The 144,179-nt window shown below is 44.3% G+C and overlaps 1 protein-coding gene across 3 annotated transcripts; it reads right to left on the bottom strand.

Moving 5' to 3' along the window:
- Positions 1–37,338: 37,338 nt before the first annotated feature.
- LOC147442839 (DNA-directed RNA polymerase V subunit 1-like) lies at positions 37,339–121,625 on the bottom strand. Of its 3 annotated transcripts, none has more exons than XR_015190212.1 (20): positions 121,407–121,621; positions 120,993–121,092; positions 63,238–63,376; positions 63,025–63,140; positions 62,589–62,768; positions 61,880–62,155; positions 61,711–61,794; positions 61,445–61,627; positions 60,688–60,852; positions 60,433–60,579; positions 58,424–60,301; positions 58,177–58,343; positions 58,010–58,097; positions 57,740–57,840; positions 57,497–57,654; positions 44,114–44,406; positions 43,855–44,028; positions 43,591–43,728; positions 43,381–43,489; positions 37,339–37,943 (listed from the first exon to the last, which is right to left on the bottom strand). XR_015190212.1 is itself a non-coding variant. In XM_086528855.1 (19 exons), the coding sequence occupies exons 2-19, from the start codon at positions 121,080–121,082 to the stop codon at positions 37,875–37,877; spliced, it is 4,446 nt and encodes a 1,481-aa protein (XP_086384981.1). In that variant the 5' UTR covers positions 121,083–121,092; positions 121,407–121,625; the 3' UTR covers positions 37,339–37,874. The 3 variants fall into 3 exon arrangements, 1 of the variants encoding a protein (XP_086384981.1); XR_015190211.1 differs by having other exon boundaries at positions 43,316–43,489; positions 121,407–121,620; XM_086528855.1 differs by lacking the exon at positions 43,381–43,489 and having other exon boundaries at positions 121,407–121,625.
- Between the last annotated feature and the right edge of the window lie 22,554 nt (positions 121,626–144,179).

The raw sequence follows: 144,179 nt of genomic DNA, 5'->3' as shown, positions 1-144,179 counted from the left end.
TCATAACTATCAAAAAATAAGACTTTGGTATGGAAATTGAGTTATGTCGTGTTGTTGACTTATGAGTCAACACTCTCCCCCCCGAATTCATGTCGTCCCTGACATGACCTCATTGTCAATGTCGGTGCGGTCTTTGTTGTCGTTTTGCTTTCTTGTGCTTTATGTCCTTCACATCCAAACCCCGAGTTGCAACATCTGTTGTTGTCATTATAGGACTATCGCTAGATCTAAATTTAGAAAGAAGCCAATCTCGTTCAGCTTGACTCTTATCATCATCGATAGATAAAGCTGCAAATTCATCTATTGGAAGTTGTCTAGTAACTTGAACACGACCTCTTTTTGTTTCCATAAATATGATCACTTTACTTTATTTCCATCCATCATTCGCTTCAGTAAATCTGGCAATTTTGAGTATTTCTCATTCTCAAAAACAACTTCTACAATCTGTAGAATTGAATGATTGTCTTTTAGAGCTTATGAACCAATGGCAACTTTGTAAGGATTCTAAAGAAATTGTCTAGCTAAACCTTCTACTTGTTTAGGCCAAGTTGTTATACTCCAATACTAAAGTCTGTTTGTTAGGCTGAATCTGGGAGATAATTTTTTTATTTGAGATTCAAAACCCATGTTTGCTAGGGGCTTTTTAATTCTTTGCCTTCTTCGTATCACTTGTGCCGACATTTTTCTCCATTGCTTTCAATTTAATACTGTAGACATAAGAATTCGATGTTCAATTAAAATAAGTATAAAAATTTTTCAATATATATTAGAAAAAAAATCACTAAGAAAGCAATCAAATCTACACAATATGAGACTTGCAATGCACTCTAGTCAATTCCACATATCGACCACATATGTTCTGAGAGAACATACACATTGCAATGCACTCTCTACATGGCATTATGGATACAAAAATAATATGAAATTGTCAATGCAATTATAAATATAATGATTAGTTATGTATCCTCTACGATCTAAAAACAATAAGACACAACTATTTTCACATGCTACAAAGAATCATCAACATTTACATTGAAATGATGATAATTATATGCAAAATACACATGAAAGAAATGATGTCGATGATTGACCATCTCATGCACTAACAATCTGTTAATTATAATACATAATTCACTCCCTATATAAACCAAGGCAATGAAATCTTCAATATAATTACACAATTGAGGACTACTTGTACCCAATCAAGGATTGTAGCCCCATTGTAGCCCCCTTTGCATCCAATTCAATATATAAAAGCTAATTTCACCCAATTAAGGATTATAGCTCTCATATTGTGCAGTGGAAATGTATGTCAATTCAAATCTATGATGGTGAAAAATGCAAGAGTTTAAGGATCTTTATATACCCAGTACACTAGTACAGGGCATCCGACCCTTGACTATCAACTCGTTATTTAAATATGCTCATCTTCTAAAACCACCTACAACCCTTTTATGGACCAATGGCTTCGTCACAATGAGCATGACTCTCCAAATTCTCAATTGTTTTGGTTTCGTACCTTTATGTTCGGTGAAGGGTTTAAATATTTTTAGAAGTGGTTAGCGAATTAAGAATCACGTTTGGTCTAAAAAATAGGACCTGTGACTCTGTAACCTTATGTCAATTCACAAGGAGATGACTATACCCGACGCTCGATACACTCCCCAGGGATTTGCCTAGTTAAAATGCCAAAGTAAGAAGAGGTTTACTATATACAAATCAGGCCCGCTGGGCTTTTTCATTTTCCCGGCGGGCCCGCCGGGAAAACTCTATAGCCCGGAGGGACCCGTCGGGAAAATGGAAAAGCCCGGTGGGCCTACCAACTCTATTGGTTTCTACAGGTCACCGTCAAGATCACGTTAACAATTAACGTGATCATGTGATTTTCTTGTGTAAATACTAGACTTATTAACGTAATCACACGATCGTGATTACGTCAATGAAATCCCTGCGTCGTAGTCAAAAGGCGGACTAGCCACTCTAACTCCTCAACATTTCTCTCACAAGCAAGTGTTTCAACCGAATCCCATTCAGAGGAAATATGAGGATAACATAAACACATTACTTGGGACATGTAAAGGAATATTCGTAAAAATCAGCCATATCTATGAACACAAATAGAGGATGGTTAGGTGTTTGATGACATAGGTTTTCGTTTCAACGACCTGATGTGACATGTGTAGGTTTGGGTCAATGATTTTGACTAGTATTGTGCACACTCATTTTTGCTAATTGCTCTTGCTCTTTACTATTATTATTTATTTATTTTTTTGTTTCAAATTAGGGTGGTTAGTTACTATATATCTATATATATACAATCCCTGAAATCGGAAAGCTCAAGGGTCAGGGAAAGAAGGATAAGAGGGAAATAATTCAATAGGCTGACGTGAATGAAGACTCCGCCCTTCCTAGGGTAGATCATACTTTAAAAGGATGTCATCACCTTTTGGAACCAGTTATTCCAATTGGTAATAGGTGAAGATTTTAGCCAATAGTTCTCTATTACCTTGGGTGACTCATCGAGTTGCAAGGGTGGTAAGGTACTCTTCCATGAATGAACTTGAAGTAGTGCACCAGGTAATAATTGAACAATGGGAGATGTTGAATCTTTTGTAGCTTCATGGAGGCTGCCTATGGTAGGTGGAGGTTGTGTAGAAGCTTTTACCTCTATGGCTGCATTACATGATGAGCTAGAAGCTTCATGGAACTCCCCCTTTACTAAGCTAAGCCAAATAGATTGGTTTTACCTTGGAACCCTAACTAGCTCTGGAATAGGTGTATAGCATTTTGTGATCTTTCCCTTCCCACGGTCTTCCATTGGCTTTGGAATCACAAGGTTTTACTCACATGGTTTTGTAGTGGATAGGGAATGGCACCATTTACGTTTAGGTACCCAAATTCGATCATTTCCATCATAGTAGCCTTGGGCTTCTAATAGTTGTTTGGGAATCCAACATGATTTGGTTTTCACCTTCTTAACTTGAGTGGATGCCTTCCTTAGAGGTTTTCTTTGTGAATTAACTTGAACCATAGGGGGGTCCGATAACGATACCTTGGGGACCCATTGATATGTACCCTTGGTCAGATCACGTGGAGTCTTTGATGTAGCACTATTTGTCATAGCCATGGAAGTTGAAGCTTTAGAGCATTGTGCTACTGGCAAGGATGTTGTGACTTTTTGGATTGTCAATATTTTGTTGTTTTCTGTGTTATGAAGAGGTGAGATTTCAGGTGTTATTCCTTGATCCATAGGGCCATGAGTTGGTTTCTACGTCATGATACTCCCGGTCTCCCAATGGATATTACATTTGATTGTAGACATCCATTTGCACCCCAAGTTTATATTACCCTCCATAGTACCAACATGTATGACCAAAAAGTCTTGAGCTACAACGCCGTTGTCATAACTGACAGAAGTGTGCCAGATTCCAAAAATCATGGTTTTTTTTCTTGTTGAAACCCTTGACTTGGATAATACTCTCAAATAGATATGGATTTACTAACTAACACCACACTCCATATGATTGCAGATTATACTTAGCACCCGTGTCCAATAAGGCATTATATAGAACTTTTCCATAGGCGCTATTTAGCTCAATAGGGTATCGTAGAGGTGTGTCAGAGTTCAACCAATCATTCTTTATTTCAACATGGAATGCATGTGTAACTCCCAGGTTGGCCTCTCGTTGGCGTCTTATGTGTTGTTGTCGCTCCTTAGCCTCTAGTTGTGCGATGTCAATGGGTTGTGGACTACACCACATAACGCTTTGAAGGTATTCACCCCAATTACCTACCAACTTTCAATGAGCATCACATGCCCCTATATAATTAAGCCATTTTGTGGTAGATTTCTTTTCATTTATTCTAGCATGCACATTTTCTCGATATTGTCGTCTCTTATATCTCTTACTCTTCTTGTCTAGTTTTTCGTTACGACCGATCTCTAGTGTAGATGAATCGCTACTTGTGTCTTCTGCTCCCTTGGATAGATTGCCATCTAGGGTACCACTGAGCCTTGAATGGTTTGTCCCCACATTTGCACTAAGATTTAACTCAGATTCTTCGTCCTCGGAATCATTTTTAATTGATGATTCTGACCCCAAATTGTGTGGGCTATATATAGTCTTGTGAGGCGCTACTGGTTCCAATGCCAGTCAAACCTTCATCTTGTAGGTCATTAGAAGCTATATGCACTACTTCTAGCATGTTTAAAGGTATGAGGGGTGGCATTTCATCCCCTCAAGTGTTACCCAGGTCGTTCCCTCGTTTCCCCAAGTGTCTAGGGTTGCTACTAAGTGGACCTAATCCACATTGTCCAATTCAGTCATCCCAGGTAGTACATCTATATAAGGAGAATCTTACCCACCATCAATGTCCACTTTACATGTGTAACAATACTGCAATGGGGCCGAGTGAAATGTGGTGTCATATCTATGATAAAATATAAACCTGTTTCCTAGAGGATGTGCTCGACCAGTTACAAGATCCACTCGAATGACAGAATCTCGGAACTGCAAGTATACATGGTTTTTAGACCAGTCATGCACCATTTTTGCTTCCCTCATGAAAGGACATCCTAAGATCATCTCAGATGCCATAGTGTGCTTGGACAAATCCATAACAATGAAGGTATTTCTTATTTTATCTCCAAAGACCTTGATCTTGAGATCTTCTAGCATCCTAATAGGTTTAACAATAGACCCATTTGGCCATCTTTACTACTATGGTTTTGGTCCCAAGGTGAGGTCTTCCCATAGTTTCCTAGCAATTTTTAGTCACAATGCTAACCCCAGCATCACCATCAAGGATTCCCTTCACAGTTAATCCCTTGGTAGTGATTGGTATGGTTGCATTGGACTCATCGCCCTCAAAGTATTGTCCCAACTTGTTAACATGTATTTCTACAACAGGGTTCTCATCTAGGTTGGGTTGTGGATCTAAGTGTTCCTCCTCTATTGGCATCTCCCTAGCTCCATCCATCTGCACAAATTGTGGTAGCCCGACCTACATTTCTCCATTGAGGAAAGCTCGAAGAGCTAAGAATAGCTCATGATATAGTTTGGACATAATGGTGGTTCTAACTTTTGATTACCATGAAATCCATCAATTTGGCAATATTTAACGGCACCTTTTGGGCTTTAGTCCCTTGACGTGGGGAAGATGGGATCTCCAATTCTTTGATAGGGTCAAGTAGTCCCTCTGTAAACATTCTTTCCAACAAGAAGTGAGTACGCCCACTTTCCCATGACTTTAAGTCACTTTCTTCTTGGATGACACTAGGTATGGCTAGGGATCTATGGACTTTGTGAGGTTGTTGTTGTGTAGGGAACAATGCGTCTATAATCTGGATCTGTCTAGGTGCTGGTTTGGGATCCCTTTGGGTATCTTCTATCAAACTCCTTAATTGCTTGACTCGCTCGATCTCTTCTGTAGGGTTTGGATAAGTTCCTATTTTCTTCTTGAATCCTGGCCATTGTGGCTCATGACGATCTTCCTTGTTGGTTTCTTTCTTAATGGTAGTTTTTGGTCTCTATGGTTTCACCTGAATCAGAATCTTTTTCAGCGTCGTTCATATATACGGGGTCGTCACCAGACCCTATGTTGGTCTTTGAACCGGGGTCTGACTTCGCTGCTTTTTGCAATTTCTTCCTTCGTGTTTTCTTCTTCTATGAGATTTAGCAATTGATGCCGTGTCTCTTTCTTCAAGAATAAAATTTGTTTTTGGAGCATCAATCATGTGAGTATGTTTACTGGTACAACAGGTGTACTTTGTGATGGCTCCTCAGCAACCTCAATCAAGTTTAATGGCGTGACCTTTGGCACATATGGATTATTTGGACATTGGGCAATCAAATGATCTATGCCACATCGATTACACATGAGTATCAGCATTGTAGATGTGCTCGCTTGATTGGTTTGCATTAATGTGGCATTCTTTTGTAGCCTAATAGGACACTTGGTCACACGATGTGGACCTCCACACTCATAGCATTGAAGAGGTGGTCTCTTGAGTCTTGGCAGTGTAATTGATATTTTGGCCTCTTGCAGCAAGAGCAGCTACTTGATAGACATGTTTGACTTGTCCTCAATAGTCCTCCATGTAGTATTGTGGACTTTCTTCAAGCGCATCAATCCCATAGGCAATATTAGGGTCTATATCTTCCTCACAACCTTCCAAACAAGTAATAGATGACTCATAACCCACTTGATTCACATAATTGATTCTCGGATGTGATGGTTGCGGTCCTAGCACTGGAGGTGGTAAGGGTGTTGTTTGAACAACATTTTGGGCCCTAGAGATCATGTGTTGTGATGCTTGTTCAAGAGGTGGGGCCGGCATCAATACAGGCACTCGAGGTGTGTCTGTCCATGCTAAGGTTGGTCTATTTTCCATCGCGTGCTTAAATACTATGACAATCCTTAGCTTGATGACCATACCTCCCACAGGCATTGAAATTCCCATTGAATTTTACTCTAAAAGTAGGGCACTCACTGGAACTATGCAGACCATAGCATACTGAGCACCATTGTTGCTTCCTTCTTGGATACATATGATTGTTTTGCGGAGCACAATTGTCTCTAAGACTCTCTTGAATGGCCTTGGTGAGATTTGCTAAAGTCATCTCAGATATCTTTGGCTCCTTAGCAATAGGCTTTAGGGTCATTGGCTGATGCCCCGAAGCTTGCAAGCTAGTAGAATTAGGCTTAGCAGACACTCTTTCTCCTTGAATCATTAAATTATCCTCCAATTGGATTGCATTGGTGGTGACTGCTTCCCAAGTTGTGATACCTCTAATGGCTAGGCCATTGTAGATATCCCCATGTCATAATCCCCTAATGAATCTATCAAGCAATTGATTATTATTGAAGCGCTCAATTGGATTACAATGAGAATTCAAATGCTTCAAGCGACTAATAAGTCTCTCATCGACTCTCCTTCCTCTCGTTGGGCTTTCTGGAGCTGAGAGGCTACACCCCAAAGCACTCCCTCTCGTATTTATTCTTTCAAGAACAGTCTCCTAAGAGTAGGGTAAATTGTTTTTTCTTCCACCCTTAGGGTTCTATACCAATCCCCAACCTTCCCACTTAAGGTTAGGTTTAAAGAATTACTCTTATGTAGGTCATTGTGTTCTCCTAGAGAATCACATATTTGTTCAAACACTTCGATATGCTTTCTCACATCCCTATCTCCACTAGATTTTTTGTGTGAGCTTGGCTATTTGTACGGCCGTACTTCTAGGTTCTCTATTAGGTATGTTACGCATATTCTCAGGAATAGATCGATCGATGGTTTGAGCAAATACTACCAAATCTCCTAAATAAGCAGGTATAGTGGCAGGCACTCCTAGAACTACATGTGGGATGGGAGTTGTCCTTGGCCTTGGCATACGTGCGGCCCTCGGGTCCCATACCTCGTATGGTGGTGTACCACGTGGTGTTCCAAAGTTCATAGGTGTGGCCCTAGGCATAGCCGATGCTGGATATGACATGTTATTGCTAAATGGTATGGCCCCACTCAAATAAGGGCTCAGATAATTCCGTTGTAGAGTGTAAGCCCTTGGCATAATTGGGGGTGTGGGAGCTACACGGGCATGAGGTGCGATAGGTACATAGGCTTGATGCACACATGTAGGTATTGTTGGGGGCACTGTGCTACTAGGTAATGGTGCGGTGCTAACAAATGAGGTCCAAGGTGTACTTTTTGTACTCATCACCAAAGTAGGTACCGTAGCCATAGTGTCTCCGAGAGACAGATGAGCTAGATTTGGAAAAGTAAAATTGCTACTTGTGGGTTCAGACTGTACCGAAACTCCAGGCGACACAATATATGAAGGGTCCATTGGACTCACTGAAGGAGTTTTCATCTGTGATAGTGTCGGTTGTCTGGCCTTGCTTGTATCCAAGAATCTCATAAGACCCATTGAAGGAATGTTTATCCCTCGGTTTTTCCTCTCCGATTGGATGATACTATGGATGACATTGCAGACCATCTATTGCCGCTCCTCTAGACTTGTGGTGCTAGAAGTAGATTGTACAACTTCCAACCAACCTATATGGTAAATGTAACCCGTGTACAGGTCAGTCAAGGTTTTAGTTTGTAGGTTATATTCCCAATTTTTGTTGAGAAATAACCCTTCTAGGCCCGGCGTGTAAGGACATGGGTCCTATGGGCAAGGCCACCGGCACGGTCGGACAGTGTGTACGCTAGGGGGAGGCTATAAGATAGCACGGTTGGGTGGAGACTAGCACATGCATTACCACCGCCCTTTCATTGGTATCCAAGCTATTTTTGGGAGGAGACTAAAAGCGGCTTGCATGTGCATGCGACGCCCTGCTTCTCTCCCACGTTCCGCAGACAGCGACGTCTACGCTGTGCAGCAAAAAGAAGACAAACACGGTTTTTTGTGCAAGTAGCGAAGTGACAACCGGTCCATCTACGCGACTAAGGCGAGCAACCAAGGCAAACTCGATCGGCAACTCGACTGCACCGAGGCTCCGAAGGCTTCTATTGGTGCCGTTGGTTGCACGTGTAGGAAGGCCCACTTAACCCTTGCATGAAGGAGGATTGAACCCACCCCATGAGAGTAAGAGGCCAACACTTTACCATCAAGCTATTGGTCCTTGTTGTGTATAATAAGGAAAGATAGTCTACTTGTGTTGAAAGGAAAACTAGAAGGAAAGGGAAAGCTTCAAACATCAAGGAAGTAGCTTTACCCTTCCTTTTCACTTCTTGGAGGAAGGCAAGTTTTCCTCCAAAAATTATTTTTTCCTCACGGAGGTAGCTTCAAAGTGAAGAAAAGCCTTCACAAAAACGACGAGTTTTTGTGAAGAATCATCAAAGGTGTTCTTACAAGGAACGACAAGTGAAGCGCTCAACTTCCTGCAAGGTGAGGTTCGCATGCAACGCAAATTGCAGAGCATACAAAACACAAAGACTTCAATTTCTCAAGGTACAAGTTGTCGTTTCTTTTTCTCTCTTTGCATTAGTGTGTGTTTACCATGGCCAGTGAGGATATCCCACCTATACACACGTTTGATTTTGAGCATGTAGATCAAAATCAGGGCACCACGGGTGCTGCTGACACTAATATGCATGATGATGACGATCTAGGAGATCATGGGCTTGTAGATATGGCTTCTTTCAAGACTTTGGAACATCGCCAAAGCGCGGTTGAAAGAAACCTCTCTACACTCAATGCAAATGTTACCAATCTTACAAAGTTACTTGTGAAATTTATGAATTCACAGACAGCCACAAGTGGCACGGTTCAAGGGAACCAAGCTCGCATGACTCAAGGAGTCCAAGAGACAAGTGCTTCAGAAGATACAGAAGGTAGCAATGCATTACTTAAGAATATCACCATTCCCGAGTTTCACGGGGAAGAGCGTGATCGCAACAAGGATGCGGTCAATACGTTCTTATACAAATGGAGTGATATTCATAGATTGAGACACACCTCGGATATAAAGACGGCTGTGGAAACAAGTCTATCTCTTAAGGGCAAGGCCTATAAGTGGTGGATGACATTTCCAATAGATGCTCGTCCTCCGTCTTGGGCTGTATTTCAAGCTTCTTTCTCCAAAGAGTTTTTGGACTCCATTGAAGAAGATAAGAATTGGTTAGCATGGGATGCATGTTCTCCTATCTTTCTCCACAAGTGCATTTTTCACAGCCAATTTCCTTTCTTCATGTAACCTCTCAAGGATATATAAATGCTCAATGTTGGACGGGAGCGACTCACACACCCATGAAGTGCATGCAAACACTACCTAGATCAACATAATGTCAATCGAGGACACAGATGACACGGTAGGCACACGGAGGAAATCTCTTTAGCTTGTCAGGCTGAGACCATCCTACACATACAACACTCTGGAAGGCCAACTAAACCACAATCAAGAACCTCATTGCTCTCAACTACACCACATACACACATACGGAAGGTAACTCACCTAATCATGCCAGATTCATACGAAACTTAAGGAACACCATCCCCTCACTAGGATACACCTGTCCCTACGCTTCTACACTCAAAACCCTCACTCTAAACCCGTCTGCGGAAAACGCGTAGGATGACAGAGAAGAATTTTGAAAGTGCCCGAAACTGAAATTTATGAGTACCTATGCGTAGCTTATGTCGCCACGATTCTATAGACTACTAGCATGCAAAAAACAGACATCGTTTGATACACTTACGGCCACAAATAGCTCGTAGATACGTCGGCGTGTGCGCTTCGTCTCGCGTGGAATGCTTGACGTTGTCGCGTAGCTCTCCTCGAGTCTACAAAAATGGTGCAGTCGGATCTCCAATGCGTTGAGCAAGCCGGGCGTAGCAAGAGGATGAAGCTCACACTCACTCTCTTTCTCCCTCACACACAGTAGACGGCAGCGCTAAAGTTTTGATTATGATAAAAGTCTCCTTTACAAAATGACCTAGGTACCTTATATACTAAGGCTACCTTAGGTTTAACCAAAAATGGGGTTGAAAGGGTCAAATGGCTTTGTATTTACAATCTGGAAGTGCCATTGCACCCCGGCTTCTGAAACTAGAATAACTACTCATTACAAATGACGTTTATAGCCATAATCTGCAGCATTTCATAACTCGCAAAAGATAAGACTTTGGTATGAAACTTGAGTTATGTTGTGTTGTTGACCCAACGGTCAACATTCCCCCCTTCCGCGCTCATGTCGTCCCCGACATGACCTGATTGTCGATGGCGATGTGGTTTGGCTTCATCTGTTTCACTGCTTGTAACTTTGTCGAACCACAACAAGAACTATGATCCATCAGAGCGGACATCTATCATCATAACCATTCATCTTTTGAGATCCTCTGATTACTTTTATGTCTGCTCTTCTTCATTGGGGACTTATTTGTTCCTGTGCAATCATGTTGTTAGTGTTGTCTGCAGCTTTGTCATTGCAGGCCATTCTTCAACTCGCCATTGAGGAGAAGTATGCTATGATCTGAAATTGGTGCTCCAATTCATTTGTCAATTGATTTGAGTAGCATTTCCTTATTGTTGACGTAGAAGGAATATGTACAAGAGGATGGTGATAGGTGTCTTTAGATTAGGGTCTAAAACCTGGATGACCAAAGGGAAATAACCCGATGGGAAAAAAAATGCCTTTGGTATACGCTCTTATTGGAGTTGAGCAATTGAACGTGAAGTACATGTTCATGAAAGGTGAGTGCTTGGGTGAAACACGAAAAGAGTGCCTGATGCAAGTGCCAATTATTGGACACTCTATATGCATATGAGAAATTTGTCATCAAAAGCATGCAATGTGAAAGAAGGAGATGATGGGTGTTTCGAGGAGTAAATGTAGCACATGTGACATCAAAAGATATCTCAATAGCTTCCACCTTTCCAAGAAGGGTTGTCAATGTTGAAGTTTCTCCACTCGTATCTCACCGTGCTCAGTACGTGAGTGTCTTTTGGACCTTCTCCTTCACTTCACCAGACTTAAGTACTTAGACTTCGACTCTTTTGCTCACCTATACTAGCATGAGCGACACAACGTAAATATGCTCAACTCTTCCAGCTTGAGCAGTACCTAGAATAGATAAGACGCTTAGACCACAGAGAATATTACTTGAAGCTTTGGGACTAACACCTCACTCATTTTGTGGCTTAGCTACTTGACTCTGACTTGTATGACTTGTCGGTTGCATGTTGACACTGCTTTGTGACAAGTTCTTCGGTTGTTGTAGTGGCTGCTGAGACATACTTCGTGAAGTTTCATCGTTTCCCTATACCTTATTCTCTTTGTAGTGCTTAGGCCTCTCGTCAATCTTTTCTTCATGTGGATTATGGAAATTTTTTATTTTTTCTTAATAATAAACAAAGAAAATCTTTAAAAAAAACTTAACAAAAGAAAAATCATTCAAATAGCAATCTAAATGCTATGTACACTATACACATGTCCCTAGGGGCTCATATACGTATTTTGTCCCCATACTCCTCTGTAACACTACTATGAGGGAATATACTCTAAATTTCGTTAAAAAATTATCACAATAAAACGCAAAAATTCAACACATCTCACAAAACATTGCCCTCTAATAGTCATAATGTTAGGTCCGCATTCAGAATGCCTCCCCCCTTCCTATTTGGAGTCATCCTTTACGATAGGGTATCGCAAAGGGTATGTGTTGTACTTGGGCAATTAAAAGTTGTGCCTATGCAGGCCTTGTAATGTAGCCCTATTATGCATACACAGTCAATGCATGGAAAAGATTTATGTTGTGCAAGATGTGGGTATAAGCAATTTGCTTATTGGCATTTGTTGGCGAGGCTTCCTATTCTAAGCAATGTAATGGTCTTTGAAGCTCCTGTATCGTTGCTTGATTGAAGCGACTTGCTCTCTTCTAACCGTACTGTAATCGTAGGAAGAATTGTAAGAATTCAAGCGGCGATGCACTGACAGCAGTTTTTTTGTTCTTCTTTGGGACCCATTTCTTTGCGATTATTGGCTGTTTTGTTGCTGGCTCTCGTTTGGGAACCCATACTTGCCCGTGCTTCGTTTGTGTTTGAAGAGACTTCTTTGGGATCCACCTTTTTGTTGTGTGAGTCGACAGTGGTCTTTGCTTTAGCCCTTGTACGCTTGGTTGGGGACGGAATTTAGGCTTTGAAAGTTGATATTGTGGTTGTTTTGGAATCCAAATGAATTCCTGACTTTTTTGTGCTTGAATCAACTTCTTTGGAGCCCAAACCTGAGTTGTGAAAGCTTGCGACTTTGTGATATTCTTACCCGTTCGTGCACGCTTTCCTTGTTTTTGTTTTGGTGTTGGATCTTGTGATTTGTCATTAGAGATCTTTGTCTTCTTGATCCATATCTGTTTTTGGCCGATCTGGCTTTTTGGTATCCAGATTTGTCGAGCTTTTTGGCTTTGACTTGTTGTCTTGTTCTTTTGACCTGTCATGGTTGTTGCTGAAGGGGTTGGTGATAGTGATGGCCTGAGTTGATGATAGGGGATGTCGTAAGATTCATCACTATCGCTACTATCCTCAGCAAGGTTGAATTCTTGTACTTTCCCTTGATTTTTTGGATGGTAGTGGAAAGTTACTGTCTGTTTGCTCGTGGGTGGTAGTTTCTTGGAGGACTTTTCTAGCCCATTGATTAGAGCATTGTTAGCTCGTTGCTCTGGTCGTATTCCTCCTAGCTGAGTCTTTGCATCCTTATTAGGAGCCATATATGAGGATGCTTGTGGTGGCTGTGTCTTCACCGAGGACTTTGGAATCCACTTTTGATGCACTTTATTCGTGTAGCGATGACATTGATTCCCGGGTCGTTGATCTTCTTGAAGCTCGAAGTGTTCTACAGAGTCATAGAACTCGTTGTCTTCTTCATCTTTTGATTCTCCACATTTCCTTGTTTACTCCTTATTTCGAGAGCTTGTTGATGTCTAGATTTCTTTGTTTTCCTGGATTACACTCACTGCAAAATAAGGAACGACATCATAGCCATTTTCATCAAAAAACTTAGTTGTGGGAGCATCCTCCACGGCGCACACGTCCAGAGTAGCCAAGATGTGTTCCCATCCAAAAGGCTCTAACTCTTCTTCAGGAAATGGTTCTGGGATATAGTCGCTATCCTCTATAACCCGTTCTAGGATACATTCCTCACGTTTTAAGCTACCACATTGTGAAGCTCCACACATCCACAGTTCTTTAGGATTACCTAACCAAGCTGGAAGTTCTGATCCTGCTACTGTGGCGGAATCAAACTCCTCAACTATTAAGTATGGAGCCTGATTTACCCTTGTAATTTTCTGTGGTAAAAGTGCACATTTGTAAGGCCCCCATTATGAGGAGAAGCCATCGTACGTGAAGGAATATCACTCACTGGAAACCAAAATTTTCACGGACAAGAATCAGGGGCAACTTTAAAGGCCTCGGGGGCGGAGGCCCCCGAGACTTTTTTTTTCGCCGGAATATTATGGCCGGACGGCGGCCGGAAAGTGGTCGGAAAACAACCGGTCGGTTGGCCGGTGGCCGGTAGTCAATGGCCGATGGCCGGTGGTCGGAAGTCAATGGCCGGTGGCCGGTGGCCGAATCCAAAAGCGGACTTGTCTTCTCAAGGGCGGCCACACATGGGCGGATTGGAGGGTCCGATTTGGACTTATTCGCACAAGGGTGGCTACACATGGCTGTCTTTCATAAGAGAGGGCAGCCCTTTTGGCCTATAAAAGGAGGCCATTTCTACACTCATTTCATAGTGTGAAGTTGATGCAACAAGGTGAGTGTGAGGTGGTGAGAGTGAAGCAAGGCGGGAGCTCCATTAAGGGTATAATCCCTTTGTAAACTACTTCTTGTTTTGAAGTACTAAAGCCATTGAGTGGCTGCTTTCCCGTGGACGTAGCCCACATTGGGTGAACCACGTATATAGTGTGTACTCTCTCTCTCTCTCTCTCTCTCTCTACTCTACAATCTCGTGTATATAAATCTGTTTCTCTCCATTAAGTAATCTACTCAATTATCTATTTAGCTACGTCTTATTTCCTAACAACTGGTATCAGAGCAAGGTTTGCTCGTAGCTAAATTATCTCAAGGAAAGGATTCCTTGAATTGAGTGGGAGTTATGGCGGAGGAAGGGAAGCTCAAGATTGAGAAGTTCAACGGCAAAAACTACCAACATTGGAAGATGCAGATTGAAGACTATCTCTACCAGAAGGACCTCTATTTGCCACTAGGTGGTCTTGAGAAGAAGCCCGCAACAATGGCAGATAAAGCATGGATTGTCCTTGATCGAAAGGCACTGGGAACAATCCGGTTAAGCTTGGCGTCAACGGTGGCCTTCAATGTTTTGGAGATGAAGACCACGGAGGACTTGATGAAGTCACTTGACGACTTCTACGAGAAACCATCAGCATCCAATAAGATATTTCTTATGAAGCGCTTGTTCAATCTAAAGATGGCAGAGAATGGTTCAGTTGCAGAACACCTAAATGACTTTAACACAAACATAAGTCAACTTCGATCAGTGAAAATCAATTTCGATGACGAAGTGCGAGCTCTCCTTATACTATCATCTCTACCGGATAGTTGGGACAGCCTTGTGATGGCTGTAAGTAATTCTATCTCTGGCACAAATACTCTTAAGTTTGATGATGTTATGGGTGTTCTCCTAAGCGAGGAAATGCGAAGGAGAAGCACAGGAGAATCATCAAGTGCTGCACTATCAGTGGAAACAAGAGGAAGGCTTAAGGAGAGGTTCAAAAACCAAAAGGGTCGTGATTGCTCAAGGGGGAGCAAGTCACGCACAAAGTCAGTTCTTGAATGTTGGAACTGCGGCAAGAAGGGCCACGTCAAGAAGGATTGCTGGTCCAAGAAGAAGAAGGAGACAGAGTCTCAAGACAACAAGCCAACATCGGAGGCCAATGTGGCAGGTAAAGTAGAGCAAGATTCTCTAATTCTCTCATTAGACAATGTGTCTAATTCCTGGATAGTAGATTCCAGGGCTTCATTCCATGCGACACCACACAAGCAACATTTCCAAGACTACACCAAAGGTAATTTTGGGTATGTATACTTGGGAGATGATGAAGCTTGTGAGATTGTCGGCAAAGGTACAGTTTCTGTCAAAACTGCTAACGGAAATGAATGGAAGCTTAAAGATGTTAGGCATGTTCCTTCTCTTCGCAAAAATTTGATCTCTACAGGACAATTGGACGATGAAGGTCACAACATTGCATTCGGAAACAAACGGTGGAAGATCTCAAAGGGATCTTTGGTGGTTGCCAAGGGTGAAAAAGTCGGTACACTTTACTTGTGTACTGTTAGCACGCAACCTTCATCTTGTGCAGCAACTACAGAAGTTGACAGTGCGGTGTGGCACTACCGACTTGGGCATATGAGTGCCAAAGGAATGCAAATCCTTCAAACAAAGAAGCTTCTACCAGGTTTGAAAGAAGTGGACTTAGAGTTCTGTGAAGATTGTGTTTATGGTAAACAAAAGAGAGTAAAATTTCAAAATTCAGGAAATGAAAGAAAAAATAAAAAACTTGAGTTGGATCATTCTGATGTTTGGGGTCCTGCAAGTACACCATCACTTGGTGGCTCATTGTACTATGTAACATTCATAGACGATGCGACTAGAAAAACATGGGCTTATGTCATGAAGAATAAATCCGATGTATTTTCCATATTCAAAGGTGGAAAGCCTTTGTGGAGAATGAAATAGGTACCAAGGTTAAATGCCTCAGATCCGACAATGGAGGCGAATATTGCAGCCAAGCTTTTGAAAGATTTTGTGCTAGCAATGGCATTCGGAGGCAAAGGACAACCCCAAGGACACCTCAACAAAATGGGATTTCGGAAAGGATGAACAGGACAATCATGGAACGAGCATGAAGCATGCGGCTACATGCAGGCCTACCGCTTGAGCTTTGGGCGGAAGCTATAAGTACGTCTGTGTACTTAATCAATCGGTCACCCTCAACGGCATTGGATGGGGGAGTTCCAGAAGAGGCATGGACAGGTAAACCGGTGAATTATGCATTTCTCAAAGTTTTTGGGTGTGAGGCTTTCATGCACATAGATAGAAGCCTAAGATCAAAGTTAGATGCAAAGTCCAAAAAGTGTTTCTTCATTGGCTATGGAGAAGGAGACTTTGGGTATCGCCTATGGAATCCTGAAGATGGTAAAATCTTAAGGAGTAGGGATGTAATTTTTAACGAACAAAATATGTACAAAGATTACTTGGAAAGAAAACAAACAAAAGAAACAGGTGATGAGTACATGGAGCTTGAGGACGGTGAAGACTCAAGGACTGCAAACGGTGACAATGTGCAACAACGTCAACAAAATGAGGAGCCTCAACCTATTCCCCGAAGATCTACAAGAGCAAGTAGACCTCCAAAAAGGTTTGTTCCTTCCTTCAACCATCTCTTGATCTCAGATTCTGGAGAGCCGGAATCATATGAAGAAGCTATGCAACATGAATCCAAAGAAGAATGGATGAAGAGCATGCAAGTGGAGATGGACTCACTACATCGCAACCAAACATGGGAGTTGGTTGAGTTGCCTAAAGGTAAGCGGGCACTTCAAAACAAATGGGTGTACAAGCTAAAGGAAGAAGAAGGTGGGAAGAAAAGGTACAAGTCTAGGCTTGTGGTAAAAGGTTTTTCTCAAAAGAAAGGTATTGACTTCAATGAAATATTTTCTCCTGTTGTAGAAATGAACTCAATTAGGCTTGTCTTAAGCCTTGTGGCTGCTCATGATCTAAATCTCGAGCAAATGGATGTAAATACGGCATTCCCTCACGGTGACTTAGAGGAGGAAATCTACATGCTTCAACCAAAGGGGTATGAAGTAAAAGGTAAGGAGAAAATGGTTTGCAGATTAAAGAAGAGCTTGTATGGTTTAAAGCAAGCATCAAGACAATGGTACTTGAAGTTTGATCGATGGATGTTGGATCATGGATTCACAAGATGCAACTCGGATCACTGCGTCTACACGGAGAATTTGGGAGATGGGAAATTCATCATCCTAATGTTATATGTTGATGACATGTTGATTGCAAGTGCTAACATGCAGGACATCAAAGACCTAAAAGAGGAGCTGTCCAAATCTTTTTCAATGAAAGATTTAGGTGCTGCAAAGAGGATACTTGGTATGAAAATATCAAGGGACAGGACGAAGAAGACAATAAAGCTATCTCAAGAAGATTACATCAAGAAGGTACTAGAAAGGTTTGCAATGCAAAATGCAAAACCAGTTTCTACACCTTTGGCTGGTCATTTTAAACTAACGAAGGATATGTGTCCAAAGACACAAGAGGAGATAGACTATATGTCTAAAGTTCCATATGCTGCATCGGTAGGTTTTCTAATGTATGCTATGGTCTGGACAAGGCCAGACATTGCACATGCAGTGGGAGTTGTGAGTAGGTTCATGGACAACCCAGGTAAAGAGCATTGGCAAGCTGTGAAGTGGATACTTAGTTATCTAAAAGGGACAACAACAAATGCTTTGTATTTTGGAGGAACTGATATTTTTCTAGAAGGGTATGCTGATGCAGATATGGCAGGTGACAAAGATACTCGAAGGAGCACTACTGGCTATGTGTTCATGGTTGGAGGCACAGCAGTAAGCTGGGCTTCAAAGCTGCAGAAAGTGGTTTCACTTTCTACCATGGAAGCAGAGTATGTAGCAATGACGGAGGCAAGCAAAGAAATTATGTGGCTTCACAGATTCTTAGATGAGCTTAGATTCAAACAAGACAATTGTGTCTTGTACAGTGATAGCCAAAGCGCTATCCATCTTGCGAAGAACTCAGCCTTTCATTCAAGGACAAAGCACATTGAGGTGAGATATCACTTCATGCGCACTCTTTTGGAAGAGGGACAACTAAAGCTAGGAAAGGTGCATACAAGTGAAAATCCTGCAGACATGTTTACAAAGGTGGTCAACAAGGAGAAGTTGAGCTTTTGCTCATCTTCAATCGGCATTCAAGGATAAGAAGCCAGAATGGAAAGCAGTCACAGGTTTGGTTTGGAGATCAGTCTCCAAGTGGGAGATTGTTAAGTATGGAGCCTGATTTACCCTTGTAATTTTCTGTGGTAAAAGTGCACATTTGTAAGGCCCCCATTATGAGGAGAAGCCATCGTGCGTGAAGGAAAATCACTCACCGGAAACCAAAATTTTCACGGACAAGAATCAGGGGCAACTTTAAAGGCCTCGATGGCGGAGGCCCCCGAGACTTTTTTTCGCCGGAATATTATGGCCGGACGGCGGCCGGAAAGTGGTCGGAAAACAACCGGTTGGTTGGCCGGTGGCCGGTAGTCAATGGCCGATGGCCGGTGGCCGGTGGTCGGAAGTCAATGGCCGGTGGCCGGTGGCCGAATTCAAAAGCGGACTTGTCTTCTCAAGGGCGGCCACACATGGGCGGATTGGAGGGTCCGATTTGGACTTATTCGCACAAGGGCGGCTACACATGGCTATCTCTCATAAGAGAGGGCAGCCCTTTTGGCCTATAAAAAAAGGCCATTTCTACACACATTTCATAGTGTGAAGTTGATGCAACAAGGTGAGTGTGAGGTGGTGAGAGTGAAGCAAGGCGGGAGCTCCATTAAGGGTATAATCCCTTTGTAAACTACTTCTTGTTTTGAAGTACTAAATCCGTTGAGTCGCTGCTTTTCCGTGGACGTAGCCCACATTGGGTGAACCACGTATATAGTGTGTACTCTCTCTCTCTCTCTCTCTCTCTCTCTCTCTCTCTCTCTCTCTCTCTCTCTCTCTCTCTCTCTCTCTACTCTATAATCTCGTGTATATAAATCTGTCTCTCTCCATTAAGTAATCTACTCAATTATCTATTTAGCTACGTCTTATTTCCTAACATCAACCGGTGTTCTCGTCACATCTTTATAGCTATGGTCCCTCAAGTTTATCTTTGTTATGGTTTCCATATGTCTCAGGTATATATGGTCATAACCCCAATCTTGGACCATTTTCAATTGTCGCATGAATGGTCTTCCCAGAATGATGTCATAGTTGTTCTTCTTGCCAAAGTCAACAACAGCAAAAGTGTGTTCATATTCAATGCCACAAGAAGTAACAAGTACTTTTTCTAGCAGTCCTAGGGGCTTTTCCTTGGGTCCGTCTGCAAGCTGCAGGGTCATTCGTGTGGATATCAAGGCAGGTTTTCCCCATTTTTTCCAAACCTCTTTGGTTGCAATGGCCACCCCAGCTCCACTGTCAAGGATTGCCATGGTTTTTACACCATTGAATTCCATAGGAAGGGTGGTGTTTCCATCTTCTCCCTCGTAATACTCACCTACCTTGTTTAATGGCACTGGCCTAGTATTTAGTTGAGGCATTTCAAGCTCTTTGATGCCTTCCTCGATTTGAGTCATTGGGGTTTTTACACCAAATTTCCCTAGACATTTACCTACATTCTCCCACATGTTTGGTCTTATTCTGAGCAACTCGGCTAACATTATTGTACAGGTGACTTGGGTTGATAGAATATCTACTAGCCCCTTTGAATCAATGGCCTTGTTGGGAGACAGTCTCTGTGATGGGACTGCAACCACATCTGACTTGGTCTCGTACTCTCCCATGTAGGACGGTAGTGTTCTTAGCGAATGGGGTTGACTATCCATAGATTGTACAGATCCTTTCTGGCCCCAATACGATTGCACGTCTAGATTCATTTGAGATCCAGTCTCAAATTCCTCTATTGGTGGTAGAAATACTCCTCGTTCATCACCAGTCTTGTCTACTCGTCTTCTTAGGTCATCGGCTTCATTGGCCTCTCTGACTTGTTTTCACAATTCGTCAAGACCATCTATCTCTTTACAATCCTCAGGTATAGCTTGGTGAAATCCCTCAGAAGAGTTATCCGTGGTATTCAGTACTATCCTTGGTTCTAATGCTGGGTCTTTGAGGTTTGGTCTGTGCTCATGACTAGAATCTGGCTCTTTTTGTTCCTGGTTTGGTGGGATTACTTGTGTAGGCATGACACGGATCACATCCTCAGGTTTTGCAACTGGTGGCTCTACTAAAGCTTGGGCCATTTGAATCATTTTCTGGCACATTTCAAACCTTTGCTTTTCTAGTTCCGCATAGGGATATGTCATCCACCTATGTTCTTGGGTTTGGTTGTTTTTGAACCTCACATCATAGGCTTTCAAGAGGGCATCTAATGTCTCATTAACCTTCTCTACCAACACAGATCCTTTTGAACTAGCACTTCTCGGTTTCTCATCCGTGGATGGTTCTTCTAGAGGTTTAACCATCTGTGTAAGAGAAGGCGTCTCCTTTTCCTCATGTTGTTTTATCTTCTCCTCATCTTCGGTAAGCTTCGCAGCTAGGGATTTTTGCTCTCGTTCCCTGCGTGCTTTCATCCTAGTCTTTCTAGCTTTCCAACTATTTCGTTTGCTCTTGGTTTTCTGACTAGGTGCGTCTGTCTTTGGTCCATCATCTGTCTTTGGACTCGTGTCACTTTTCGTGTTCTTTGTCTCTGGATTCTCATCAGCTTTCTTTTGAGCTTGTGCTCTCGTAACCACTTGAACTGGTACGACGTTTTCATTTTCTGAGCTACTAGGTAGCTGAACAATCCCTAATGCATTTGTCGTGCTTTTCCTGATTTGGTTTGGGTTTTTCGGGCAATCGGGGATCAAGTGAGTGATGCCACACTCAAGACAATAGGCATTTACTTCAGTGATCTCCGTATGAGGACATTGTTTGACCAAGTGGTTGTCACGACTTTTGTGACAATCTGTCTCTGGTTGAGGAGATTCTTTTAGCATTTCCTCTTGGCTATAAGCAAGCTTTGACCTAGATAAGCCGCTATTTGCAATGAATCGCAATGTCTTTTCGTCCATTTCATACCTTCTTTCTTTCGACTGAAACCCAGGAGGTGGAGGTTGTACCGGCCTCACCACTCCATGTGTTTCTCTCACATTTTGTTGCTCCGAAGGGTAGTACTCACTTTGGTTGCTATACCACATTGTAGCTGGTACTGGCGTTGGTTTATTTGATGCTTCCATCATTGGCATGTATCTCATGTCTACCGGCATTCTAGCACCTGGCAACGGAGGTTGTTGTCCTAAGACAATCTGTGGCCTTAAAACTCCTACTGGTCCTGGCGCATATCCCGTAATGTATCTAGGTGGATTAGGTGCTTCTGGAACAGGTTGTACATACCTCTCCCTAGCATTTTTCATGCTATAATAGCACTCTTCCCCTGTATGGTTCGTCCATTTTCTCTCAATTTCACACCACTTCGGCTCTCCCGAATCAGACCTTACAAGAGGAATCAACCTCTTGACCAAGTCGTCGATAACATTTTCTTGATCAATAGGTGCCGTTGGCTTGGCAATGGACTCACTTATCTGTGAAACACTGTGCTGAGAGGATGTGTCATCTCCTTGACTCTTTAAGTCCTTTTCTTTGTATGCCTCACAGTTATCCACTAAATAAAGAGCTTCTTTGATCAACTCGTTTAGCGTCATCCTCCTTATCGTATGCAGATCCTTCTGAAGGCCCACATGTCTCATTCCCTGGATAAAGATCAGCATCAGTCGTGCTTGCGTAGGTAATTCCGCTCTCGGACAGAGCTTAACATAGCTCTTGAGCCATAATGATGCTTTGCGTACTGATTCATCCTCTTTTTGTTTGAATCTATGGATTTGCGAGACCGTGTTGTGAGCAATGCCTTTTGGTGAGAATTCTTCAATAAACTCCTCAAACAGCTCATCTAGGGTCTCAAAATCCCATTTTTCCACCGAGTCGAACCATGTAGCTGCATCATCTTCTAGAGTCAATCCAAATCCCGCAAACTGTGTCGCAAAATCTGAAACTTCCTCTGCTCTAATCACTCTTCTAAAAGCCGTTACGGATCTCTCGGATCTTTATCTCCGGAGTATTTTTTGTGTACCCATTTCTGGATTTGGGATGGTCTAACTCGTCGATTGTCTACAAGTCTAACCAGAGACTCTCCCAATCCTTCTTTCGTTATCGCTCTTGAAGGGAATCCCGGTGGCTCTCTTCTTGGAATTCTTGTAGGAATTCTCGTGTTTGGTGGAGGCATTTGTGGTCCTTCATTGACCAAATATCCACCTCTTTCTAGTACATTCTGTGGATTTGTTCTTTCTACAACTCTGTATTCTCGTCCATACTTGTCGACAACTATAGATCTCCATTGACAGTCGACTTCGTATGTGGAGACATATAAGAGCTTGTAATCCGTTATCTCTTCTAGGTATGGATCTCAGCACCTATAAAGATTGACCTCATTGTCGTCAATGTATCTATATAGTCCTTCACTCTCATGACCAATCATCCAAACTCTCTCAACAAGATGGATCTTTATCAATTGCAAGTTTGGAAGATCCATTGTGGGAGGATATTCCTCTATCGTCGGGATCTCCAAGTTTGTGTAAGCTGCGTTTGAATCTAGGGTAGACATGATTTCTGGGCTTAAGAGCTTTTGCTTGGTTCAAGTAGACTTAGTCCACTGTGTTCAAGTGATTTGGTTAGGGAGAAGTCGAAACTATGTCCAAAACCGCAACCGTTTCGTCACAATTCTCACAAATTGTCGCTTTTAGACACCCCTAACTTGCGGATGAATTTTGAGGCCTGAAACGACGTTTTTTTCAAAATTGACCTACATGGTTAATGGTTTTCTCTAAGATCTGTAGAGCCGCTCTCAGGCTACGTTTTGATATAAAAACTTTTGCGATCCGATAACGTTTGTGAAAGTTATGGCCAAAACAGTGAATTGCAGTTTAGAATGGTCAAAATGAGTCCAAATTCAATTTTGAAAGAAGATTTGGGATCTCTGTGGACACTCCTGTATGGTCAAAATTACAGTTGGACCCTAAAACTGGCCTAGAGACATTCTACGCGTAGGATACCTATATGCTCAAAATTTAACAAAATTTGGTCCAGAGACTCCCCTTAAGTCCAGCAACACAATGGTATGTTCAGAATTTCATTTGGACCTAAAAATGGCCTTGAGACATCCTACGCGTAGGATGTTTTTTTTCTCAGAATGACTTGAAATTTTCACCCTAGCTTCTCCTTGATGTGTTGATCACAGTGGTATGCTCAGAAGTTGATTTGGAGTCCTAAATCAAGCTGGAGACATCCTACGCGTAGGATGTCTTTTTGCTCTGTTTCAGCTAAAACTTGCACTATAGCTTCCCCTTGATGTGCTAAACTCATATCTATTTTTGCTTTTTGATTCTGACACCTATAGGTTGGTCAAATGATCAAGAAACTGTTCCAAAAGCCTGATGTCTGTTCTGATGAATTCCCAAGTCAAATCAACTCCAAATTGAACCAAATTTGCCTAGGAGGCTTGCCTAAGGCTATATGACAGCATGGTATGGTCACAGGAGAATTTTGGTCTCAGAATCATGTAGTAGACATCCTACGCGTAGGATGTCTTTTTGCCCAGAATGAACCCAAATTTGAACCACAGACTCTCCTTAAGGTGCTGATCACTGTGGTATGCTCAGAATTTGATTTGGAGAGCTAAATCATGGTGAAGACATCCTACGCGTAGGATGTCTTTTTGGCCTGTTTGACCCCAGACTTGTCCCACAGCTTCCCCTTGATGTCAGTAACCCAGTGGTATGCTTAGATTTTGGTTTGGATTTCAAAAGTCCCAAATTTTAGCTGTTCTTATCTTTTTTAGTCAAAAGTGCTAAAGTCCGCTTTGAACCCAATTTTCTCACCCAAATGAGCTGAAAACTCTCACATGCACTCAAAACATCATGTATATCATGCACATGAAGTCACCCTATGGTTTGGTCTCAAAATTAGGCCTTGGACACAATTTGGGTAGGATGTCTGGCAATTCTCGTCTTTTGGCTTTGATCTGTCAAAAGTTGGTCAAATTTCCACTTTCCAGGTGAAAATAGGGTAAAACCTACCTTCTAAACACACTGGTAACCTCAGATTTTCAAAATTTCCACCAGATCACCCTGTAGACATCCTACGCGTAGGATGTCTACTGTTGATTTTTTGAGACTGAAGTGTCCCAGATGCTTCCTTATGCTCTCAGCAAGTGAAAGTATGCTTCACAATTGCAAAAAAAAAGCAAAAATCACTCAATTTAAGCCTTTTCTAAAATTTTGCGTTTTTTGACTCCGCCTTTTGGCTTTTGGTCAACAAAATAGGGAAAAACACTCAAGTCAATATGTTACTAGGTTAAACCTACCCTCTGAACACACTGGTCAACTCAGAATATTCAAATTTGGTCTCCAGAACCCCCTTGAGACATCCTACGTGTAGGATGTCTATGATTACAGAATTGCAGGTTTTCTTCACAGAACCCTTGCAAATGCTCTTTAATATGCACAACATCAGTCAATCATACAAAAATATCCACAAAAGCTTGTTTAATGCATTTTTACCCTCAAAATCACACTTTTTCGTGATTTCAAATGCAATCAAGCACTTTAGCAAATAATTCAGTGTTGAATAGCTCTAGATCAGAATTGGATCACTTACCTAAAGCTACTCCTACAAATCATATGGGGTTTTGCATCTATGAGTAGAAAAACGCTTCACTGCCACACACGGTCTAGTAAACGCTTTCATCACTTCACAAATCACTCGAACACCAACAATTACTCTAATCCACAGATCCTAACTAAACCTATCTAGTCGCAGACCCTCGGCACAACACACGCTTCCTGGCTATACACTTGATCACGGAATATCCTCTTCCGGATCCACTTAAGAAAAACGCTTTTTTTAGCCGAAACTAAATCAAGCAACCATCACATGAGTGTTAGTAGGAAACCTACTTAGGTCCTTGTGTCCCCGGCAGCGGCGCCAATGTTGAACGGGAGCGACTCACACACCCATGAAGTGCATGCAAACACTACCTAGATCAACATAATGTCAATCGAGGACACAGATGACACGATAGGCACACGAAGAAAATCTCTTTAGCTTGTTAGGCTGAGACCATCCTACACATACAACACTCTGGAAGGCCAACTAAACCACAATCAAGAACCCCATTGCTCTCAACTACACCACCTAGCCACATACACATATACGGAATGTAACTCACCTAATCATGCCAGATTCATACGAAACTTAAGGAACACCATCTCCTCAATAGGATACACCTGTCCCTACGCTTCTACACTCAAAACCCTCACTCTAAACCCGTCTGTGGAAAACGCGTAGGATGACAGAGCAAAATTTTGAAAGTGCCCGAAACTAAAATTTATGAGTACCTATGCGTAGCTTATGTCGCCACGATTCTATAGACTACTAGCATTCAAAAAACAGACATCGTTTGATACACTTACGGCCACAAATAGCTCATAGATGCGTCGGCGTGTGCGCTTCGTCTCACGTGGAATGCTTGACGTTGTGGCGTAGCTCTCCTCGAGCCTACAACAATGGTGCAGTCGGATCTCCAATGCGTTGAGCGAGCCGGGTGTAGCAAGAGGATGAAGCTCACACTCACTCTCTTTCTCCCTCACACACAGTAGACGACAGCGCTAAAGTTTTGATTATGATAAAAGTATCCTTTACAAAATGACCTAGGTACCTTATATACTAAGGCTACCTTAGGTTTAACCAAAAATGGGGTTGAAAGGGTCAAATGGCTTTGTATTTACAATCTGGAAGTGCCATTGCACCCCGGCTTCTGAAACTAGAATAACTACTCATTACAAATGACGTTTATAGCCATAATCCGCAGCATTTCATAACTCGCAAAAGATAAGACTTTGGTATGAAACTTGAGTTATGTTGTGTTGTTGACCCAGCGGTCAACACTCAACTAAAGGGTTACCATCCCAACCTTCTTGTGAAGATACCCGTAGACTAGGAATTACAAACTCCATGGCATAACTGCTTCTTGGCCATATACCATTTTGAATGGTGTACAATTAAAAGCCACTTTGTAAGAAGTACAATAAGCCCATAAAGCTGATGTCAGCTTCAAATCCCAATCTGTGCTATGAGCTTCCATTGTTTTGGTCAAAATAGAAATTAAGGTACTGTTAGTGCTCTCAGCTTGGCCATTTGCTTGTAGATAATAAGATGTGGACTTATGGTGGGCTATCATGAAGTTTGTTGTGAGTTCCTTTGTCACTCCATATATAAAATAAGTACCATTGTCACTCACAATCTCAAAGGGACAACCAAATCGCGTAATGATGTTCTCAAAGAGAAACTTGGCAGTTGACCTTGCATCAACCTTGCGTGTCACCCTAGCTTCCGCCCACTTTGTCACATAGTCAGTGGCAACAATAATATATCGAGATTGAATGTTTACAAGCTGCCAGAGTAATTGGGCCTACAAAGTCTAAACCCCATTTTTCAAATGGTTGAGTCACCTTGATAGGATGTAAGGGCATCTTATCCTTTTGTTGTGTGATCTTGTAATGTTGGCATTCATCACACCCTTTGGCAAAAAGTGATACATCTTTGAATAAGGTAGGTCACCAATAGCCTGATTGCAACAACTTTCTAGCAGTTAGTTCCTCTGTGAAATGTCCTCCGGCTATATCCATGTGGGCTTCTTGTAGTATCTATAAATACTCATCCTCACAAGCACAACGTCTAAGAATATTATCCTTTCCTAGCTTGTTAGAGAGTTCCTGCAATGAGAGAATAAGGTTCACATTCTTTTAACAGTTTTTGAGCTATATCCTTATGAAGCTCTTAGGGTGGAAAACCATTAACTAGAAAGTTCACAATCTTCTCACTTTATTTAGGCATGGTCTCGACTAGGAACAAAAAGTATCGGGCAATTCATCATCCATTCCAGTAGGGGCTTCACCACTGGGTATACGAAACAAATAATCCGCCATGACGTGTCTTTTATCGGGTCTCACCAGAACAGTAAAATCAAACTCAAGAAGAATTAACAATCATCGTGTAATTCTTCCCATGGAACAAGGTTTATTTACTAGATACAACAATGCTTGATGATCAACATAGAAAACAAACTTGTTGGCAAGAAGATAGTAGCAAAATTTCTTCACTGCGTAAATCATAGCTAAACCTTCCCGCTATGTAGTGGTGTAGTTCCTCTCAACATCATTTAATTGATGACTTGCAAAGCTAATGGGATAGTCCAATTTATGTTCTCTTGATTGAACTAGAACACACCCAATAGCAATTTTCAATGCATCAATATGCACATGGAAAATTACATTCCAATCGGGCACTCGTAGAATGGGAGCGCTTGTCAAGGTCTTTTTCAATGACTCATAAGCATGGTCACACTTTGCGGTCTAGTGGAACTCAATAAGAAGCTTGTACAAAGGGCGAGCTATCTTGGCAAAGTTTAAAATAAAATGTTGTACTAACCAACATGGCCCATGAACCTTTGAACTCCTTTATAGTTTGTAAGTGGTGGAAAATTGGAAATGACTTTAATTTTGCTCTCGTATGTGGAAATCTCATTTTTGGACACTATATGCCTTAAAATGACTCCATGTTTAACCCAAAATTGACATTTGAAAGGATTTAATGAGATGTGATACAATCTGCACTATCAAACACTTTTTGTAAACATGATAAATGTTCTTTCCAAGAGGAATAAACACAAAGGTCTTCTAAGAAAGCTTCGCAAAACTCCCTTAAATATTCTCTAAAAGCAATGTTTATTAATCTCTGGAAGGTAGCAGGGGTATTGGTTAAGCCAAAAGCTATAACACAAAATGCGGACACTCCAAATTTGGTTATAAAAGCCATTTTAGCTCGGTCCTCTAGCACAATTGTGATTTGATTGTAGCCAGAGTACCCATCTAAAAAGCTATAAGCTTCCTTCCCTGCAACTCTGTCACGCACATGTTATGAATATGGCAAGGGGCAATGGTCTCTCCTAGTGGCGGCATTGACCTTCTTGAGATCCACACACACTCTGAGTTTCCCATTCTTTTTTGGCACAATAACTATTGGAGACACCCATTTTGAGTGCTTAATAGGGTATATGAATCCGCATTTGACAAGCTTTTCTATCTCTTCTTGAATTGCACCACGAAAGATGAAACACCTTTCATATCATGACATGTCCAAGAAAATATATCCTTGAATTCCTTGAGAAGTTCTTTAAGTACATACTCCTCAGTCTCTGTCAGATCTTGGGCAATGAAAACAGGTTTGGACTCCTCACTTGAGTCTGCTAACTCTATTTTATTAACTATCGTGTAATGTCATAAAATGGAATATCTAACTTTACCAAATAAGTTTCTTATATCAAACCGATCATTTAATATGGAAAGATAAAAGGGGAATAAGAGTTAGGATATAAATATGTGCTTCTAGACCTATCTCAACAGGGGACCAAAAGGAGAAATGATTGCATCTCAATAGGGGTCCAAAAGGAGATGGCGGTCTACCAAAGAGCAATGTGCAATAAGTGCTTCTAGATTTACCTCTGCAAGGGTCCAAGAAGATCAATACACTTAACAATTTATAAAGATAATAATTAACTTTTTACTATCGAATTTTTCAAATTTCCGCACTTACTTTTTTATATATCATTATTTGTTCAAATAAATGCAACAAGGACAAGAACAAGCTAAAAGTTTGTTAAAAAATCACTTCAGGCTACCGTCCCAACATTCAAAGGAGTGCAACATGTAGCTTGCATTATGTTAACAAAGATTGCAAAGATGATCATTGCTTGCATTGACACATTCGATGATGTTAATCAAACAAGCCATTCCTTCATGCTACAAGTGGGACTCTTACTGCCTATGATAACAATGCTGCCTATGATAGTAATTTTTTAAAACATGTACAAAGTCATGAACATGTTTTTAAACCTTGTTATTGTGGCCTTTTGTCTCTAGCTTTCTCTACCTTTGAACCTTTGACTTGGGTAGTGATCAATGCAGCCAACACAATGCTTAATCTTGTCTTGTTTAATAATCTCCTTTATTTGCAATAGTGATCCACTCTACCACCTTTGGCAACAACTTGTAGATTGATTCTTGAGAGGTATAGAAGCAAGGATGCATCACACACACACACACACACACACACACACACACACACACACACACACACACACGCACGCACACGCACACACACACACATCAACCAAAGCATTGCCAATGATTCTTCCAAGAGCCCATAACTAACCATTTCATCCTGAGTTTGTTTGCTTAAGTTGACTTCTTGCAAATGCAACACCATTTGAGAAGAAAGCATATGTGGTTGCATGTGGAGTGATGCCCTCACTTCACCTCCATGGAGCACATTCAAAAAAATTGATTGCAATTCAGGCACTACCCTCCTATTTTATCCATTGAAAACTATCCAAAGCACTCTTGGCCATCTTGTCTATGTTTCATTTGCTATCAAGTTTGCCAATGGATACCAAGAGAGTTAGCAACAACAAAAAGGTTAGTGTAGCATGGGGATGAGAATTGAAGGAGCAAGATGCTAGTATAGGAGCTCTCTTTATAGTGCTAGCTGATCCACTCGGCTTTCTTTGAGTTTTCAAAGAGACCTAGGTTGTGGCCATGAAAAACAATGATAGTTAGAAAACAAAAAGATCAGTGTTACATAACTATCACAATGAAGGGATGGGTTGTGTTCACGAGATGCAACAGGAAAGTATCGCTCTTTTGGCCTGATACTTCATGCTTTATATCACTTCAAAGCACAGCCTCCACCACAATTTTTGTCTTTGCCAACCATATATCTCTATGAACAAGGTTTTGTAAATGGAAGTTGCAGTGGTTTTGGTTTGCCTAGCATTATACAAGATCAATGGTTATTGCCAAGAAAGCTCTATATTGTTTTCGACTGAGTAAAATGAGGATCTCTTCACCAAAGAAAGGTGTTCTTTGAAATGCACTAGTTGCTAACTATGTTGAATGTGAGAATCCTTCAGCGAAAGCATGAAAGATTCTTGCTAAGTATAGTACTCATAGTATGACCTTTCAAGGAGCATCAATAACCAAACTAGTGGGAAAAATTCCAAATAGAAGGCATTTTATTGGCAAAGATTTGTGGATTTGTTTGTCAACTACTATCGCATATGTATGAAAGCGCACACAAGTTTTCAACGGGATGTTAATGCATTCGTTGTAAGATTTTCTAAACAAGGGTAGAATCATAAGTCTTTGCATTGTTTACTCACAACATAATCTCTGAGGATGTACTCATATGAAGGTATACTAACAACTACTAGCCAACAAAATCTTAAACAATTTCCAAAGGAGGCCACAGGATGATAACTTTCCAATGATCACCTCTACTTTAAACTCAATGCAGGTAGTTACTCCAAGTTCTATGGACAAGATCCAGATGTACTTTAGAAGTTCATAGACTAAACAAAATACCAATATTACCTGATTGTACTCCGAATGGTCAGCTCTTATTTATATTTGTCAAACACATTGCAAGAATGTGTAATGAAAGCTATCAGTCAACCTCGCAAATGGATGGAGTTCTTCATTCTCATTTTTATTCTCTCCAAGATGCTACCAAATGTAGCCCCTTCTCAAATATCATTGGACAAAGTTGGTGATATCTTGATTTGTGAGGTGTTCGAAGAACTAGCTTTGTTGTCATTTTCCTATTCCCATTACCAAATGAAATAAGATTTGTGTTATCCCTCTATGTAATAATAGACTCTATATATCAAACTTCTACCATTACTTTTAAAAAAACTTTCTCACTACTCCAACTTAATCTTCCTTCTCGTAGTATAAACAAGACCCTTTGTTGCTAATTATCCTCAGTCAAAAATGCAAGTAAACAATCACTACATGTGTCACTTTGCAAGTTTATTTTATGTGCATTCAAAACAAACATGTCCATACATACTTTCTCTTGCTTGCTTACTTTTTAATGATTTACCTAATATTTCTCTAGTCCAATCATGTGTTTTAGGTTATGCCATGCTATAACCTAGCATCTTGTCTTTGGCACTTGGACCTACACTTGAGTTTCTGGTTATCTATTGCTCTTGCTATGAACTCATTTGCATCGCTCTCATTGTAGGTGATGTACTTCTTAAACTAAACTGAGAAGAATGGTATACGTATTGTATATCCGACAAGCTTCTTGATTGTATATATCATATCAAGTTTTATAGAGGAATCCAAATGAAGAATTAAAGAATAGATAAAGGAAAAAAAGTAGGAGTTACAATTTTGTTATCTTTGTTACTGCATTTTTTTGCGATTTGGATTCTTGGTACTGAAATAAAGAAATGCATAAGCTACTTAGAGAGCGTCTCCAATATTTGAAAGGTGGTTTTTGTGATAGTATAGATATACATCCTTTCCAATGAATATTTTATCAAAAGCTTGAGACAAATAGGTATAAAAGAAAGTTTTTTACACTAGCACATTTAGAATGACATATTCATTGTGCTACAATTACTTTCTAAATTTCTTTGCATGATAACAAAAAAGCTACATTTACTGACAACATATTAAAAAATTTTGGACAAATAACAACCCAAAAAACATTAAAAAACTGTAAGTTTTTTTTTTTTCAAATGACAAGCTCACAAGCAACACTTCAATAGATTATATTCACAAGCTCCAAAGAACATCATGAAATTCTTTGATGTTGATTAATTAAATCATAGAAAAAGAAAAAAAAAATGAAACATATTTTGACACCGATCAATAATTAAAATAGTAAACATTAAATAAATCTAATTATATATGTACACAGTGTACTCGTTTGCTATTCAGATATCAAGTCTTCACCAAGAAAGAAGTATTTTTTTCGTGGTTTTTTGTGAACCTCACAAAAAATGAACAAATCAAATAATGTATAAAACTTTGTACGATCTTGTCCTAAATTAAAAAACCTAGCACACGAGAAAACTGAATAAAATCAAAGAATGGATTGTGCTTGGACGTATTCCTTTCACAAAAATTAGATAACTAACTTACAATGGTCAGTATGGAGTACGTGGAAACGTGATCAATAAACTTGCAGACTTACCAAAAACTCATCATATCCTTCCATGATTCATTGAGGACAAGCATTCATTGCTAATAGGTATTAAGCATAAACTGCAATACAATCATTATTACAAAAGTGGTATGATTCACCCGTTGTTGACAATGAAGGTACTAAAGGAAGTTTTACAAAAAAAATTGTACATTCGTAAAATAGATCAAGAAACACAAAATGTTTATCACACATACCAACATTATGAGACGCATCAGCTTCATCAAAATACAAAGACTTGCAATGAATGGACTTTGACAAAGACTTGGAAACAAATGTTCTTCTGCATAGTATTGACATGTCTAGCAAATCATTGACTACAATAACAAAATCATGCATGTTACACCATTTGAAAACTTTTATCTCAAGGATGAACTGTGCAAAAAGTTTGAGTTTTCCCACACCAGTCTTTGGCAAATTGCATAAGCACAAAGCATTAGAAAGAGAATGGGATGTCAAAGGGCCTCTTTATTTGACAATTTAAGAGATTCAAACCTTTTGTATTAAGGAATCAATTAAACGATGGCTTTTGAATTCAAGCAAACAAAACAACTAGTTTATTTGAATTCAAAAAAAAATCCCAAAATAAAAGCTAAAATCTAGTAGATGAGTGACTATATCATGTAGCATATCTATGGAAAGAGCTCATTGTGAAAATCACATATCTATAATCTCCACTCAAATCGAAGATCATATGTAGGAGTTATGGAAGGCCAAAAATTCATAAAATTGTCCATCCCCTTTTTGGGAGAAAAGTGCATCCTTTGACCACTCTTAAACCTCTCTTACACACCCACCATTCTTGCACACTTGGCATCCACTTACTTGTTAAAATTTTAATCACCTCCATAATCTCATGGCGAAGAAAGAGGCGCACATAGACCCCATCCTCTGGCCTATGCAATTAAAAACTACTCAAAAGTAGCAAAATGGAAACTTCAACTTACTGATAAACGTTTTTCTTTAAATATAGAGATAATTTCTTCAGAGCAATGAAAATAATGATGCAACAAATAATATCATCAATTTAAATCCAACTACCTGAATGAATATCAAATTGTACCATCTATAGGTAAAAGACTTAATTGATGACACAAATGCTAACAAAATTTTGAATTCAAACATAGACCACAAAGACTTTGTCACCTACTTTTTTCTTGATTGTTTTCGCAAAATGATGACGGACATAATTATTGTTGGTGCCTTAGAAGTTAACAGCGATTACAAGAGAACACAACAAAGTAGACAGTGCATTCACAAAATGCCTTCTTTGACAAGATCCTCTTACTTGTGCCAGTCATTGCAAACGCCACTTTCAAAGTCTCAAACAACTATTGCGCAGTGAAAAAACCTGATTGAAAAAGTTCTTGATTACTTCTTGTTACGGAATTTCATACTCAAGGGAGCCAACAAGATCATGGTTTACTATGGGTGAAAAATCCTCCATGCTTAGATAGTGACAATGACAATGACAATGGTATAATTTCATACATTGATAGTCACGTAAGGGCTGATACAACATTACTACCACACGATCATGATAGTACAGAGACATGCCCATCATAAAACGTACTTCAAAAAACATTGCACATGCCATTTTGGCTTTCCATGATATCCAATACCTTTTATAGTTTTCTAAGACCTACCACTACAACTACACATACATTAAGAAAAACAACAAAAATTTTCAAATCGACAATGTCCCCAAGAATCATACAATATGTAACATATGACAAGCATAAATCCTCTAATAACTAATATCATAAACTAAGCCTGCCCTTCTTGCCCTGATACGATGATAAAATCCACAATCTTAAAAAAACAGGCACATGGAAAGATACATTCAAACAATACGAAAACAACATAATTTACAAAAAAAAAAAAAAAAAGTTTAATAAAGACACGATCGACAAGAAAGCTCGTAAAACACTAAGAAGCAACAACACATCCCCGACTGCTATATCATTACCTTGCCTAGAAGTAAACCTTCATGCTAAACTTAGGACGACATTTGTATAATTGTCTTATATTGAGTCAAGGGCCAGGCTTGCCAGTCCCGTAGATGCAGGATCAAGGATTGGGTGATCGGCGATGAGAGGTGCACCACAAACTTATTTAGATAAGAAATCAATGCTAATTAGCTGAGTGTGGGTGCCCATATGTGAACGGGATAACCACATAAAAGGCTTGTACCCTAGTTTTTTCCTCATTCTCAAGTATTAAGGCATTTCTCTTCCTCTCCTTCTCTCTGACCTTATTTTTTTGCTGCTTATGAGTGTGAGTGTGGTTGAGTATGAGAGAGAGAGTACATGCAATAGAGTAGCAACGACAGTATAGCCGTAGCGAGGCAGTCGAGTAGCAATGGACTTCTTCCTTTGTGCGTATGTGATTCCCTCGTCCGGTGATAGAAGAGGTGAGTGACAGACTCTTTGTCATTGTAGAGCTTGTATGTGCATAGGTTGTGTAATTGCAGCCTTTGTGGCTCGTACATGACATTGAGTAAGGTCTTAGCATCCGACATTTTTGGCACCATTGCCAAGGAATTGCTCTAGGCTAAGCTCCAAGTGCGCCCTATTTTGTGTTGTGAGATTACTTTCTTTTCTAATCTATACATTTAGGAGCAGCTGGGATGCATGCATTGCTATCATTTTTTGCTATTGTCTGTACAGATCTATCATTTGTGGTTTAGATTTGTCATTTTTTGTTATTGTATGTGAGATATGGTCATCAACAAGTAAGATATGTTGCTTTTATTTACGTGCCTAGTTGTAGTTTGTTCATTTTGATCCGTCACTAAGGCACACACACACGTGCACAATTTTGTTTTTCAAAAATTTCAAATTATTTTTAAAATTTTTTTAAAAACCATTTTTTAGAGTTTTGAAAAAAATACTAAAAAAAAGGAGAATTTTAAAAAAGAAGAAAAAACTTAAACTCAAACCCAAACCCAAACCAAAGGGAAAAAGAAATTGTTAATCGTTTTTCATTGAAAAATTTGAAAAAAAAATCCTTTCCAATTGTCCCCGGTCCCATCCTCGAGCCTCCCGAGCTCGAGCACAAGCACGATCTTAGTCTTATGATAATAGGTATACTTGAATTTATATATATATCCTACTCCACTAAGAAGTGAATGAGGCATGTGGGATAAAGACTCCACCTTTCCCTCCACAAGTGGCCCTTAAACTCACTTCCACTCGGCACCTTGGTTCGTCAAAAGATGTGTTGTAAAGTGCACCAAGACCTTCTAAGCAAGATGCCTGTTTTGAACTATTGCATACCTTGGTCTCAATTTTGAGCATAAAAAAGAGAAGAGAAAACAAGAAAATTACTAACAAAATGAAGAACCAAAATACACCAAAAACCAAGGAAAAACACCTTAGGGCACTTATGAATGCTTTTAAGACACTAAATTTACATGTATTTATGCTTTGGATAAGTGTAGAGCATGAGAAAATAGAGTGCCTCAATATATGCGGGTACCCACTATTCATCCATGTCAGATATTGTGTCTTCGATTGGGACCCAAGGTAGTGTCATCCAAAACCCACACATTGCAACTAGTGACTCTTTATCCAACTACAATGCAATAAAGAGATATTCTATCCAAAACCCCAACAGTGCAAGTCAAAATGTGCTTGTCTCAGCCCCACAACATAGTGCTAGTTTATTTAGTTGGTCTAATGGGAATATTGAGTAGAGCTACTCGCTTTGAACCTGCAACTAGTGAAGTGAATGAAGAGTTTCGGGAGGTAAATTCACCTTTCACATCTCCTGTAAACCCTACACTCCCAAAGAGTATCTATGTGGATATCGTACCCACTATATTAATTGAAGGCTCTACAAGGCTATCACCCTCTAAAGCTCTATTACATGATGGTAGGAGTCTCATAGGAGTGCAAGAAGTCGAACGTTATGTACAAGCAACTAGAGAGAAGGAAATCAAAAGCGTACGTATGGTAGAACAATGCTGAGCCATAAAAGAAAGGGTCCCTATGATAGCAACCATACTAATTGAGCAATCAAGTTCTCCCAAGATCTTCCACCATTGATTAGCACTACATTATCTTTCCACAAAAACAAATCAATGTCACGCGCACTCACAAGATTTTGCACCTACCAAAATCACAATTTTGTTCAATTTCATATCAAAGCCAAAAGATTTGCAATTCATCTTGCAACGAGTATGCAAACCCAATTCTCATGGAAAAACAAGAGGCACAAGAAGGGACTTTTGTTAAGTCTTGAGCAAGGTTAGTTCACTTCAAATCTAGATGAGGAATTCATTGTGCTCATTATTCATTGTCATCTTTTGACTCACCAAGGTTTTTCCACATCATTATGGACAATAATAGTCTTGGACCAAAATGCTCACTGCCTTGCAACATAATACTCATATGTTTGCATTTTGATGATTGAATCATTTGTGTTGAGGATTGGGTTCTGGTAGATTCCTATGCCTAATTGCCCCTTCACTATTGTGGTAGGAAGAGCAAAACTTAAGACCGGGCCTTTGACAATGTTGAACCATATAAGGCATATTTCCTACCAATTGTGCCATGTACAAAGTTGATGTTCTTAATTTGCAAGTGCTACCACTTTTTAGGACTCCAAATTTTGGTGGCTACGCTACATTCAGAGTTTCTTGCACCAATCTCCTTCTCAGAGCCTCACGGCTAGAGTGAACACACCTCAATATGCTCTTTTCTTGCAGCAACCTTTTTTTTTGGTGACTTGAAATGGTTAATTTGTTTCATAGGTGATAAGAAAAAGTGCTACCAAAATTTTGAATCTACAATAGTCTTTGAATCAGACACCAAACATTGAATCTTCCACACATTAATTGGCAATGTGTTATCCTTTCCGGAGGAAAAAAAAAAAAAAAAAAGTGATGCACTCACACAAGAATTGTTCCTGCCAAAGACACAATTCCATCGATTTTCATATCAAAGCCAAAAGGTACATAATTCAACTTGCAATGAGTATGCAAGGTGCAAGCCCAAGTACAAAGAGCCCAAGACATATAAATATGCAGGCTGTAGGAGCATATCAAAGCCAAAAGGTACATAATTCAACTTGCAATGAGTATGCAAGGTGCAAGCCCAAGACATATAAATATGCAGGCTGTAGGATGTACATGGGATGTTCAAGCTTAAGCTTATTAACAATAGTTAAAACTGTACATTTATACATGGGATAGAAGAGGTATAATTACATTTACATGATGACCCTGACAAGACATTAGTACCAACAACAGGCTGCTGCCGGGTAACTTGTTGGTTATGAATACCAGTCAAAAAGTTTCGAAACAGAGCTTCATATCAGCTTGCATCTTGGCATTGCATTTCCCTGTCGGAGGTTTCACCTATTGCATATTACCATATACTATGGACATTCAATAAGGTGATAAAACTAAGCATCAGCCCTTATTATCTCAAATGTCCACGCTAATTCGCTGGAACTGTCTCGAGCACACCTCTAGTCTCAACCAGCTTTATAAAAAAAATTGACTTTATCTGCATTTAAAGCAAGCAACATGAACATTTCTATGTATATCATACTTCAAACTGTATAATTTTCACAGACCAGTTGTACAAGCAAGCACACTTTACTAGGTCTCAAGTTAATCTAGGCTTTTTGTTGCAGACATAGGTAAACATTCTCTAAGAAGCAAGTAAAATCTCTCTCTCTCTCTCTCTCTCTCTCTCTCTCTCTCTCTCTCTCTCTCTCTCTCACATGCCGCTTATGCCACCTAGAGCCAGAGACAGAGCTACATTACATATGTCATTGCACAGTGTACTATGAGATTCGGGGCCATTTCCACTGCTTATTCAGAGAGGATTTCGGTCCTTTCTTCAGGTCATGAGTTATGAGGATCAGAGATGTCTTGGGCTATATCTACTTGAGTTACACAGATATAGAGACACTTTACTGGGGAGAGCCAGAGAGAGAGAGTTCCAAAGACGGATTACAGATTTCTTTTCACTAGATACGGGACAGCCAGAGGAGCAGCCATCACTGCAGAGCTCGGCCCACACTAATTCGACCACTCTCATCGACCGAGCACTGGAGCTACGGAAAACGATTGAGGAGAGGGGCTACACAGCATCGACGGAGACTACAACAGAGGATTTGAGCCATACTCTCACGACATCCAGAGTGCATATGAGGATGGATTCTAGTAGTAGTAGTATTTTTGTTCTAGTCTTTTTGTACCCATACATGGTATCAGATTCACAGTTTTGTAACAGTTTGGTCTCATAGATCATTTTGGCCTTTTGAAGATGTTAATATGACATTTCATTTCATTTCTCTCTCGCGCTGCCTTGCAATCCCGCCCCCGCCCCCGCCCCCCCCTCACGCACTCTCTCTCCCTCGCTCTCTCACGCTGCCTTGCAATCCCCCCCCCCCCCCAACAGGTACAACAGGCAGTCAGAAATTCGTAGAAATTTTTCAGGGCAGAATTTCAAATATTGCAGATTTTTCAGAAAACAGCAGAAGTCAGAAATTGCTGATTTCAGAAAATTGCAGAACTGGTAGAAATTGCAGAAATTGAATAAAGCGGGGCTTTGCATGCATAATGTGGAAGTCCTTGTGCGTGTAGGTCTCCTTCCGCCGCAAAATTTCCTCTCGTTTGTTAACAACGACCAAACATGAGGAAGCAGAATGCCAAGGCCGACCCATTATCAACATGACACTCGAAGAGGAGCAAAGAAGACGTGTACACTCTACATGTGAGAATTTGCGGCCTAAAAGACAGATAATGTAGACGAAGAGGTAAAAGAACTCATGGTTTTGATGGGAGTTCATGAGCCGATGCACTCAAGAGCTTGGAGAGTGGGCAACAAGAAAAGTTGGAGCGAGGAAACCTCGAAAGAAAGGGCACTTATCCTTCATTTTCCCTCCATGGAAGCGAAGGACTTTTTGAAGAAGAGACCAACTCTTAAGAAGACGGGCATCTTTCTTGGGGATGACCTTACCCTCTCACAGGTTGCCCATATGCAAAGGTAATGCCAGAGATTAGAGCGGCAAGGGAAAAAGGTAAGATTGATTTTTACCGAGATGGAAGAGTGATGATATTGGAGCCAAGCTCCACATGACGGTGTGAGACCTATGGGACCACACTCAAAGTTGCTACCAAGAATTGTAATGGATCTATGCGTCTTGATGTGGGTGCTTTTGAGGAGAGTTTTAATTGGAGAGACATCATCTTCTACTCTGAGACACATCAAGCCCCTGGGCAGTCTATGCCTGCAGCCTCACATTAGTGGGGATAGAGATGGGAGACAGCTTGTAGACAGGAGACACGATCAAAGCACAGAGGGTGGGGCTCAAGAGGAGTGAGTGTTATTCAGGGAGGAGTTGCAACATTGATACATATAGCTCGCACGGATGAGCAAGCTAGGTACATGTGGGTGAGATTGAGAGCAAAGACTGGCATATATCTTTACATTGCTATTTGCTACTTTCCCCCAAGTACATCAGTATATGCACCACCTAGAGGACAGTCCCCCTTCTCTATTTTGGATGATGACATATGGGAATTCTCTAAAGATGGTGACATTATCATTCTAGGGGACTTCAATGCTAGTACTACCCATCATCAGACAGTATTTTATGATACTTCAGAGGAGATGCTGAGAGAGCTGGATGTTGCAGAGACGGGCCTATCCAGACTATCACAAGATGGGGAACATACTGAGTATGGACGGCACTTGATAGACATGGGGACTGCACATGGATTGGCCATCTTGAATGGCCTACAGAGATTTCCCGCTGCGGGAGGTTTTACATGCTTTCCATAGACATGGAGCCAGCACAGTGGATTATGTCATGGCACAACCAAGCCTCATCTCTAGTATCCAGGATCTCATAGTTGGGCCCAGACCTGTTGGGGTGGCAATGGATCATGCTATTGTGTCGTTGACCATCTCTTTCCAGTTCAATGTAGCACATAGTCCACGGGTAGCAGTCCCTACTCGCTAGACCCTCATGCAGGAGACGAATTTTGTATACATAGACGGGATCTACAGACGCCTATGCACTGAGGAGCTAGGGCGACCTCTAGAGGAGCTGACTATTATACTGACACAAACATTACATGATACAATAGCAGAGGCATACCCACACACCCAACCCGAGCATAGACGCCGTTATGGGAGCATGCCTCAGAACAGCTGGTATGATGAGGAATGCCGCCAAAATAGTGCTAGACTTCAGAGTGAAGTGCTTTTGGGGGGCATCACTCACAGACAGTCACAGATTGACTTCCGACGCCTAGTGCGGCGAAAGAAAAGAGCATTTTTGGCTCGACTAGAGCAGGATCTCTACCAGCTATTCTTGAGTTAGGACTTGCGTGAGGCATGGCGGCGCTTTCATGAGCTGTCTCCCCCCCCCCCTGCCATTACCTCTACAGAGACTTGGGGTTAGTACGCATCATCTTTGTACACAGTTTCTGGACAGCCGCCCCTTCCCGACCCCCCGCCCCTCCCCCCGATCCATACCCACACACGTGCTTTTTTCACCACTGAGATGGTGATTTCATGCATGCCAAAGATCTACTAGCCAAGCTTCTAGCAGTTATGTTTAACCGTGCCATGTGTGAGGGCTGATACTTGGAGTCTATCTGCAATTGTACCTATCTTCAAATCAAGAGACCCTATGGAGCCTGGGAATTATCGCACTATCATGATTGGACACACATTGGCACGGTTGTACGCATCCATTCTTGAGCGGCAACTGAGTAGATAGGCAGAGAGAGAGGAAATGCGTGCAGCTGGGCAGGCAGGGTTCAGGAGAGGTTTTTCTACTCTTGACCATATCTTGACACTCAAGGCCATCATCGAGGAGGGCAGATTCTGTGGGAGACGACGGATCTATTGTAGCTTTGTGGACTTCCGCAAAGCATTTGACACAATACCCAGAGCTAGATTGATGCGCAGATTACAGGAGATGGGAGTACCCACAGAGCTCATTTGGGGGATCATGGCATTGTGCCCCCTCTCTCCTACTCTATTTGGTATATATGTGGATGAGGTTTCTGACTACATTGAGAGAGATGGGGATAGAGGTGCACCGTTGGCAGGGACATGGATTCTGCTATTGTTATATGCTGATGATATTGTGTTGATCTCTGACTCTCCGGAGGGGATGCAACGTCACTTGGATGCTTTGCATAGGTTTGCCCATGAAAGTGGTTTGTCTGTCAACCTTGGTAAAACCAAGGTCATGGTATTTAATACCATCCCACAGTGGATCAGGAGGTCAGCGCCCGCATTCACATACGGCCAGGAGACGGTGGAGTATACAGATGCTTACACTTACCTTGGAGTGGTTTTTGGTGGACCAACATTTTCATTGAGGAGAGCAGCAGAGACTAGATTGACAAGAGACCATTCGGCATTGGGTAGATTGGAGAGGATGTGTTCACAGGTTCAGTTTCGGGAGCCTCGGACGAAGCTCTGGCTCTTTGACACTTTGGTGGCTTCTGCATTGCTCTATGGAGCTGAGATCTCGGGGCCTTCATTGGATCATCACGGGAGGACAGGTCGCACTGATGGATGGGGGGACATGCAGAAGCCCCTGGTCTCTATGATCTCGCGGCTCATTAGAGCCAAGGCTTCAGTACCACGTGCCATTATCCGAGCAGAGCTAGCTGCCCCCCCACTAGTGGTTGAGGCGCTCACCAGGTCTGTCTCCTTGATACACCGCATGTGGGAACTTCCCAGAGACAGATACGCCTGCCTTGCACTTGAGTCCTCTCGATAGTTAGCCATGCAGGGAGATATAACATGTTGGTATGGGGAGATGACATCATGGTTCCAGGCGCATGGGTTTAGTATAGACAGATTGCCCCCCTTCCAGTGCTCATTGGATGCACCCTCCCTGACTCTTACACGGTCCAACTCAGCTAGACACCAGGAGGACATGGATACAGCCAGCACAGGAGCTAGGCACGAAGATGGCTTTTTACAGAGAGCATCTTCTCCAGCTTACGGCAGACGGGTTTTGTGACGAGGCCCAGATACATGGACACCTGCTTGTCTCATGGGATACGGTGTGCTATTGGCCACATAACGCACATCTTCACACCAGCTGCTGTGGATCGAGACTAGGAGATACAACAGAGTACCAACAGAGGCCAAAACATGCCCCCTGTGTGACATGGAGCCTGAGACAGAGTTACACTACACATGCCAATGCCCCGTCTACTACGAGATACGAGGCCGCTTCCACTGCTTGTTTAGAGAGGGCTTTGGACCACTCTCCAAAGTCATGAGGTACGAGGATCATAGATGCCTGGGCTTGTTTCTGCTCGAGCTACGCAAACACAGAGAGAGCCTGATGAGAGGAGAGGCCAGCCAGTCTCAGAGACACATCACAGACTTCTTTAGAGCAGGCACTGGACACCTGGAAGAGCTACTACCACAACAGATGGGGAAGATAATAACTTCTTGTCAACAAGGCAAAGTTACATTCATCTGCACAATTGGCTCAATGTCATGCATTTAGACTTCCACAATGGAGCAATTAGTATATTTATGCTACCTTTGAACCTCAACAAGGGTCCGAACCATTGGCTAGAAATGGCCAGTGCATAATCTTCAATAAATCTCATGCGTCAATGAAATGCTCTCAGAACGAGACAAATTTCTTTCCTTCATTCACCTGACAAACTTAAGTGTGTTCATCTTGTCTTTCATAAGCATTACAATCTGGCTGGGTATATTATCGGATAATTGAGCACACTCAACTATTGTCCTTATGTGAAAGCCATAACATTCAAGGGTACTCACCATACTAATTTTTGACAGAATGAGATCTGGATTTAGGCTCTTTGAAAATGGGTTGGCCCCTCTAGACAGTGGTTCATTACTTATCAAATTACCTTCTTAATACTGCTGCATTCGTAAATTACGATGGCTGTTTACGTATGAAAGTAGCTTTTTTTACCAACTCCATGTGCATTTCGTTGCAGCAGACCACATTTGATAGAAAAGCTGCACCACAGATTCTTCCTCCAGGCACATTATCACCCTGGTTGATTTTCACATATCGGCTTCTGCAGCCCTCACCAAAGTTAAGAAATGCACAATCCAACCAGAACAACTTATTCCTCCCTTTAACAAGCAAGCAGGTCTGACACCTGACACTAGAGCTTACCGATTCTTTCCACAAGATCTCGAACTTAGCACCTGTACCAACAGGCGCAGGTTTTCCCCAGCAGATAGCAGGTAGTGTTCCAGATAGATCATCACATTTGCCTTTGAATGCTGCATCTTGGATATGTTTGATAGAGTTCTAGAGATATGAAGCAAAGGCATATATATCAAGCTTGAAGAATTGAATTGAGCATTCTTTTGAGTCTGTTCTTCTACCCTAAGCAATAGTAGTACATAATCAGCATGTGGCATTAAATTTAGTTACCTGAAAGAGGCTCTGTGTAATGGGTGCTGAAACATGCACTGTGTTGTTAAACTCTCGAAATCCAGAAGCATTGAGGCCAATAACATTCCCAGAATGTGTCATAAGGTCAGTAATCAGCGATACATGGTGACTGTATACTGTCTTGTCAAACATTGACAAGACAGACTTCAGTCTCTGCAACAGGACACGCATCCTAGTTATTTTAAGCAGCACGCATGCTTCATGAAGCAATAAACATCCTTATTGCAGTAAGACTAACCTGATATATACAGTTGTGAGCAGCTTCAATCCCATATAAACTTGCTATCCCTTGGATGCTACTAGGCATGCTCCGTGACCAGTTTATCAAATGCAAAACTGGTCCACATAATTCCTGAACTATGTGCCATGCATCACTTTTCTTTCTAATGTATTTTGATTTGTTGTGGACGACAACTTCTATAGCTATTTCATCTTTCTGTGGCCCACAATAGGCATTACCAAGATGGGCCATCCATGGCTCAGAAGCCATGTCAGATGGCACGATCGATACAGATTTTATTCGCCTGTCACCTACAAAATAGGCATTTTCTTTAGCAGCTCCTACTTACTCACAATAAAAAATACTCAATATCCTATCAATAACAATAGTTGATAACTTGACTTTGATGGGATGCATTAAAGAGAAATGGAATGAAATGTATATTTAAGTTTGCAAAAGAGAGAGAGAGAGAGAGAGAGAGAGAGAGAGAGAGAGAGAAATGAAATGAAATGTTATATTAACGTCTTCAAAAGGCCATAATGACCTATGAGACCCGAAAGTTACAAAGTGGTGGATCTGATACAAAGTCAGAGTAACAAAATAACCTAACAACAGTACAAAACAAAGATTTATACTATGGGGTCCTAAGTTGATCGATGTGAACCAAGCAAAAGACTAAGCAAAAAATGGGCGGCTTGTTGGGATAGCTGAATCACAAGAGATCTAGCATCAGCCGTTGGCGAATCTCATCAATTTCCTCCATGGTTAGTAGTCTGACCGGGCGTCGTGCATGCCTGGCCAGCGTGCTCCGAATTTTCTGTAGTAGCCTCCGTCGATGCTGTGTAGTTCTTCGCAGTCGCGGGCGCCTGGATTTCCCCAGTTCAATCGCTCGGTCAATCAGTGTGCCTCTAGTGTGAGACGAGGGGGAGCTCTGCTGTGGGAGTGGCTCTTGCGGCTGTCCCGTGTCTGCTCTGAAGAAGTCTGTGATCCGTCTTTGAGACTGGTTGGCCTCACCATTCATCAGGGTATCTCTGTGTCTGCACAGCTCGAGCAAGAACAAACCCAGACATCTCTGATCTTCGTATCCCATGACTCTTGAGAGTGGTCCAAAACCTTCTCTGAACAAGCAATGGAAGCGGCCTCGTATCTCGTAGTAGACGAGGCAGCGACATGTATAGTGTAGCTCTGTTTCAGGTTCCATGTTACACAAGGGGCATGTCCTGTCCTCTGCTGGTACTCCGCTGTATCTCCCAGTCTCAATCCGCAACTGGTGAGAAGATGTGCGTAACTGGCCAATAGCACATCGTATCCCATGAGACAAGTGGGTATCCATGTATCTGGGTCTCGCCACAAAACCATCTTCCGTAAGCTGGAGAAGGTGGTCTTTGTAAAAAGCCATCTTCGTGCCCAATTCCTGTGCTGGTTGTATCCATGTCCTTCTGGTGTCTAGCTGGGTCAGGTCTTGGCGTATGAGCGTGGTGTTCTCTAACTGTGTAAGGGTGAGAGATGGTGCATCCAATGAGTAATGGAATGGTGGCAGCCGGTCTATGCTGAACCCATGTGCCTGAAACCATGATGTCATCTCCCCATACCAGCATGTTGTATCTCCTTGTATGGCTAACTGTCGAGAGGATTCAAGTGCTATGCGAGCATATCTGTCTCTAGGAAGTGCCCATGTGCGGTTTATGAAGGAGACTGATCTGGTGAGCGCCTCCACTACAAGTGGGGGGGCTGCTAGCTCTGCTCGGATAATGGCCCGTGGTACTGATGCCTTGGCTCTAATGAGCCGCGAGATCATAGAGACGAGGGGTTTCTCCATGTTCCCCCATCCGTCTGAGCGACCTGTCCTCCCGTGGTGATCCAGTGAAGGTCCCCATATCTCGGTTCCATAGAGCAATGCTGAGGCCACCAAGGTGTCAAAGAGCCAGAGCTTCGTCCGAGGCTCCTGAAACTGAACCTGCGAACACATCCTCTCCAATCTACCCAATGCTACGTGGGCTCTAGTAAGTCTGGTTTCTACTGCTCTTCTGAGTGAGAATGTAGGTCCGCTAAAAACCACTCCAAGGTAAGTGTAAGCGTCTATGTACTCCACAGTCTCCTGGCCGTATGTGAGTGTAGGTGCTCACCTCCTGATCCACTGTGGAGTGGTATTAAACACCATAACCTTGGTTTTACCCAGGTTGACAGACAAACCACTTTCGTGGGCAAACGTATGCAGAGCATCCAATTGACGTTGCATTTCCTCTGGGGATTCGGAGATCAACACTATGTCATCAGCATATAGCAAAAGTGGAATCCATGTCCCTGCCAACTGAGGACCTTTATCCCCATCGTTGTCAATGTAGTCAGAAATCTCATCCACATACATACCGAAAAGAGTGGGAGAGAGCGGGCAGACCTGCTTCACCCCAATAGTGGAGTGAACCGGTGTAGAAAGTCCCTCCGGGGTGCGTACATGCCCTACCACTGATCTGTACAATGCCATGATCCCCCAAATGAGTTCTGTGGGTACTCCCATTTCCTGTAATCTGCGCATCAGTCTAGCTCTGGGTACCGTGTCGAAAGCTTTGCGGAAGTCCACAAAGCTACAATAGATCCGTCTCCCATGAGATCTGCCTTCCTCGATGATGGCCCTGAGTGTTAGGATATGGTCAAGAGTAGAGAAGCCTCTCCTGAATCCTGCCTGCCCAGTTGCACGTATTCCTTCCCTCTCTGCCCATCTACTCAGCTGTTGCTCAAGAATGGATGCATACAACCGTGCCAGTGTGTGCCCAATCATAATAGTGCGATAATTCCCAGGCTCCATGGGGTCTCCTGATTTGAAGATAGGTACGATTGTAGATAGGTTCCAAGTGTCCGGTAGGCCCTCACATATGGCACGGTTAAACATAACTGCTAGAAGCTCTGCTAGTAGGTCTTTGGCATGCATGAAATGCTCAGCTACTAGGCCCTCGTGATCATATGCTCTCCAATCTTCATCCTGTCAATGGCTTTCTTCACCATCTCAGCAGTGAAAAAGACACATGTATGTGGGCATGGGTCGGGGGGGTTGGGGAGGGGCGGCTGTCCAGGTACTGTGTACAAAGATGATGCGTACTGACCCCAGGTCTCTGTGGAGGAAATAGCAGGGGGGGGACTGCTCATGAAAGAGCCGCCACGCCTCACGCGAGTCTTGACTCAAGAATAGCTGATATAGATCCTGCTCGAGTTTAGCCAAAAAAGCCCTCTTCTTCTGCCGCACCAGGCGTCGGAAGTCCATCTGTGACTGTCTGTGAGTGACGTCCCCCAACAGCACCTCCCTCTGAAGTCTGGCGGCACTCCTCATCGTACCAGCTGTTCTAAGGCATGCTCCCAAATCGGCGGCTCTGCTCAGGCTGGGTGTGTGGGTATGCTTCACCTGCTGCCTCATGTAATGTCTGTGTCAGTATAGTAGTTAGCTCCTCCAGAGGTCGCCCCGGGTCCTCAGTGCATAGGCGTCTGTAGATTCCGTCCATGTATACAGAGTCCGTCTCCCTTGTGAATGTGTAGCGAGTAGGGGCTGCTACTCGTGGCCTGTGTGCTGCACTGAAATGGAAGGAGATGGTCATTGACACCAGAGCATGATCCACCGCCACCTCGACCGGTCTGGGCCCAACAGTGAGATCCTCGATACTAGGGATGAGATTCGGTTGTGCCATGACATAGTCCACCGTGCTGGCTCCATGTCTGTGTGGGAAGCATGTAAAGCCTCCCGCAGCAGGAAATCTCTGTAGGACGTTCAAGATAGCCAATCCATGTGCAGTGCCCATGTCTATCAGGTGTCGCCCATACTCAGTGTATTCCATATCGTGTGATAGTCTGGAAAGGCCCGTCTCTGCCACCTCTATCTCTCTTAGCATCTCCTCTGAAGTATCATAAAACACTGCTTGGTGATGGGCAATCCTAGCATTGAAGTCCCCGAGGATGATAATGTCACCGTCCCTAGAGAACTCCCATATATCATCATCCAAAATAGAGAAAGGGGACTGTCCTATGGGTGGTGCATAAACTGATGTACTTGGGGGGAAGTAACAAATAGCTAGATAGAGGTATCTGCCTGTCTCTGCTTTCAGTCTCACCCACATGTACCTAGCCTGCTCGTCCCTGCGGGCTATATGTATCAGTGGCTGCAGATCCTCTCTAAATAACACTGCCACTCCTCCCGAGCCCCGCCCTCTGTGCTCTGAGCGTGTCTCCCGTCTGTAGGCTGTCTCCCACCTATATCCATTGATGTGAGGCATGGATTGCCCAGGGGCCTGGTGTGTCTCAGAGTAAAAGATGATGTCTCTTCCAGTAAAGCTATCCTCAAAAGCACCCACATCAAGACGCATAGATCCATTGCAGTTCCAGGCAGCTACTTTGAGTGTGGTCCCATAAGTCTCGCACCGTCATGTGGAGCATCGCTCAAGTATTACCACTTTTCCATCTCGGTAGAAAGCGATCTTGCCTTTTCCCCTTGCCGCTCTAATCTCCGGCATTACTTCCTGCATATGAGCGATCTGCGAGAGGGTGAGATCGTCCCCAAGAAAGATGCCAGTCTCTTTAAGAGTTGGTCTTTTCTTCAAGAATGACTTCTTTGCTTCCATGGAGAGAAAACGGAGGATGAGTGCTCTCTCTTTTGAGGTTTCTCCACTGCCTCCATTTTTCTTTATGTTGCCCACTCTCCATGCCCTTGTGTGTGTCGGCTCATGAATCCCCATCAAGGCTATGAGTTCTTTTACTTCTTCGTCCACATTGCCTTTGTCTTTAAGACCGCAAATTCTCACATGTAAAGCGCGCACCCTTCTCCTCTGCTCCTCCTCTAGTGTCTGGTTAATGATGTTGTTGGGTGTGGACGTGGGCGTTATCTCCTTGTCTTTTCCTTTCTTGGCCACCTTGATCCATTTCTCGGCTTTGTCCGCCTTCTGTTGGGTTTTGGTAAGAACATCCACCCAAGAAGTCGTCATTTCTTTGTGCTGTTCTTCTCCCTCTTTGATGGCCCGTACTTGTTCCTTGATCGTGTTGATTTCTTCAATTACTGAGGGTTGCAGTTCACCCTCTTCCAGTGTGTTTCTTGATCGGGCTTCGGCGAGTTATTTCTTGAGTGACGTGATCTCTTCCTCTTGGGTCGTCACTCGGTCTTCCAGCGTGCTTATCTTGCTCTCTTGGATCAGCACACGTCCTTCGAGAATGTTTATTGTGCCCCAGAGATTGCGGTTCATCTTGGTGATGTTCTCCGTCATTTCCTCTTTGCATTTTCGAATGGCATCCTCTAGGGGGTCGGCTTTTTCGTTCGTCTTCCTCATGTTTGATCGTCGTCCGCAAGGGGGTTAGATGCGCGTGTGTACTCACCCTAGCAGCGGGCGCGGCACTTGATGTACTTGTGCACCCACATTGGCGGCGATCGCAACGAGTGGCGCAGCGCGAAGTGGTGTGGCCAGATGCCCTAAATATGTTGAGAGAGAGAGAGAGAGAGAGAGAGAGAGAGAGAGAGAGAGAGAGAGAGAGAGCCGGGGGGGGGGGGGGAGTGGGCGATAGACTATAGTCAAAAAAATAAAAACTCCAAAAATAAAAGCTTAAAAAGGCTGAAAATTAACCCACGATAGACAAAGGGGAGGGGGGGGGGGGGGCGCGCGCGCGATAGACAGGGGGATTAACCCGCGATAGACAAAAAAGGGAAAGGGGGGGGGGGGGGGGGGCGCGATAGACAGGAGGGGGCGATAGACAGCAGGGGGTGGGCGCGTGATAGGCAGCAAGGGAGCGCGAGGGGAGTGGCGAGCAGGGAGCGCGCGCGCGAGAGAGAGAGAGAGAGAGAGAGAGAGAGAGAGAGAGAGAGAGAGAGAGAGAGAGAGAGAGAGAGAGAGAGAGAGAGAGAGAGAGAGAGAGAGAGAGAGAGAGAGAGAGAGAGAGAGGGTGCGGGGGCAGCAGGGAGCGCGAGAGAGGGGGGGGGGGCAGGGGCAGATAGCGCGCGCGCGCGAGAGAGAGAGAGAGAGAGAGAGAGAGAGAGAGAGAGAGAGAGAGAGAGAGAGAGAGAGAGAGAGAGAGAGAGAGAGAGCTTCTTCTGATGCAGGTAGAGAGACAGAGAGAGAGAGAAATGAAATGAAATGAAATGTTATATTAACGTCTTCAAAAGGCCATAATGACCTATGAGACCTGAAAGTTACAAAGTGGTGGATCTGATACAGAGTCAGAGTAACAAAATAACCTAACAACAGTACAAAACAAAGATATATACTATGGGGTCCTAAGTAGGTAGGTCGGTGTGAGCCAAGCAATAACTAAGCAAAAAAATGGGCGGCTTGTTGGGATAGCACAATCACAAGAAATCTAGCATCGATCGTTGAGAGAGAGAGAGAGAGAGAGAGAGATCAAATGAAATGTTATATTAACGTCTTCAGAAGGCCAAAGTGACCTATGAGACCAGAAAGTTACAATGTGGTGGATCTGATACAAAGTCAGAGTAACAAAATAACAACATAACAAAATAAAGATATATACTATGGGATCCTAGACTGGTCGATGTGAACTAAGCAAAATGGGCGGCTTGCTGGGATAGCTAAATCACAGGAGATCTAGCATCGGTCGTTGGCGGATCTCATCAATCTCCTCCATGGTTAGTAGTCTGACCGGGTGTCGTGCATGCCTGGCCAAAGTGCTCCAAATCTTCTAACGTAGCCTCCGTCGATGCTGTGTAGTCCTCCGCAATCGTGGGCGCCTGGATTTCCCCAGCTCAATCGCTCGATCAATCAGTGTGCCTCTGGTGTGAGACGAAAGGGAGCTCTGCTGTGGGAGTGGCTCCTGCGGCTGTCCCATGCCTGCTCTGAAGAAGTCTGTGATCCGTCTTTGAGACTGGCTAGCCTCGCCACTCATCAAGCTATCTCTGTGTCTGCGCAGCTCGAGCAAGAACAAACCCAGGCATCTCTGATCCTCGTATCCCATGACTCTGGAGAGTGGTCCAAAACCTTCTCTGAACAAGCAATGGAAACGGCCTCGTATCTCGTAGTAGACGGGGCAGCGGCATGTGTAGTGCAACTCTGTCTCAGGCTCCATGTCACACAAGGGGCATGTCCTGGCCTCTGCTGGTACTCCGCTGTATCTCCCAGTCTCAATCCGCAGCTGGTGAGAAGATGTGCGTAACTTGCCAATAGCACGTCGTACCCCATGAGACAAGTGGGTGTCCATGTATCTGGGTCTCATTACAAAACCATCCTCCGTAAGCTAGAGAAGATGGTCTCTGTAGAAAGCCACCTTCATGCCCAATTCCTGTGCTGGCTGTATCCATGTCCTCCTGGTGTCTAGCTGGGTCAGGTCTTGGCGGATGAGCCTGGTGATCTCGGACTGTGTAAGAGTGAGAGATGGTGCATTCCATGAGTACTGGAAGGGTGGCAACCTGTCTATGCTGAACCCATACGCCTGAAACCATGATGTCATCTCCCTATACCAGCATGCTGTATCTCCTTGCATGGATAACTGTTCAGAGGACTCAAGTGCAATGCGAGCATATCTGTTTCTAGGAAGTTCCCATGTGCGGTGTATGAAGGAGACTGATCTGGTGAGCGCCTCAATCACTAGTGGGGAGGGGCTGCTAGCTCTGCTTGGATAATGGCCCGTGGTACTGATGCCTTGGCTCTAATGAGCCGCGAGATCATAGAGACAAGAGGTTTCTCCATGTTCCCCCATCCATCAGTGCAACCCGGCCTCCCGTGGTGATCCAATGAAGGTCCCCATATCTCAGCTCCATAGAGCAATGCAGAAGCCACCAAAGTGTCAAAGAGCCAGAGCTTCGTCTGAGGCTCCTGAAACTGAACCTGCAATACATCCTCTCCAATCTACCCAATGCTGCGTGGGCTCTAGTCCATCTGGTCTCTGCTGCTATTCTGAGTGAGAATGCAGGTCCGCTAAAAACCACTCCAAGGTAAGTGTAAGCATTTGTGTACTCCACAGTCTCCTGGCCGTATGTGAATGTAGGTGCTGGCCTCCTGATCCACTGTGGGATGGTATTAAACATCATAACCTTAATTTTACCAAGGTTGACAGACAAACCACTTTCGTGGGCAAACCTATGCAAAGCATCCAATTGACGTTGCATTCCCTCCGGAGATTCGGAGATCAACACAATATCATCAGCATATAACAAAAGTGGAATCCATGTCCCTGCCAACTGTGCACCTCTATCACCATCGCTCTCAATGTAGTCAGAAACCTCATCCACATACAAACCGAATAGAGTAGGAGAGAGCGGGCAGCCCTGCTTCACCCCAATAGTGGAGTGAACCAGTGTAGATAGTCCCTCAGGGGTGCGTACATGCCCTACTAATGATCTGTACAATGCCATGATCCCCCAAATGAGCTCTGTGGGTACTCCCATCTCCTGCAATCTGCGCATCAATCTAGCTTTGGGTACTGTGTCAAAGGCTTTGCGGAAGTCCACAAAGCTACAATAGATCCGTCTCCCATGAGATCTGCCCACCTCGATGATGGCCCTGAGTGTCAAGGTATGGTCAAGAGTAGAGAAGACTCTCCTGAACCTTGCCTGGCCAGATGCACGCATTCCTTCCCTCTCTGCCCGCATTCCTCCCCTCTCTGCCCATCTACTCAGCTGTTGCTCAAGAATGGATGCATACAACCGTGCCAGTGTGTGTCCAATCATGATAGTGCGATAGTTCCCAAGCTCCATGGGGTCTCCTGACTTGAAGATAGGTACAATCGTAGATAGGCTCCAAGTGTCCGGCAGGCCCTCACACATAGCACAGTTAAACATAATTGCTGAAAGCTCTGCTAGTAGATCTTTGGCATGCATGAAATGCTCAGCCACTAAGCCATCATGATCATATGAGAGAAACGAAATGAAATGTTATATTAACGTCTTCAGAAGGCCAGAATGACCTATGAGACCAAAAAGTTACAATGTGGTGGATCTGATACAAAGTCAGAGTAACAAAAATGACAATGACAAAATAAAATGAGAGAGAGAGAGAGAGAGAGAGAGAGAGAGAGAGAGAGAGAGATGAAATGAAATGAAATGTTATATTAACGTCTTCAAAAGGCCAAAGTGAGAGAGAAATGAAATGAAATGTTATATTAACGTCTTCAAAAGGCCAAAGTGACCTATGAGACCAGAAAGTTACAATGTGGTGGGTCTGATACAAAGTCAGAGTAACAAGATGACAAAATGATAAAATGACAAAATAAAATACTATGGAATCCTAGACTGTTGGGTGTGGACTAAGCAGCTAAAACAGCTAGCTGGGATAGCTAGATCACAGGAGATCTAGCATTGGTCGCTGGCGGATCTCATCAATCTCCTCCATGGTCAGTAGTCTGACCGGGCGTCGTGCATGTCGAGCCAAAGTGACCCGGATCCTCTGATGCAGCCTCTGTCGATGTTGTGTAGTCCTCCGCAGTCGTGGGCGTCTGGATCTCCCCAGCTCAGTCGCTCGGTCGATCAGTATGCCTCTGGTGTAAAGCGACGAGCTCTGCTGTGGTAGTAACTCCTCCGGGTGTCCAATGGCAGCTCTAAAGAAGTCTGTGATCTATCTCTGAGACTGGCTAGTCTTTCCTCTCATCAAGCTCTCTCTGTGTCTGCGTAGCTCGAGCAAAAACAAACCCAGGCATCTGATCCTCATACTGCATGACTCTAGATAATGGTCCAAAGCCCTCTTTGAACAAGCAATGGAAGCGGCCTTGTATCTCATAGTAGGCAGGGCAGTGGCATGTGTAGTGCAACTCTGTCTCAGGCTCGATGTCACACAGGGGGCATGTCCTGGCCTCTGCTGGTACTCTGCTGTATCTCCCAGTCTCGATCCGCAGCTGGTGTGAAGATGTGCGTATCTGGCCAATAGCACATCGTATCCCATGAGACAGGTGAGTGTCCATGTATCTGAGCCTGGTCACAAAACCATCCTCCGTAAATTGGAGGAGATGCTCTCTGTAGAAAGCCATCTTCGTGCCTAGCTTCTGTATTGGCTGTATCCATGTCCTCTTGGTGTCTAGCTGAGTCAAGTCCTGGCGAATGAGCCTAGTGATCTCGGACTGTGTAAGAGTCAGAGAGGGCACATCCAGTGAGTACTGGAAAGGAGGCAATCTGTCTATGCTGAACCCATGCGCCTGAAACCATGACGTCATTTCCCCATACCAGCATGCTGTATCTCCCTGCACGGCTAAGTGCAAGGCTGGATATCTGTCTCTGGGAAGTTCCCACATGCGGTGTATGAAGGAGATAGATCTGGTGAGCGCCTCAACCACCAATAGGGAGGCAGCTACCTCTGCTCGTATAATAGCACGTGGTACTGAAGTCTTGGCCCTAATGAGCCGCGAGATCATAGAGACCATAGGCTTCTCCATGTCCCCCCATCCATCACTGCGGCCTGTCTTCCCGTAATGGTCCAGTGAAGGTCCCCAAACCTCAGCTCCATAGAGCAATACAGAAGCCACCAAAGTGTCATAGAGCCAGAGCTTCGTCCGAGGTTCCTGAAACTAAACCTGTGAACACATCCTTCCCAATTTACCCAATGCTGCATGGGCTCTGGTCAATCTAGTCTCTGCTACCCTCCTCAATGAAAATGCTGGCCCACTAAAACCCACTCCAAGGTAAGTGTAAGCATCTGTATACTCCACCTTCTCCTGGCCGTATGTGAAGGCGGGCGCTGACCTCCTGATCCACTGTGGGGTGGTATTAAATACCATGACCTTGGTTTTACCAAGGTTGACGGACAAACCACTTTCTTGGGCAAACCTATGCAAAGCATCCAGGTGACGTTGCATCCCTTCGGAGAGTCAGAAATCAAAACAATATCATCAACATATAACAATAGTGGAATCCATGTCCCCGCCAGCTGTGCACCTCTATCACTATCTCTCTCAATGTAGTCAGAAACCTCATCGACATACATACCAAATAGAGTAGGAGAGAGCGGGCAGCCCTGCTTCACCCCAATAGTGGAGTAAACCGGTGTGGATGATCCTCTGGGGTGCGTACATGCCCCACTACTGACATGTATAATGCCATTACCCCCCAAATGAGCTCTGTGGGTACTCCCATCCGCTGTAATCTGCGCATCAATCTTGCTCTGGGCACTGTGTCAAATGCTTTACGGAAATCCACAAAGCTACAATAGATCCGTCTCCCACGCGATCTACCTTCCTCAATGATGGCTCTGAGTGTCAGAATATGGTCAAGAGTAGAAAAACCCCTCCTGAAACCTGCCTGCCCGGCTGCGCGCATCCCCTCTCTCTCTGCCCATCTACTCAGCTGCTGCTCAAGAATAGATGCGTACAACCGTGCCAATGTGTGTCCAATCATGATAGTGCGATAGTTCCCAGGCTCCATAGGGTCTCCCGACTTGAAGATAGGTACAATAGCAGATAGGCTCCAGGTATCAGGCAAGCCCTCACACATGGCACGGTTAAACATAACTGCTAGAAGCTCTGCTAGTAAGTCTCCGGCATGCATGAAATGCTGAGCTACTAAGCCATCATGACCATATGCTCTCCCAGTCTTCATCCTGTCAATGGCCTTCCTCACCATCTCAGCGGTGAAAAAAACATATGTGTGCGGGCATGGATTGGGGGGGTCGGGAAGGGGGGGCTGCTCAGGGACTCTGTACAAAGATGATGCATACTGGCCCCAGGCCTCTGTAGAAGTGATGGCGGGGGGGGGGGGGGGTGCTCATGAAGAGCCTCCATGCCTCACGTGAGTCCTGACTCAAGAATAGCTGGTATAGATCCTGCTCTAGGCGAGCCAAAAATGCCCTCTTCTTCCACCGCACTAGGCGTCGGAAGTCAATCTGTGACTGCCTATGAGTGATGTTCCCCAAAAGCACCTCCCTCTGAAGTCTAGCTCTAGTGTCCCGGCATTCCTCATCATACCAACTGTTTTGGGGCATGTTCCCTAAACAGCGTCTCTGCCCAGGCTGGGTATGTGGGTATGCCTTTGCTGCTGCATCATGTAGTGTCTGTGTCAGTATAGTAGTAAGCTCCTCCAGAGGTCGCCCTGGCTCCTCTGTGTACAAGCGTCTGTAGATCCCATCTATGTATACAGAGTCCGTCTCCCGCGTGAAGGTGTAGCGAGTAGGGGCTGCTGCCCGTAGCCTGTGTACTACACTAAAGTGAAAAGAAATGGTCAGCGATACAAGAGCATGATCCACTGCCATACCAACAAGTTTGGGTCCAACCGTGAGGTCCTGGATACTAGAGATGAGGCTCGGTTGTGCCATGACATAGTCCACTGTGCTGGCTCCATGTCTGTGTGGGAAGCATGTGAAGCCTCCCGAAGCAGGAAACCTCTGTAGGCCATTCAAGATGGCCAGTCCATGTGCGGTGCCCATGTCTATCAGGTGTCGTCCATACTCAGTATATTCCGCATCGTGTGATAGTCTGGATAGGCCCGTCTCTACAACATCTAGCTCTCTCAGCATCTCCTCTGAAGTATCATAAAACACTGACTGGTGATGGGCAGTCCTAGAATTGAAGTCCCCTAGAATGATAATGTCACCATCTTTAGAGAACTCCCATATGTCATCATCCAAAATAGAAAAGGACTGTCCTTTGGGTGATGCATAGACCGACGTACTCGGGGGAAAGTAGCAAAGAGCAATGTTGAGATATCTGTCTGTCTCTGCTTTCAATCTCACCCACATGTACCTAGCCTGCTCATCCCTGCGGGCTATATGTATCAATGGCTGCAAATCCTCTCTAAATAACACTGCCACTCCCCCCGAGCCCCGTCCTCTTTGCTCTGAGCGTGTCTCCTGTCTGTAAGCTGTCTCCCATCTGTATCCACTGATGTGAGGCATGGATTGCCCAGGGGCCTGGTGTGTCTCAGAGTAAAAGATGATGTCTCTTCCAGTAAAGCTAATGTTAACATATTATAGGCAAAATTGTGATTGTGGCTATTCATATTCCATCGGTCCACATTCTTGAAAGACTTTGTTCTTTCATGACTCTCTTTGACCTTAACTTTATTTTTTATTTATTCAAGATCATAGCAAAATACTCATTCAATTAGTTTAAAGCTTTAACCGACAAGTAAGCCAACAAGAGACTTAACTCTTTGCATCGCTATTTTGAGTTACAGTTTTGTGGTAAAATGCACGTGCCAATAAAAGGGCACCTGCTTCAGGCACTGGCACAGCACATGCAGGAATATAACTTTTTGTTTTTATATGCACATGCATGTATGCACAGATCCTTCAACAGAAGTAAAATGAGCTAAATGCAATTTTGATAAGTGAGTCTCATGAAGCTCTTTTACATTTCATGAAGACCCCCTTTAAAAGCGGCAATCCAATTAAAGAAACCTACACTTGAGCTCAAAGTACTGTATGGTTTTTAAGTTCAGTACAATTTTGAGAGATGCATCCTATTATGTTGTCCCACTTGTGTTTCTGCTTGAAAGATACATACCCCGAAGACTTATTTTCATGACACGAGGAATTATTTGGCTTCTTATGCGTGACAAGGCCTCTTCAACCGAAGGGGACTGAGCAGTAGTTGAGCAAAAACTTAGGCAAGGGTTGCCTGCTGACAGTGTAGCTCCTGGACAGGTCCAGTCACAGCAGTTTCTAAAACAATTCAAACACAGCTGAATTATGACGCATAGGGGCATAACTTGACAGATAAGAAAAGTTGATGCCAAAAGAATTGCACCTTGGAAGAAAAGAAAGACTTCCAAACTGATGAATTTCTTTCATACTTTTCAGCTTCTCTACAATTCCCTCTAATGTTACGTTCCATGTGTTCATAGCAGGCTGATGCCATTCAAAAGTAGGACATTAGCAGGTCTTTTAAATTTCTGACAGGGAGCAAACATACACTATCAAAAAATGAGTTCAATGCACTTGAAGAAAATGAAAAGCTGATGAACTTCTTGAATATTCTGATCAAATTGCCTTCCAATTACAATACGCACAAACTTGCCTTCTGTAATGACACGTGTACAATCCAGGGTGACTTTTTTGCAGGTAGTAAGCCTTCCCAAACTCCATCCTGCAAATTTCCTGCAAAACTGTTTGCAAAAACAAAAAATTAGTCAGCAAGCGACGCTCATTCTTTGCAAACACGTTTGCATGGACAAGATCTCTTACTTTATTGACACAGATGACAACAACATCTCCAAAGTTATATGCTGCAATGACTCATAAACTTTTATCGCAGCCTCTTCCTTTGAAAGGCCACCAGCCTTCAAAACATACAGAACCACCCTTCGATCACTGGACTTCAAAACTGAAGTCTTTCGAGAATATATAGTATCCTATGCCAAAATAAGCTTGTTTAAAATGGCATTCAAGCAACAGCCATCAGCTTACAGACAAAAGTCTAGATTTCTCTTACCCGTAGTGACTCTAAAGGACAAAAGGCCAAGTCATTCAGTTGATTTGGTGACTCCAAAAGCATTTGATATGCTGGCTGTGAGATTGCTGTAGCTGCCAAAAATCCAACTGGTTCACCTGCTAAGACGGAATCATGCCTTCGCATCCTAGGAGAACCCTTTTGACTTTTGCCTGTCTGTATTGTACTTCGAGGATAATTGGTGCATTCTTTAGCACCACCATATTGAAATTGAATGACATGTTTACCATGGCGACTCCTAACTGTGCCATCATATTCAATGCATACATCACGTGCAAACAGCATCATATTCTTATAAAGGTAGCCAGGTTCACTAACTCGAAGTGCTTTATGTATCATGGTTTCTCTGTATGCTACTGTATGCATAAAAAACTCACGAGGTTTCAATCCATCAGCAAAAGAGCTTCTCACCATTCCCCTCTCTTCCCATTTACTTTCACCTGGACCATGTAAAAAAGCTTCTGCTTCAGCAGATGCAATGAGGGACTCCACCTTTTTGACTGGATGTGTTAATTTTCCTTTATATGGCTGCAAACCCAGAAATGCAAACTGCTCCACACATTTTTTGATGGAACCTTTGCTGCCAGCAGTCACCATATCTAATACGGAATTTTCAACACATGCATGTTGTAATGCAACACGTTCCACTTCAGCTGAAACCTTTTGCATTAGCTGAAGGCCAAACTTTTCTATACTCTTCGACATAAATTGTGAAGTCAAATTTCGTAATTTGTTGTTCACTGTACTCTCTTCTTCATCCATCTTCATCATTATAACCTTTTTCAAGTTGGCTCTTGTGCTCCACCAAGCAGTTCCGTGCGCATCACATGTTCCCACACTGAACCCAACTTGAGAAATCCATTGCACAAGCATGGACTGTAATGATCCTAGATATTTCAAAGCTGCATTACCCCCAAACTGCCAAATGATTTTCTGCAAAAGGCTTGTCGCTGAGCTACTAAGCCACTCTGCATCCCCACTAATCTGCAGAATCTCACTGTCAGAAATCAGAACACCATTCTCAGCATAATTCAGATTATCCGGTAAGGAAAGCTGAAAACATTGAGCCCCTGTCCAGAAAGGTCCCTTAGGTGACTTCACAATTGCCGGTTTGACATAAACAGAAGCAGTGCTCATGCAAGCCTGTTCTATCGTTCGTCGGTTGAGGAAAGTGTGGGAGCTTGTGAGCTTGAAAGCTGCAAGCAATGCATCTTGAGTAAGCGAGAATGTGCATTGACCTCCATGAGAGGTAAGCATCTGTTCTTGCACCATCATCAGCTCTTTAACCTCTGTTCTAGATTCCTCGGACTGAGGGATAAAAACTGCTAGGCAATCACCATCAAAGTCAGCACCAAGTGGCAAACATATAAGAGGATTAATGGCCAGAGTGGGAATATCGAGTATTCGCACTCTTAAACCTAGCATTGAATGCTTATGCACAGAAGGTGGTCTGTTGCAGAAGACATAGTCTCCATCTCTAATAATTCGGCCTATACAATCACCAATTTCCACAGTAACGGGATCACAATGATTTAGGTCCTTTTTCACATTGCCCCTAATATAGTGTAGGGCACCCGTCTTCGTGAGAGATCCTCTACCATTATTTACAACATCCTGCATTTTTTCCAAATTATCATTTGTAACCATCTCCAGGATGGTCAATCCTTGTGCAATGGAATAAGGGATGCCAATCTCATCCAAAGCTAAAAAGGTATCCCCGGTAAGAACCGCCCTGCAAGAGAAACTTGAAACTTTTGCTGCAAGATGTTTGTGCAAGTTGTTTAGAGAAACCTTTGGAACATGTTTTGCTGGTTTGCCTACACGAACATAGTCACTAGATGGCTCTTTGCTACCTCTGATCTGAAACAATTATCAACACACTTGCTTACATACATGTGTGTGTTTTGAGCTTGGAAAAAATGCTACCCCAGAAGCAAAAACAGCCATTTCAAGCTCATAGTTGATATTGACACAAAGTTTAGTATGCTTACCTTTGGAGCACCTTTTAGACGTAAATAATCAGCAAGAAGGCACTGCATTTCATCAATAGCAATTCTGTTGGTCATAACTGTAGCTTTTGATGCCTTCATTGCTGGAACTTTGGTTAGAACTTTTGCCAGCTTATTTGTCACTTTATCCTGCAGTGGTCAGAAAAAAGCAAGCTTTTACTTCTGATTGTGAACAGCTCCATGAAAAGTTCAGTGTCAACTCTAGGCTAATACCATGTGCTAATGAGTAAGGCTTACCGATCCAAATCTCAAATTGTCTGTTCCTGCCGTTTCAGGAATTCTGTTACAATTTGGTGGAATCAAGAGCGCTTCAAGGATGAGAGACTCTGGTCGGGACACAGTGCCATTCATTTTAAATTCCTGCACTACCTCGTCGGATAAGCTTGTAAGAATTCGAAGAGCCTGCCAAATAGACATTTGAATTGTACGGTCACATTAGTTTTGCATAACCACAAATTAGTTGGTTAAGTTTTAAGGTAAGTTCCAGAATATTGTTTAAATGCATTTACAAGCAACAAAAATCATTCTGATGGATAACATAGCTGTGAAGCATCCTGTCACCTTCTTTGACAAGGACATTCTCATGAATTAGATAATCATTCTGGAAAAAAGGTAAAACGCGTGTCTAAAATATTCTGTTATCCACCTCCTCAGATATTTTGAAGCTATGTATTACTCTATTATTTCTTTCAGTTCTTGTGTTTCAGTGTAAGAACCTCAACGTATTCACTCCATCCTTACTAATAAGCTATAAAATCAGATTCATTGGAAAGTTTTCAGACAATGGCCTCCCTATGCGGGAAAATTTTGCGACACTTTCTGATGACAGATATTATTACAACTGTGCCTTGTTCTGGTCTCATGCACCATCTTGGCCTTTAAGAGACGTTATGATGCCATTCTTTCTCTCTCTTTCTCTTTCTGGCGGTTATTGGCAGCATAATCAGACAATCCCAAACTGAGTATTTAAATGTAAAAAGAAATTAAAACACACCTCATTTGGTAACAAATACTGTTGTCCAGAATCAAAGTCCCCCATTCGCTTATTGAGCAGCTTTAAGTAATCTTCAGGGAGATCCTCATCCTCATCAAGCTCCAAAGAAATCCTTTCAACTATCTTTTTGTCACTCTGAACATTACGTTCCAGCTTTACACGCAATTTTGGGTATTCTCCAAGCTGTGAATTACGATAGCAAGTTCAAGCAGTGAAGGATGAAAAACTGCAATTAATATGCTATTACTCTCCATTTATATTTTTACCTTACAGTATTTGCAAGACACATTTTTGCCACTCGTCGTGTCTTCTCCATTTTCTTCCTTACCCTTCCTTCGAGCATCTTTTTTCTGAATTAAACACATACAGGAAAACAGAGGGCTTTGAAAGTCAATTTTTCATATGTTTAATGTCAAATCATTGATGAAAACGTACTGCATTTTTTTTGTGCTCTCTTAAAATTGGATGACTACTCGTGGTCTTCAAAGACTCGTTATGTTGCAGTCCATTAGCCATTGAAGTGTCTTTGGGGGAAGAAGATTCTTCATCATCACTACTTAGATCAATGATAAGTGGCCTGGAAGGCCCTCGACCAGTTTGCTCTGTAGGGGCTTCATTTTCTTCAGTGAAAGGGGGAAATGTGGTGGTCTTGGGAGTCTTTGAAGTGTCGCCAGCAGTAAAACTCCCAGTGGAACTCGGTTCTTCAGGTTCCTATAGCGAACATCACGGGTCTAGATAAAAATAGATCCTAGATGTGAGTAGGAAACTTACATATAACTATGTTAGAGCAGTAAGTGATTCTCAAGCAATAAACCAGGTCCAGAAAAACAACGAGAAGTACAGGAACTATAAAGACACAGAGAAACTTATGACAGAAAGAGACATATCCCTAAGTTGATTGATAAACAAGAGAATCATGCATGGATAAAAGGAATAAACTGTGAGACACACTTTGTGTTGATGCTTCAAAACATTCACAGGTCAAGAATCTTCACGAGAAGGATGCAGATTTGTGAGGAGAAAGCAAGATAAATAGCATATTCTGCAACATCCTACAACTATTTAAAAAAGCAAGATAAATTACATTTCCTGCAACATCCTACGACTATTTTAAAAACCCATGATCAAACTGATATCGACAAACCTCCTTAGCGCTGGATGGCACTTCCAAACAGTGTGTTGCAGAAAACGAATTGAGTTGATGCTTGTTCTTCGTTGGAACAGGGGTTCCTCCACTGTGCCTCATAGCTTTGTCTTCAAAATTCATGGCAGTAACTCCATTGATCATGTCGTCATGGGTTCCAAGCTCTGTTGGGTACCTTTTCTGCAGAAACGCAACTGTCTTTTAAGATACAGGAACCTCTATCTTTACAGAAGACACAAAATCCAGCCTTAACACTGTGGCTCGAGTATTAGCATGGCCTGGAAATTTCACCTGCTTGCCTATTCAGACAGCAGTAAAGCAGGACAAGTATCATGTTTCTCGAGATGTGCTCAAGAAGCCTTCATCCTATACATTGACTTGTTGGTTAACTTAGACATAAGCACTACAAGAGAAAATAGCAGATAGAAGTGCACACCTTGCTTTTCTTCAAGGAAAGACAACGCAGGCACAAGCTGTCCAGAATCTTCACAACATCAGAGACATGATTGGGATGATAAACAGGATAAGGGAACAAAAGATGTCCAAAATGACCTAACATTGACAATAGAAGAGAATTAAATCCAGATTTTGTGCTAAGGGGTTAATGTTTTAATTGATCTGATAGATATATTACTCAACGTCGCCATACCTTCACACTTTTGAGACACCCTTTCTCCACATGATTTGCATTCATTGTCTGCATTCGGTAAGCCAAGCCTACTGTCTGTCAATTTTCGTTTTGCTGCCAAGTCAGGCTCACCGTTCTTATGGAAAACTGATATTCTCATCTGCAAAAGAAGGGGGTAAGAAAATGAATCGGAAAGAGGCTGATGTTACTCTGCACATTGATTGTGATATTCTAAAGATTAGATCCAGGCAAAAATCCTGCAACTCGGACAGAGGAACCAAAAACTGTTGATTTGCTGAAGCTTATCAGTATGGTCGATTGGATACATGTTAGTGCCTTTCAGTGTGATCGATTGGATAAATGTTAGTGTCTTTCAGTGTGGTCGATTGGATAAATGTTAGGGTCGTGATGGAGGGGCATTTCCCCACTCCATACACATGCAATTGTGCCTTCTTGGGCCAATACAGAGGGGCCATATACTTGTTGCCATCTTCTACGCTACAAATTTCAAGAACCAGTTCGGGCTTTCTGTCAGATACCTTATAGATTTCTTTCAGAGCTTGCATGAAAATACTTTTTCCTTTTCTGAGTATCAACATAAAGAAACCTACGCTGCCCACAAAGTTTTTCAGTGTTAACATAGTAGTGAATTATGGTCAAGGAATTGCAGGTTGGAATGAAGGAGCCTATAGTTCAAACTTCAGAACATAGCTTTTCCAAATGGCAGCCATACAAGCAAATGCAGACTGGTATGGAAAAATGTATGGCTCAGATCTCCAAGGTATTTTATACATAGGGTACCGTACTAGACTTGGACAAAAACATGAACGTAGGGTAACATTTGCATACGGTTTGCAGTTGAAAAATTTTGGTCACCACTACTTGAAAAACTTGCACATAATGGCCAATGACCAAGGTTAAACACAAACAATTTATCAGGAATAAAGCACTGTAAAAATGTTTGGTCTTTTTGTATGCATATCATACACCAAATACCACACCGGGGGGGGGGGGGGAGGTATGAAAGTTAAAAGAAAATTACCATTCATGTACAGAAAAAACTATGGTGGTTGAGAAAACAAAGCATCTTGAAAATTTGTTCAACAGCCAGAGAGATGTTGCTAAAAAGTATCGCATGACCCGCGCATCAGAGTGGGCCGGCGAAGAGTCCTTCCCAGGATTCCAGACGTTGTTGGCGATCTCCCTCGATGCCATATAGTTCGGTACCAGTACCTCACTTTAAAAAGGAGGGGATGTCACGTGCACATCTAACCCTATGTGCATGTGGACAAGCTACTTCATGACAAGGGTTCAGTCAGCCTAGATTAGGAAGTGTTCTGGCACTTTTGTGAGTATGCTCGCAAACCGTGCATGACCAGGCACTTAGAGTAGATGCATATCCTCTGGTTGCACACAGCATGATCATCAGCATTACCATCAGATTCCATCAGGAGCATTTTACAGTACAGAAAACCTATTTCCCCTATTTTAGCCATTTTTCACTTATTATTTTTAAGTGACTTTTGTTGGGAAACTGGGTAGGGCAAGTTGCCTAAGCAAGTATGTAAGAAACCCTAGCGCCAGCACTTTCTGGCAGAAGAGACAACAAGGACCTGTGTCCAACAGTGCACCTTCTCAAGCAAGACCCCCGGCAGTCAACCTAGCGTTTTCAGCCAAGACAAAGCCTAGTGTTTTCAGCATTGCAGATCAGCCAACGTTTTGCATTTGCAGATCCCCTAGCGACAGCAAGACAGCAGTTCCAGTAGCGTTTTTGCAACAGATACAGTTTCAGCACATACACCGCAGTAGAAGTCCCAAACCTCGTAGATCTCACCTTCCCGCAGCAGATCCTCGCCGGACGGTCAGATCCACCGAAGTTTGCAGTTTCAGCCCGGAAAACGCAGATTTCAGCATCTGCGTTTTCAGCGCGTCGTCATTGCATCGTCGTCATCGCCATCGTCACCGACATAGAGTCAGAATTCAGCAGATAAAGATTTGCAGATTTCAGCCCTTAGCGTTTTCAGATTTCAGCCCGTCTCGTCGTCGTCCTCATAATCGTCAACATCGTCGGCAAGTCCATTGCATTGTAGAGATTTGTGCAATAAATAGTAAACCGCTCTCGCCATAGAGAGTGGGGTCTTCGAAGGAGGGTTTGACAACTTGTCTGGTGTCATATTCTTCTCTCTCTATCTCTCAGTCTCAGTACCTTCATTCACAGTGTTTACCACTTTGTTTGTGAACACTTGCACTCTCTCACTAAAGGAACGGAAGGCTCTCCCTTCCATAAGTAAAAGGAACCTTGAGCACAGTTCGGAGCACTCATCTTGAGCAAAGTTCAACATTCACTTCCGTTGCACCTTACAGTGAGGCAGAGCACAGACCATCTATTACAGGTTTTCCAAGCACTATGGCAACATTAACTAGTGTAAATGGGAAGAAGACTATATTTTTCTTGTCAGAGATACACTTTTTGGGACACATTGTCTTTGCAGAGGGTATCTCTGCAGAGGCTGTAAAGATAGACCCAGCCAAGGTTGAAACCATTAGAGATTGGCCTGATTTAAAGAATATAGATGAGATTCCTAGCCTTTTGGGCTTGCGCTCGTATTGGCAGCAGTTCATTCGAAAGTTTGAGGGGATTGCTTCTCCATTATATATTTTGACACACAAAAGGGGTTCCTTTTTCTTGGAAACCAAGAGAGATTGTAGCATTTAAGACTGTCACGTGCACATCTAACCCTATGTGTACGTGGACAAGTTGTTCCTACTTCTAGGGTTTAGGAAGCCTAGCAAGTGTTTTGGCACCTTTGTGAGCTATGCGCAAGCCGTGCATGTTGTAGCGCGGATAGTGTGTCGTGCTCTATACAGTGGGTGCTTGTCAGTGCAATGTGCGTGCCAATCTCACTCAAAACAGACTGAAAAGCAAGGAACAATAGACAACAATTGAGCTCACAGAGACACAACAGCAGACCACAACATATGACTCGACTATCTTAAAGAACTGATACAGACTATGGCATGGCAGCACACTCAGCTCCTGCCCAGGATTCACAGGTACAATGGGGTGTTGAGGCTCAGATGTGCAGGGATGGTGAAGACGTGCTGTGTGTATAGACTCTCTATCCAAAACGACGATATTGGACCATATATCTAGAAGATAATCCAATGATCCAACAGCTACTACTCATATGTACAACCATAAAGAGCCACCAACGGCTCATAAATGTCCGCCATCTAAATCTATCCCCAAACTGAGTGGTGGTGACCTGGCCACGATGTCCACTAGACCAGTGTCCGTATCCCTGCTACCACGTGTCACTGCCCAGCCAAGAGAGTCCGTCTAGTGTGAACCAGCCTAGACCAACTATACTAACTGTGTGTCCTATGAAAGTGACATTGTAGCCTGCTACAGGTTGCCCGCCACAAGACCGCTCACCGTCTCGGTGAGAGAAACAACTGAAACTAACTGAAACTGCTAGTCGACCGCAAAAAAAACCTCTATTGCACTGCACTGTCATTGTGAAAAAACTGCCTTGCAGTCACCCAAGAGAAAGATTAGTCGCCACACCACCCGAAGCATCAGTCTCTGAAGCTGGAGCCATCAAATCGATGGTGGGGCCCTGCTGTATGTGGGCTCTCCTGTCTGTAACTAGGCCGCCTGGGAAGGGGCCAGCCACCTGCTGCTGGGCAGAGGGTAGCACCTGTCCTGTAGTGTACTGAGGACGTCGAGTAACACAGCCATGGCGGTGTGCTCCAGCAATACCATCGCAGCAAGGAACATTCTATGTCTGAGGCAATGGTGACGACTGAAACCCTTGAGGATACTATTGATTGTAGTACTGAACTGGAGTCTGTGGGTAGAGTCCCATAAATTGCTGAGAAGAATCCGTTGCTGCATTCAGCACTGGTCTACCTGCTCCGGTCCATCCATACCCCATACCCATCATTGTAGACTGGGTTGCCCTATTTTCATGTAAAAGCAGTCCTCTAAATCCTTGTACCTGAGCTTGAAGGTCATTAGTCACTTGAGACTTTAACTTCAAGGCCTGTTGGAGGGCGAAAATAGTAGCATCCCGATCGGCGATGGCGCTCTTAGCGACTTGCAGAGATCCCTCCATAGCTGCGTAAGTAGCTGCGTGACGTTGGTGTGTAGCTGCCAACCGCTCTGCTCCAAGCTCAATGGTGGCAATGGCTTGCCTGGACTCCTGCAGTAAAAGTGATGTAGAGTCCGACACTGTGGAAGATCCTGTAACGGTGTTAGGCGGGAGAGGGCTGGCAAGTGGTATTGCTGGTGGCACTGCTCGTGGTGGATTGAGAGCATGCCTCTCTGGTGGAGTAGAGACGGTTGGAGTGGCTGCAGCAGGACTAGGCATAGGAGAAGAAGCAACTCCAACTTGGGCTTGGGAGCTAATCACTATGGTAGGAGTAAAAATAGCAACAGTAGAGAGAGGAACACACACTGTAGAAGCCACAGCCGTGACATGCATAGGTGTGATCTGCTGTCACAAAGTGATGAAGTGTCTGCCCGGGAGCCGAGCTACTGAAAACCCTAATTCTGCAATTCCTAACCCTAAAACCTGCAAACCCTAAAAACTGCCAGAAAACCTAACCCTAACCCTAACTCTAAAACCTGTCCTAAACCCTAACCCTAACCCTAGCAGCAGGGCTGACTTCCGTCAAACGCACTGGCATGCTGACGTGGCACCATATGGAAAAGCATCCGGATTTTGCGGCGCAATTGGCTGAATTTGCGACAGATTTTTGTAGCTTTTGCTTTCAATTTTCTACGCAAATTGAGTGGCAGAGATAGAGAGGATTGGATTGCTTTATTGAAAGCTCAAGAGAGCTTGTGTGAGATACAGAGAGAAGACTTTGCATTTGATCTGCAGCTTTTGGGGCTCTGCTTTTGGCATCCCTTGTAAAACTTTAAATAAGCGGTTTTGGACACACTCTGCAGAGCATCTGGACGCAGAGTCTGAAAGTGAAACCCTAACCGCTCTCTTGTACTTTGATCTGATTAATACATAAAGAAATACCGAAAGGGGCGCCAGTCTTTGGGACCAATATCTCTAGGCACGGAACTCCGTCGGGCCAGTGCAAATCTATTGTGAACTGTGAACTGTTTAGAAGTGGTTATTTGGTGCTGTTGTGATTGATTCTTGACTTGGAGTGTCCAAGTCTGTTACAGTGGTATCAGAGCACGACCGATTTCTCTTCTACGGGAAATCCGATCCCCAAATTTTTTTCTGCGGCACCTATGGCTTCACGCAAGGATTAGTCGACTCCCTCTGCATCTGGAGATGCGAGCAGGGATCACAACGAAGATTCTCGCAAAGAGTATGGCCCGCCTCAGCCTACTCAGGCGGAGCAGCGAGAGATGAAACGTCGTCAATTGATCGGCGATGCAACAAAGATGATGCTCAGTTTTGCGAAGGACCCGAAATTGACAAAATATATGAGCGAGACTTCTTTTCAGGAAGTGCATGCGCAGTGGCAGAAAACCACAACACCACCCCCGAAACCCGCTCTGAAGAAACCTTCTGATCACAAGCAATATTCATAGAAGGAATTAGAAGAGGTGGTTGATGCACGAATTGCTCAGCTTTTTGACGCGCAGAAGAAAGCTAAAAAGCACGGCAAAAAGCAGAAGAAAGGCACTGACTTCCCGGGTTGTTTAGGTCGTCAGTCGACATTTGACAAAGCAAAGAAACAGAAGAAGCGTGTTCGCTTTGAAGAAGTACCCAGTTCTTCTTCTTTTTCTTCTTCTGACACTTCTTCTAGCTCTTCAGATTCGAGCGAAGAAGACAGAAAAGGCAAAAAGCGAAGCAAGAAACAACGCTTCGGAAACGGCAAGAAAAAGGCAAAGAAGTCTAAATCTTGCCCAGTGACTGACAGTTCCACAGAGGACTCGTCGCAGGAGGACGCTACTAAGAGAACTCCAAGATTCGAAGAGCTGCCTCTTATTTTAAGGAGAATGCTCGTACTTGGTGGTCCACGCTTCTTTTAAACAAGGCTGCGCTAGTTAAATGGCTGAAATTTAAGAAGCTTTTTATTTCTTCCTGGTTGACGCAAGAGTATGAACGCGATATACGAGCTGCTTGGAACCATCTTCGGATCACCAAGAGAGATACAGTGGATGCTTACTGTGAGAGATTCTGGAGCTCTTTTCTACCCGCCTCTTCATTCAAGAAGATCTCGTTCAGAGAACACCTTGGGTCTACCTACAGAGATCCGAGATCACTGCTTGGAACAGAAGTCAGCTTCTATTCAAGAGTTGATGAGTCATGCGAAGCGAGGCTTTGCCATTCACTCTAGCAGTCTGACCTACCCCACCGATCAGGTCATGACACAACGAGCCAAACAAACTTCTGGGAATGAAAGTAGAAAGAGAAAGAGCAACCCAGAGAAGAAGGATGCACGACCCAAGCTTACTCCTCAGGAGCGAGCTCACTTCATCCGGGAGGGGAAGTGCTTTGGATGCAGGGAACATGGACATATCTCCGCGAAGTGCCCTAAAAAGGCACAGAAAGAACAGAATGATAAGGACGACGACAGGCCTGAGAGTTCGAGAGTGGCTGAGGAACGTGGACGAAAAGGCAAGATGAAAACATGACTGGTTCCAGATTATGTGGGTACCGATCCCGACACCATGGACGAGAGTACAGAACTTTGCCGAGCTTGGGGCAAAGTGAAAGATCAAGAGGCCCTGATCTTCTTTCATGGAGGAGCCAAGGCCAACTTCATTTCACCGGGATTGGCGGCGCGGCTGGAGATTACTCCCGATCGGACGGGACCACTTGCCGAGGCAGTTCTAGCGGCACTCGGCAGGGACGTAGCCATTACACTTATCATTGGCAAACTTAGGTTGCATTGTCAGCGGTATTTGGGGCATGAGTACTTTTTCATAATGCCTTTGGAGGGTTGTGATGTTCTCTTAGGGATTCCCTAGTACCACAAGAACAACGTTGTGGTCGATTATCGGGCGAGGAAAGCGACATTGACTACAGAGAAGGGCAGAACCATTGTACTTGAAATTAAACTGAAGGGCGAGTCTGTCCCTATTGTATCGGCTTCGGCCATTTCTAAATTAATAAAATCCAGTCTGTTTGTTTACTCCATCTTTATGAAAGAATTGAGCGATAAGGATAGGACAAATATGTCTAAACTTGATAAAGAACGCCAAGATTTTCTCCACTTTCACGCCGATTGCTTCTCAGAGGGCCTACCAGGCAAGTTACCACCTGCTCGTCCTGAAGATCGTACCATTGATCTGATACCTGGAAGCACACCACCGAACCGGCCACCGAACCGTGTGAGCCAAGCACAAAATGAAGAGATTATGAACCAAGTGAAAGACCTCTTGGAAAAGAGCTTTTGGCGGTTATCCATGCTCTTACTCGGTGGCGGCATTATCTACTCGGAGCGGATTTTACTATCTTTACAGACCATCAGAGTTTGCGCTACTTCTTGTCATAGAAGCAGCTTTCGGAAAAGCAGATGCAGTGGACGAACATCTTGTCACAGTTTCACTTCAAGATTGTCCATGCAGGGACAGAAGAATGTAGGGGCAGATGCTTTGTCGCGGAAGCCGTTGGTTCTGGCTATTTCCGCGATACATCATAGGAGCTTCGAGGATATGGTCGACCAGTATGCCACAAATACAGATTTTGCAGACGTTTTCACACGGATACGGGATGGGGAGACAGTAGCGGGATATTCCATTCGGGAAGGCTACTTGATGAGAAAAACCATGTTGTGCGTTACACAGCCGTTGAGGAAAAAGTTTAGGAAAAAGTTTATGACTGAATGCCACTGTCCACCTTTTACGGGCCACCGCGGCATTGCTACCATCATGAAAGAGGTAGAGAGATACTTCTTTTGGCCGAGACTCAAAAGGATATGTGGAAGAGTTTGTGCGCAGTTGCTTAGTATGCCAGAAGGTCAAGTTTGACAAGCTCATGTGAGTCTCTTGAAACCTTTTAAAGGTGATGTGCCTGATGATGGGGAGCCTGATGAGCAACCCGAAGTGGAAGAAAACGAGGAGATCCTTGTTACTGAACAGATTTTGGCACATAAGGACACGAAGAATAAAGGTAAAGTCCGAAGGCGGTTCTTGATTAAGTTCAAGAACTATCCTGCATTGGATGCGAAGTGGATGGAGGAGGAGGACCTGACAGATTCTCCTCAAATTGTGAAACTTTACCTCGATGCTTTTGGTTTAGCATAGTCTACTCCAAATGGAACCCAGAATTCAGCTTAGCCGGAGATCTGAAATAGTGAGATGCACAAGAGGAGAGTCACTCCGCTCCTTTGTCAACAGATGCCTTGATTTAGATACTAGAGTCAGTGATGTCTCTTTGAGCTTCAGGGATACTGAAAGCTGACAATATTCTACTGTATGACTTTATGAAATGGAATTCCTGATTATGATATTGATTTGTTCTTTACTTCTTTTAAGTGCAGGAACTAATAGACGAAATGACTACAGCATTTTGATCTGATTGATCTCGAATAGACATGGTTGCAATAGGGGCTAGTCAATCAAACATCGATGAGGTCCCGATTGGATCTAGATGCGATTGCTAGCTACATTGCCGATAAATCATGGTCTAAGATCCGAATGAATGTTGAATGTCATGTGATGTCCTATGATGTCTAGTGATGTCCTGTGATGTCGTATGATGTGACTGTCGATTGGTACATGTGCTAGATGTGTGTTCCTAGTACGTAGGTACTAACAGTCAGTGTCTGCTAAGACGGTTTATGGCCTCTGTCTGTTTTGCAGGCGTAATCGAGGGCGATTACAATGCTTTCAAGAGGGGGGTATGTCACAAAGTGATGACGTGTCTGCCCGAGAGACGAGCTGCTGAAAACCCTAATTCTGCAAACCCTAACCCTAAAACCTGCAAACCCTAAATCTGCCAAAAACTCTAACTCTAACCCTAACCCTAGCAGCAGGGCTGATTTCTGTCAAACGCGCTGGCATGCTGACGTGGCACCGTATGGAAAAGCATCCGGATTTTGCGGCGCAATGGGCTGAATTTGCGGCAGATTTTTGCAGCTTTTGCTTTTATATTTCTACGCAAATTGAGTGGAAGAGATAGACAGAATTGGATTGCTTTATTGAAAGCTCAAGAGAGCTTGTGTGAGATAGAGAGAGAACACTTTGCTTTTGATCTGCAGCTTTTGGGGCTTTGCTTTTGGCATCTCTTGTAAAACTTTAAATAAGCGGTTTTGGGCACACTCTGCAGAGCATCTCGACGCAGAGTCTGAGAGTGAAACCCTAACCGCTCTCTTGTACTTTGATCTGATTAATACATAAAGAAATACCGAAAGGGACGCCAGTCTTTGGGGCCAATATCTCTAGGCACGGAACTCCGCCGGGCCAGTACAAATCTATTGTGAACTGTGAACTGTTTTGAAGTGGTTATTTGGTGCTCTTGTGATTGATTCTTGACTTGGAGTGTCCAAGTCTGTTACATCTGTAGCGCCTGAACTTACCATCGAACCAGTAGCGGGAGTATGCGAGGAGCGTCGAACAGGTTGCTTCACTCGAAGCTGCTGGCTTTCCAAAACTGGCAGTGATATTAAAGATTCTATTGTGTCCTTCACTACTTTCGCCCTCTTTTTCTTCGGCTTCCCAGGTAGATCCATCGTCTGTTCAATAGCTTTCCCTTTTGCCTTAGAGCTTTTATGCCGCATATCCACATCCACATCCATGGGGCTAACATGTATGTTAATGACCCAAGCCAACATGGGAGCTGCAAAGCATTGAAAGCTAGATTGCACAGATTGCACCTGAGCTCTGAATCTTTTTGCCCGGGACTGTAAAGAGGTAAATAGAATTTGATGAAGGCCACACGGGATGGTGTGGATGAGGGAGTATAGGCCTTCGCAGTGCGAGAACATAGTAGGCACGTCACATCTGCCCTTGCCTACTTTAGCAGCTCTGACCAAAAAGTAGTACTTGAAAATGGCCCATAGCTTTTTATTTCTTGCATAGTCAGCATGACTAGTACTAAGTAGCTCTTTGCATGCTTCAATGGTCGCATCTTTCGAAAGTTGTGAATAGGTTCTCGTAGCCGGTTTTACTGCAGAAAAGGTTGCCATTCCCAAAGCGTGACCAATGCATGTAGCCGTCAACGGGTGCCCTCTTACTTTGGGAAAAAGCTTGAGAGCCTCATGCACCATATTCATGGGAATATCAATAGGCAGATCGGCCTCTGCTAATGCTGACAGACCTAGCGTATGTAGCTGATCTTTTGATAAAACTTCTCAAAGAGACGGATGAGGCTGCTGCAGATGGAAGTTCAAAGTGAATTTGGTTTGAGTTTTGGAGGAAGGAGGCCGAGGAATTTGATGGCTCAGCACCTGCGTGATAGACTTCTTCTTTTTTTCTTTCACAGCATCTTCCTCTTCATCATCTTCCTTTTGCGTAAAAGAGTTAGACTCAGAGTCAGAGGCAGAGCCGGAGTCAAACGCTCTGTAGCTCTCATCACTGTGATCGGTGGAGGATAGATCAGTGAGGCCATGGCTGGAGGTTTCTACATCTTCTTCTATAGAACTTCGAGATGGTTCAGTTTGCCTCTGTCGAGACAAAGCTTTCTTCCGAGCCTTCTTGCTTGTACCTGCCATCTCGAATTGATTTTCTTCTGAAGCGTAAATTTGTTGAACCAGGTGTGAATTGATTTTCTTTTGAAGCGTAAGATTGTTGAAACAGGTTCTGCCTGAAAAGCTTGAAAAGCGTGAGATTTTCCGTGAAGAATGTAGAAGAGCCGAAAATAGGAAAATAGATCGCCTGTAGGGGAAGAGGGGGTTTGGTTAGGGTAGGGGCGATGGGGCTTAGGATAGAGGCGAGAGTTATTAGATAGGGAGGCGATAGGGGAAATTTTGGGAAGGGCCGAGTGGGAGATTTGTTGGGTAGGGCGAGGATTAAATTGGTGAGGGGGGAGGGGGAGTTTGTTGGGTAGGGGCGAGGGGCAGATAGGTTGGGTAGGGGCGAGGGGGATTTGTTGGGTAGGGGCGAGGGAGGGGTGGTTAGGGGCGAGGGGGAAATTAGAGGGTAGGACGAGTGTAGAGGGGACGAGTGGATTAGAGGGTAGGGGCGAGGGAGGGGTGGTTAGGGGTGAGGGAGAGATAGGTTGGGTAGGGGCGAGGAGATTAGTTGGGTAGGGGCGAGGGGGAATTGGTGAGGGGCGAGGGGGAGATAGATTAGGGTAGGGGCGAGGGGGAATTGATTAGGGGCGAGGGGGTTTTTAGAGGGTAGGGGCGAGGGGGTGTGGTGAGGGGCGAGAGGGAGATAGGTTAGGGTAGGTACGAGGGGAAAGAGGAGGAATTGGTTAGGGGCGAGGATAGTTTTAGAGGGTAGGGGCAAGAGGATTAGTGAGTAGGGGCGAGGGGATTATTTGGGAAGGGGTGAGGGAGAATTAGAGGGTAGAGGCGAGGGGGAAATTAGAGGGTAGGGGGAGGGGATTATTTGGGTAGGGGCAAGGGAGAATTAGAGGGAATTAGAGGGTAGGGGCGACTAGGATCAAAGGGCATAATGCACCAGAGAGAAAGGAGAAAGGGAGAGAAAGGAAGTTGTAATGTGAAGGAGAGAAAGGAGAACGGGAGAGAAAGGAAGTTGTAAAGTGCTGCCAGCATAAATAAAATTTGCATGCTTCACGAGCAATGAAAGGAGTACGGTAGCACGAGTGAAGCTACAAAAAGGTCACACCAAAAAGGCAAGGAACTAGATGTGTGTGTGTGTGAGAGCTTACCATAAGAGAGAGAGGGGAAGGGAGATATAGCAGACCAGGTTTGAACAAGTTAAGAACAATACCAAAATCAAAGATCTATCCGACGAGAGCTGAACCTTTAACATTCAACAAATCCATGAGGAGAGAGAGGCAGTAGAAACAAACAGAGCAGTAACGCTGGATTGTAGTAGTAGGACTCCAAAAAGCACAATTCTATCAATGAGAGAGAGCAAAATTGATGCACGCAGTCAACGAGGAGGATTTTAAAGATAACACCGATTACAACTGAGATGCGACTGACATGAGGAAGACGTGAGAAGAGGGAAAAGGGAAAGCCGGAGAGAGCTGAGGATTGGACAATCATAAGGTTGTTGGAGGGAGGGATAAAATACCCAGATTTCTAAAGAGTCAGGGAAGTGAGTGATAGCACTTAATTCTTGATCCATTTACCAGTGGCAAAGGAACGCCTGCCAAAGTGACTAACTGGATAGCCCCTTGTGGCAAAATCTCTTATACCATGAATGGCCCTTGTCCCAGCTTCTTAGCTTTTTTTTAGATATTTAGCTTGATAGAGTAGCACCAGTGTTCCTTGCGTTATTTTTGGCTTTTTGAGATGGCGATCATGCCACGCTTTGCGACGAAGTTGCTCGGCTTGCAAAGCATGTGAAGCTAGCATCCTGCTTTCTACTAACATTGAGAGACGAGAGAGGTTTGTGGAAGCAATCCCCGCTGTGATGCGAACGCTTCCCACTCTTGTTGAACCTGAGTTGAACTCATATAGTGCAATTGCTTCTAAACCGAAAGCTAGCTGGAATGGGGTGTAGTTAGTGGTTGCCTTGAAGGAGGTGCGATAAGCCCAAACTGTGCCGAGGATAGCTTGAGCCCAAGAAGTTGGATGCAGGTGACAAGCTTTCCTGAGAAGCGCGATTAGCACTTTGTAAGTGCTCTCAGCTTGTCCATTTGCTCTAGGATAGTAAGAGCAAGATTTGCGATGAAAAATCTTGTAGCTCGTGTGGAGTGTGGAGATCAGGTCGTTGACGAAATGACTACCTCGATCATTGGTGATTTCCAGAGGGCACCCAAACCTGCAAAAAATATTTTGATACAAAAATTTTGCGACAGTGGCGGTTGTACAGTCGATGGTAGCCACCACTTCGGCCCACTTTGTTGCATAATCCGTTGCTACCAAGAGATACTTACGATTGCAGGGTTGAGCAAGTGGAGTAATTGGACCAACAAAGTCCAAGCCCCATCACTCAAAGGGCAACCACGCCATACATACCTGCAGAGGGCGATTAGATTGCTTGCTAGGCTTGGGCGCACATCGTTGGTGACGGACATCACAAATCTTGACATGAGCAATAGCATCTCTAAATATATAGGGCCACCATAAGCCGGTCTGTAAGATTTTTTGCGCCGTGATGTGGCCAAGGTAATGGCCACCTGTAGGACCACTGTGTGCATCTTTCAAAATGTGGTCTACTTCATGAGGAGAGACACACCTGCGCAGCACACCATCTGGCCCAGATTTGTAGAGTTGTCCTCCAATCAGAGAGAAGGGTCTAGACTTCAGCAAGAGTCTTCTTTTTTGCAAGGGAGAAGCATTCTCAGGATATAGGCAAGTAGAGAGCAGATGTAACACATCTCCATACCATTCCGGGGTCGTGTCGACCTTAAAGAGATGACAATCCGGAAAGTCATCATCAACCCAGTATCAGGCTCACCTGTATGTATGCAAGATAGATGGTTGGCCATGACATGCCGCTTGCCTAGACTAACAACTACTTCGAAATCGAATTCCTGGAATATCAGTAGCCACCTCCAGACTCTTCCTGCAACTTGGGGTTTATTCAGAAGATAGCGTGGCCAACGTAACCGCGAAACGTTTCAAGGCCGAAACATTTCACCCTGAAACGCGGTGTTTCACTGCGAAACGATTCAGTCCAAAATGAGAGCACAATGAAACGTGAGACCGAAACGTGCGTTTAGCGACTTTGAAACTAAAACTATGGTAACTTGTTGTTAGTGAAACGGCTTGTGTTTCACTTGGTGAGCGAAATGTTTCAAGGCCCGAAACGTTTCACCTGTCGTGACCTGTCGAAACACGTTTCATGGTGACGCTGAGCTGCGTAGCGCATGATGATCCGTGATGATAGTGAAGTGAACCCCTAATAAGTAATGAAGAAACTTGTTAGGTGCAACGGAATGAATGTTTGCGCTTTGCTCAAGATGAGTGCTCTGAACTGTGCTCAAGGTTCCTTTTGTTCTTATGGAAGGTAGAGCCTTCCGTTCTTAATGAGAGAATGCTATGATCACAAACAAAGTGAATGGACACTGTGCGTGCAAGTGTATGAGACTGAGAGATAGAGAGAGAAGAGAGATACGACACCAGAGACGTAAAACCCTCCTCTGAAGGCCCCACTCTCGTCGGCGAGAGTGGTCTACTTATGATTGCACAATCTGGTACAATGGTGGTGCATGAGACCGATGCAAGTCTAAGCTATGTCGACGATGACGACAATGATGACGAAGTCGACCTAAGGGCTGAAATCTGCAATCTTTTATCTGCTGTCCAAAAACGCTATGGGCTGAAATCTGCGACTAGTCCAAAAGCGCTGATTTGGGGGCTGTTTTCTGTGGGTCTTTTGACGCTGAAAATCTGCAGGTTTAGGGCTGAAAACTGAGGTTCATAAAGGCAGAATCTGATGGTCTATCCGGGCTGAATCTGCTACTCTTTCTACAGCTGAAAATCTGCAAACTCTGGGACCTCTTCAAAACGCTAGGGCTACATATCTGCTACAGACCAAAAACGCTAGCTGTTGGTGCTCTTCAAAAACACTAAGCATGGGGAAAAACGCCAGGCATGAGAGGATCTTGCGGTGAAGATCTGATGCAAAAACGCCAAGGGACTGGGGCTTGCTCGCGATGGTGCAGATGCTGAAAACACTATGGGATGCTGAAGATGAAAACGCTACTGCTGAGTCTTGCTTGGAGGAAATCCACCAAGGGGTCTTGTTGGAGAAGTTGCCTGCTGAGCTTGGCTCCTGTTGCCTCTTCTTCCATTTAGTGCTAGTCTAGGTTTGCTTATATACAAACTTACTCAATTTGCTCTACCTACTTTCCAACAAAAGTCACTTAAAAATAATAAGTGAAAAATGTCAAAAATAGGCTAAATGCACTGGAAAATTCCCCTGAAGGGTTCTGATGGATTCTGATGGGAATTCTTATGATCATGTTGTGTGCAACCAGCGGATATGGACTAGGCATGCACGGTCTACGAATAGACTCATAAAAGTGTCAGATCACTTCTAAATCTAGACTGACTGGACTGACTAAACCCTTCTCGTGCTGTAGCTTGTCCACGGACACATAGGGTTGGATGTGTCACGTGACATCCCCTCCTTTTCAAAGTGAGGTACTGGTACCGAACTATATGGCGTCGAGGGAGATCGCCAATAGCATCTGGAATCTTGGAAGGGACTCTTCGCTGGCCCATGTGTGGATCGTGCGGTACTTGAACTTCATAAAGGTCTGCAACGCTTGCTTCTTTGGGCCGCACCGAAAGCGACACAAAGTCTTCTGTGGCTCCTTCGATGCTTCAACTTCGTTGAGAGTCATGCTGCCTTCTTCTTCAAGAATCTCCATGGCTGAAAATTCCTGAAACCATTTCCAACACAAAACCATGAACATACCCATTCCATGTAAAGTGAGTGGAAAAAATCTTGTCTTCTCTAAAGACTATGTATGCAATGTAGATGAACATAGGGACGGAGTGACAAACCGTTCATCAAACACATGCAAACAATGAGATCGAATCTTTTCTGTTTGATCGAAATCAATCAACTGTGGCAAATCACAATGGAAATGCGCATGCTTGGTGCTCATACTTTCATGTGCTCTTTCTACAAATGTGTCATGCCAAGGAAGAGACATGGAATCTGACTTCCTTGAATGCATACTTTTCAGCTTTTCATGAACAATCCGCATACATTCGTGCTCATCCATGAGTGAAACGTGCTCAACGTACAATATGTCATGCCTAATAAAAGGGATCACATAAAGACGCTGACTAAAATACAGGAAACGATCACGAATGAAACACTCGAACAATGCGTGCGTATCAATCATGCGAACACATAATACTTCCTGTGAGGGTTCTTTAGACCTAGGCTCGAGAGCCAACATCGGTTCTTCTTGAGTGATCGAATCGTCCCGTGGGGGTTCTTTGGACCTCGACTCAAAAGCAAAGATCGGTTCTTCGTGATTGTTCGAATCTACAACGAGGTTAGCTTCGCTAGAAAAAGCATCAACTAACACATCATCCTTCTTGTGAACAATCACATCCTTTTCATGCAACTCATCATGCTTGCAAGAAATCACATCTTGATCATGCAAATCATCATGCTTGTGAGAAATCACATCTTGATTATGCAAATCATGTGTGTCCTGCTTTGGAGAAGAAGAGACTGAGAGAGTCTCCTTCTCCTGAATCCGTTCAATCTTGTCTTGCATATTAGCAATGAGAGATGGAAAATTAAAAATTTCCTCTCCACGAATGACAATGGGAGAATCACTTTTGGCATGGAGAGTGAGAGTGTTAGCCTCCCAATCAATGAGAGGGTTAAGATCACAAAACCATCGAATGCCCAAAATCATATCACATCCTGAGAGAGGAGAGACAACAAATCTTCTAGTGAAAGCAGCTTGTTGAATTGCAAACAACACACCAAGACACTCCTGCGTGATGAGAGAGTCCATACCGGGAACAAAGCCAAAAACCTCGAGAGGAGATTTCTGACCAACTTCTAGGCGGGCTCTCTCAACAAGAGAGGGACTGATCACATCATGCATACTACCTGGGTCAAACAATATGACAAAACGCTGCCCCGACACCTGACCATAACATTTAATGAGAGAATCATCAATGGGAGGGTCAAGAGAAACTTGGGACACACTCGTGTTATCATTAATTGCATTGACAGAGGAAGTGGGGTCTGTCTTTAGATTCATTCGATTCAAGCTTAGGACATGTTCTTTTTATGTGACCCTTAATGTGACAATGAAAACAACGACCTTCCTTAGAATAAGTGCTTTGCTCTTCCAACGTGATGTATCCTCCTAAAATTCCTTGTGCTACCTTTTCATCTGGAGTAAGCTTAGGTTTAGCAATAGTGTTAGCCTTACCCTTAGATTCATTGGAAGAATTCTTTTCTGAGAGACTGTTGAAAGATTGGTTAGAAGAGTTACCGTTCTGAGGGTTCTGAGAAGTCTGCGAGGTACTTGTGGAAGTCTTGTTCTCCTTAGGCTTTCCCTTGTTGTGCTTCATCTCCTGCGCGAGAGCAATCGCTACCGCCTTGTTGAGATCGATTGGATCGAGCACCTCGACATCGTACTTGATATACTCGTCCAATCCATAAAGGAATGCCTCTTTGCGTTCATCATCCGGCTTGCGTAATTGGGTACCTAGCTGCAAAACACGATTAGAAAAAGACATAACCGGCATACCATTTTGCTTGAGAGCGCGCCAATCGTCCTTCAATCGTGCGAGGTAGTGAGGTGACATAAACCGCGCCTTGAGCTTGTCTTGGAAATCAGCCCAATTGAAGGAAAGAGGCGTGAATTCGTCGGCTTCCTCTAGGTGCGCGGCTAACTGTGCCTCTTGCCATGCGTGGTACCAATTAATGGCATCACCGGCAAGGTACATGGCTGTCGTCAAAACTTTGCTATTCTTTGTCTTCTTAGTTGTCGCAAAATAAGCATTAAATTGATGCAACCAAGAATGAATAACCGTAGCATCAATCTTACCATCATACTTACTAAAAGTCAACTTCTCTGTGACTGGATGGTTGGAATCCGCATCGTGGCTTGCGCCACTTGAGGAACTCCCACGATCTTTGGCTGGTTCGGACTTCGAGGCAAGTACTTATCGAATCAATTCTTGAGTGCGTAGTTCTTGTTGAGCCTCACGCTCGACCTCCAAGGCCACTCTTTGAGCTTCATGCTCGGCCTCCAAGGCCGCTCTTTGAGCTTCACGCTCGGCCGCCAAGGTCACTTTTTGAGCTTCACGCTCGGCCTCCAAGGCCACGCGTCGTGCTGCCTCTGCTTCCTTTCTTTTTTTCTTTTCTTTCTTTTCGTTCGTCGCGTTCACGTTCCAAAGCAATGCGAGTCTCTTCTTGTTTGGTCATCATGTCCATCATCTGCTTGACCATTGCTTCCATAGGGTTTGGTACACTTTGTGGCGTAGATGGCGAAGGGGGAGGGTCGGAAAAAACTCTTGGTGGGGAAAATTCTTCGTCGCCGCTCTCATGCTCATCACTTGTATGCGAAGTATCCATTCCGCTTCGGGTGACGACCATGCACTATGATCTTTGGTTCTTAAGTCCACGAGGGACTTGGGTTCTCGAGGGTCTTGGGTTCTTGAGGGTCTTGAGGTTCTTGAGGGTCTTCAGGTTCTTGAGGTTCTTGAGGTTTTCTTTCGCTTGGAAACCGCGTTTGAGAAGGATCTTCTCTTCACCCGAGTTCTACTCCTTTCCGTGGGCGCACCCCTTGGCGGCCTTGCGCTCACACCAAGGTTGCTTTTTCCCACCTCACGTCGATTGGCCGGCCGCTAAGTGCACGATCCGCTCTCAATGAGTGAAAAGAGACACAAGGGGAGGCTGGACAAGCCCTTCTTTCCTGGGATTCCTGTCACTCTTCCAAAACACGATTAGGAATCGACACGCCCAAGCGAACTTGGGTTCGTGCGACCTCAACAAGCAAAAAAAAATTCTTGTGGTTCTTTCCTTGAGTGATACAGAACACTGCCAAAGCTCTGATACCAATGTTAGGTGCAGTGGAATGAATGTTTGCGCTTTGCTCAAGATGAGTGTTCCGAAATGTGCTCAAGGTTCCTTTTGTTCTTATGGAAGGTAGAGCCTTCCGTTCTTAATGAGAGAATGCTATGATCACAAACAAAGTGAATGGACACTGTGTGTGTGAGTGTATGAGACTGAGAGAGAGAGAGAGAAGACAGATACGACACCAGAGACGTTGTAAAACCCTCCTCCGAAGGCCCCACTCTCGTCGGCGAGAGTGGTCTACTTATGATTGCACAATCTGGTACAATGGTGGTGCATGAGACCGATGCAAGTCTAAGCTATGTCGACGATGACGACAATGATGACGAAGTCGACCTAAGGGCTGAAATCTGCAATCTTTTATCTGCTGTCCAAAAAAGCTATGGGCTGAAATTTGCGACTAGTCCAAAAGCGCTAATTTGGGGGCTGTTTTCTGTGGGTCTTTGACGCTGAAAATCTGCAGGTTTAAGGCTGAAAACTGAGGTTCTTAAAGGCTGAATCTGATGGTCTATCCGAGCTGAATCTGCTACTCTTTCTACTGCTGAAAATCTGCAAACTCTGGGATCTCTTCAAAACGCTAGGGCTGCATATCTGCTACAGACCAAAAACGCTAGCTGTTGGTGCTCTTCAAAAACGCTAGGCATGGGGAAAAACGCCAAGCATGAGAGGATCTTGCGGTGAAGATCTGATGCAAAAACGCCAAGGGGCTGGGGCTTGCTGGCGATAGTGCAGATGCTGAAAACGCTATGGGATGCTGAAGATGAAAATGCTACTGCTGAGTTTTGCTTGGAGGAAATCCACCAAGGGGTCTTGTTGGAGAAGTTGCCTGCTGAGCTTGGCTCCTGTTGCCTCTTCTGCCATTTAGTGCTAGTCTAGGTTTGCTTATATACAAACTTACTCAATTTGCCCTACCTACTTTCCAACAAAAGTCACTTAAAAATAATAAGTGAAAAATGTCAAAAATAGGTAAAATAGGCTAAATGCACTGGAAAATTCCCCTAAAGGGTTCTGATGGGAATTCTTATGATCATGCTGTGTGCAACCAGAGGATATGCATCTACACTAAGTGACTGGGCATGCACGGTCTACGAATAGACTCACAAAAGTGCCAGATCACTTCTAAATCTAGACTGACTGGACTGACTGAACACTTGTCGTGTCGTAGCTTGTCCACGGACACATAGAGTTGGATGTGTCACATGACAAAACTTTTGTAAAGAATACACCATAGCCAAACCTTCCCTTTCGGTGGTGCTGTAGTTGCGCTCTGCTTTGGTGAGCAGGCGACTTGCATAGTGAACAGGGCGATCCAGGTTGCACTCCTTACTAGGCTGAGTCAGCACAGCACCCACAGCCAGTTGACTGGCATCAGTATGCACATGAAAATGGAAGAGACCAATCGGGAGGTACTAGAATAGGCGCTTCAGTGAGGCGTTTTTTGAGGTATGCAGCATTAATCAGGAGGTACTAGAATAGGCGCTTCAGTGAGGCGTTTTTTGAGGTATGCAAATGCTACAGCCTCAGGTTTTGACCATTGAAAGGGTACAGTAGCACTAGTGAGTCGGGTTAATGGTTGAGCCACCTGTGCATACATTCGTATAAACCTGCGATGATAGCCTGTGTGGCCTACAAAGCTCTGAACGCCTTTCGGGTTGATGGGAGGTGGTAACTTCAAAGATGGCCACAATCTTCTTTGGGTCAGGTGCTAAACCTTTGGCAGAGACCACATGGCCTAGAAGTGTGCCATCAGTGACCAAAACATGACATTTGTTAGGATTGAGCTTTAGGCGTGCCTCTCTGCACCTGAGGAAAACAGCAACGAGCTGTGCGAGGTGCTCCTCTAGATTTTCCACTGGGGTTGAACATTAAGCACCTGAGAAGGAAAATCGTCCATGAAGATGGGAAGATGATCTATAAGTAAAGGACAGAATATGAGATATATTGCTCGATTGAAGGAAGGTGGAGCGTTTTTCAACCCAAATGACATTCTAGTGTAGATAAAAATACTCTAGGGAGTCACGAAGGCCGTTTTAATCTGATCACCTAGATGGATGCCCAACTGATTGTATCCATTGAACCCATCCATGAAACTGTACAATACATGCCCTGCTACATCTTCTAGCACACGCTCAGTGAAAGGTGTGGAAAAACCATCTGGGACAGTTACCTTGTTCAGAGCGCGGTAATCCACGCACACACGGATTTTATTGGACTGCTTCTTAGGCGCTATCACCATGGGTGATAACCACTCAGAGTCCTCCACAGGTACAATGATCCCTGCCTCTTGCATTTTTTCGAGCTCTGACTTGACAGCCTCTGCATACTTTGGATTGAGCTTGTAAGCTCGGCCTCTGACAGGCTTAGCCCCTTCAACCAGAGGGATAGTGTGGACACCCAATTCTGGTGGGATCCCTTCCAAATCCTTGTAGGACCAAGCAAAAACATCTTTAAAAGAGTGTATAAAAGAAACTACCTGATCAAGTAATGCAGGATGCTCCCATAACCAAGCTACTAAGAGGACGTGTTGAGGGTTGTCAGAGTCGCCCAGGTTGACTTCTTTGACCTGATCAGGAGGTGTAACTGGGGAGGGTGCTTCTGAAGATGAAAAGTGAGCTGCCTCTTGGAGCTTCGAGACATCATGGGCTGGTGTTTGATCGATTGGAAGCTCGGCATACTCCTCTTGTAACCATGCTGGTGGAAGCTCCTCGAAGGGTAAGTCTTCAGACACAGACATAACAGAGTGCTTTTGAGTGGGCGGGGCATCAACCCCGGGAGATGTTAGAGGAAGAGGTGGAACATTGGCGAGCTCATGTAGAGGAGATTTCTTCCCCCTTCGGTGATGTGTTATCGGTTCACCAAGGCCGACGACATCAGATGAACACTCGAATCATGGTCATCAGGGACTAACCCACTTACTTTTTTGACTGGTAAACTTTCAGTTGTAGGGCTTGGGACACTGGTGTCGACCTGAGGAGCTGGGAGAGAGAGTGTTACAGGCCCAGGTGAGGCTTGAATAGAGACTAGATAGCACGGCATTGATGTGGTAGCTTCCAACCACTGCAACACGTCTTCGTCAGACCCGTCAGGTGGGATGGGTTGCTCAGGGTCGGGGTCGGACTGTACTGAAAATGAGCTGTGATGAACCACTGGATCCATACCCCTTCGAGTCGAATTAGTTGCATGGGGGAGCCAGGAGTATGTATCCACATGGCGTTGTTTCCCCAATCATGAAGTGCCTTAGTATGCCGCAACCATGGTCTACCAATAAGCAAAGGAAATCCTCCCTCCACCTGAGGAAGACTGATCACCACAAAATCCAAGCTAAATGTGAAGTCATGTACCTTCAGAGGCACCTTATCTACTATACCCATTGGATAGACTGTCCTGTGATCCGCCAATGTCACAATGAATGGAGCAGGGCGAGTAGGCTGCAGACCTAAAGCCAACATAGTAAACTCTCGCATCAAATTGATCCCAGACCCACCATCCAATATGACGCCTGAGAATTGATGCCCAAGAATAGACACAGTGAGACAAGGACTTTTGTAGTCGGTGAGGGGAGCAGCTGGGTAAGAAATCATGTAGGACTCTTAAGGGCTGCATAGGTAGGTGCCCGCCACTAGATCCTGCACCAGGATACACAGACTGGATGATGGAAAGGGTGTCACTTCGAAAATTTGCATCAAGTCGAAGCATGTCGTACAGTGGCACTTGCTGAAAGGTGTTTTTCAAGATAGACTCTGTTGTAGGCTTCTCTCTTTTGATCAGACCTTGCTCTGGTATCTTAAGCTTCTGCAAGTCCTCTACTGCTTCCATGAAAGCCCAACCAATATCTGATAGAAGAGAGGTAGGTTGGCTCTTGGCACTACCTACTAGTTTGTCAGCTACTAAGGGAGTTTGACTCATTTGTGTGACTGGAGACGGAAAAATTGGACCGCCAGGGAGGCTGAGACCAAGAGAATCTCTCTGTGCCCGTGTAAGCACACAAGCCGGCTCTTCCACCTGCTTCAACCAGAGTTACCGGGGAACGCCCCCTAGCCCCCGTTCCGGCGTTCCGGGGGGCAGTTCCCTTCCCGAACGTTCCGAGACACCCCGGAACGTTTGATGTTCCGGGTGGCCAGTGCAAACCGGAACGGCCATTCCGGAACGTTCCGGAACGCCCCCGGAACGTTCCGAAATGCCCCTGGAACGGCCAACGGCTACAAACAAATTTGGCAAAAATTGAAAAAATTGAAGTAAATGTTTGGGCTTTGTTTTGAAGTGTGCAAGGCCTCAAGGACTCATAAAATGCACCCCCCTCCCCCTTTCTCTCCACAAGCTAATCCTCAAGGCTCAAGCTCTCTCCCTCTCACACTCTCAAGATCTCTCCCTCTCAAGACTCACTCTCTCAAGGCTCAAGGCTTCACGCCTTCAAGCTCTCTTCCTCTCCCTCCCACTCTCTCAAATCTCTCCCTCTCCCTCTCACTCTCTCCCTCTCCCTAGCACCATTGGTGTTAAGCAAGGATGCCCACTCTCCCCGACACTCTTTGGGCTATACATCGACGAGATCTCCGACTACATACTACGAGCAAGGGGAGAGGGGAGCGACTTGGCAGGTACTCCGGTCCACATCATGTTATATGCTGATGATATTGTGTTGATTTCAGAGTCACCCGAGGGCTTGCAACGCCATCTTGAGGCCTTGGACGAATTCAGCACACACAGGGGGTTGACTGTGAACCTTGGCAAAACCAAGGTTATGATCTTTCACACATCCAGTGCAGTGAGGAGTGCCGCCACCTTCACAGCAGCAGGAGGACAGGTTGATGTAGTCACCTCTTATGTCTACCTTGGCATCACATTCACAAGCCTACCAGGACCCTTCACTATGAGGCAGGCCGCTGTTGACAGGCTCACCCGAGGATATGCAGCTCTGGCCATGCTAGAGCGGAGGTGCCACCAGGCACACTTTCAGGAGCCCCGCACGAAGGGGTGGCTTTTCGACACCTTAGTCACCCCGGCCTTGATGTACTCGGCGGCAGTATGGGCACCAGGATTGACAGCTGACCAGTGGACACAACTTGAGAGACCACAGGTATATATGATCTCACGCTTGCTCCGCAGCAAGAAGACAGTGCCACACGACATTATTAGAGCCGAGCTCGCCACACCACCTATGGTTGTAGAGGCACTATTCCAGACAGTTTGCTTCATCCAGAGGATGAGAGAGCTACCTCCTGACAGACTTACCCGTAGAGCATTTGAGGCAGCTATACAGCTATCAGAGAGTGGGCATGAGAGAGCATGGTACTCACAGGTCAGAGCATGGTTTGAGGGACACGGTCTTGACATGGAGAGCCTACCACCATTCCAGTACGACCCCCACTCACCATATGTTCACCTCTCTCGCAGTGAGAGGAACTTGGTATTGAGACAGGATCTGTGGCAGCTATACACTAGGAGAGTCTGGGAGGCACCTAGCTTGGGGACGAGGATGTCAGATTACAGAGACCAGTTTCTCACTATATTGTCTGGGGGGTTCATACAGAGACCACGCTACATGGACATATATATGCCACATAGCTCACGGGTGGCGATTGGTCAGCTGAGAGTGGCTTCACACAGGTTAGAGATTGAGATCGGGAGACATACTGGTGTTCCCAGGGGGGAGCGTATCTGCAGAGCCTGCACAGAGGAGGTGGAGAGTGAGGAGCACTTTGTATGTAGATGCAGAGCATACACTGAGATCAGAGGCAGGTATGAGGCCCTATTTAGAGGACAGCCCACTCTCCGAGAGATCATGGAATCTCGAGATCAGAGACAGCTCGGACGTTTCTTACTAGAGATACAGAGCCATCGGGACACACTACTACAGCCACACACAGCTACACAGACAGAGGGGAGACAGTCGCAGCTCACAGACTTCTTTCAGAGGATTTCCGCCCCCCCCTCACCAGACACTCAGAGGGGAGTGACACTCCCACAGGCGGAGGTGAACCGAGCTAGACGACGACCACGAGTCACAGGCTACAGGGGCGCGAGCTCCCACCACCGACAGATCGAGGAGATCCGAGCCCGGGAGCGCCGTGCCACTGAGGAGCGAGTGGCTCAGATGAGGGCTGACCCGACAGCTTTCATCCGGGTAGCCTTGACACCAGACCCACCCATGTACCACATCTTACATCCCCCCATTAGTACAGGATGGAGCTAGATAGCTTGATGCATTCTCATGATTGTACTACCTTGAGCATACAGACATGCATATACCCCTAGAGATAGAGCTCCATCCCTCCTCAGATACTCCACTACCTACATTCAGTTCAGTTTTGTATCAATTTTGTTTCATTTGTCTTTCCGATAGACGGATGACATACACACAATGTACATTTGATTTGTCTCATAGGCCGATTTCGGCCTGACATAGACGTTAAAAATCTTTCTTTCTTTCTTTTTCTCTCTCTCTCTCTCTCTCTCTCTCTCTCTCTCTCTCTCTCTCTCTCTCTCTCTCTCTCTCACACACATCATCATCTAGTCATAGCAAGGTTGAATGGTCTTCAAAACGAGTTTTTTGTGAGTATTAGAGTCAAAGCACTCTAATACTCCTTGTATTTAAACACAAGGAGCTAAAAATGCACTATTTGGGTGTTTTTTATACCTCTCGTTCCGCGCCGTTCCCGTTCCGGACCCCTAGCCGTTCCCCCGTTCCGCAGGGATCCCATCGCCGTTCCCGTTCCGCGTTCCGGGTAACTATGGCTTCAACCCATCTCAAGAGGCAACTACAAGAGTGGAAGGCGGGGCCTGTGGAATGGTGCTTACTGTGATGAGGTTAACCTTTGGGAATGTAAACTTATGCTGGTTTTGGCTTGTGCTTGCAGATGTGGATGCACGTTTTGGGCAGTCCTTACTATAGTGATCCTTAGCTTCAGGGCAGTGTCGGCAAGGAGGGGACCCTTCTGGCAACGGACATTTGCTCTGATAATGTCCATACTCCCCACACCTGTAGCACAAAATTGGCCTATTGGAGGGGCGAGGTGGTCTCAGCCCTTGCTGCATGGGACTAGATGCTGACGTGTAGAAGCTTTGGGGAACTGAAGGAGTACTAACATGATAAAAGCTGGGGGATGCAAAGTTGTTGTGCATACCTTGCATAGGAGGTGTTGTCAGCAGAGGTGGCATCGGGTTTTGATGGCCATAGGGTGAAACCATGTTGGGTGCTAGCCCTTGTTGGAGAGAAGGACCTAGACTTTGTTGTATTTTCCGTAATCCCTTGATATAGTAGCAATCCTTGTCTTCATGCCCAGAATTTTCGCAGAAGTGGCAATAAGCCCGAAGGGGACAGTCCTGTGGAGGATGTCCTGGAGAGCGACACGAGCTGCACCATACCATAGCTTTAGTCTCCTGCTGAGACCGAAGCTCTTCTAGCTCTCTCTTGATTTGATCCAAAGCCTCAAGATGTGGTGGCTTCTCCTGTCTAAGAGAGATTGAATTCTCTTCTTGAAGAGCGCGTTGTAGTTTTAGGGCTTCAAGTTCTCTACGCAAAGAAGTCAATGGATCGGCAAGACTTTCCCAAAACACAGAGGGAGTCTCTATGTGAGGGGAGTTGGTGAACAGCTTCCTAGCCCCCTCTATCCTAGTAGCAGCTGCGACAAACTCCTCCAGAGTGGCGTCGGGTCGGAGACTCTCTCGGAGTTTTTGCTGAGAAGCTTTGGGAAGAGCCTTCTCCACCAACTTCTTAACCATAAATTCACCGGGTTGCTGGGGAAGCTTGGCAACCAGAGACTTGGTTTTAGTCATAAGTTCTGCAAAAGTCTTCTTTGGCTGGATCACCATGTTGGCCAACTCATCCAAAACCTTCTCTTGGTAGTCACCTGGCCTGAATGCTGCACAAAATTGTTGTCTTAAAGCTGCCTAAGTTGCAAAATGGTTCTCTGCAAACTGACTGTACCATTTGTCTGCTAAGCCATCCAAGGTAGATGGAAAGAGTACCAAATAAGCATCTTCTCTATTAAGACCACGACCCCTACAGAGAGATACAAACCTTCTTGCATGGTCGTCTGCATCTTCTGAAGAGAGTCCCTTGAAGGTAGGAAACTTGATGTTTACCTTGGCCAAAACACTGGCCAACGCCTCCATGGCCTCTTGCTCAGAGCCCGTTGCTCAATAGCTTGCTGTAACAAAATAGGAGAGAGCTTTACTCGGGAAGGTGACCTGGAAGATGTGGAACCAGATGGAGGAATGGGTGATGCCGTATGTGGGGGTATGGGTGATGAGGTTGATTGACTTCTACTAGGTACTGAGGGTCGTCTTCTGTTGTAGTACTTCAGAGGACTCAGTAGTGCGCTTTGACGCTCGAATGACCGCCTTGTATGTGTCATGCAGCGACCACAAATCCAACCAAGCTTTGGGCAAGAAGACCTTCAATTGCTTTAACTCGATGAAAACAGGTCTAAACTCTACTAGACCAACAAGTGACTAGACCCCGGCTAACCCAAGGACGAGGAGGGCTGGACCAGAGACGAGGAGGGACTAGACCAGGGACGAGGAAGCACTAGACCAGGGACGAGGAAGGCCTAGACCAAGACGAGAGAGGACCAGACAAGACCAGACCAATAGGTTACACGGTGCAAGGCAAAGTAGGCGAAACCAACTAGCTTCACCATTTGTATCTCAACAGAGAGTGAGACTTCAATTGAGATCCCACCGTGATCGCCAAAATGAGAGCGCCTGTAGAGCGGATAGTGTGTCGTGCTCTCTACAGTGGGTGCTCCTCAGTGAAATGTGCGTGACAATCTCACTCAAAACATACTTAAAACAAAGGAAAAATAGACAACAACTGAGCTCACAAAGACACAACAGCAGAACACAACATATGACTCGACTATCTTAAAGAACTGATACAGACTCTTGCGTGGCAGCACGTTCAACTCCAGCCCAGGACTCACTCACAGGTACGATGGGGTGTCGAGGCTTAGATGTGCTGGTATGGTGAAGACGTGTTGTGTGTATAGACTCTCTATCCAAAACGACGATGCTGGACCATATATCTAGAAGATAATCCGATGACCCAACAACTGCTACTCATATGTACAACCATAAAGAGCCACCAACGGCTCATAAGTGTCGGCCATCTAAATCTATCCCCAAACTGAGTGGTGGTGACCTAGCCACGATGTCCACTAGACCACCGTCCGTATCCCTGCTGCCACGTGTCACTGCCCAGCCAAGAGAGTCCGTCTAGTGTGAACCAGCCTAGACCAACTGTACTAACTGTGTGTCCTGTGAAAGTGACACTGTAGCCTGCTACACATGTCCACGCACTTAGAGTAGCTGCACACCCTCTGATTGCACAACCCAAGATCATTGGTATCATGATACAGTACCAAGCATGAGCATATTTTAGAGCATTGAACACTTTTTGCCAAAATACACATTTTTCACTTATTTATTAATAAGTGACTTTTGTTGGAAAAGTAGGTCGGGCAATAAAAGAAACCTAGTGGGCACTCATTAGAAGCGGAAAACAGAAGACAGGCTCAGTACACAAGTGCAGAGTGCAAATCACACAGCTTGCCCAGTGTTTTCTCACAAGATCAGCCTAGTGTTTGCAGATTCAGCCAGTTCTGCCAGCATTTTCAGTTTCATCCCTTAGCCTCGCGAGAACCCGCTCCCACCCGATTACAGATCCTCGCCAGTTTTCCCGTCAAGACCCAGATCAGCCTAGCGTTTTCAGATTTCAGCCAAATCAGCCAGCGTTTTTGCATTACAGCCCTAGTCCGGCGAAGCAGTTGCATATTCAGGCCGCAATACCACCACAGTAGCAGATCACCAAAAGAGCATCTACCATTTTCAGTTTTCAGCCTTGACGTTGTAACAGACTTGGACACTCCAAGTCAAGAATTAATCACCACAATACCAAATAACCACTACAAAACAATTCACAGATCACAATAGATTTGCACTGGCCCGGCGGAGTTCCGTGCCTAGAGATATTGCCCCAAAGACTGGCGCCCCTTTCGGTATTTCTTTATCTATTAAAATCAATGTCAGAGTACAAAGAGCGGTTAGGGTTTCACTCTCAGACTCTGCGTCCAGATGCTCTGAGAAGTGAGGCCCTCACCGCGTATATAAAGATTACAAGGGATGCACAAAAGCAGAGCCCCAAAAAGCTTCCAGTTCAAAAGCAGTCTCTCTCTCTCTCTCTCAAGAGAGCAAGGAAAATAAAGCAATTAATCTTTCTGTCACCAGCGTGTGACTACTATCTATCCTTTTTGTTGATTTCTTTCTTATTATTTATTTACTTTCACTTTTTGGAAACACCCCTCAGGAAATCTAACTGCCCTGCATTGCATAGCTAGTGTGGAACTGTCCAGAGGGAGTCCAGGCCTGAGGGCAAGAGAGCACTAAGGTTGGACAAGGATTATGGTTAACCAAAGTGGGGTCATTGACTAGCCAAAGTGGAATCCTTTGCTACAGAGGCTACATTTCAATTTTGGGTGTGGCTGCAGTGTACAAAGGGGGTCAGATGACCTAGAAAGATACAATGGCAGCATCTCCTAAAATTTAGGGAACTGCTATTTTAGGACCTGAAAATGTGTCCGCGTCATTACCTCCGGAATGACAAGGGGAACATTTTATTACTCTGCCGTGAAGTCAACCGGGCAACCGGTCGGGAGATTTTTAGGCGGCAACCCCGAAACGGGAAATAGCTTGTAAATGTGCCAAGTGGCACATTTCTGTGCACTTTCCTCATGCAAGAAGAAGTGGCGCTGAATTTATAGCTGGGAGGCTCATTTTGCAAGTTCCTGTCACAGGTTAAGAGCTATGGAGTGCTTCCTTTCCCTCCTATGTACAGTGCGGTGCCAAGAGTGATGCCCTGCACGCTACGCACTGCCCTCTCTCTCCCCTATGGCAATATGTTATGCCCCTCTAGTGGGCTTTTCAATTGACCAATGTACAGTTGTGTGGGTTCATGCGCGATTGCCGAGGCAAGAGCCTCTTGCACAGGTACTGGATTAGCTAGCGGCCAATCCCCCGCAAGTACAAGTGAATTCGGAGAGGTTTCACGCCAGAAATCTCGTCCGATTCAAAGGGCAAGTAGCCCTAGAGGTGCGGGAGCTCAAGGACTTGCTACGGATGCGACCGGCACGCGAAACGGAGCCCGAAACAGTAAATTACAGCCTGCTGTGTATTTTTGCAGGTTTTTAGGGTTTTGGCCCTAAACGGACCCTAATACCCCCAAGAGGTTCGGGGACGCGAGGGGGACCGCAGTACAGGTGATCTGGCGCATTTTCAGGGCTGAAAACAGAGAATTCAGCGTGCTGCAGATTCTCGCCAGGTTTTGCACCCGTATGCGTCGGGAAAGTCATTCAATGCGTGGGAATACTGACTGTGAAGGGTCCTAGTACAATTATGCTGCCGAAATTGGGCCGGAACAGTTGAAATTCAGCCAAGTTTGTGCGGGGCAGCTTGTAGGGAACCACAGCGTTTATTCCCTCTTTTAAACAATAAAGAAATACCGAAAGGGGCGCCTAAGTTAGGGGCCAATCTCGTGTCGGTCTTCTCATACAGGTGCAATCTAGCAGCCTGTATCCCTCTCCCCTTTGTTGTGTCTTGAAAGTACACGTAAAGTGGGCGACAAATTAAATGGGTGAAAGCAAATAAGGTTTAAGTCTAAAGTCTACCGCCCTTTTTGAAAGTACAGGCCGGCTTCACTCTCTCTCTCTCTCTCTCTCTCTCTCCAAGCGTAGAGAAAAAGCAGTGAATTTGCATCGCCCAGGCTGATGCTTTTCACTTCCGCAAATCCCGAAAATCCGTACCTACTGCCACGTGGCATGAGCGCCTGCTTTTAGGGTTTGCAGCCACTTAGGGTTTCAGCCAGCAGTTAGGGCTATGGTTTCTAGAAATTAGGGTTTCTACAAAATTAGGGTTTTTGGCAGAAATTAGGGTTTGCAAAAATTAGGGTTTCTGCTGTTGGTAGCCACGTCATCACTTTGTGACATACCCCCCTCTTGAAAGCATTGTAATCGACCGCGATTACGCCTGCAAAACCGATAGAAGCCATAAACCGTCTTAACAGACACTGACTGTTAGTACCTACGTACTAGGAACACACATCTAGCACATGTACCAAATCGACAGTCACATCACACGACATCACTAGACATCACAGGACATCACATGACATTCAACATTCATTCGGATCTTAGACCATGATTTATCGGCAATGTAGCTAGCAATCGCATCTAGATCCAATCGGGACCTCATTGATGTCCGATTGACTAACCCCTATTGCAACCATGTCTATTCGAGATCACTTAGACCAAAATGCTGCAGTCATTTCGTCTATCAGTTCCTGCACTTAAAAGAAGTCAAGAACAAATCAGTATCATAATCAAGAATTCCATTTCATAAAGTCATCCAGCAGAATACTGTCAGCTCTCAGTATCCTGAAGCTCAAAGAGACATCAGTGACTTTAGTATCAAAATCAAGACATCTGTTGACGAAGGAGTGGAGTGACTCCCCTCTTGTGCATCCCACTGCACCAGATCTTCGGCCAAGCTGAATTCTGGGTTCCGTTTAGAGTAGACTATGCTAAACCAAAAGCATCGAGGTAAAGTTTCACAATCTGAGGAGTATCTACTAGGTCCTCCTCCTCCATCCACTTCGCATCCAATGCAGGATAGTTCTTGAACTTAACCAAGAACCGCCTTCGGACTTTACCTTTAGTCTTCGTATCTTTATGTGCCAAAATCTGTTCAGGAACAAGGATCTCCTCGTTTTCTTCCACTTCGGGAAGCTCATCAGGCTCCCCATCATCAGGCACATCACCCTTAAAAGGTTTCAAGAGACTCACATGGAATGCATTGTGAATCCTCCAAGTATCTGGCAGTTTCAATCGGAAGGAGACATCATTTATCTTTTCAGTGATCTGGAAAGGTCCGTAGTATCGCATACTAAGCTTTGGAAAAAGCCTCTCCTTTCCCTTTTTCTTTCTTAGGCGTGCCTTCTCAAAACGTAAGAGCACCCAATCATCCTCCTTCAATTTCAAGTCGTGCCGATGGCAATCCGCTGCCTTTTTCTCTCGTTCTTGAGACTTCTGCAAAGTCTCACGAACCTTGGCAAAAGCTGTATCCAAATCTCGCGTACATTCATCCGCTTCAAAGATCTTATCTTTCGTGCTTAGGAAGGGTGGAACCTTCGCAGCACCTTCAACAATCTCAAATGGCGCCTTCCCCGTCGAAGAGTGTATCGTGTTATTGTAGGCAAATTCCACCAAAGGTAAGTACTTTTCCCATTGAGTCTTCTGATCAGAGATATAAGACTTCAATAAATCTAGAACCACTGAATTTGCAATCTCAGATTGCCCATCAATCTGCGGGTGGAATGATGACGAGAACTACAACCGCGTGCCAATGTTCTCCCAAATTGACTTCCAAAACAAACTCGTAAATCTGGGGTCTCTGTCGGAGACAATCGTCTCAGGCATGCCATGTAATCTGAAGATCTGGGCCACAAACAGTCTCGCTAAGTGATCCGGCTTGATTGTTTTCTTTAATGGAATGGAACGAGCCTGTTTGCTAAATCTGTCAATAACAGTCCAGATACCATCGTGACCACTCTGTATTCTCGGGAGATCAAAAATGAAATCCATCGCAATACTTTCTGAGGGGTGGGTGGATATGGGTAAAGGCTGTAACAATCCCTGTGCCTTATGCCTGTCAACTTGACCTTCTGGCATACTAAGCAACTGTGCACAAACTCTTCCACATCCTTTTTGAGTCTCGGCCAAAAAAAAGTATCTCTCTACCCCCTTCATGGTGGTAGCAATGCCACGATGACCCGTAAAAGGTGGACAGTGGCATTCAGTCATAACCTTTTCCCTCAACGGCGGTGTAACGCACAACATGGTTTTTCTCATCAAGTAGCCTTCCCGAATGGAGTATCCTGCTACTGTCTCCCCATCCCGTATCCGTGTGAAAATATCTACAAAATCTGTATCTGTGGCATATTGATCGACCATATCCTCGAAGCTCCTATGATGATCGCGGAAATAGCCAGAACCAACGGCTTCTAAGACAAAGCATCTACCACCACATTCTTCTATCCCTGCACATGGACAATCTGGAAGTGAAACTGTGACAAGATGTTCGCCCACCGCATCTGCTTTTCCGAAAGCTGCTTCTATGACAAGAAGTAGCGCAAACTCTGATGGTCTGTAAAGACAGTAAAATCCGCTCCGAGTAGGTAATGCTGCCACTGAGTAAGAGCATGGATAACCGCCAAAAGCTCTTTCTCATATATCTGTGTTGTCATCTCCGGCCTAGAGAACAATCGGCTCTCGTAAGCAATGACATGGCCTTCTTGCATTAAGACCGCACCCAGACTACGACCACAAGCATCACAATATACTTCAAATGACTTCTCCAAGTCCGGCAAAGTCAAAACTGGTCTCGTAGTCAATTTCTCTTTCAATGTCTGAAAGGCAGTCACCTCTGTGGATCCCCACAAGAAAGGGACTCCTTTCTGTGTCAAGATATGCAAAGGGGAAGCAACCTCTGCAAACTTTCGTATGAACCGCCTGTGGTACGAACACAGTCCCAAGAAGCTTCTAGCTTCATGGACATTCTTCAAATCGGGCCAATCACGTATAGTCTCTATCTTGGCCGGATCCATTTGCACTCTTGCTGCTGAGACAATGTGTCCCAAAAAGTGTATCTCTGGTACGAAAAATTCACTTTTCTTTGCATTAATCACTAACTTGTGATCTCGTAATGCCTGAAAGACCTGAAGCAGATGATCTCTGTGTTCTGCCTCATTCTTGGAGAAAACAATGATGTCGTTAAAGAAAGTGCCAACAAATAGCCTGTACTCTCGAAAAATCCTGTCCATCATCCGGTTAAATGTCGCAGGAGCATTGGTTAAGCCAAAAGGCATCACCAAAAACTCAAATAACCCAAAAGTAGTCCGAAAGGCTGTCTTGTAGACGTCTCCCGACGCGATTCGAATCTGATGATATCCACTCTTCAGACAATCCTGCTAAAGCACGAGGATCCCTGTAACCTGTCGAGAATATCATCGATCCTAGGAATCGGAAATCTGTTCTTGATGGTGATTTTGTTGAGAGCTCTATAATCAATGCACATCCTCCAAGATCCGTCTTTCTTCAAAACGAACAACACTGGAGAGCAATACGGTGAAGTACTAGGCTGGACAAGACCCTTTTCCAAGGTCTTTCACTTGGTTCATAATCTCTTCATTTTGTGCTCGGCTCACACGATAAGGTGGCAGGTTCGGTGGTGTGCTTCCAGGTATCAGATCAATGCTATGATCTTCAGGTTAAGCAGGTGGTAACTCGCCTGGTAGGCCTTCTGAGAAGCAATCGGCGTGAGAGGGGAGAAAATCTTGGCGTTTTTTATCAAGTTTAGACATATTTGTCATATCCTTATCGCTCAATTCTTTCATAAAGATCGAGTAAACAAACAGACTGGATTTCATTAATTTTAAAATGGCCGAAGCCGATACAATAGGGACAAACTCGCCCTTTAGTTTAATATCAAGTACAATTGTTCTGCCCTTTTCTGTAGTCAAAGTCGCTTTTCTCGCCCGATAATCGACCACGGCGTTGTTCTTGTGGTACCAGGGAATCCCTAAGAGAACATCACAACCCTCCAAAGGCATTATGAAGAAGTCCTCATGCCCCAAATACCCCTGACAATGCAACCGAAGTTTGCCAATGACAGGTGTAATGGCTAGGTCCCTGCCAGGTGCCGCTAGAACTGCCTCCGCAAGTGGTCCAATCCGATCGGGAGTAATCTCCAGCCGCGCCGCCAATCCCGGTGAAATGAAGTTGGCCTTGGCTCCTCCATCAAAGAAGATCAGGGCCTCTTGATCTTTCACTTTGCCCCAAGCTCGGCAAAGTTCTGTACTCTCGTCCATGGTGTCGAGATCGATACCCACATAATCTGGAACCAGTCATGTTTTCATCTTGCCTTTTCGTCCACGTTCCTCAGCTACTCTCGAACTCTCAAGCCTGTCGTCGTCCTTATCATTCTGTTCTTTCTGTGCCTTTTAAGGGCACTTCGCGGAGATATGTCCATGTTCCCCGCATCCAAAGCACTTCTCCTCCTTGATGAATCGAGCTCGTTCCTAAGGAGTAAGCTTGGGTCGTGCATCCTTTTTCTCTAGGTTGCTCTTTTTCTTTCTACTTTCATTCCGAGAAGTCTGATCGGCTCGTTGTGTCATGGCCTCATCTGTGAGGTAGGTCAGACTACCAGAGTGAATGGCAAAGCCTCGCTTCGCATGACTCATCAACTCCTGAATAGAAGCTGACTTTTGCTCCAAGCAGTGATCTCGGATCTCTGTAGGTAGACCCAAGGTGAACCGCTCAATCTGTTCTCTGAACGAGATCTTCTTGAATGAAGAGGCGGGTAGAAAAGAGCTCCAGACTCTTTCACAGTAAGCTTGATTATATCTTTCTTGGTCATCCGAAGATGGTTCCAAGCAGCTCGTATATCTCGTTCATACTCTTGCATCAACCAAGAAGACATAAAAAGCTTCTTAAATTTCAGCCATTTGACTGGGACAGTCTTGTTTAAAAGAAGCGTGGACCACCAAGTGCGAGCATTCCCCTTAAAAGTAAGAGGCAGCTCTTCGAATCTTGGAGTGCTCTGAATAGCGTCCTCCCACGAAAGCGATGTCAAGCTGCTGTATAAAAGACAAAGCCTTCAAAGCATCTGAGTATCCTGAAAAAGTATCAAATTTGATCGAGTGGCCACCTTCCTTAAACTCTCGGACTTTCTTGCTTTTATCTTCGAGAAAGTCGTATTGGTTGGCTTTATAAAAATTCTTCTTGTTCGCATAAAAGTTTCCGTCATCGGAATCTGAGCTGTCTGTAGACGAGTCCTCAGTAGAACTGTCAGTCTCTGGGCGAGATTTAGCCTTCTTTGCCTTTTTCTTGCCCTTTCCGAAGCTTTGTTTCTTGCTTCGCTTTTTACCTTTTCTATCTTCTTCGCTCGAATCTGAAGAGCTAGAAGGACTGTCAGAAGAAGAAGAAGAAGAAGAACTGGGTACTCCTTCAAATCGAACACGCTTCTTCTGTTTCTTTGCCTTGTCAAATGTCGACTGACGACCCAAATATCCCGGGAAGTCAATGCCTTTCTTTTGCTTTTTGCCGTGCTTTTTGGCTTTCTTTTGCACGTCAAAAAGCTGAGCAATCCGTGCATCAACCACCTCTTGTAATTCCTTCTCTGAATACTGTTTGTGATCAAAAGGTTTCTTGAGAGCGGGTTTCAGGGGTGGTGTAGTGGTTTTCTGCCACTGCGCATGCACTTCTTGAAAAGAAGTCTCGCTCATATATTTTGCCAATTTCGGATCCTTCGCAAAATTGAGCATCATCTTTGTTGCATCGCCGATCAATTGACGACGCTTCATCTCTCTTTGCTCCGCCTGAGTAGGCCAAGGTGGGCCATACTCTCTGCCGGAATCTTCGTTGTGATCCCTGCCTGCATCTCCAGATGCGGAGGGAGTCGACTGATCCTTGCGTGAAGCCATAGGTGCCGCGGAAAAAAAAAATGGGAATCGGATTTCCCGTAGAAGAGAAATCGGCCGTGCTCTGATACCACTGTAACAGATTTGGACACTCCAAGTCAAGAATTAATCACCACAGTACCAAATAACCACTTCAAAACAATTCACATCACAATAGATTTGCACTGGCCCGGCAGAGTTCCATGCCTAGAGATATTGGCCCCAAAGACTCGCGCCCCTTTCGGTATTTCTTTATGTATTAAAATCAATGTCAGAGTACAAAGAGCGGTTAGGGTTTCACTCTCAGACTCTGCGTCCAGATGCTCTGAGAAGTGAGGCCCTTACCGCGTATATAAAGATTACAAGGGATGCCCAAAAAAGCAGAGTCCCAAAAAGCTTCCAGTTCTAAAGCAGTCTCTCTCTCTCTCTCTCAAGAGACTCTCTCAAGAGAGCAAGGAAAATAAAGCAATTAATCTTTCTCTCTCTCTTGCCAAGCGTAGAGAAAAAGGAATGAATTTGCGTCGCCCAGGCTGATGCTTTTCACTTCCAAATCCCGGAAATCCGTACCTGCTGCCACGTGGCATGAGCACCTGCTTTTAGGGTTTCCAGCCACTTAGGGTTTCAGCCAGAAGTTAGGGTTAGGGTTTCCAGAAATTAGGGTTTCTGCAAAATTAGGGTTTTTGGTAGAAATAAGGGTTTGCAAGAATTTTAGGGTTTCTGGCAGAAATTAGGGTTTTTGGTGTCGGTAGCCACGTCATCACTTTGTGACAGACGTCGTTGTCGTCGTCGACATCGTCACCGTCATCACACATCCCTATCTTGACCACGACACCTTACCGTCATCGCAGATCCCTATCTTGACGACGACACCTTCGTTGCCATCATCGTAGATCCCGGACTTGACGACGACACCATCGTCGTCATCATCATAGTCTCCATCATTGTCGTCGACATAGTCATCATCAAGTACCACAGCATCTAGAAGTATGTACCAGACTTTGTGCAATCTAAAGCAAATACCTCTCTAGCAATAGAGATGGGGACCCTTGGAGGAGGGTTTAAGACCCCTTCTAGTGTTGTCTCTTCTCTCTCTCTCTCTAGCACGCTTTGTAACAAACTTGGACACCCCAAGTCAAGATTCTACCGCGACACAGTAGAGATTCACTTCAAAACACTTCACAAAATAAGAGAGTCGACACAGCCCAACGTAGTTCCGTGCCAAGAGATATTGGCCCCAAAGACAGGTGCCCCTTTCGGTATTTATTTTTATATTAATCTTTGAGCAAAATACAACCAGCCCGCGGGTGCTCGCTCTCAAACTCCGCATCCAGATGCTCTGCAAAGTGAGCCCCTTGGGTTCAATTTATAATTACAAGGGTTACTAAAAGCAGAGCCCCAAAAGCATTAAACTTTAAAAGCAATGAGTCTCCAAAAGCATCTTCTCTAAACTCTGCCAGCAAAAGCAATCAACAATAATTGCAGAAATCCGTACGCACTGCCACATCAGCAAGTCAGTGTAGATTGCGGAAATCCGTTAAGTCAGCGTAAAACGCGGAGATCCGTACAACTGTCACGTCAGCCCGTCCGTACTGTCCGTACTGTCAGGCCACGTCAGCACATTCGTGAGTGTCCGGGCACTGCAACATCATCAATTTGCGACATACCCCCCTCTTGAAAGAATTGTAATTGCCCTCGACTACGCCTGCAAAACAGACAGAGGCCATAAACTGTCTTAGTAGACACTGACTGTTAGTATCGACGCACTAGACACGACACATCTAGCACTTGAGTCTTGTACAAAACGATAGTCACATCACAAGACATCACATGTGTCACCAGCGTGTGACTACTATCTATCCTTTTTGTTGATTTCTTTCTTATTATCTATTTACTTTCACTTTTTGGAAACACCCCTCGAGAAATCTAACTGCCCTGCATTGCATAGCTAGTGTGGAACTGTCCAGAGGGAGTCCAGGCCTGAGGGCAAGAGAGCACTAAAGTTGGACAAGGACTATGGTTAGCCAAGTGGGGTCATTGACTAGCCAAAGTGGAATCCTTTGCTACAGAGGCTACATTTCAGTTCTGGATGTGGCCGCAGTGTACAAAGAGGGTCGGATGACCTAGAAAGATACAATGGCAGCATCTCCTAAAATTTAGGGAACTGCTATTTTGGGACCTAAAAATGTGTTGACGTCATTACCTCTGGAATGACAAAGGGAACATTTTCTTGCTCTGCTGCAAAGTCAACTGACGCACCAGTTGAGATAATTTTAGCCAGGAATGCCCAAAGTCGGAAAATGTGCCATGTGGCACTCTGTCAGCATTCTGCTACTCCTGGCCAGAGAGGGGGCGCCTAAAATGAGAGAGGAGGCTGATTTTCAGAATTTGTCATAGGTTAAGAGCTATGGAGTGCTTGCTTTCCCTCTTATGCACAGTGCGGTGCCAGGAGTGATGCCCTGCACGCTACGCATTGCCCTCTCTCTCCCCTTTGGCAGTATGTTATGCCCCACTAGTGGGCTCTTCATTTGACCAATGTACAGTTGTGTGGGTTCATGCGCGATTGCCGAGGCAAGAGCCTCTTGTACAGGTACTGGATTAGCTAGCGGCTAATCCCCCCGCAGGTACAGGTGAATTCGGAGAGGTTTCACGCCAGAAATCTCGTCCGATTCAAAGGGCAAGTAGCTCTACAGGTGCGGGAGCTCGAGGACTTGCTACAGATGCGACCCGCACGCGAGACGGAGCCCGAAACAGTAAATTACAGCCTGCTGTGTATTTTTGCAGGTTTAGGGTTTTGGCCCTAAACAGACCCTAATACCCCCAGGAAGTTCGGGGACGCAAGGGGACCGCTGTACAGGCGATCTGGCGCATTTTCAGGGCTGAAAACAGAGAATTCAGCGTGCTGCAGATTCTCGCCAGGTTTTGCAAAGTGCCCGTATGCGTCGGGAAAATCATTTAATGCGTGGGAATACTGACCGTGAAGGGTTCTAGTACAGTTATGCTGCCGAAATCAGGCCAAAACAGTCAAAATTCAGCCAAGGTTGTGCGGGGCAGCTTGGAAAGAACCACAGCGTTTATTCCCTCTTTTACAATAAAGAAAAACCGAAAGGGGCGCCCAAGTTAGGGGCCAATCTGGTGTCGATCTTCTCATACAGGTGCATTCTAGCATCTGTATCCCATTCCCCTCTCTTGTGTCACTATAGCGCAGGTATAATAGACGACTAATAATGGGTGAAAGCTAAATCAAGGTTTGAAGTAAAGTCTACCGCCCTTTTTGGATTGAACAGGCCGGTTACAACATGACAAATCACAAAAAAATTCATTCCAAATCTCAGACCATGATTGCAAGCAATGTATTTAGTAATCGCATCTAGATCCAGTCCGGACCTCACTAATGCCCGATTAACTAATCCTTATTGCGATCATGTTTATAGAGATTTATTAGACCAAAATGCTGTAGTCACTTCGTCTTTCAGTTCCTGCACTCAAATAAATGAAGTAAGAGAGTATAAATCAATCATATTCATTTTCGGGAATTCTATGTCATAAAGTCATACAGCAGAATACTATTCAGCCCATTAGTACCCATGAAACCCAAAGGGGACATCAGTGACCTCATTCAAAAATCGGGGTAATATGTTGACAAAGGAGCAAAGTGACTTCCCTCTTGTGCAAACCCACTCGACTAGATTTTACCCTTGCTGAATTCCGGGTTCTATCGGATAGATAATGCTAAACCAAATGCTTCAAGGTAAAGTTCCAAAATCTGAGGAGTATCTACTAGGTCCTCCTCCTCCATCCACTTCGCATCCAATGCGGGATAGTTCTTGAATTTAACCAAGAACCGCTGAATCACTTTACCTTTCATCTTTCTTTCCTTATGTGCCAAAATTTATTATGGAACGAGTATCTCCTCGCTTTCCTCCACTTTGGGTTGCTCATCAGGCTCCCCATCAACTGACACATCACCTTTAAAAGGCTTAAATAGACTCACATGGAATGCATTGTGAATCTTCCAAGCATCGGGCAGCTTGAGTCGAAAGGAGACATCATTTCTCTTTTTTTTTATCTGGAAAGGGCCATAATACCTCATGCTAAGCTTTGAAAAAAGCCGCTCCTTTCCCTTTCGTTTTCTTAGGCGTGCCTTCTCAAAACGTAAGAGCACCCAATCGTCATCCTTTAATTTCAAATCTCGTCGATGTCAATTTGCTGCCTTCTTATGTCGTTCTTGAGATTTTGCTAAAGCCTCCCGGACCTTGGCAAAAGTAGTGTCCAAGTCCGTCTGTACTGGTCGGCTTCAAAAATCTTGTCCTTAGTGCGGAGAAAGGGTGGAACCTTTGGAGCGCCTTCAATTATCTCAAACGGCGCCTTCCCCATCGAAGAGTGAACCGTGTTGTTGTAGGCAAATTCCACCAAAGGCAAAAAAAAATCCCATTGAGTCTTCTAATCAGAGATGTAAGACTTCAATAAATCCTGAACAATTGAATTTGCAATCTCGGATTGCCCATTTTTCTATGGGTGGAATGATGAGGAGAATAGCAATTGTGTGCCAATGTTCTCCGAAATAGCCCTCCAAAACAAACTCATGAATCAGGGATCTCTGTCAAAGACTATTGTTTCAGGCATGCCGTATAATCGAAAAATTATGTGCAATGAACAGTCTCGCTAAATGGTCCGGCTTAACTGTTTTCTTCGCTGGAATGAAGTGAGCTTGCTTGCTAAATCTATCAATGACATTCCAAATGCCATCGTGCCCACTCTGTGTCTTCGGGAGATCAAAGATGAAATCCATTACAATACTTTCCCAGGGTCGGGTGGGAATGGATAAAGGCTGTAGTAATCCCTGTGCCTTATGCCTGTCAAACTTGACCTTCTGGTATACTAAGCAACTGCGAACAAAGTCGTCCACATCCTTCTTGAGTCTCGGCCAAAAGAAATAACACTCCACTCCTTTCAAGGTGGTGTCGATGTCGCGGTGACCCGTAAAAGGTGGACAATGGCACTCAGTCAAAACCTTTTCCCTCAGCAGCTGTGTGACACACAACATCGTTTTCTTCATTAGCAGAAGGAGCTCAGGCAACTTGCAGTGCATCTTTTCAGCAAGACCGACAGGAGACCATCAGCGTTTTCAGCCTTCAGTACCCAGTGTTTTTGCAACTCAGCAGATCAGCCCTAGTGTTTCCTAGCTTGCAGATTAGACCAACGTTTTCAGTTTTCAGCCCTCTGCATCTGCGGATCAGCCCTTAGCCTCGCAAATCTCGACCTCTATAGCAGATCCTCGCAGCGTCGCTGAATTCAGCCAACGTTTTTCCAAATCAGCCTGCGTTTCAGAATTCAGTAGATCAGTCCTTTCATTTTCAGATTTCAGCCCGTCCTCGTCGTCGCCATCATAGTCGTTGACATCGTCGGCAAGTCCATTATATCTAGACCATTATACCAAATTTGTGCAATCTATAGCATAGACCTCTCTTGCCATAGAGAGGGGGGCCCTCGGAGGAGGGTTCGAGAACCGTCTGGTGTCGTATTCTTCTCTCTCTCTCTCTCTCTCTCTCTCTCTCTCTCTCTCTCTCTCTCTCTCTCTCTCTCTCGCGCGCAACACTTCCATTCACAGTAGCATTCACTTTGTTTGTGATCATTGCACTCTCTCTCTAAAGGGAACGGAAGGCTCTCCCTTCCGCAAGTAAAAGGAACCCTTGAGCATAGTTCGGAGCACTCATCTTGAGCAATAACAACATTCACTTCCACTGCACCTTGCATTGATATCAGAGCTTTTGGCAGTGTTCTAATCACTCAAGGAAAGAATTGTTGGGTGTCGGAGGCTATGGCGGTGCAGCCAACGGTCAAGAAGAGCCATGGCGAGAGATGAACGAGAGCAAAGAGAGAGAGAGAGAGAGAGAGAGAGAGAGAGAGAGAGAGAGAGAGAGATATGAACTCGACAGAGCAAGTACAAAACACGTTATATGTTATATTTTAATCTCAATAGCCTTTTACATATAAAGCCTCATAGTCATGCAAACTTCTAAACATAAGTGAAGTCCATCTGCATGCTTTTAAAAGATGTTCCCACGAGATTAGACTACAAGGCTTAAACCCAACAAACCCCCCTCAAGCCCGAACTAGACAAACCACTCTCATGATATCTCGAGTATTTGATGTACTCGTCAACCGTGTGTAACAAACTGCTGACGTGTCAAAGCCTTGAAGAATGGAGTCAACTTGTAGATGCCGGCCGAGGGGCCTAAACCCTAAGAAGAACAAGTAACAGAAGAAGAAGTCCTACCAACTTATGAGGACCCCGTCCGATGGGGCCCCAAGTGACAAAGGATTAAAATAAAGCAGGACCCGTACACACGCAAAAACTGATGACGTGGCAAATTTCCGAAAATTGCGCTGGCATGATGACGTGGCAGGCTGTACGGATTTCCGCTTTTGCGCTGGCTGATGACGTGGCAGTTGTACGGATTTTTGTGATTTACGTTGGCAGCTTTTTGGCTTTGCTTTTGGACCAGATGCTTTTGAGTTTGAAGGCTTTTTACTGTAAACTGCTTTTGGGGCCTAGGGCCTTTAATATGAGGTTAGGGCTCATTCTCTAGCATGCTTCCTGGAGAAGGTGCAGAGTCTGGAGTACCGGCTTGTACTGCGTTGACGTAATATAAAGAAATACCGAAAGGGGCGCCAAGGTTTGGGGCCAATACTCTCTGGGGTGAAATTCCGCCACTCCGTGTCGCGTGTCGTCTCTCTCTCTCTCTCTCTCTCTCTCTCTCTCAGTTCAATTGTTAATGAAGTGCTAAAAGTCTGTTCAGTCTGTTCTTTTCTATTGGCACGTGGTGCCTGTCTTGTGACATCGTGAGTTTTAGATTCTCTCACAACCAAGGATTTTGGTGTATCCATAACCTGGTGCTATGATAGTGAACTCCCCCCTCGAATAGATAGGGTGTAGGTTGAAAAACTAGCTACCAACAAATGGAGTTTTTGGTTCACTGCCAAACCTTGGGTTTAAGGTGTACCCAGTAACCTCACGAGGAGCGGGACAAAAATGGGTTGAGATCAAATGTGTTTGGCAGGTCTTACCACTTATGTATGTGTGGCAATGTCTAACCCATACAAGTTCTTATCATGGCAGTATGTCACGTGACACATCCAGCCCTATGTGTCTGTGGACAAGCTACAGCATGATCAGGGTTCAGTCAGTCCAATCAGTCTAGATTAGAAGTGATCTGGCACTTTTGTGAGTCTATTCGTAGACCGTGTATGCCCAGTCACTTAGCATAGATGCATATCCTCTAGTTGCACACAGCATGATCATCAGTATTCCCATCAGAATCCATTAGAATCAGTTAGGGGATTTTTCTAGTGCATTTAGCCTATTTTCCCTATTTTTGACATTTTTCACTTATTAATTTAAGTGACTTTCCAACAAAAATAGGTAGGGAAATTTTGCTAAGTTAATATATAAGCAAACCCAAGTTAGCACTTTCTTGCAGAAGAGGCAGCAAGAGCACATGCTCAACAGGCACCTTCTCAGCAAGAACCCATCAACCCTAGAGTTTTTGGACCTCCCCAGCAATACCCCCAGATCCCTGGCGTTTTTCAGCCCTTGCATCATCACCATCAACAGTTAAGCCCTAGCGTTTCCTGCTTGGCATCGCCATCACCTCTAGAACCTCAACATTTCCCTAACGCTAGCAAAGGCAGGCAGCGTTTTTGGTTTCCATCCATTCCGCAGCAGAGGCAGCCCAACGTTTTTGGTTTTCAGCCATAAATGCTGCAGAACAGCAGCGTTTTCAGCATTAGACACAGTAGCATATTTGACCCTTGAAGCATTGCAGAAGACCCCCATTTTCAGCCCTCGAAAACGCAGCCAAAACAGTCGTTTTCAGCCACCGAAACAGCCCCGAAATTCAGCAGATAGAAGACCACAGATTTCAGCCCTAAAGTTGTCGTCGTCGTCACCGTCGTCGTCATCGGCATAGTCCCAAGTTGCATCAGTCCATTGCATACGCATTGTACCACTTTGTGCAATCAAAAGTAGACCACTCTCGCCGACGAGAGTGGGGCCTTCGGAGGACGGTTTTACGTCTCTGGTGTCGTATCTCTCTTCTCTCTCTATCTCTCAGTCTCCTACACTTGCACGCACAGTGTCCATTCACTTTGTTTGTGATCATAGCACTTTCCATTAAGAATGGAAGGCTCTCCCTTCCATAAAAACTAAAAGGAACCTTGAGCACAGTTCGGAGCACTCATCTTGAGCAAAGCGCAAACAATCATTCCGCTGCACCTAACACAGTATCTGACATATGATGAGAGAAAACAAGGCTTTGATTGATTTTGTTGATAGAAAATAAATTTTGAACAAAACTATCACACTAAACTGGAAAAAAAAGTTTGTGAAATTGTGCATATGTTGATGGACCGAGTGCTCGAAGCAAATTGTCAAAAAAGTCACCACTTGATTTCTTACCAGATGAGCTTTAACATTGTAGTCACCCTTTTGATCTTCTTGTGTAAGGTGCAGCGGAAGTGAATGTTGAACTTTGCTCAAGATGAGTGCTCCGAACTGTGCTCAAGGGTTCCTTTTACTTACGGAAGGGAGAGCCTTCCGTTCCTTTAATGAGAGAGTGCAAATGATCACAAACAAAGTGGATATACACTGTGAATGAAGGTGCTGAGATTGAGAGATAGAGAGAGAAGAATATGACACCAGAATGTTGTCAACCCCTCCTCCAAGGACCCCACTCTCTATGGCGAGAGAGGTCTACGCTATTGATTGCACAAATCTCATACAATGGTCAAAATGCAATGGTCTTGCCGATGATGTCGACGGCGATGATGACGACGACGAGACGGGATGAAAACTGAAAACGCTAGGGGCTGAAATCTGCAAATCTTGTATTTGCTGAATTCTGGCTCTATGTTGGTGACGACGGCAATGATGACAATGCGCTGAAAACACAGATGCTGAAAACTGTGAATAGCGGGCTGAATCTGCAAACTCTGGCTGATCTGACCGTGCGGCGAGGAACTGCTGCGGAAAGGTGAGGTCTGCAAGGTTTGGGGGCTGCGGTGCGGAGTCTGACTACTAAAAACTGAAAATGCTACTACTAGAGATGGTTCTGTCGCCGAGAATCTACAAAATGCGGATGTAGGTCTGCAATTGCAAAACGCTAGGCTGATCTGTGGTCTGCAAAACGCCAGGGCTGATCTGCTGTCTGCAAAACACCAAGGCTGATCTGATGAAACACGCTAGGCTGGTCCTGAGCCAAAACGCTGGTCTTGCTGGAAAGGTGCATTGTGAGTGGTTGGACTCTTGCTGCCTCTTCTGCCAAAAAGTGCTAGCGCTAGATTTCTTATATATTTCCTTAGCCAATTTGCCCTACCGAGTTTCCCAACAAAGTCACTTAATAATAATAAGTACAAAATGGCTAAAATAGGGGAAATGGGTTCTATGCACTATAAAATGCTCCAATGGGTACTGACTGTAATCTGATGATCATGTTGTGTGCAACTAGAGGAAATGTAACTACTCTAAGTGTCTGGACATGCACGGCCTGCGAAGAGACTCACAAAGATGCCAGAACACTTCCTAAGCTGAACTGAACCCTAGTCATGAAGTAGCTTGTCCACATGCACATAGGGTTAGATGTGCACTTGACATCGCCTCCTTTTTAGGAAGATCGCCAACAGCGTCTGGATGAATCCTGGGAAGGACTCTTCGCCGGCCCACTCTGATGTGTGGGTCGTACGATACTTGAACTTCATGAAGGTCTGCAACGCTTGCTTCTTTGGGCCGCGCCGAAAGCGACACAAAGTCATCTGAGGCTGCTTCAATGGTCCAAATGCGTCTATGGACGTAGGTCCACCTTTATCAAGAATCTCCGAGGAGGAAAATACCACTTCCAACACAAAAATAGGAACATACCCATTCCATGTAGAGTAACTAGAAAAAGACTATTCTTTCGAAAAAACTATCCATGCAATGCAAATGAACAAAGTGACGGAGTGCCAAACAGTTCATCAAACACACGCAAACCGTTAGATCGAATCTTGACTTTCTGATCTAAATCTATCAACTGTGGCAAATCACAATGGAAATGCCGATGCTTGATGCTCAATCCTTCTTGTGCTCTTTCGGATATTGTGTCATGCCAAGGAAGACACATGGAATGTGAATACCTTGAATGTAAACATTTCATCTTTCCATGAGTAATTCGCATACATATGTGCTCATTCATGAGTGAATCGTGTTCATCGTACAATATGGCATGCCTCTGAAAAGGGAATACATAAAGACGGTGACTAAAATAAAGGAAACCGTCACGAATGAAACACTCGAACAATGCATACTGACTAGTCATGCGCATACACAATACTTCCTGTGGGGGTTCCTTAGATCTTGACTCGAGAGACAAGATCGGTTCTTCGTGATTGATCGAATCTGCAATGAGGTTAGCTTCACTAGAAAAAGCATCAACTAAACCATCATTTTTGTGAACAATCACATCTTTATCCTGCAAATCATTCTTGTGAATAATCACATCTATATCATGCAAATCATGTGTGTCGTGCTTTGGAGAAGACAAGATTGAGAGAGTCTCCCTCTCCTGATTCTTTTCAAGCTTTGCCTGCACATTAGAAATGAGAGATGAAGAATGAACAACTTCCTCCCCATGAATGACAATGAGAGAGTCACTTTTGGCATTGAAAGTGAAAGTATTGGCTGCCCAATCAATGAAAGGGTTATGCTCACGAAACCATCGAATGCCTAAAAGCATATCACATCCTGAGAGAGGAGATACTACAATTTTTTTGCGGAAAGATGCTTGTTGAACAGAGAACAACACATCGAGGCACTCTCGTGTAATGAGAGAGTCCATACCGGGAGTGAAGCCTGACACCTCGAAAGGAGATGTCTTGCTAACCTCCAAGCGGCTCTTCTTCGACAAGAGAGTCACTTATCACATCATGCATACTGCCTAGATCAAACAATATGACAAAATGCTGACCCTTCAAAACGCTGGTGCTGAAAACGCACATGCTGAAATCTTCGAATAGCGGATTGTATCTGCAAACTCTGGCTGATCTGACCGTGCGGCGAGGAACTGTTGCGGGAAGGTGAGGTCTGCGAGGTTTGGGGGCTGCGGTGCGGAGTCTGATTGCTAAAAACTGAAAACGCTACTTCTAGGGATGGTTCCGTCGTCAGGAATCTACAAAACGCGGATGTAGGTCTGCAATTGCAAAACGCTAGGCTGATCTGTGGTCTGCAAAAATGCCAGGGCTGATCTGCTGTCTGCAAAACGCTAGGGCTGATCTGATAAAAAACGCTAAGCTGGTCCTGAGCCAAAACGCTGGTCTGGCTGAGAAGGTGCACTGTGAGTGGTTGGACTCCTGCTGCCTCTTCTACCAGAAAGTGCTAGCGCTAGCTTTCTTATATATTTCCTTAGCCAATTTGCCCTACCCAGTTTCCCAACAAAGTCACTTAATAATAATAAGTGAAAAATGGCTAAAATAGGCAAAATAGATTCTATGCACTGTAAAATGCTCCTGATGGGTACTGACTGTAATCTGATGATCATGTTGTGTGCAACCAGAGGAAATGCAACTATTCTAAGTGTCTGGATATGCACTGCCTGCGAATAGACTCACAAAGGCGCCAGAACACTTCCTAAACTGAACTGAACCCTAGTCATGAAGTAGCTTGTCCACATTCATATAGGGTTAGATGTGCACGTGACATCTTTGGCACCACTATCCAAATTCTAATAATCAAATCCGAGATCCTCCATGTTGTAGCAATGCTTTAATATGTTGTGTGCAGAGTCGACAAGGTTTGCCATTGACAGATGCATTTTACTATGCTGGAAAAACTTTGTTGTGCATAGAAAAACTTGCTTGAAGAAGATTCGTATCAAGTTATCCATGAGTGTACTTGAAAGCCTTTGGAGACATGGCAGCTGAGAATACTCTTAAAATCACCAAACCTTCAGCACCGCTTTGAAGAGTCGGCAACAGTTGCATTTAATTGCAACAGCTTAATCTTTGAGACTATAGAATTTATAAGTGTGAAGGCCCTCTTGATTAGAGGCCTAATGACCAAATAAGGTGGCCACTTGAAATAAAGTGTGAAATTAAGAAAAACCAGAATGTCAAGTTCTGTAGCAACAGAGTCGATGGTGAAATTAGCTTGCAGCGGGCTGTAGAGGGCGATGTAGTAGAAGATGATGTGTCAAAAAATGCTTCTCAAGCCAGGGCGAAATGACTAAGGTAGCCCTCGTTGGATTTTGTGTAGGTCAAAACTCGACCTTTCCTCTTCACAAGCGACCTGTCCCACGCGGTGAGGCTATGGTAGCTCGAACCCCAATTGCTCTAATACCAGTGTTTGGGTGTCGAAGGCTATGGCAGGGGCAACCGACGGTCAAGAAGAGCCATGGCGAGGTGAGGAAGGATGAACGAGAGCAGAGAGAAAGAGAGATGAACTCGACAAAGCAAGTAAAAAACACGCTATATGTTATATTTTATTCTCAATAGCCTTTTACATATAAAGCCTCATTCATAGTCATGCAAACTTCTAAACATAAGTGAAGTCCATCTGCATGCTTTTAGGAGATGTTCCCACAACATTAGACCACAGGGCTTAAACCCAACAAGAACCACATAGATTTTTTTGCCTTGTTGCGGTCGCACTTAACCCAAGTCCACTTGGGCGTGTCGATTCCTAATCGTGTTTTTGAAGAGTGGCAAGTAACCCAAGAAAGAAGGGCTTGTCCAGCCTCCCCTTGTTCCTCTTTTCATTCATTGAGAGCGAACCGTGCACTTAGCGGCCGGCCAATCAACGTGAGGTGGGAAAAAGCAACCTTGGTGTGAGCGCAAGGCCGCCAAGGGGTGCGCCCGCAGGGAAGAGTCGAGCTCGGGTAAGAGAAAAGCCTTCTCAAACACCGATTGCAAGCTAAGAACTCAAGAACCGAAGTCCATCAAAGATCCAAGTACCCAAGATCTCAGTGTATGGTCATGACCCGAAGCGGAATAGATACTTTGCATGAAGGTGATGAGAGTGGAGTTGGAGAAGAATAAGTTTCTGCATCAGGAGGATTGTTCCCTGATGCTCCCCAATCCCCATCTACACCACGGATTGCACCAAATCCTATGGAGGCTTTGGTCAAGACGATAAAGGACATGATGCTACAACAAGAGGCGCAACGCGCCACCATGGATCGCGACCGCGAAGAAAGAAAGGGAGCCTTGGAGCGTGAGCGTGAGCAAGCGCGCTTACCGGCCGAAGAAAGAAAGGCAACCTTGGAGCGTGAGCGTAAGCAAGTGCGCTTGGCGGCCGAAGAAAGAAAGGCATCCTTGGAGCGTAAGCGTGAGCAAGCGCGCTTGGCAGTCGAAGAAAGAAAGGTAGCCTTAGAGCATGAGTGTGAGCAAGCGCGCTTGGCGGCCGACAAGCACGCGAAGCTCTACCCATAGCAGCCGAAGAAAAGTAAGCAGCTATGGAATTAGAACGTGAGGCGCAGAGGGACCAACGCATGCAAGAGTTGATCCTACAACTACTCACCTCGAAATCCAAGCCACTCAAGGACGTGGGCGATTCATCAGGTAGCACAAGTCGAGAAGCGGATTCCAACAACCCAGTCACTGAGAAGTTGACGTTCAATAAGTATGACCGTAAGATGGATGCTAATGTTATTCATTCTTGGTTGCATCAATTTAATGCTTACTTTGCGACAACTAAGAAAACAGGGAATAGCAAAGTTTTGACGGCAGCCATGTATCTTGCCGGTGATGCCATTAATTGGTATCAAGAGTGGCAAGAGGCTCACTTGGCCGTGCACCTAGAGAAAGCCGAGGAAGACGTGCCCCTTACTTTCAGTTGGTCGGACTTCCAAGACAAGCTCAAGGCGCGGTCCATGCCACCTCAGTACCTAGCACGATTAAAGGAAGATTGGCGCAATCTCAAGCAAAATGGTACCCCAGTCGTGTCTTTTTCTAACCGTGTTTTGCAGCTTGGCACCCAATTACGCAAATTGGATGTTGAAGAGGCTTTTATTTTCGGGTTGGACGAGTATATCAGGTTCGATGTCGAAGTCCTTGATCCCATAGATCTTAACAAGGCGGTAACGATTGCTCTCGCGCAAGAGATGAAGCACAACAAAGGAAAGCCTAAGGAGAACAAGTCTTCTCACAGTACCTCTCAAACTCCTCAGAACCCACCGAACGGTAAGAACGATAAGAATGGCGACTCTTCTAGCCCATCTTTCTCTAATCCTTCAGAAAAGAACTCTCCATATGAATCTAAGGGTAAAGTTAAAACACCTGCTAAACCTAAGCTAACCCATATGAAAAAGCTGCACAAGGAATTATAGGAGGATACATACACCAGAAGAGCAAATCATTTATGCAAAGAAAGGTCATTGTTATCGATGTCACGTCAAGGGTCATATAAAGAAGGCATGTCCTAAGATAGCACCACCTAAAGAACCCAAAGCACCGACAGCTACCACAAGCACTTTACTGAACCAATCTGATTCACCACATGTTTCTGACACACACATGGCTGAGTCTCTCTTTAAATGTTATGGTCATGTGAAAGGTCAGTGTTTTGTCATATTGTTTGATTCAGGCAGTATGCATGATGTGATTGGTGACTCTCTTGTAGAGAAAACCCGCCCGGAGGTTAGCCAGACAACTCCTCTCGAGGTGTCGAGCTTCGCTCCCGGTATGGACTCTCTCATTACACAAGAGTGCCTTGATGTGTTACACTTGTCAGCAAGCTTCCTTCCGTGAAAAAATTTGCCGTGTCTCTTCTCTCAAGATGTAATATGATTTTGGGCATTAGATGGTTTCGTGAGCATACTCATCACATGGCTCTGTGTGCCACGTGGACATACTTCATCGACTTCCAGAGCCAGTTTTCCCCTTCTTCCTAGATAGGGATGTCTAGAATCCTAGGAGGATTAGTACCGGCAATTTTGTGAGCCTGTTCGCAGGACCTGCATGTCCGGATAAATCCATTAGATTAGGTTTTCTAGTTTGGAACCCTCTTGCATAAATGGTTTGTATACGCGTTTTGACAAATGTTATTACACTACGGTGGGCATCTGGCATGACGAGCATGTAGTTCTAGGTTAGAGGAATCCGACGTGCCAGACCGCACGTCAATCGGATTCCCGGGTGGGTGGATGTGCGACAGTTGCACCCAAATTTGGACCCCCTAGACTTATTTTTAATAAATCATTTTTATGATTTATTTGTTGGAAATCCTGGTGGACAGTTGCCCTACCTAGGCCTTAATAATTACTTAAGGCCCATTTTCCACCTATAAAGGAAACCATCTGCCAGCACTTGGAGCAAGAAGGAGGAAGCGTCCAATTCAGCCAGCGTTTTCCAGAAACCAGCCCTAGCATTTTGGAAGGCAACAGATCAGCCCTGCGTTTTCAGTTTTCAGCCCATCCCTCGCCAAGTGTGCAAGAGATCGGTAGCGGTTCCCATTGACGGATGCGGTACGGTACTTCGGCAGCCCATCGAGCCTCCTCTCGGCCATTCCCTCGCCGGCATCGAGTGCTCACGTTGCTGCCCATCATCAAGATCTGTGTTTTCAACCGTGCTCCACACGAGAGATCTGTTGCGTTTTTCGTCGCAGATCTGGCGTTTTGCAGCCATCATTCAGCCCTTCATTCCTCTCACATCGGGAGCGCAAATCAACCCCAAATCTACCCTTGGTGGCCATCCACAATCCCACATCGAGAAAGATCTAAAGGTGCATCAAATCAGCCTCGGAGGTGCCTCTTCCCGAGGAGTTACCGCGGTGATTTGTCGTCGTCAAGTCATTAGAGTCTGCATTGAGGTATTGCATTGTGTATACATTCCATTTACGCAATCTAAAGCAAATACCACATCGGTAACGGTGTGGGGGGCCCTTGAGAGGGTTGGTTGCGACTCCATCGGGTGTCGCTCTCTTCTTCTCTCTCTTTCTCTCTCCCTCTACACATCTCTATTGCATTCTCTCAACCCCTCTCTTCAGGGGTACATAAAAGGAACATTCATTGAAGCACAAAACATTCACTAACGCAAGGAAAGAAGGAAAGGATTTTGTGGAAGTGTAAAACTAGATCTTCACCATTTTTATTTCGCTGCACCGGACATTGGTATCAGAGCTTTGAAGATTTTGCACTAATCCGCTAATCCACAACAAGTTTTTTTTCTCTCTTGTGTTTTTTGGTTGTGTGGGCAGCCCTTCGGTGTATACTCCTCCCACTCTTGGAACAGCAAGCCTGCCATTGCGCGTAGAGCCGTGCGCCTTGAGCATCGGAAAATAGCAACCAATTGTATACCAGGTGTTTCATGCGGGGTGCGCCGACGAGGGAGTAGATAGTCTCCCGAAAATTAGTCTGCGACCTTCCTTGAACCAAGAGGAGAAATCCTTGCATGGTCAAGACTCGTAGCGGTATGAATATTTCCCCAAATCAAGAAGGCGAGCAAGAGCCACCTATGGATCCTCCAAGCCCTCCCCCAACTCCTCCACCTTCGCCATCAAATCCCATGGATGCTATGATGCGCATGATGATGGAGATGATGATGTTGCAAGACAAAGCTCGGTGACAAGAGCGTGTGGAAGCGGCGGAGCGTCGATTAGCGGCCGAAGCCGAGGCTCGTAGGCTAGAAAGGGATTCCATGCGTAATCTCATCACCACCTTGGCGGCGCGATCCGATTCCCCATCTTCGGAGCCCAATTATGAAAAGCTTGCCAAGACCATCGCGGAGGCAACCATTGCTACACGGACGACCAGTGATCCAATTCCCAAGATCACGTTCAGTAAGTATGACGGTAAGATGGATGCTATTGTCATTTACTCGTGGTTGCATCAATTTACATCCTATTTTGCGGTTGTTAAAAAGTCTGAAAATAACAAGGTTCTCTTGGCTTCCATGCATCTCATGGGTGATGCCATCACTTGGAAGGATGAATGGATGGAGAAGCAAGAGGTGGCCCATGCGGCTGCCCATGCCGAGTCCTACCTCGTTCCCCCTCTCGAGCTTAGTTGGGAGGAGTTCGCGGAGGATCTCAAGACTCGCTTCCTCCCTCCACAGTACTTGAAGCGTTTGAAGGAGGATTTTCGGGCTTTGTCTCAACAAGGTAAGCCGGTGATGTTGTATGCTAACCGTGTGTCACAGCTAGGTGGACAATTGCGAAAATCGGATGAGGAGAGGTTAGAGGCTTTTCTCTTTGGATTGGACCACTCGATCAAGTTTGACGTGGAGGCCGGTGATCCAAAGACATTGCAAGAAGCAATCCGCTTGGCTCAACTCCAAGAGATGAAGCACAACAAGGGTAAGATTAAGACGGCCTCAGGTAATGGTACTGCTTCCTCTCATGACTCGTCTAAGGAAAAGGACAAGGATTCTATTGGGAATGGTGGCCATAAAAAGAACTCTCTCAGTTCTTCTTCTCGATCTAATTCTCCATCTCGATCTCAATCTAAGGGCGATAACTCTAAGGATAAGGGTAAAGGAAAATCTGATAAACCTCAACTCACACCTGATGAAAAGATTGCCCAAGGAGTTTTAGGTGGTCAATTAAGTGAAGAAGAACAAGCATTGTATGCAAAGGAACATAGGTGTTTTCATTGTCATGTAGTCGGTCACATGAAAAGGGAATGTCCTAAGAAAGAATCTAACAAGGAAACCTTTACTGCGTCAACTTTTGATGCTACCCCTCAAGTGAATGCTATGAGTTTGGTAAAGCAAGAAGCTAAGCAGGAAGGGACTTTCGAAGAGGATCAACTCATAAAATGTTATGGACATGTTAGTGGTCAAAAGGTCATTGTGTTGTTTGATTCTGGAAGTTCTCAAGATGTCACAAGTGAATCTCTTGTGAAATGTGCACGTCTTCAGACTTCTCCCATCCCCACCTTCCCGGTGCAAGGGTTCTCTGAAGGCATGGACGCTTCGATTTTTCAAGAATGTGATGATGTCAAGTTGATCATTCAACAAACCTAATTTACTCGTCGTTTTGTAGTCTCTAAACTTGCAAGATGTGATATCATTTTGGGTATCAAGTGGTTTCGCATGTTCAAACCCATTATCGATTGGGAGAAGCTCACGTTTCTCATCAAAGATAATGTGTCGCAGCCCGTCCTCATTCGAGGCAAGAGCAGTATTCCCTCTCTCCCTCTAATCTCTCATATCCAGGCAAACAGAGAACTACGTCGAGGAGCCCAAGCAACGGTCATCTATGTCAACCCCACATCAAGGAACTTGGGTATTCCTTACAGGTATAATGAAGGTTTTGTTAAGGTCAATTCGGCATTTTCCCAGGATCATCATTCCCCTACACACCCTCCCCATCGACCTATGGATATTGTCTCCGACAAATTGCATGACGAGGAACATGTAGGTAAAAAAATTTCTCCATTGGATAAAGAGAAGCCAAAACCAGGTGATTTCTCATTTAGGAGGTTTCGTCCTCCCAAGGTATTGTCTTTTGGTTTACCAGTTCTCTTTGTTCGTAAGAAATCAAACTCATTTCAGTTTTGTGTGGATTTCAGAGCACTCAAGTCAAGGATGGTCAAATTCCGGAGGCCAAAACCTCACATGGCCATTCCTTTGGAGCGTCCACAGGAGGCACAACGAGTTTCCAAAGTGGACCCGTCGAGTTGCCGCCACAAGGGTGGACTTCCAAGGAGCAATCCAAAAGAACCACCACCGGAGATCATAGTTCCAGTCAAAGTCACCAAGTCGAAGTATTTTAGAATGCTTCCATTTCAGTTTGGCAATAAGAAATCAAATTCAAGGATCGAGGGACACGTGAAGCGGCGTGGGTGGACGAGGAATTCTTCATCGATTACCCGGATTTGCTAGCCTCATACAAGGAGGCCATGTGGATCGGTACCCGTACCTCACCTTAAGCAGGAGGGGATGTCACGTGCACATAGCTCTGTGTGCCACGTGGACATACTTCATCGACTTCCAGAGCCAGTTTTCCCCTTCTTCCTAGATAGGGATGTCTAGAATCCTAGGAGGATTAGTACCAGCAATTTTGTGAGCCTGTTCGCAGGACCTGCATGTCCGGACAAATCCATTAGATTAGGTATTCCAGTTTGGAACCCTCTTGCATAAATAGTTTGTATACGCGTTTTGACAAATGTTATTACACTACGGTGGGCATCTGGCATGACGAGCATGTAGTTCTAGGTTAGAGGAATCCGACGTGCCAGACCGCGCGTCAATCGGATTCCCGGGTGGACGGATGTGCGACAGTTGCACCCAGATTTGGACCCCCTAGACTTATTTTTAATAAATCATTTTTATGATTTATTTGTTGGAAATCCTGGTGGACAGTTGCCCTACCTAGGCCTTAATAATTACTTAAGGCCTATTCCCCACCTATAAAGGAAACCATCTGCCAGCACTTGGAGCAAGGAGGAGGAAGCGCCCAATTCAGCCAGCGTTTTCCAGAAATCAGCCCTAGCGTTTTGGAAGGCAACAGATCAGCCTTGCGTTTTCAGTTTTCAGCCCATCCCTCGCCGGGTGTGCAAGAGATCGGTAGCCGTTCCCATTGACGGATGCGGTACGGTACTTCGGCAGCCCATCGAGCCTCCTCTCTGCCATTCCCTCGCCAGCATCGAGTGCTCACGTTGCTGCCCATCATCGCCATCATCAAGATCTGCGTTTTCAACTGTGCTCTACACGAGAGATCTGCTGCGTCTTTCGTCGCAGATCTAGCGTTTTGCAGCCATCATTCAACCCTTCATTCCTCTCACATCGGGAGCGCAAATCAACCCCAAATCTACCCTTGGTGGCCATCCGCAATCCCACATCGAGAAAGATCTAAAGGTGCATCAAATCAGCCTCGGAGGTGCCTCTTCCCGAGAAGTTACCGCGGTGATTTGTCGTCGTCAAGTCATTAGAGTCTGCATTGAGATATTGCATTGTATATACATTCCATTTACGCAATCTAAAGCAACCACATCAGTAACGGTGTGGGGGGCCCTTAAGAGGGTTGGTTGGGACCCCATCGGGTGTCGCTCTCTTCTTCTCTCTCTTTCTCTCTCCCTCTACACATCTCTATTGTATTCTCTCAACCGCTCTCTTCAAGGGTACATAAAAGGAACATTCATTGAAGCACAAAACATTCACTAACGCAAGGAAAGAAGGAAAGGATTTTGTGGAAGTGTAAAACTAGATCTTCACCATTTTTATTCCGCTGCACCTGACATACGCTCACTCTAAATGCCAAAAGTGACTCTCCCACGATCATTCGTGGTGAGGAGGGTCTTCATTCTTTACCTCTCATTTCTCATATGCATGCAAAGCGTGAGTTATGTCGAGGAGCACAAGCGACATTCATTTATGCCTCTCCAGTCACTCAGAGCCTCAAGACTCCGGACAGGTATTCAGGTTTGTTTACCAAGTATGAGCATCTCTTTTTACAGGATGATCTTCCATCCTGTCTCCCTCCCGAGCAGCCGTAGAACCATCGCATCGAACTCATGGAGGGGGCACAGCCAATCAGTAAGGCTCCCTACCGTTTGAACATGACTCAAGAAGAAGAGTTAGAGCCGCAACTCACGCAGTTGGTGGCCAAAGGATTCATACGCTCCTTTGCTGCTCCTATTTTATTTATCCGCAAGAAGGATGGTTCGTCTCGTTCGTGAGTTGATTACAGGGCTTTGAACAAGATGACCGCCGAGAACAAATTTTCGATGCCTCGCATTGAGTATATCCTTGATAGGCTCAATGGGGCAAAGGTTTTCAGCAAGGTTGATCTCAAAAGTGGATACCATCAGATAAGGGTATTTAAAAACGATATTTACAAGACCGCCTTTCGCACAGAGCAAGGGTAATGGAAGTATGTGGTTATGCCTTTTGGATTGACAGATGTCGTGGGTACATTCAACCGTCTCATGATAAGCTGTTTTGGCGATATGATTGACGTATATGTGTTTATCTTTCTTAATGATATTCTCATTTTCTCTACATCGTGGGAACAACATGAAAAGGATATAGAAAAGGTGTTAACCCATTTGGATAAGTGTCAGTTGTACATTGCAACTAAGAAGTGTGAGCTTTTCCTTACAGAAGTTACTTATCTAGGTTATATATCATTTCTGCAGGAGGTGTCAAGCTTGATCCCGCAAAGATGAAACAGGTTCGTAATTGGGATTTGCCCAAAACTGCATATGATGTGCGTTCTTTTCTTGGTTTATGTCAAGCATATAGTTCGCACATAGAAAGCTTTGCACACATTACTGCACCCATGACAAATGTTTTGAAAGGGGTGAAAACTTGCCGATAGCGCGTGGTTTTGCCTGAGGCAACCGTTGAGGCTTTTTCGGAAAATTGTGTTACATGTTTACCACCATTTCATAGAAAGATATAAACAAAGTCCACGAACGGGTTTTACTATAATGTTTTCTTTTCAGCTCCAATGCAAGTTGCCATTGAATGTTCAATTTACAATAGTGATCCCTAAAACTCATTTCATGTACATGAGCCATAAATAAGTAGCATTCTTCAGTTTTGATTTTCCATAAGGGTATACTTTAGACAACTAACACCTTTCCCTTGATTACATTGAAGCAAACGAAAAGTTCGTAGACTTAAATTCAGCTAATCACTTTACTGTCACATACTAAGAGCATTATTTAGAACACTGTACAGCTCAAACAAAAAGGTGGGAATGTGAAAGAAGAAAGCAACACTTACAATATCTCTTGTAGACAGCAGCCCAAATTGGATGCCGGTAATTTTGGCATGAGGATACTCCATAACCTCCAAGTTCATGGTTGCTTCCATTTTGTTTGCTCTGAAGACATCAAGAGCACATCATATCCGTAGCATTGTAGGGTAGTGTTTTTTTTTTAAGTTTCAACAGGTCATGGAAGAAGTTTCTTTCGTTCTCACAAAGGAAAAAAACAGCCAAAAAAAAATGCGAACAAACCTTGAAGAACTCTCCCTCTCTCTCTCTCTCTCTCTCTCTCTCTCTCTCTGTGTACGCGCGCGCGAGATATGCACAGACAAACCTTGGGCTGAGTTTTAACAGTTGCAGAGCTTGAAATTCCGTGTAAAGGGCATTCGGTACTTGTGTGTGTGTGTGTGTGAGAGAGAGAGAGAGAGTACCTTCATACGCAGCGAAATCCTGATGAGAATGTAATGGTGAAGGACAATGCGGGTTGATGGGATGGCGGCATGTACGAGTCACCAGCACTCCTCCAGAGTCTAGCTACTATTAGTAGTCTTCTCTGCCGAGCTGATTTCTCGCATCTTGCATGCAAAGGACCCGGACTGCTCTCATTCATAATTTGTCATAAATGATGTCCATATAAAATTATCTTTCATCCTCTTTTTGTTTTCCACGGAAAAAATATTTGAATTCACACTATGTTCCAACTTCCATGTGCCTATGGATCTCGTTTACTCATAATTGCAAGCAGAGTACGCGAGATTCCTCATAGGGACTAGCTTTCATCTGATATGCCAGGTACCTCAGCTCAACACTAAGCACTACAGGGTGCTGATTCCTGAATGAACTCTGGATGGCGGGATTCACACCACTTGAAGCACGGATGTCGACCAATTTGTCAGAGTTTACTTTCCCCCATGAAGTTCGTGTTTGAATTCACTTTATAGGGAAGTGAAGTGGCTTGGGGAACAAGGAATCCCACGTGAGCACTTGGTTAGAGCAGCAGGCTACCCAGCGGGTTTAGGTTTGTAAATCAGACGCATGGGGTGCAGGTCAACCCACACACTTTTTGAAACCGTTGATCAACCTCAAAATCTTCACAAACTACCACCTGCCATCAATCCCACCACTTAGCACGTGGTTAGAGCCACAGGCTACCAAGCGTGCAGTCTAGGTTTGACACTTGGACGCATGGGGTGCAGATCAACCCGCTAACTTTTTTGAACCGTTGATCAACCTCGAGATCTGCACAAAAAAACTACCACCTGCCGTCCTTCCTGTTACCATATACATGTGGTAGTGATGTGTGTGAACACACTAGGACCACCGGGGCATCTCTATGAGGTTTTTCCCCCCGTGCATTGTATATACGCCCATCACTGTAGGGGTATCTATCTTTCCATTGCACACTAAGTTATACACTCTCTGTTGTGTGCCTTGAGCTTCCTTCGTCTTCTTCAAGCTATGTGTGTTTCCTTGCAACCCTAATTCCAACAATTTGTATCAAAGCAGGTCACGTCCTCTCGACCAACGTCGCGAGAACACCCCTGCTCATTTTCTGAGATTTCAACGAACTCTAGCGAGCGTCAGCAAGTCGACAAAAAAATTAGGCTGGCTCGTAGAGTTCACTCTACTCAGAATTTCATTTCGGGCTCATTTCGACCTCCTTTTCCACTACAGCCAGGTCTGCACATGCAATTTCGTCATTTTGTGCAAAATTTTTGTTAGTGCCAATTACTGCATAATAGTTCCCATACAGTATGTTGCGGGTTGTGCTATATAGCACGTGCTAATATCACTCGGTTTCTCCTCATTTTGGGAAGTTTTCACATCAGGTGTAGGCATTTTCCATGGCTGACAACAACACAGATGTGTTCAAGATGTTTGTTGTTGAGGACAGAGTGGATGGGGACAATTACCCTATGTGGACTTACATGATGCAACATGTACTTATTCAAAGGGAGTTTGGAACATTGTGCAGGGCATTGATGTACGTCCTGGTACTGTGGATGCAGGCGATGTTGAGGATGCTCCAGGTTTTGCTGCTAGGGTTGTTGTTGTCAGAGTTGCTTTGCCTACAGCTGAGCAGGCTCATTGGGATGTAAGAGATGCGCAGGCTCATGCATTGATTGCATTGTCTGTGAAGTGCACTATCACTCCTCACATTCGTTCAGCAAAATCTGCAAAATAGGCTTGGGATATTCTGGCTGGTCTTTATGCAAGCCGCAATGAGGCTAAAATTGCTTTGTTGCGTAAAGAGTTGGAATCAAAGATTATGCATGAGGAAGATGAAATGGGCACTTTCCTTGCTGGTGTCAAGGATGTTAATGAGCAACTAATTATGCAGGAGAAGTCATTTCTAACAGATCTCTTGTGTAGACTGTTCTTGATGCTTTGCCAGATTCTTACCAGATTGTTGCTAGTACTTGGAGACTTATGACCCAAGGAAATCCTGAAGTTGTCAAGTTTGATGCATTATGCACATTGCTGTTGCAAGAGTCACTTTCCATAAAAAACAGGGCTAGGCAGTGTGCAGTTGAACAAGCTTTTATTGCAGCTCAAAGAAAAGGTGGGAACAGCAATGTAGCCACTTCTTATGGTTATGTTGTGTGAGGGCAAAACTTCGGTTTCTAATGCTTCTGCTGGCAGCACTTCGTCTGGCAATTCTGGTGATAAGGGAAAAAAGAAGATGCGTGCGTTGTCATTATTTTAAAGCTAAAGCAGTGTCGGAAATTGAAGGCAAAAGAGGCTAAGAAGAAAGAGGTTGGATCCATTACAGGGTCCAATACAAGTGCAGCGATTGTAGAGTCTTCTGTCAAAGGAGATTGTGATGTTGATGTTGATGCAGAATGGGCATTTAGTGCAGAGTGCACTTATGATCCTATTGTCCATGATGCATGTATGTCAGTTGCTGCAGATTCACATGTGTGGTATTTTGACGGTGGTGCTACAAAGCACATTAATTACCTCACATCGTGATTTGTTTACCTCTTTTGAGTATGTCCCTCATGGGAACACGGTGACTTGTGCCAACAATACCTCTTATCATGTTCAAGGAGTTGGAAGGATTGTGCTTACTGCTACAAATGGCACACTTGTTTATGCATTGTATGTACCTGGATCAAAAGGAACCTTTTGTCTGTATCTGCACTTGCTAGACTTGGTCTTGTAGTCAAATTTGTGGATAACAGATGTACAGTTCATGATCTCAGTTTTGGTGATGAAATTGTTGCGTCTGGCCTTTTGTGTCGTGGGTTGTATAAGCTCGCTTTGTATGACAAGTGCGAAAAAAATTTAGCAAATGCAGTTGCAGATTCAAGGGCTGTTTCAGATGCAAAAGTGTGGCATGCACGTTTTGGGCATCTGAATTTTGCCAGTTTGCTGCATTTGCAGAAATCTGATATGGTTGCTTCTTTGCCGCCTCTTGAAGCACCTGTCAAACATGTTTGTGAAGGCTGTATTTTGGGTAAAATGCAACGTGCTAAATTTACAAAGGATGGGTCAGTTCGTGCTACATGCAGATTGCAACTTGTGCATAGTGATGTTTGTGGGCCTATGCAAACTCCGTCCTTGGGAAATCACTTGTACTTTGTGACTTTCATTGATGACTACTCCAAGAATGCATGGGTATATCCGTTGAAAGCTAAGTCCGAAGTGTTTATGTGCTTCAAGCAATTTCTTGCTATGGCTAAAAATGTCTCGAAATGTACTATGGGCACCCTCCGTTTCGATCGAAGGGGGGAGTATGTGTCTCATGAATTTAATGCATTTCTGGCTAGTCGTGGGATAAAACACCAATATACAGTGCCATATACGCCTCAACAAAATGGTGTTGCTGAGAGGAAAAATAGGTCTCTTACAAAAATGGCATGATCTATGGTCAAAGAGTCAAGCTTTACCACATTTGTTTTGGCTCGAGGCTGTCATGTGTGCCACTTATATACTCAACAGGTGTCCTACGAAAGCGTTGCAGTTTATGACTCTATATGAAGCATGGCATGATAGAAAGCCATCTATTGAACACATGCGTGTTTTTAGCTGTTTGGCTTATGGTTTAGTGCCACAAACGCAACGCAAAAAATTGGATGATAAGGCTGTCAAATGTATTTTTGTTGGTTATAGTGATGAAAGCAAAGGTTACAGGTTGTACCATCCACAAACAAAGCGTATTTTGGTCTCACGTGATGTGTTTGTGGGAGATTCTCTTCAGCCTTTGTTGTCATGTACTAGAGATAGTAATGTAAGCTCACAGGACATTTATGACAATTTATTGCCTCTTTGCAGTGGTGGAAGTTCGAATGTAAATTCAAATGAGGCAAATGTACATCCTATGGGGGTTTTGAAAATGTTACAGATCAACCTATTACTAATGCAAATATACATGATGTACTTGATGAGGAAAGGGCTGAAAATGAGCAGGCTAGAGGTATGCCAAAATGGTTGGTGCACACTTTACGTGACAGTAAATTGGATGCACCTTTGTCTAGTCGTACTCGTTCAAGTTCTCGCCATGCCTCTTATGCATCAGATTGTTATGCTTTGGCTGTGTCTATCTTATGTGATACAGAGGAACCTCTAACTTTTGATGAAGCACAGAATTCAAAAAAATTGGATGGCTGCCATGCGATCAGAATATGATGCACTTATAGAAAATGACACGTGGACTTTATGTCATTTGCCTCCTGGCAAAAAGGCCATTGGTACAAAGTGGGTTTACAAGTTGAAACGCAAGCCGGATGGTGAGGTTGATCGCCATAAGTCTCGACTTGTTGCAAAAGGCTATGCACAGCAGAAAGGCATAGATTATGAAGAAACTTTTGCTCCCACTTGTCGTATGACTACTGTTCGTTTTCTATGTGCATTGGTAGCTCATTTTGGTTGGGACGTACATCAATCCGATATTGTTACTGCTTTCTTGAATGGTAACATTTTTTAGGAAGTCTATGTAACGCAGCCTCGTGGTTTGTCAAGAAAGGACAAGAGGACAAAGTGTGCAGATGTATGAAGGCTTTGTATGGGTTGAAGCAATCTCCTCGTGCTTGGTATGAAAAAGCTGACACTCATTTGGTCAAACGAGGCTTTTGTAAGATTCCAGGAGAAAGCACATTGTATGTCAAGCGTGAGGGCGATGTACTTCTCATTGTTGTTCTTTATGTAGAAGATTTGTTGACCATTGGTACCAATGAAGCACATATTGCTGAATGTAAGGCTGATTTGAATGATACTTTCGAGATGAAAGATTTGGGGCTATTGCATCATTACTTGGGCATACACTTTAAGTAGTGTGATGGTGGTAGTGCCTTGTGTCAAAAAAGTTACATAGAGACATAGCTATGTAAGTTTGGACTTGAGGATTGCAAACCTATTGCCACTCCCATGGAAACAAGTTTGAAGTTGAGTCTACATGATGTTGGTGATCCTGCTGATGTCACTCTTTACCAAACTATTGTTGGCTGCCCCATTTATGTATGCAACATGAGGCCGAATATTCAGTTTGCAGTCTCATAGGTCAACAGATTTTATGCATAGCCCAGGGTCTAAGCATTGGCAGGCAGTCAAGAGGATTTTTCACTACTTGGGTGGAACTTTGCATCTTGCCTTGTTTTATCCCAAGGGGGGATCATTGCCGCCAGATTTACATGCTTTTTTGGACGCAAATTGGGTTGGTTGTTATGACATGTGACTATCCACAAGTGTTTTTTGTTTCATGCTTGGCAGTTCATGTATTTCATGGTTGAGCAAGAAGCAACCTACTTTCTTTTTAAAGCCATTCGAAGCTTCGCTTTGACTAGTTTTAGAGGATTGTGCCCACTCACCCACACCCGCATGTCTCAAGGGTTAAACCATAGTGGATGCCCTTAGAGCCCCTCATGTTTACCACTAGGCCAACTCCTCTTGACAATTACAACAGTACATTTTGCGCAAAATGCATCCTTCACATACAATCTCAAAGTTTCCTATGAGCCACCACCCTTTATATTTAATTAACCCTAACTAGGGAGATTAGGAAAGCTTACATTAAATTTATAGGGCTTCACATAATAATGCCTTCCCTAATCTCATCATCCCTAAGCTTTAGATTGATTCCTCGATTATTCTCAAGTGAAGTTTTTTTGGACAATTTGATTCCACAAATTTAAGTAGAAATTTAAACTTTAAATAGGGTGATTGTCAGTTTCCTCCATTTTTCATCTTTAAATACTTCTTCTAATAATTTGATTTCATTGCACCACCATGTGCGGCTAAATTCTCTGACCTCACCCCTCTAATGCACTATTTGGAGCTCAATTTTCATATTATGTAATCTCTAATTAGAAGCCCCAAATCTCTAGTATGTAACTATGTTTAATAGAGCACAAAGGAGTTACACCTGGAATATTCAAGAAGCAAAGGTCCTTGCCCATGTGATCTAGCTAAAAAGGATTTTATAAGTTTGTGTACCTTGGACTCATGCTACACTCCTATTTTAGGAGGAGGTATCCCGAGCATATTTCAAATTGGTCTTAAAAGAAATAGATAGGGCACTATATCTAGGGATGATTCACATGGTGGCTATGAAAATTTTTCAACAAGCTCTTCCCATGTGTGACCTTTGAGGGAATATAGCACCTAGTGCTATATCTAAATAAAGAAGGGCTCACACAAGCCAAAGGGAAATCTCTCTCTCTCTCTCTCTCTCTCTCTCTCTCTCTCTCTCTCTCTCTCTCTATATATATATATATATATATATATATATATATATATATATATATATATATATATATATAAAATAAACGTTCGTAAACAATATCAACACACAATGGCAATATTTTTGTAAACATCATAATCTATGGAGATGATTTTCTTGTTGTGCATTTGCAAGGAGATTCTAAGACGCTATCCTTGGAGAGTATCCAAGTGCTAAGACCTCTCAAAAGCACAATGGGAGACAAAGGCATAGAGAAGTTTAATTAAGGAGGGATTTTAAACATGGAGGATTAAACTTATGAGATATCTCATGAAAAAGAAGAACTCATGGTGATTTTTCAAAGCACCCCTTAATGATCAATTGAAAGTACACCAAATAGGGCAATTAGTTTTGCACAGCTCCTAGCTAAAGATTAACAAGTTCTATGTATAGTTATCACATCTCTCTATGAATTGCTTTGTGACAACTATGTGCACTTTACAGATAATTGTAATAACTCAAATTGATCTTGAAAAGTTTTGCGAAAGAATTGTGGTGCCAAGAACGAGCTTAGCATCCAAAAGGAACCGTATAAACTTAGAATGGACAAAGATAAAGACTAGGTAACTTAGTCAATAGCCTTGAGAGCATTGCCACCCAAAGCACACACAAACAATGTGAGGTTCCAAATGATGACAAGATCGTTCCACTTTTCAGAGCCCTTCCACTTTCATTCGATCATTTAGTCATCATATTGGACAAGATTTCTAGATAGCTAGATAGCCTGGACCTACCATGGTTCCCTAGTGTTGCAGCATGTGTAGCATAGCAGCATACGTGGCATTGAGTGCCTTCTACTTTTTCATAGTTCAAATCCTAAGGGGAGAGTTTTTGGGTATGATTTGTGTCCTTTGACCCTTGGGAGAACCCTACCTTTCTACACATTTTGTTGAGCATCCATATGTATCCTCACTTTTAAGCTTGTGTGGCAGTTACAACTTGTGAGGCATAGTAGCATGTGTAGTATCGAGTGTCTCCTATATTTTTCATAGTCCAAAGCCCAACGAGAGGGTTTTTGGACATGGGCTATGTCTTATGACCCTTGGGAGAATCTACCTTGGTGCACATTTGTTGTCCATACATATACGCTCTACCCTACCTAAAGCTTGTGTGGAATATGGTCATGTGACACCCATGTGTATCCTATATGGCATTAATGTCTTTCACTACTTCAAGAGGCATCCCAACAAAGCGTGTTTGATTTCTACGAGTTGTGCCATGATGTCACAAATCTTCTTAGCATTATGTGTCATCTGTAGATATTTGTTTATACCTATAAAAGAGTCCTTCTTGTGTACTCTCATTTAAATAATAATGTCATCTTTCATGAAAGAAAAGTATCATCAGACATATATGTAAGGCAATTACAATTTATAGATAGCTCAAGTTTATGATGAATTATTTACTAGCTGGAATATCATCTTGTGAAATTACATATGAAACTTCTCCTTAATGAGCCAAAGTAAAAAACTTTAACCAAAGTCTAAAACTAAAGTAGGAGTGATTCTCTCTTATTCTTGTGTACAGCTCGTGTGAAATACTTCTCTACAAGCCTTCAAGGGTGAGCTTGCTACACTCTTTACAAGTTTGCCTCCTCCTATAAGTGATGGAAGACCACTGCAGCTCATTACAATCAATGAAGTCTCTTGAACTAGCCTCCTTGTGCTCTATTGATACCTTTGTGTTGCCCCTAAGAAACCTTCATGCATCTTGTATCTCGTCTCCAAGATGCATGAAGGTTTCTTAGGGGCAACACAAAGGTATCAAGAGAGCACAAGGAGGCTAGTTCAAGAGACTTACTTGTTATAGCAAGAAAACTATCATGCTTTGTACTATGGGTACTCCTCAATGCAATATGCACATAATTCTCTCTCTATGGCACACAACAAGATGATTGAAAGACATGATGAAATAACTAAAAATCATATGTAGCAAAAAGATAATGTAAAGTAGATACAACAAGATAGACCCCAAAATCACACGCATGAGCCTAGCTGCTCCCAATGTATTCACTATAGACTTGTTGGAAGTGCACACAACTTCTAAACAAGTGCTCACAAGGTACAATGGGGGTTTCAAGGCTGACACATTGTAGGGGAAGTGCTATAACAATGACTACAATATGGGTCAAAGACTTGTCCACTAGACCACACAAGATATATATATATATATATATATATATATATATATATATATATATATATATATATATATATATATATATATATATATATATATATATATATATATATATATATATATATATATATATATATATATATATATATATACACACACAATGGACGCATCCCACCCATAACCATGAAGGAATATTGATAAGAGATAGCTACACATATCTAGACTAAGGTGGAAAGTGATAGGAAATCTGACTATCTAAAGAAGGGATAAAAGGGTGGGCATGGAGGCTGAGACAAAGAATATGGGGTCGGATAAGCACCAAATCCCATCGTCAAAACATATGATTGAAATGGAATAGCAATCCCATGTGCCTAGGAAGTTGGAAGTGGGTAACCAAGGAAGTGGCCAAAAGGGAGAGGCATATGTTGTAAGTTGATGAGAGTAAAGAGAAAAAGTAGATGCAAATGGTGTGGAATGCCTATGGGAATGCCCATATAATGCTATTATTGCGGTGTACCATGCACAATGGAACCACATATCTACCCACTAGCAGTGTACTCTCGTTGGAACATGTAAGCACACAAAGAACCATCTCTTGTGGCATTACAACAAAAGTAGTAGAACTCATTAGCTCTTGCTTGCCTAAGATTGCTAGATGTAATGCTTGGGTCTATTGAGTTGTAAACCTAAGTTGAAATCTCTCTACATGTCAATTCTGGTCACAACCGCTAGGTTTCAAGATGAAAAACCTCCACAAACTCTTGTCTTCGAAGACAAAAAGGGTTTGGCAAGATTTCTTGTAATTAAGAGCTCAACTTTGGGCCATATATGCATGATGCTCTAGCAGCAGCTGTGGGTTTATACTCTCAAAGAGAGTTCGATAGCTATGGCAACTAGGCAAAGTAGAAAAGGCACAAGAGATCAAGGTGTTAATCCCAAGTGGTTTGGCAAGTTAATGTGTAGCTTGTAAGTCCATCTTTGGCCAATAAGCCACAATAGTTTTGTTAATTTCCTATGACACTCAACATTCAAAGTTTAAACCATTACGATGGCCCAAGTACGAACTCAAGTGATGATAGTGAAAACCGTTTTGACTTGATGTTAGCTTATGGGTTTTATGCTACATTGGCAGCACTATTATACTAAGCTTGTACAATCCCTCACCATGCTCTCAAACAACTTCACTTCAACATCACGCTTTCTTTGACTTTGTAGCGTTTACTTCTTATGTTGCATGTGGTGCTTTTAATTTGATTAGGGAGCTCTCGGCTAGCACCTTTTTAGTGCATTTATGTTGTAATGTTCAAAACTAGCTTCTTTAAAGAAGCCCACTCACCTTATAGACCCCCATTATACATGTGTGTCATGACCCTTGGCCTGACATCACCATCAAAGATGTGTCGAGTAAAACTTTGATCAAAATGATCCTACAAGAAGACACAATAAATTTCTTTGGGCTTGTGCTACATGCATCAACAATACTATAGCATTACTGTCTTTCTTTTGAATGTTCAACAAGGGGGTGAGCAGTAATGGTGCAAGCAAAGTTGGTGCGAGCTAAAAATGGTGCCAAGTAGTGCAAAGGGTGCACGCAGGTGCTAGGTAAAATGTTAACATTGGTATGTAAGACCTAGGCAGGCAAGGGCTGGCGGAAATGCATGTATCATGTAGTTTCTTGGGCCAAAAACACTCTAGGAAAGGCCATTTTGGGGGCAGGTCAAGTGTCTGAGGTGTTGTTCTTGTGCGTGGGAATGTAGTGTTCAAGATGCTCTAGAAGCCCATCAAGACGACTTGTCAAACGGAGCCATGGTGTGCGAGATATGACACTTTGAGGATAAAAGGTTTTGCAAAACCTTGACGGGCAGGGTAGATGGGCATAGATGGCCAGGGCTCGTTCTAGAAACTAAATGGGAAGTACTCAAGTTGCGAACCACGTCGATCCTTTCAGATTGGGAATCGGATCCCAAATGAGCAAGTTATGGGTAGTTGAAGGTTTGACAGGGGCCCGGTTTTGGGCCGATTTTCCCACTTTGGATGTGCCTGTATATGCTTTTTGGAGCTCAATAAGATTTATAGATGTAGTGCTCAGCATGAGAAGCTAGCAGGGAGTGATTGTTCATAAATTGGATGCCTAGTTAGAGAGTTATGGCCCGATGAAGTTTGGTCCAACTAGCAAAGTGCAATGCGAGACAATTTTTTTGTTTTTTTGCGGCCTTAAAAGGCGGGCCCGGGAGGATCGAGATGCTTTGGGACTTGGGTGGAATGGAGCCGGGGATCGGGATTTTCACTAAGGCTCAATGGCTCGATGATTAGATAACTATGCATGAAATGGCAAGGCATTAAAGTGTGGGAAAAAAAATTAACTTTATTGGGTGTTTTTTTGTGGCCCATGGGAGTTCTTGGAGGAGGATCACACTTGAGATGCCATATGGTATGCTGGTATTCCCATATGCGCATATGGCATGTAACAAAGTAAGGGATTTAGGCCAAAGCGAGTGCCCCTTTTGGGTATGAGTTGAGGGAGAGCTCCTTGGAGCTCTTGGAGCTATGACGTGAGCTGGGGCGGCAGCCCTAGCACTACATGCACCGGTTGGTGGCCATCTTGGCACGTGTGGACAAGCCTGCTTGCATCCAATTGGCATGAAGCAAATGATGACATCGCATTTCAGTAGGGGTCCATGCCCGTGGGCACCCAAACGGGCCCGAGCCTTTTATTAAGGAAGGAGGTGGTCTCTCTTTGGGTTGTCACGATGCCATGACAACCAAGAGAAGCTCCTTGAGGTGCTTCATATGTGGGTGAATTGAGGAGACTTGTTGAGCTGTGACCAAGCTATCAAATATACTAAAAGTGCAAAGCTAAGTGAATGTGAGGTGGGTCAAAAAAGCCAAAATGGAGCTAAACGAGATGGATGAGTCAAGAAAAAACCCCTCTTTTTCTTTTTTTTTGAAATGGAGCCTCCCTATAAAGGGTTTTTTTGCCAGTGAAGTTTTGGAGCAAGTAAGAGGAGTCTTCCTCTATGTAAGCCATGGAACTTCTCTAAGCTCTTGCAAGAAGAAACTCACCACTTCCCCCCTCCTGGTGTTGATTCCCTACTCCCCCTTCCTTCCTCTACTCGTGTTCTTTGCTTGGGTTGTCGGTTGCGGTGTGGTTGAGTGCAACCCCAAACCAAAGTCTGTGTGTGCAAAGAGAGAGGGAGAGAGAGTTTTGTGTGATTAGCGGCGTGGAATAGAGGCATGGGTCTGTGACAGGTGTTGGAGCTTCTGATAAAGCTTATGTTTACATGTTGGTGCAGTAAAACAAGTGCGTACATGTGAAATTTTGTGGATTTTGAAGGTGAATCCCAGTGGATTGTGGATTTGTGTTTACCATGAGCTGTAGTGAGGCATTTTGTTGTGTTCTGGGTGTGTACCCCCTTCCCCCTTTCCATCTTCTGGTGCCCCCACAGAGGAGCATGCTGATTGCTCCTGATTCGGTGAAGAAAAACAGGTTTTTGCATTGGTAAAGATGATGTCTTGGAGCTATGGTCCGATTTTCAAAGGTAAAGAGAGTCCACATGAGTGGATTGCGGATTTTGAGATGTATATGTTGTTGCGTATGCCGAACGAGGATAGCAAGATGCAAACTTTTTTGTTGGTGATGCATGGCAAAGCAATAGTGTGGTATAAAGCGTTGGAAGGTGAGTCGGAGCTTGCTTGGCCGGCTCTATGGGCGTGGTTCTTACATTATTTTCATAAGAAGCGTCCCCAATTGAAATGGATGCCAAACTAAAGACGCTCAAGCAAGATGTGAGGAGTTTGGTTTGTTTTTGGATTGTTTTGAAGCTTGTTGGGCATAGTTAGTGGCAGCCATGCAGTTGGCAAGTGGCGACTACTTTAAGATAAATAAACTCATGGCATGCCTACATCCTAAAGTGAGGGAAAAGGTAGATTTCAAAAGCCCAAAGAAATATAATGGTGCAGGGGCAATTGCAAAGGCAAAGAGCGGGAAAATCAGAAAGAAAATTGAGTAGGGAGTGTCGGGTTATGAAGCAGTGGTTCCTTCACAACCAAGGGTCCAAGGGATGCTGCTCACAAGGAGAACCATGGGAATCGAGGTGTAGCGGATGTGCTACATAATTGGGTGTGAAATGTACAGGATTTGTTGAGCAAATGCAGGAATTGCGGCTAAGTGTGATGGATAGAGCACAACCAAGAGGAGCAAGGGGAAGGGCAAGGCCGTTGCCTAACGAGTGCTATAATTGTGGTGAAGAAGGACATTATGCGATGGACTGTCCTCATCTGTCAAGGGAAAGAGGTGGTATCTACCCATTATTTGGTAGAGGAAGAGGTCAAGCACAATCTAATGGTCCACGGAGAGAGCAGGTGATTGAGAATCCAGTGCAATCAACTTCTCCAGATGGTGATGAAGTCCCTAGGGTGAACATCATTGGGGTAGATAAGTAGGATATTGAAGTTTTGACCAACAAGAGGGCAAGGGATGATAGGGAAACAGAAATTAAGCAGGAGAACATACAGTTCAAAAGAGAGCTAGCTTTAGACAACAAAGGGCAATGATTAGCAACAAAACAACTCGATCTTTGATTCATTTTTGTACATCATAGTGAGCATGAGGTATCATTCTAGTGTTTTGTATATAAGATAGTCAAGAACAACTTATTTTGAAGTGAAAGAGGCCAAATTTTGACAATGATGGATAGTCGCTAAGCCAAAAAGATCCTGAGAAAGATAAAGTCCTTGATTTGTTAACATTGAATATGTTTTACAGGTGTTAGAGAACGTATCAATTGTTATCCATGTCCTACTTAAAACCTTTTTAGCTTATACCTACCATCTAAGTAGTGTTAAATATTAACAAGTATCCGCTCTCACAATTGTAATCCCATAGATGAAAGTGATGTGTGTGTGTGTGTGTGTGTGTGTGTGTGTGTGTGTGTGTGTGTGTGAGAGAGAGAGAGAGAGAGAGAGAGAGATAGATAGATAGTTCTATTATCGTCCTGGGAGGTCAAATATGACCTATGGGACCAAATGAACATGTCACGTGGTGTGAGTGGAGTTCATAAGTGACTCTCGATGCTCAAAAATGGCTGAAATGAGCGTCGCAATAGAGAGTCCACATCGTGGTTGGGAGAGGAAGGTATGTAGGGAGAGCTCATGGCTGAATATATGGGGAAAAGAGGACCTAATGTGGTCAAAAGATGAGCACTCAAGTAGTGTGTGGTACTCACTCTCTCGCACTTGACGAGGGCATAAGGTGCAAAGTCGATGACACTCCTCGCCAGTGCCCCAACGTCCTGTCTCGCAGCATAGAGAATGGGAGCTAAGACGAATGGAGGCAATGGTGCGGATCGCACTCAACGGGATGGGCTCAAGGATGTAGGAATGGGTTCGGTTACCTCGTTCCGAGAAGAAGAGAGATTTGTAGTTTGGGGCAACGTGTGTGGTGTAATGGCTGAAGCGAGAACCTCCGGATTTCTCCCAAGCCATGATACATTGGCGTTGTAAGAAGGCCTCATTAACTTGGGAGTCGATCGACGCATCCTTGACCAAGTGACATGCATCCCATCTTCCAAACCATTTCTTGATATCAAGCATCCACCCCGAACTTAGTATTTTGCTCTTGCATGTCTTTTGAACCTTTTGACTTGCTTCATATGCGATTCTAGGAAGTCGATGCAAAGGGCTACGTTGTGTCTTACGCATGTACTCCACAACCCTTTCCATGCCCAAGACCTCAATGGGAAGCGATCCGGACTCAAGAAGTAAGAGCATGTAGGGTGTTTGTGTCTTGACTTGGAGAAAGTTGGTGAGAAAACGCTTTTGGACATTCTCAAACTCTTTCCAAGTAGACTTCCCGATGCTTCCACCCCACACCTCCACTCCATAAAGAAGCACCGGTGTCACCAATGTGTCAAAGAGGTACTTTTTGAGAGCCCAACACTTGATCTCTCCTGCATTGCACATGTTCTCAAATGCATAATAAGCCCTCTTTCCGGCTTCCAAGCGACGCATTGCACAATCCTTCCATTTATGATTGGATGGAACCTCAAGGCCAAGGTACTTGAAGTGATCTACCACTTCAAGTTTCTCATTGTTGTATACAATGCATGGATTTTCGTCATTGAGGGTCTTTACAAGCATAACCTTGGTTTTGGATCCATTCACGATAAGCCCGCTATGTAGGCAAAAGCGTTCCAAGACACTCATAAGCTTTTGTGCATCTTCTAAGGTATGTGCCAAGAGCACTACATCATCGGCATAAAGCAAAAGCATGATCACCGCATTTCCAATCTTAACCTCTTCTATGCCTTCTTGCTGCATAAAATCAAGAACCATGTATTCCAATTCATCAATGAGTAGCCCAAAGAGGGTTGGGGAAAGTGGGCATCCTTGTTTGACACCAATAGTGCTTGCAAAAAATTCTGAAATTCCATCTCCCATACGTAATCGACATATCACTTTTTGGTAGATGCGAAAGACTGCATGCATAAATTCTCTCGGCACTTGAAGGCTTTGCATACGTCTCCAAAGATTTCCTCGTGGTACCATGTCAAAAGCTTTCTTGAAATCCACAAAACAACAATACAACTTTTTTCCTTTCAATCGAGACGCTTCCATAAGAACTCGAAGAGTGACAAGGTGATCAATAGTGCTATGATGCTTTCGAAAACCTGCTTGGCCAAGCGCACGTTTGCAATTCTTTTCAGCCCATTCACTTATCTTCATCTCCATGATACATCCAAATAACTTTGCCATCAAAGAACCAACCATTATAGTGCGATAGTTGTTCACATTGTTTACATCTCCTCCTTTGTGCAAAGGTTTGATCCAATTTGCACTCCAATCATGAGGCATGCCATACTGAAGTGCAAGGTTAAACATATCGCATATCCAATATCGTGTTTTCTTGCTTGTCCATTTAATCATTTCAGCCTTGACACCTTGAAGGTCACCTGCCTTGCGAGTAGCAAGTTTCTCAAGCGCGCGGCATACATCTTCAATGGTAAAGAAGGGAGACATAAATGGAAGGGAGCTACAACCCTCCATCTTATCAACATTGGGTTGCTCATAGAGGTTCTTACAATGCATATACATATCCTCAAGAGTCAAGTCACCAAAGCTCTCAACGCGCTTGCCTTTTAGATTTTGCCAAAACTTGCCACATGCATGTGCTTTCTCTTGTGCTAAAAGAAGTTGTTTTTCGACTTCCCACCTTCTCCTCTTCTTTTGAACAAGTGCTTTGTATGTGTGTGAACATTCCAAGTAAACTTCCTTGTCTTTGATTGCATCCAATCTTAGCAAGTGTGCATGTCATCTTTGTATCATTCAAATTATATCAAATCCTTCAAATCTTTGAAATAATTTGGGATTCTTTCTATGATGTTGGAATTTTCTATAACTTCTTTATTGACATTAAAAGTTTCCTAAAGCCTTGACATGTCCACACGTACCCCTCCCCTTCTACCCCTACATAAGGCTAACAAGAGAGGATGGTTGCAGTCTAACATATCAACAAAGAGCTGCGGCTCCGTGTGTGTCTCCTTGACTAGATGATGTGCCTCTCCCACCCCCCCACCCCCCCCCCCCCCCCCCCCCCCCTCTCTCTCTCTCTCTCTCTCTCTCTCTCAAGCCCTCGAGACCCTTCTCACACCTTCTCTTTATACTAAAATGACCTTTACTTTGTTAATGTACCGACAATGCAAATTTTCTTCCAATTAAAATGCACACCAAAAGCACTATTACAAAATACAATTTTAGAGTATTTTTAAACTATTTATTTACTTTAATTTTTTGTTTACCGGGTTTTAGACCGCCTAATTTAAACTCTCAACTGCTAAGCTTGGGCAAACCTTCTCTAAAATTGTTGGCAAGAATTACATAGCTTAAATAAAGCACACACATAGATACAAAGACAAAGCTCTAAGAGAGGGAGGGAGGGAGGGAGGAAAGAAGAAATGCAGAAGATATCTAAAAAATGTAGTTGATGAGAGGGAGCGAGGGAGGAAAGAAGAAATGTAGAAGAGACCTTAAAAATGTAGCTGATGAGTCTTGATAGATGCTTGCATACTTTCTCAAGGAGGGAGCGGGGGATGGGATTTGAGAGAGAGAAAGAGAGAGAGAGAGAGAGAGAGAGAGAGAGAGAGAGAGAGAGAGAGAGAGAGAGAGAGAGAGAGAGAGAGAGAGAGAGAGAGAGAGAGAGATCCTTAAAGGCTAGATTGACCTATGGGACCAAACACAACATGTAGCATTAAAGACTATGGATATAATGGTGGTAACTGACAAATTGAATCCCATGAAGTTTCTGGGAGAGAAAGAAATGTAGACCATTGTTTGGGGTAAAATGTAAGAAAATCAAGTTTTGATGTGATCAAAAGTTGAGCACTCAAGTAGGGTATGATGCTTATACTCTCAAAGTTTCAAGGGAGATAACGTGTATACAAAAAGAGGCTCTCCTACACTGCCTCAATGTCCAGTCTGACATTAAGGGAGTAGAAGCTAAGCCAAATGGTTGGTATGGTATAGATTCTGTCTAGATCATACACCTTTGAAATTATATTTTTGCCGTGTGGGTGGTCGTGTATCACCACACCTCCTCCTGCTTTCTGTATTACCCTTCGATACGCTCCGTCGAACCACATTGTAAAATCATCCTCCAAATCAGGCTCTTCCTTAGCTTCATCTCGCACCACCCTTGGATAGGCCGGCAAATCGACGGCCTTGCTGACAAGAATGTCTGCCAAGTGAGACCGACTCGTGTGATCTACCTTGAACTCGAACTTGAACTCTTGCAGCTCCAACACCCACTTCATAATCCTTCTTCCTGGCTTCAGATGTAACACTACCTCTGGCAATAGATTGTTAGCTGTCAACACAAAAAACTTGCACACAATTAAATGCACCCTAAACTTCTTGCAAGCGAAGACCAAAGCCATCACCCATTGCTCGGCCTCGGTGTAGGTAGCCTCTCCTGGGTTAATCACCCTGCTTTCAAAGTATATCGGCATGTAGCTTCTCCCTACCTTCTGCAGTAGAACCGCTCCAATAGCAATTGTGCCCACTGTCATAGACACATAAAATTCATCCTCTTGATTGGGAGGACATCCCGCTGGTAGCTGACATAAAATTTCTTTGACCCTATCAAAAGCCTCTTGAGCTTCCCCATCCCAGTCATAACCGTGCACCTGCTAAGCCCTCTTTTGAAGAGGATGCACATATTGTGACAACATCCAAAAGAAACATGATAGATACTTCAGCTTATGAACAAACGAAGCCAAACCTTGAGCATCTGATGGTGGCTCCATCAACACCAACGCTTTCACCTTCTCGGGATCAGCCTCTATACCATTTTGCAACACCACATGACCCAACAGCTGCGCTCAAGCCTATGCTAGCTTGCACTTCTTGGGGTTTAACTGACCTCCTTCTTCATCAAGCCTTTGAAAGCATAACTGCAGCTTCGATAGGTGCTCCAGTCTTGAACTGTAGCAGCCTATATCATCCATAAAGACCCTGATAAAACGGCCCAAGTATGGACCAAATACCCTGTTTATCCAATTTTGGAAGGTGGCATATGCATTCACTAATCCGAACGGCATCATGCGGTAAGCGAAACAACCCCATGGAGATATGAATGTGGTCTTCAATTGGTCTTCAAGTGCAATCCCTATCTGAAAGTACCCCGAGAAACCATCCATAATCGAGTATCTCTCGTGCCCAGCCACGTGGTTTAGGATCTCGTCTTGAAATGGTTATGGATAATGATTCCTCTTGGTCGCGGCATTCAGTGGCTTGTAGTCGGCACACACTCTCCATTTCCCATTCTTTTTAGGGGTTATAACCACTGGCGAGACCCACTCTGACTCTTTCACAAGATATATGATGCCTACATCCAGCAACTTATTGATCTCCTGCCAAAGGGCCTCCTTTTGGATTTTCCCTAGTCTTCTCAGCTTTTGTGCTTTAGGCCTATGTCCCTCCTTGAGAACAATCTTGTGCTCTACCCCCTTTGCACCACACAAATGTTTGTACTCCGTCGTAAACAAATTTGGATAGGACTCACACAGTTGAACATAACCCTCCTTTTCTCCCTTGGTTAAATCTTCTCTTAACATGCTCGAAACCTCCTCTATGTTTAAACCATGAGCTTGAGGTTGCATACCTTCTTCTTTAGGTGGGGAGTCGTCTATGGTGACTCCGAATAAGTCTGCATCTATCTACAACATGTTGTCCTCGCTCTCCTCTTCCTCTGTGCTAGTATAGCCTTCATCATAGCCCGTCTCTGTCTCGTTACCGTAGCTCGTCATGTTGCCCTCATCTTTAACTTCCATAGGATGAGAACTGCTCTCCTTGGTCTTCAAATCAAGCACAATATGTCTTCCCCTCTCTTTGTCAGGCAAGGTGAACACTTTGCTCTCCCAATCTTGCTTAGCACCTATTGCCAAAAGCCATGGCCTACCCAAAATGATCGGATAAGCATTATCTCCTGCTTTCATCACAAAAAGTCTATCAGGCACTCTATGCCCATCACCTTGAGCTTCACATCCTGAGCCACACCGAGACATCTGGCCTTAGTATGGTTAGCCATCCTCATGCGTACATTTGACTTGACTACTGCCTTGACTCCTGTCTCTTTCATGGTTGCTTCTGTCATGACACAAACCTGCGCTCCACCGTCTATGTAGGCTTGTACCTACATCCTCTTTTCTATAATTGCATCCACCAGCGGAAGAACATCAGTGGGGTTACCTACCCTAAAGACATTTTTCGCACTGCCCGCACATTCTCTTTAGCTCTCGGTAGCCTGGTGCTAACACTTGTGGACCACTACCTCCTTAACTTTAGATTTAAAGCTAACAGCTGACCAAAAGTAATGTTTGCTTTTTTATTTTGAACATCACCTACCAGATTGTACTTAGGATAGCCACGCCCTAATTGGAAATCCGCTTGTTTGATTTTGCGATGCCTCCTTCTTTTGCTAGGCTCGGGCTGCTCTCTACCTTCATACACCTTCTCTTTGCCTTTGCGAGCTCTCGTTTCCCGCTCTGTCTCTGTCTCCCTCTCAACTCTCGCTCTCTTATTGGCCAAAACCTTGACATCCTGCTTATCTACCCCGATAATGTTCACTCTCGAGACTTCACCTACATTTGGTGGAACTGGTTGCATAGGATTCTCCACCACTTACTCTCTTGGACCATTGAATTGCCCTTGACCTCGACCTCTACCAAAAAGCGGGTAAATGCCTCTCTCTCTCTCTCTCTCTCTCTCTCTCTCTCTCTCTCTCTCTCTCTCTCTCTCTCTCTCTCTCTCTCTCTCTCTCTCTCTCTCTCTCTCTCTCTCTCTCTCTCTCTCTGTGTGTGTGTGTGTGTGTGTGTGTGTGTGTGTGTGTGTGTGTGTGTGTGTGTGTGTGGTTGAGGACAATCAGGTGCATAGCGCCCCTCTTCTCCGCAATTGTAACACCTACTTGGCAGCGGCCTTGCCCTGCCCCTTGCTCCTCTTGGCTGTCCTCTATCCATGACACTTAGCCGCAACTCCTGCATTTTCTTGGACAAATGTTGCACCGTGCGTACCCAATTTTGCGGCACAACAGCTACACCTCGATTTCCATGATTTTCTTCGTGCATAGCTTCCCTCAGACTCTGTGGTTGAACATGGGCCATTGTCTTGTAGCCTGACACACCCTGCTCTATCTTCTTCTTTATCTTTCTGCTCTTCGATCGTGCAATGGCTACCACACCATTGTAATTCTTTGGGCTCTCAAAATAGACCTTTTCTCTCACTTTGAGATGCAGACACGCCATGAACTTATCCAGCTTGAAGTAGTCTCCATTAGCCAATTGCATGGCTGTCGCTAATTCTGCCCAGCACTCTTCAAAATGACGCAAAAAATAGATTCAACTCTTCACTCACATCTTGCTTAAGCGCCTTCAGCTTCGCATCCAGCTCGATTAGGGACGCCTCCTTGTGAAAGTCGTGAAGAAACCTCGCCTATAGAGCCAGCCATGCTTGCCTCGGATTGCCTTCCAACGCTTCATATTATGCTTTATCTTTACCACTCATCACCAAAGGAAAATCTTGCATCTTGCTATCCTCGTTCGGCATACGCAACGATAGCATATACACCTCGAAATTTGACATTCACTCGTCAGGGCCTTCCTTGCCTGTGAAAATCGGTCCATAACTTCTTGTTGCCATGACTTCCAATGCAAAAAACCGTTTCTTTTCGATCAACTAGGAGCAATCAGTGTGCTCCTCCATGGGGGCACCAGAAGATGGAGAGGGGGAATGGGGGAACACACCCGGCACAAACACAAGGGCCTCTCTATAGCTCAAGGTATCCACAACACCCCTATCCTCTTGGAAAACACCTTCAAAAACACACCTCACACTAGCAGACCACTGCCTGCTCCATTTCCACTGCTCACACACTCCACAAATCCACCACACAAAGCACACCTATTGCCACGGTCTGTTTCCACCCTTACACACGCACACAGCCGCTCAATCTCACTCTCTCACAGGAAACACCGTCGGTCCGGGGGGCACACACTTCCACACAACTGGCACCGAGGGGAAACATGAAAGCAGGAGAAAGAGAAGGGGGAAAGGGGAAACAACAGCAAGAGGGGGAAACGGTGGCTTGATTGCACTTCAAAAGGCATGTACATCGGCTTGCACTACCATCACCATAGCCAGTTTCAAGAAAAAGTTACAAAGGGGTTAGCTTGTCAGAGAACTCCGCTTTGCAGGCTTCGAACGGCACAAAACAGCCCCTAATTTGATAAAAATTTGACTTTTATAGGGGGGTCTTCAATTTTGGAAAGTGCCCTCTCATTGGTCCATCTGGTACCCTAATTTGGTATCTTTGGGAAGGGGGCACCGCCTTGTTTCATCTGCTCTCTTCCTCTCTCTTTTGCACTTGGGGGGGGTGGCATTAGCGATGTCGCTATTGCCCCCTAGGCTTCTTCTTACTTTTCTATTTTTTTCTCATTTTTTACCCCTTCTCGGGAGCTTAGCTTATACTGCCTCTTTGGCCTAGCTTTGACCCTTTTATTGTCCGACTCCCTCCAATTTTCTCTCTCTTTATTTCTCTCTCCTCCTTCCCCTTGGTCTGGCTTCCACCTTGCTCGGCCTTGCCTTGGCTTGCCCTTGCTCGGCCGGTCTTTGTCTGCCTTATCTCGTCGGGCGCTCTCTCTTTGTCTTTGCCTTTGTCCGGCCTTTGCTCAGACGGCGTCTTCTCTTTGGTTCTAGCCTTGGAGTGGCCCGTCCGGATACACTCCCTTTCTCCTTGTCTGTGTGGGAACCATCCCCTGCCCCCCATATCCTCGAGCATTAGCGACCTCGCTAATGGGGGGGGGGGGGGTTCTCCTCAAAAAAGCTGGGCCCCAAGAGCCGCGGGCACCGTCCCTTATGGACCCGCCACGTTACCACTGTGGACAACGGCTATCGGCCACCCACCGGCTCCCCATTCAGAACCGCCGAACGTCACTATTGCGAGTACGGCACCAGCGCGCAGCCAAAATCGCCGCCAAGATCAGGCAATCGCGTCACTGCGCAACGCCCAATGGGTGGCAGCCATCGCAAAGCTCAAGAGGGAGCTCCCCTTCACGCCTCATATGCCTAATGGGTGGCTTACCTTTGGATTAAATACCCCTACAACCGCTTCCTTTTTGGTGCATATGGGTCCATCCTGTTGCCACGTGGCAACTGCTAGGGCACCCCCTCTTAGAATGGCCTCCAAGGCCTTGAAAATTTTTGAAAATACTCCCCTAAAAAACCATTTTTTTTTCCCTTGCTTGTCCTCTTTGCCAACTGGCACCCGGTGATCCAATCACCAAGTCGCAAAGTGGTGTCGAATCCCCACTTTGTCGGTCCCTGGCCGTGTAAACCTCGCCGCCTTCTAATCCTTCTGAGCTCGCTATCCGAGGCCGCCAAAAAACGAGAAAATTATATGCAACCTTTTCACCGCTAAATGCTCCCAATTTTTCCAGGTCGTAACTCCATGCTCGGGGCTCAGAATCACGAGCCGCAACTTCTCGTTGATTCCACACGGCATGTTTTACATGATTGAACCCTATCAAGGCCTAGAAAATGCCAGATGGAACATCCTCCAATGCAGGCAAGTAGGCTCATATCCGGCCCCTGGAAAATCTTCAACTGATCATAACTTGCTAACGAGAGCTCCGATTTGCAATCCGAGAAAACAGGCATGCTCCATAATTCGAGCTCTACACATGCGTCCACTTACGCCTGCCTGTGCCACCTGTCCCTAGCTGCTCTGCCCGTCGGGGATTTGCTACACACTCTAACTTTGAACTGCAATATCTTGAGCATCGGGGCTCCGTTTGGC

This window comes from Adiantum capillus-veneris, chromosome 14, assembly GCF_014529385.1.
Source record: "Adiantum capillus-veneris isolate H3 chromosome 14, ASM1452938v2, whole genome shotgun sequence".
Classification (NCBI taxonomy): Eukaryota; Viridiplantae; Streptophyta; class Polypodiopsida; order Polypodiales; family Pteridaceae; genus Adiantum; species Adiantum capillus-veneris.
The sequence above is the reverse complement of the archived record's forward strand: the minus strand, read 5'-3'. Positions and strand labels throughout refer to the sequence as shown.

What these genes read in the sequence shown, in the direction of transcription:
- LOC147442839 (XM_086528855.1), bottom strand. Translation starts at nt 121,082, where the DNA reads ATGGAAGCAACCATGAACTTGGAGGTTATGGAGTATCCTCATGCCAAA. An exon ending in AGTCTTTCTTTTCTTCCAAG is followed by an intron (nt 57,655 to 57,739) that starts GTGCAATTCTTT and finishes GAATTGTTTTAG; the next exon opens with AAACTGCTGTGACTGGACCT. An exon ending in AGATCTTGTGGAAAGAATCG is followed by an intron (nt 37,944 to 43,590) that starts GTAAGCTCTAGT and finishes CTTTAAATGCAG; the next exon opens with ATAAAGTCAATTTTTTTTAT.